This window comes from Cuculus canorus, chromosome 36 (genome assembly GCF_017976375.1).
Source record: "Cuculus canorus isolate bCucCan1 chromosome 36, bCucCan1.pri, whole genome shotgun sequence".
Classification (NCBI taxonomy): domain Eukaryota; kingdom Metazoa; phylum Chordata; class Aves; order Cuculiformes; family Cuculidae; genus Cuculus; species Cuculus canorus.
The window spans coordinates 324,470-464,818 of NC_071436.1; the positions used below are offsets into that span (position 1 = coordinate 324,470).

General features: G+C 60.8%; 6 protein-coding genes and 1 long non-coding RNA gene across 8 annotated transcripts in view; 2 read left to right on the forward strand and 5 right to left on the reverse strand.

Moving 5' to 3' along the window:
- Window positions 1-3,786: 3,786 nt before the first annotated feature.
- CHD3 (chromodomain helicase DNA binding protein 3) lies at window positions 3,787-90,336 on the reverse strand. The gene is given in 43 exon segments (XM_054052721.1): window positions 3,787-3,896; window positions 5,425-5,476; window positions 5,478-5,531; window positions 5,533-5,559; window positions 8,210-8,373; window positions 13,338-13,533; window positions 22,295-22,427; window positions 27,880-27,988; window positions 28,081-28,194; window positions 28,447-28,545; window positions 30,642-30,771; window positions 32,261-32,376; window positions 34,097-34,259; window positions 36,649-36,793; window positions 41,954-42,087; window positions 43,513-43,598; window positions 44,941-45,006; window positions 47,555-47,732; window positions 49,908-50,074; window positions 55,154-55,385; window positions 56,740-56,864; window positions 59,234-59,351; window positions 59,446-59,577; window positions 61,484-61,625; window positions 64,328-64,501; window positions 66,242-66,363; window positions 67,369-67,506; window positions 69,195-69,395; window positions 72,027-72,218; window positions 74,093-74,192; window positions 74,914-75,045; window positions 77,725-77,939; window positions 79,283-79,480; window positions 79,959-80,189; window positions 81,116-81,294; window positions 83,229-83,291; window positions 83,412-83,547; window positions 83,846-83,976; window positions 84,828-85,066; window positions 85,513-85,637; window positions 86,293-86,484; window positions 87,317-87,435; window positions 90,300-90,336. Coding segments are annotated over 43 exon segments (5,886 nt in total). The 5' UTR covers window positions 90,322-90,336; the 3' UTR covers window positions 3,787-3,801.
- LOC128849971 (uncharacterized) lies at window positions 36,848-40,099 on the forward strand. Its single transcript, XM_054052722.1, has 2 exons — window positions 36,848-39,588; window positions 39,941-40,099. The coding sequence occupies exons 1-2, from the start codon at window positions 38,438-38,440 to the stop codon at window positions 40,059-40,061; spliced, it is 1,272 nt and encodes a 423-aa protein (XP_053908697.1). The 5' UTR covers window positions 36,848-38,437; the 3' UTR covers window positions 40,062-40,099.
- A 3,453-nt stretch (window positions 90,337-93,789) lies between the features above and the next one.
- Window positions 93,790-96,154, reverse strand: LOC128849972 (uncharacterized). The gene is made up of 3 exons (XR_008447514.1): window positions 95,822-96,154; window positions 95,555-95,592; window positions 93,790-93,913 (listed from the first exon to the last, which is right to left on the reverse strand). It is a non-coding gene; the product is annotated as an uncharacterized LOC128849972 (long non-coding RNA).
- A 2,752-nt stretch (window positions 96,155-98,906) lies between these two features.
- Window positions 98,907-104,148, reverse strand: LOC128849984 (cytochrome b5 domain-containing protein 1). Of its 2 annotated transcripts, none has more exons than XM_054052757.1 (5): window positions 103,837-104,148; window positions 103,282-103,340; window positions 102,970-103,161; window positions 101,865-102,070; window positions 98,907-99,662 (listed from the first exon to the last, which is right to left on the reverse strand). In XM_054052757.1, exons 1-4 carry the CDS (start codon window positions 104,120-104,122, stop codon window positions 101,870-101,872), a joined length of 738 nt encoding a protein of 245 aa, XP_053908732.1. In that variant the 5' UTR covers window positions 104,123-104,148; the 3' UTR covers window positions 98,907-99,662; window positions 101,865-101,869. The 2 variants fall into 2 exon arrangements, with proteins under 2 accessions (XP_053908732.1, XP_053908733.1); XM_054052758.1 differs by lacking the exon at window positions 98,907-99,662 and adding an exon at window positions 100,842-101,263.
- NAA38 (N-alpha-acetyltransferase 38, NatC auxiliary subunit) lies at window positions 104,060-107,686 on the forward strand. Its single transcript, XM_054052769.1, has 3 exons — window positions 104,060-104,168; window positions 106,126-106,294; window positions 107,497-107,686. The coding sequence occupies exons 1-3, from the start codon at window positions 104,121-104,123 to the stop codon at window positions 107,607-107,609; spliced, it is 330 nt and encodes a 109-aa protein (XP_053908744.1). The 5' UTR covers window positions 104,060-104,120; the 3' UTR covers window positions 107,610-107,686.
- A 1,690-nt stretch (window positions 107,687-109,376) lies between these two features.
- KDM6B (lysine demethylase 6B) lies at window positions 109,377-134,159 on the reverse strand. The gene is made up of 14 exons (XM_054052698.1): window positions 134,118-134,159; window positions 133,107-133,570; window positions 131,174-131,300; window positions 128,238-128,343; window positions 126,434-126,639; window positions 124,533-124,597; window positions 123,307-123,375; window positions 121,175-121,323; window positions 119,784-119,898; window positions 117,761-117,948; window positions 116,369-116,510; window positions 115,020-115,146; window positions 112,087-112,257; window positions 109,377-109,465 (listed from the first exon to the last, which is right to left on the reverse strand). Exons 1-14 carry the CDS (start codon window positions 134,157-134,159, stop codon window positions 109,442-109,444), a joined length of 1,995 nt encoding a protein of 664 aa, XP_053908673.1. The 3' UTR covers window positions 109,377-109,441.
- A 2,555-nt stretch (window positions 134,160-136,714) lies between these two features.
- Window positions 136,715-140,349, reverse strand: part of LOC128849958 (lysine-specific demethylase 6B-like) — a 5,888-nt gene continuing 2,253 nt past the window's right edge. The window contains exon 4 of the mRNA XM_054052699.1: window positions 136,715-136,795. Within this exon, the coding sequence (XP_053908674.1) occupies window positions 136,715-136,795 (81 nt within the window). The remainder of the gene's footprint in view (window positions 136,796-140,349) is intronic.

Here is a 140,349-nt window from a genome sequence, read left to right on the forward strand (position 1 = left end):
CACAGCTGCCCCACATCGAGCTCTGCCCCACATCGAGTCGTGCCCCGTGGCTGCCCCACAGCTGCCCCACATCGAGTCCTGCCCCATGGCTGCCCCACAGTGAGCTCTGCCCCACGGCTGCCCCACATCTGCCCCACGTTGAGCCGTGCCCCACGGCTGCCCCACAGCTGCCCCACATCGAGCTCTGCCCCACGGCTGCCCCATATCGAGCTCTGCCCCACATTGAGCCGTGCCCCACGGCTGCCCCACAGCTGCCCCACATCGAGCTCTGCCCCACGGCTGCCCCACAGCTGCCCCACATCGAGCTCTGCCCCACATTGAGCCGTGCCCCACAGCTGCCCCACATCGAGCTCTGCCCCACGGCTGCCCCACATCGAGCTCTGCCCCACAGCGGCCCCACATGGAGCTGTGCCCCATAGCTGCCCCACAGCTGCCCCACATTGAGCTGTGCCCCACAGCAATAAAGGTCCTGGAAGTACCGTGGGGGGTTTGGAGTCATTGAGGGTTTTTTTGGGGGAGTTTTGGAGGGGATTTGGGGTAAAAAACCGCCATTTTGGGGCAGTTTGGGGGAAATTGGAGGGAATTTGAGGTCAAAGTGGGATTTTGGGGTAAAAAAAGTGCATTTTGGGGAATCTGAGGGGAAAATGGCGGAAAATTCGACCCAAACGGTGCATTTTGGGGGAGGTTTTGAGGGGATTTGGGGTAAAAAAAGGTAATTTGGTGGAGTTTGAGGGGAAATTGGAGAAGATTTGAGGTAAAAACTGCATTTTGGGGGAATTATTGGGGGGATTTGAGGTAAAAGTCGTGATCTGAGGGAGTTTGAGGGGATTTGGGGTAAAAATGACCTTTTTGGGAGAGCTTTTGAGGGGATTTGGGGTAAAAAAAAGTGCATTTTGAGGAGTTTGAGAGGAAATTTGAGGAAAATTCGACCCAAACGGTGCATTTTGGGGGAGGTTTTGAGGGGATTTGGGGTAAAAAAAGGTAATTTTGTGGAGTTTGAGGGGAAATTGGAGAAGATTTGAGGTAAAAATCGCATTTTGGGGGGGATTTGGGGAGGGGATGTGAGGAGATTTGAGGTAAAAGTGGCATTTTGGGGTAAAAAAAGTGCATTTTGGGGACTGTGAGGGGAAAATGGAGAAAATTCGACCCAAACGGTGGAGTTTTTGAGGGGATTTGGAGTTAAAAAAGGAAATTTGGTGGAGTTTGAGGGGAAATTGGAGAAGATTTGAGGTAAAAATTGCATTTTGGGGGAATTATTGGGGGGATTTGAGGTAAAATTTGGAATCTGAGGGAGTTCGAGGGGATTTGGGGTAAAAATGACCTTTTTGGGAGAGCTTTTGAGGGGATTTGGGGTAAAAAAAAGTGCATTTTGAGGAGTTTGAGGGGAAAATTGAGGAAAATTCGACCCAAACGGTGCATTTTGGGGGAGGTTTTGAGGGGATTTGGGGTAAAAAAAGGTAATTTTGTGGAGTTTGAGGGGAAATGGGAGAAGATTTGAGGTCAAAGTGGGATTTTGGGGGAGTTCTTGAGGGGATTTGGGGTAAAAACTGCAATTTTGGGGGGAAATTGGAGAAAATCAGACCCAAACGGTGCATTTTGGGGGAGATTTTGAGGGGATTTGGTGGCCACTCTATGGCTGTTGGTTGCCCACTCCCATGGTGGCCACTCTACGGCCGTTGGTTGCCACTCTACGGCCGTTGGTGGCCACTCTATGGCCATTGGTGGCCACTCTACGGCCGTTGGTTGCCACTCTATGACCGTTGGCGGCCACTCTACGGCCGTTGGCGGCCACTCTATGGCCGTTGGCGACCACTCTATGACCGTTGGTGGCCGCTCTATGGCCGTTGGTGGCCACTCTACGGCTGTTGGTTGCCACTCTATGGCCGTTGGTGGTCACTCTATGGCCGTTGGTGTCCACTCTATGGCCATTGGCGGTCACTCTATGGCCATTGGTTGCTGCTCTATGGCCGTTGGTTGCCACTCTATGGCCGTTGGTTGCCACTCTATGACCGTTGGCGGCCACTCTACGGCCGTTGGCGGCCACTCTACGGCCGTTGGTTGCCACTCTACGGCCGTTGGTTGCCACTCTATGGCCGTTGGTGGCCACTCTATGGCCGTTGGTGGCCACTCTATGGCCATTGGCGGCCACTCTATGGCCGTTGGTTGCCACTCTATGGCCGTTGGTGGCCACTCTATGGCCGTTGGTGTCCACTCTATGGCCGTTGGTGGCCACTCTATGGCCGTTGGTTGCCACTCTACGGCTGTTGGTGGCCACTCTATGACCATTGGTGGCCACTCTATGGCCGTTGGTGGCCACTATGGCCATTGGCGGTCACTCTATGGCCGTTGGTTGCCGCTCTATGGCCATTGGTGGTCACTCTATGGCCGTTGGTGGCCACTCTATGGCCGTTGGCGGCCGCTCTATGGCTGTTGGAGGCCACTCTATGGCCGTTGGTGCCCGCTCTATGGCCGTTGGTGGCCACTCTATGGCTGTTGGTGGCCACCACCACCTGGTTGCCCATCCCACGGTGGCCACCATAAAATCCACCCCAGTGGCCACTCTATGGCCGTTGGTTGCCACTCTACGGCCGTTGGCGGCCACTCTATGGCCGTTGGTGATCACTCTACGGCCGTTGGTGGCCACTCTATGGCCGTTGGTGGCCACTCTATGACCATTGGTTGCCACTCTATGGCTGTTGGTGGCCACTCTACGGCCGTTGGTGGCCACTCTATGGCTGTTGGTGTCCACTCTATGGCCGTTGGTGGCCACTCTATGGCCGTTGGTGGCCGCTCTATGGCTGTTGGTGGCCACTCTACGGCCATTGGTTGCCACTCTATGGCCGTTGGTGGCCACTCTATGGCCGTTGGTGGCCACTCTACGGCCATTGGTTGCCACTCTACGGCCGTTGGTGGCCACTCTACGGCCATTGGTTGCCACTCTATGGCCGTTGGCGGCCACTCTATGGCCGTTGGTTGCCACTCTATGGCCATTGGTGGCCGCTCTATGGCCGTTGGCGGCCACTCTATGGCCGTTGGTTGCCACTCTACGGCCGTTGGTTGCCACTCTACGGCCGTTGGCAGCCACTCTATGGCTGTTGGCGGCCACTCTATGGCCGCTGGTGTCCACTCTATGGCCATTGGTGGTCACTCTATGGCCGCTGGTGTCCACTCTATGGCCATTGGTGGTCACTCTATGGCCGCTGGTGTCCACTCTATGGCCATTGGTGGTCACTCTATGACCGTTGGAGGCCACTCTATGGCCGTTGGTCGCCCACCCCACGGTAGCCACCGCCCCCCCTTTGGTGGCCCCCGAGGGCGAATGGGAGCCCCCTCCGCCGTAGCCAAGGAACCCTTTTACTTCTGCTGCGGTTACACGAGTGTCCGAACCCGGAATTTTTTGGGGGGGGGGGGGGGGGGGGGGGGGGTTTGGAATATTGGGGGGGGGGCGGTCAGGACACGGAATGGGGGGGGGGGGGCACAGATTTGGGGGGGGACACACACCGAGGGGGGGGGGATGTGGCCACCATGTGGCTACCAATTACCCCCCCCCCATAATAAATGTCTATATTCGTATTTATAGTCTTCAATGGCCCTTTTTTTTGGGGCCCCCCCAGAATGGTGCCCCCCCCCCCCTCAAAAGTGGGGGTTCGGGGGTTGTTTTTTGGCAGTTGCCCCCCCCTCCCCCTTCCATTGTTACCCCTCTATGGCAAATCTGGGGGGGTCCCAAGAGGGTTTGTGGGGGTTTTTTTGGGGGGGGGGGGGTTGAGGGGGAATGGATTTGGGGGGGGGACCCCCCCTTTTTCAGTCGTCGATGCAGATGACTTCGCCCCCGCGGAGCTCTTTCTTGTCGGGGCCTTCGGGTTCGCGTTTCACCAGCACGGGGGGGCCGTTGGCAGCTGGGGGGGGGGGGCACAGGGTTAGGGGGACCCCCTCCCCCCAAAAACAGACCCCCCCACCCCTAAAAACAGCCCCCTCTGCACTGTACCCCCAAAAAATAAACCCCATCTGGTGAGGACTGAGGGGTTCTGGAAATATAAACCCCCCCCCTTCAATGGACCCCCCCTTTGTGGGGACCCCCCTATTGTGGGACCCCCCCCCATTGTGGGACCCCCCCTTCAATGGACCCCCCCCATTGTGGGACCCCCAAAAGGACTCAGGTGTGTGGGACCCCCCCCCATTATGGGACCCCCCCCTTCAATGGACCCCCCCTATGGAGACCCCTCCCCCCATTGTGGGACCCCCCCCCGATGGACCCCCCCATTATGGGAACCCCCTTCAATAGACCCCCCCCAGTGTGGGACCCCCCCCTATGGAGCCGCCCCCCCCCCCCCATCCTGGGACTGCCCCCCCACAATGGACACCCCCCATTGCGTGATCCCCCCCCCCATAGACCCCCCCCAGTGTGGGACCCCCCCTCCAATAGACCCCCTCATTGGGGGACCCCCCTATTGTGGGACCCCCCCTTTAATGGACCCCCCTCATTGTGGGACCCCTTCCTTCAATGGAACCCCCATTGTGGGGACCCCCCCCCTTGTGGGACCCCTCCAGTGTGGACCCCCCATTATAGGACCCCCCCATTGTGGGACCCCCCCCACTGTGGGATCCCCCCATTGTGGGATCCCCCCATTATGGGACCCCCCCCATTGTGGGACCCCCCCCATTGTGGACCCCCCCATTGTGGACCCCCCATTATAGGATCCCCCCATTATGGGACCCCCCCCATGCAACTCCCCATTATAGGACCCCCCCCATTGTGGACCCCTCCATTGTGGGACCCCCCCTTCAATGGACCCCCCATTGTGGGACCCCCCCTCATCCTGGGACCCCCCCCAAAGGACTCAGGTGTGTGGGACCCCCCCCCATGGACCCCCCCCATTGTGGGACCCCCCCCACTGTGGGACCCCCCATTGTGGGACACCCCCCCCCCCCATTGTGTGATTCCCCCCCCCCATAGACCCCCCTATTATGGGACCCCCCCCCATCCTGGGACCCCCCTCATGGCCCCCCCCCCATAGACCCCCCCATCCTGGGACCCCCCCCATGGACCCCCCCCCAATTATGGGACCCCCGCCTCTATAGAGCCCCCCCCATCCTTGGAACCCCCCCCCCCAATGGACTCAGATGTGTGGGACCCCCCCCTCACGGACCCCCCCATTATGGGACTCCCCCTTCAATAGACCCCCCCATAATGGGTCCCTCCCATGGACCCCCCCCATTATGGGACCCCCCCCCCAAATAGACCCCCCCATAATGGGACCCCCCCCCCAATGAACCCAATATATTTCACACCCCCCCCCAACACCCAGAACACCCCCAACCCCCCAATTTAGGGGACCCCCCCCCAATTTAGGGGACCCTCCCCCCCAATTTAGGGGACCCCCCCCCAATTTAGGGGACCCCCCCCCCAAAAACCCCCCCCCTCACCAGTGATGAAGGAGCCGGGCGGCATCTGACTGTAATTGGCCCCCCCGGGGGGGGGGGGGAAGGGCTCCGGCCGGGGGGGTCCCAAAGGTACCCCCAAAACTGGGGGGGGGTGGCGTAGGGCCCCGGCGGGAACGTCTGAGGGGGGGGGGGGACAAAATAGAGTCAAACTACCCCCCCCAAATAGTGCCATTGGGGGGGACCCCCCCAAATAGACACCCCAATATCCAGAAACCCCCCCCAAATAGACCCCCCCCCAATATCCAGGATCCCCCCCCCCCCAAATAGACCCCCCAATATCCAGGACCTCCCCCCCCCCAAACAGACCCCCCCCAATATCCAGGACCCCCCCCAAATAGACCCCCCCAATATCCAGGACCCCCCCCCAAATAGACCCCCCCCCAATATCCAGGACCCCCCCCCAAATAGACCCCCCCAATATCCAGGACCCCCCCCCAATAGACCCCCCCAATATCCAGGACCCCCCCCAAATAGACCCCCCCCAATATCCAGGACCCCCCCCAAATAGACCACCCAATATCCAGGACCCCCCCCCCAAGAGACCCCCCCAATATCCAGGACCCCCCCCAAATAGACCCCCCCAATATCCAGGACCCCCCCCCCAATAGACCCCCCCAATATCCAGGACCCCCCCCCCAATAGACCCCCCCCCAATATCCAGGAACCCCCCCAAATGGACCCCCCAATATCCAGGACCCCCCCCCCATGGTTTTAGGGCCCCCCCAATAATCTCAGCCCCCGCCCCCATGGCACCCAGTGCCCCCCCAAATGCTCTCAGCGACCCCCCCCATAGCTTTAGCCCCCCCCCCCCATGCTCTCAGCCCCCCCCATAATCTCAGGCCCCCCCCCCCTGGTTTTAGCCCCCCCCCATGATCTCAAAGCCCCCCCACAATGGCACCCACTGCCCCCCCCATCCTCTCAGCCCCCCCATGGTGTGACCCCCCCCGCATATCTCAGCCCCCCCCCCCATGGCACCCAGTGCCCCCCCCGATTTTAGCCCCCCCCATGATCTCAGTCCCCCCCATGGTGTGACCCCCCCATATCTCAGCCCCCCCCCCCATGCTCTCAACCCCCCCCATGGCACCCAGTGCCCCCCCCATCACACCCAGTGCCCCCCCCCGCTCTCAGCCCCCCCCTCATTCTCTCAGCCCCCCCCCCCATGGCACCCAGTGCCCCCCCCCCATGCTCTCAGCGCCCCCCTCCCCGGCACCCAGTGCCCCCCCAAATGCTCTCAGCCCCCCCCCCCATAGTTTTAGCCCCCCCCCCCATGCTCTCAACCCCCCCCCCCATGGCACCCAGTGCCCCCCCAAATGCTCTCAGCCCCCCCCCCCATAGTTTTAGCCCCCCCTCCCATGCTCTCAGCCCCCCCCATGGCACCCAGTGCCCCCCCCCATGGCTTCAGCCCCCCCTTTCCATGCATCAGCCCCCCCCCATGCTCTCAACCCCCCCCCATGGCATCCAGTGCCCCCCCCATGGCATCCAGCCCCCCCCCCATAGTTTTAGCCTCCCCCAATCCTCTCAGCCCCCCCTTTCCATGCTCTCAACCCCCCCCCATGCTCTCAGCCCCCCCCCCCCATGGTTTTAGCCCCCCCCATATCTCACCCCCCCCATCCTCTCAGCCCCCCCCTCCCATGCTCTCAAACCCCCCCCCCCCATGGCACCCAGCCGCCCCCCCCCATAGTTTTAGGCCCCCCCCCCATACTCTCAGCCCCCCCCCCATAGTTTTAGGCCCCCCTCCCATGCTCTCAGCCCCCCCAATGCTCTCAGCCCCCCCCCCCATGGCACCCAGCCCCCCTCCCATGCTCTCAGCCCCCCTCCCCGGCACCCAGTGCCCCCCCAAATGCTCTCAGCCCCCCCCCATGGCACCCAGTGCCCCCCCATAGTTTTAGCCCCCCCTCCCATCCTCTCAGCCCCCCCCATGGCACTCAGTGCCCCCCCCCCCCATCCTCTCAGCCCCCCCCATGGCACCCAGTGCCCCCCCCATGGCACCCAGTGGCCCCCCCCACATGCTCTCAACGCCCCCCCATGGTCTCAGCCCTCCCCCCCATGGCACCCAGTGCCCCCCCCATATCTCAGCCCCCCCCCATGCTCTCAGCCCCCCTCCATGGCACCCAGTGCCCCCCCCCATCCTCTCAGCCCCCCCCATGGCACTCAGTGCCCCCCCCCCATGCTCTCAGCCCCCCCCCATGGCACCCAGTGCCCCCCCCCATAGTTTTAGTTCCCCCCCCCATCCTCTCAGCCCCCCCCCAAGCTCTCAGCCCCCCCCCCATGCTCTCAGCCCCCCCCCCCCATGGTTTTAGCCCCCCCCCATGGTCTCAGCCCTCCCCCTCATGGCACCCAGTGCCCCCCCCATATCTCAGCCCCCCCCCCATGCTCTCAGCCCCCCCACCGCATACTCTCAGCCCCCCCCCATGGTCTCAGCCCTCCCCCCCATGGCACTCAGTGCCCCCCCCCATACTCTCAGCCCCTCCCCCCATGGTTTTTAGCCCCCCCTCCCATGCTCTCAGCCCCCCCCCATGGCACCCAGTGCCCCCCCCATAGTTTTAGCCCCCCTCCATGGCACCCAGTGCCCCCCCAAATGCTCTCAGCCCCCCCCCCATGGCACCCAGTGCCCCCCCCCATAGTTTTAGTTCCCCCCCCCATCCTCTCAGCCCCCCCCCAAGCTCTCAGCCCCCCCCCCATGGCACCCAGCCCCCCCCCCCACGCTCTCAGCCCCCCCCCACGCTCTCAGCCCCCCCCCCCCCCGCCGCCCCCCCCGGAGACTCACGGTGGGGGGGTGGCTGTCGGTGCCTTTGCTGGCGAGGCGGCTGAGGATGCTGCGCTCCGACATCTGGAGGCGGGCGGCGATGGGGGGGATGCGCGAGAGGGTGGCGGGCAGCCGCGTCACGTCCGCCTTCATGTCGCTCAGCAGCTCCTCCAGCTGGTTCAGCACTGGGGGCAGCGGAGACAGCGGCCCCCCCGTTAAACCCCGCCTCACTCCCACCTTACTCGCACCTTACTCGCAGCCGCCGCCACGCTCCGGGGGGGGGGGGGGTCAGAACGCTTCCTCCCGCCTTAACGGCTCACACAGGGTCAAAAACAGCTCACTCGGAGTTAACGTGGAGCTTACTAAGCGCTTACTACCACTTTACTCATGGTTTACTAAGAGCTTACTCATTGCTAACTAACAGCACGGTTGGAGGTAAATGCTTCCTCCCGCCTTAACGGCTCACACAGGGTTGAAAACAGCTCACTCGGAGTTAAATTGGAGCTTACTAAGCACTTACTACCACTTTACTCATGGTTTACTAAGAGCTTACTCATTGCTTACTAACAGCATGGTTGGGGTTAAACACTTCCTCCTGCCTTAACGGCTCACACAGGGTCGGCGAAAGAGCGCTCAGAGTTAAATTGGAGCTTACTAAGCGCTTACTACCACTTTACTCATGGTTTACTAAGAGCTTACTCATTGCTTACTAACAGCATGGTTGGGGTTAAACACTTCCTCCTGCCTTAACGGCTCACACAGGGTCGGCGAAAGAGCGCTCGGAGTTAAATTGGAGCTTACTAAGCACTTACTACCACTTTACTCATGGTTTACTAAGAGCTTACTCGTTGCTTAGTAGCATGGTTGGGGTTAAACGCTTCCTCCCGCCTTAACGGCTCACACAGGGTCGGCGAAAGAGCGCTCAGAGTTAACTTGGAGCTTACTACCACTTTACTCATGGTTTACTAAGAGCTTACTCATTGCTTACTAACAGCACGGTTGGGGTTAAACGCTTTCTCCCGCCTTAACGGCTCAGACAGGGTTGAAAACAGCTCTCTCGGAGTTAAATTGGAGCTTACTAAGCACTTACTACCAATTTACTCATGGTTTACTAAGAGCTTACTCGTTGCTTAGTAGCATGGTTGGGGTTAAACGCTTCCTCCCGCCTTAACGGCTCAGACAGGGTCGGCGAAAGAGCGCTCGGAGTTAACTTGGAGCTTACTACCAATCTACTCATGGTTTACTAAGAGCTTACTTGTTGCTAACTAACAGCATGGTTGGGGTTAAACGCTTCCTCCCACCTGAACGGCTCAGATAGGGTTGAAAACAGCTCTCTCGGAGTTAACATGGAGCTTACTAACCGCTTACTACCACTTTACTCATGGTTTACTAAGAGCTTACTCGTTGCTAACCAGCAGCACAATGCGAGTAACAGCTCAGCTTTAACGGCTCAGCCACAGGGCCGGCGAAAGAGCGCTCGGAGTTAACTTGGAGCTTACTACCACTTTACTCATGGTTTACTAAGAGCTTACTCGTTGCTAACTAACAGCACGGTTGGGGTTAAACGCTTCCTCCCGCCTTAATGGCTCCTCCAGGGTCGCCGCCAGCTCGCTGGGAGTTAACTTGGAGCTTACTGACCGCTTACTACCAATCTACTCACGGTTTACTAAGAGCTTAGTCGTTGCTAACCAGCAGCACGTTTACTAACCACTGGTTAACAGCTCGTCGGTGGGTAACTCACAGGTTACTAACAGCTTAAGCGCAGGCTACTACCGGTTAATTATGGGCTACTCATTAGTTACGAGTGCGTAACGAGGCCCTCGGGAGGCGCCTGTGGGTAACTAAGGGGTTACTAATGGGTTACTAAAGGTTTCTTGAGGGGTTCCTGATGAGTAACGCGTAGGTTACTCCCGGTTAACTAAGGGGTTACTAAGGGGTAGTTGATGGGTTACCAATGGGTAACCAGGAGGTTACTCCGGGGTTACTTAGAGGGGATCGGAAGGGTCAGGGGAGGGGGAGGAGGTACTCAGGGGATACTCGGCGGCGCTCCACTCCCACTCAGAGCTCACTCGGAGCTCAGTCCGAGATTACTCCGAGCTCACAATGAGTTTACTCCAAGCTCGGAGCTCACTCCACGCTCACTCAGAACATCCTCCAAGGTTACACCGAGTTCAATCCCAGCTCACTCCAAGCTCACTCCAAGATCTCTCTGACCTCACTCCGAGCTTACTCCGAGCTCACTCCGAGCTCGTTATGAGCCCACTCCGAGACAAAGCTGAGCTCACTCCGAGCTTACTCCGAGCTCACTCCGAGCTCGTTATGAGCCCACTCCGAGCCAAAGCTGAGCTCACTCCGAGCTCACTCCGAGCTTACTCCGAGCTCACTCCGAGCTCGTTATGAACTGAGTCTGAGATGAAGCTGCGCTTACACTCACTCAGAGCTCACTCCGAGCTCACTCCGAGGTCACTCCGAGGTCGTTATGAACCGACTCTGAGCTGAAGCCGCACTTACACCGACTCACCCTGAACTCACTCTGAGCTCTACCCGAGTACACTCCGAGCTCACTCCAACCTCACTCCAGGCTCACTCTCAGCTCCCTCTGAGCTCACTCCGAGCTCACTCCGAGCTCGTTATGAACCGACTCCAAGATGAAGCCACACTTACACCGACTCACTCCGAGCTCACTCCAACCTCACTCTGAGCTCACTCCAGGCTCACTCTCAGCTCACTCTGACCTCACTCCAACCTCACTCCGAGCTCACTCTGAGCTCACTCCAAGCTCACCCCGAGCTCACTCTGACCTCACTCGGAGCTCACTCCGAGCTCACTCCAACCTCACTCTGACCTCACTCCAAAATCACTCCGAGCTCGTTATGAGCCACCTCTGAGCCAAAGCCGCACTTACACCGACTCCCTCCGAGCCCACTCCACTCCGAGCTCACTCCGAGCTCACTCCAACCTTACTCAGAGCTCCACTCTGAGTTCCACTCTGAGCTCACTCCGAGCTCACTCCAACCTTACTCAGAGCTCCACTCCGAGCTCCACTCTGAGCCCACTCCGAGCTCCACTCCGATCTCCCTCTGAGCCCACTCCAAGCCCACTCCGAGCTCCACTCCGAGCTCCCTCTGAGCCCACTCTGAGCTCCACTCTGAGCCCACTCTGAGCTCCACTCTGAGCCCACTCCGAGCTCCCTCTGAGCCCACTCCGAGCTCCACTCTGACCTCCACTCCGAGCTCCACTCTGAGCTCCACTCCGAGCTCCACTCTGAGCTCCACTCTGAGCTCCACTCCGAGCTCCCTCTGAGCCCACTCCGAGCTCACTCTGACCTCCACTCCGAGCTCCACTCTGACCTCCACTCCGAGCTCCACTCTGAGCTCCACTCTGAGCTCCACTCCGAGCCCACTCCGAGCTCTCTCCGAGCCCACTCTGAGCTCCACTCTGAGCTCCACTCTGAGCTCCACTCCAAACTCCACTCCGAGCTCCCTCTGAGCTCCCTCCGAGCTCACTCCGACCTCAGTCCGAGCTCCACTCCGAGCCCACTCTGAGCTCCACTCTGAGCCCACTCCGAGCTCCACTCCAAACTCCACTCCAAGCCCACTCCGATCTCCCTCCGAGCTCCACTCCGAGCTCCACTCCGAGCTCACTCTGAGCCCACTCTGAACTCCACTCCGAGCTCCACTCCGAGCTCACTCTGAGCCCACTCTGAACTCCACTCTGAGCTCCACTCTGAGCTCACTCCGAGCTCCACTCCGAGCTCCCTCTGAGCTCCACTCTGAGCTCCACTCTGAGCTCCACTCTGAGCTCCACTCCGAGCTCCACTCTGAGCTCCACTCCGAGCTCCACTCTGAGCTCCACTCTGAGCTCCACTCTGAGCTCCACTCCGAGCTCCACTCTGAGCTCCACTCTGAGCTCCACTCCGAGCTCCACTCTGAGCTCCACTCCGAGCTCCACTCTGAGCTCCACTCTGAGCTCCACTCCGAGCTCCACTCCGAGCTCCACTCTGAGCTCCACTCCGAGGTCCCTCCGAGCTCCACTCCGAGCTCCACTCTGAGCTCCACTCCGAGCTCCACTCTGAGCTCCACTCCGAGCTCCACTCTGAGCTCCACTCTGAGCTCCCTCTGAGCTCCACTCTGAGCTCCACTCTGAGCTCCACTCTGAGCCCACTCCGAGCTCCACTCTGAGCTCCACTCTGAGCTCCACTCCGAGCTCCACTCTGAGCTCCACTCTGAGCCCACTCCGAGCTCCACTCTGAGCTCCACTCTGAGCTCCACTCTGAGCTCCACTCTGAGCTCCACTCTGAGCTCCACTCCGAGCTCCACTCTGAGCTCCACTCTGAGCTCCACTCCGAGCTCCACTCTGAGCCCACTCCGAGGTCCCTCCGAGCTCCACTCCGAGCTCCACTCTGAGCTCCACTCTGAGCTCCACTCCGAGCCCACTCCGAGCTCCCTCCGAGCCGACTCCGAGCCCACTCTGAGCTCCACTCCGAGCTCCACTCCAATCTCCCTCTGAGCTCCACTCCGAGCCCACTCTGACCTCATTCCGAGCTCATTCCAAGCTCACTCCGACCTCACCCTGAGCTCACTCCGACCTCAGTCCGAGCTCCCTCTGAGCCCCCTCTGAGCTCCCTCTTGAGCTCCACTCTGAGCCCACTCCGAGCTCCACTCCAAGCTCACTCCGATCTCCCTCTGAGCTCCACTCCGAGCCCACTCCGACCTCATTCCGAGCTCCACTCTGAGCTCCACTCCGAGCCCACTCCAATCTTCCTCTGAGCACACTCCGAGTCCACTCCGAGCTCCACTCTGAGCCCATTCCAACCTCACTCTGAGCCCACTCTGAGCTCCACTCTGAGCTCCACTCCGAGCTCACTCCAATCTCCCTCTGAGCCCACTCCGATCCCCCTCCACTCCCCTCCACCCCCCTCCCCTCTCCCCTCTCCCCCCTTTCCCCCCCATTTCCCCTTCCCCTCGCGCCTCCTTTCCCGCCCCCCTCCTCTCCGTCTCCCCCTTTTTCCGCCCGCGCCGACCAAGGAGACACCGGGAGGCGGTTGAGAGGAGGAACCCCACTTTAATGATGCAGAGCGCGGTACAGAGGAGCGGCGCCTAAAGGCAGCGGCCACGGCGGCGCCCGCGCGCGCCCCCGCGTCTCTTACCCTTATGGAGGACGGCGTTGGCGGGTTTGTTCCCCGCCAGCGATTCCTTGGATAAGTGCTGGTGGCTCTCGGCCAAACATTCCACCTCGGCGAAGCGGGTGTTGAGGGCCATGGCCGGGTGGCTCGGGTCCTGCGTCATGTTGAGGTACGCGGCGCGGCGGAGCTGCTCCTCGATCACCAAGGCCTGCTCCAAGAGCTGCGGAGAGAGCGGAGACGGAGGTGAACAGCGCGGAACGGCAACCACCGGCGATGGGGGGAACCAAAGGGGTCGGGAACGGCGTCAACCGGAACCAAAGAGAATGGGAACGGCGTCAACGGGAACCAAAGAGAATGGGAACGGCGTCAATGGGAACCAAAGAGAATGGGAACGGCATCAATGGGAACCAAAGAGAATGGGAACGGCGTCAGTGGGAACCAAAGAGAATGGGAACGGCGTCAGTGGGAACCAAAGAGAATGGGAACGGCGTCAGTGGGAACCAAAGAGAATGGGAACGGCGTCAGTGGGAACCAAAGAGAATGGGAACGGCGTCAGTGGGAACCAAAGAGAATGGGAACGGCGTCAGTGGGAACCAAAGAGAATGGGAACGGCGTCAATGGGAACCAAAGAGAATGGGAACGGCGTCAGTGGGAACCAAAGAGAATGGGAACGGCGTCAGTGGGAACCAAAGAGAATGGGAACGGCGTCAGTGGGAACCAAAGAGAATGGGAACGGCGTCAATGGGAACCGAAGAGAATGGGAACGGCGTCAGTGGGAACCAAAGAGAATGGGAACGGCGTCAGTGGGAACCAAAGAGAATGGGAACGGCGTCAGTGGGAACCAAAGAGAATGGGAACGGCGTCAGTGGGAACCAAAGAGAATGGGAACGGCGTCAATGGGAACCAAAGAGAATGGGAACGGCGTCAGTGGGAACCAAAGAGAATGGGAACGGCGTCAACGGGAACCAAAGAGAATGGGAACGGCGTCAGTGGGAACCAAAGAGAATGGGAACGGCGTCAGTGGGAACCAAAGAGAATGGGAACGGCGTCAGTGGGAACCAAAGAGAATGGGAACGGCGTCAGTGGGAACCAAAGAGAATGGGAACGGCGTCAGTGGGAACCAAAGAGAATGGGAACGGCGTCAGTGGGAACCAAAGAGAATGGGAACGGCGTCAGTGGGAACCAAAGAGAATGGGAACGGCGTCAGTGGGAACCAAAGAGAATGGGAACGGCGTCAATGGGAACCAAAGAGAATGGGAACGGCGTCAGTGGGAACCAAAGAGAATGGGAACGGCGTCAGTGGGAACCAAAGAGAATGGGAACGGCGTCAATGGGAACCAAAGAGAATGGGAACGGCGTCAGTGGGAACAAAAGAGAATGGGAACGGCGTCAGTGGGAACCAAAGAGAATGGGAACGGCGTCAGTGGGAACCAAAGAGAATGGGAACGGCGTCAATGGGAACCAAAGAGAATGGGAACGGCGTCAGTGGGAACCAAAGAGAATGGGAACGGCGTCAGTGGGAACCAAAGAGAATGGGAACGGCGTCAGTGGGAACCAAAGAGAATGGGAACGGCGTCAGTGGGAACCAAAGAGAATGGGAACGGCGTCAGTGGGAACCAAAGAGAATGGGAACGGCGTCAGTGGGAACCAAAGAGAATGGGAACGGCGTCAGTGGGAACCAAAGAGAATGGGAACGGCGTCAATGGGAACCAAAGAGAATGGGAACGGCGTCAGTGGGAACCAAAGAGAATGGGAACGGCGTCAATGGGAACCAAAGAGAATGGGAACGGCGTCAATGGGAACCAAAGAGAATGGGAACGGCGTCAATGGGAACCAAAGAGAATGGGAACGGCGTCAGTGGGAACCAAAGAGAATGGGAACGGCGTCAGTGGGAACCAAAGAGAATGGGAACGGCGTCAGTGGGAACCAAAGAGAATGGGAACGGCGTCAGTGGGAACCAAAGAGAATGGGAACGGCGTCAGTGGGAACCAAAGAGAATGGGAACGGCGTCAGTGGGAACCAAAGAGAATGGGAACGGCGTCAGTGGGAACCAAAGAGAATGGGAACGGCGTCAATGGGAACCAAAGAGAATGGGAACGGCGTCAGTGGGAACCAAAGAGAATGGGAACGGCGTCAGTGGGAACCAAAGAGAATGGGAACGGCGTCAGTGGCAACCAAAGAGAATGGGAACGGCGTCAGTGGGAACCAAAGAGAATGGGAACGGCGTCAGTGGGAACCAAAGAGAATGGGAACGGCGTCAGTGGGAACCAAAGAGAATGGGAACGGCGTCAGTGGGAACCAAAGAGAATGGGAACGGCGTCAATGGGAACCAAAGAGAATGGGAACGGCGTCAATGGGAACCAAAGAGAATGGGAACGGCGTCAATGGGAACCAAAGAGAATGGGAACGGCGTCAGTGGGAACCAAAGAGAATGGGAACGGCGTCAATGGGAACCAAAGAGAATGGGAACGGCGTCAGTGGGAACCAAAGAGAATGGGAACGGCGTCAGTGGGAACCAAAGAGAATGGGAACGGCGTCAGTGGGAACCAAAGAGAATGGGAACGGCGTCAATGGGAACCAAAGAGAATGGGAACGGCGTCAGTGGGAACCAAAGAGAATGGGAACGGCGTCAGTGGGAACCAAAGAGAATGGGAACGGCGTCAGTGGGAACCAAAGAGAATGGGAACGGCGTCAGTGGGAACCAAAGAGAATGGGAACGGCGTCAGTGGGAACCAAAGAGAATGGGAACGGCGTCAGTGGGAACCAAAGAGAATGGGAACGGCGTCAATGGGAACCAAAGAGAATGGGAACGGCGTCAGTGGGAACCAAAGAGAATGGGAACGGCGTCAATGGGAACCAAAGAGAATGGGAACGGCGTCAATGGGAACCAAAGAGAATGGGAACGGCGTCAGTGGGAACCAAAGAGAATGGGAACGGCGTCAGTGGGAACCAAAGAGAATGGGAACGGCGTCAATGGGAACCAAAGAGAATGGGAACGGCGTCAATGGGAACCAAAGAGAATGGGAACGGCGTCAACGGGAACCAAAGAGAATGGGAACGGCGTCAGTGGGAACCAAAGAGAATGGGAACGGCGTCAATGGGAACCAAAGAGAATGGGAACGGCGTCAGTGGGAACCAAAGAGAATGGGAACGGCGTCAGTGGGAACCAAAGAGAATGGGAACGGCGTCAGTGGGAACCAAAGAGAATGGGAACGGCGTCAATGGGAACCAAAGAGAATGGGAACGGCGTCAGTGGGAACCAAAGAGAATGGGAACGGCGTCAGTGGGAACCAAAGGGAATGGGAACGGCGTCAGTGGGAACCAAAGAGAATGGGAACGGCGTCAGTGGGAACCAAAGAGAATGGGAACGGCGTCAATGGGAACCAAAGAGAATGGGAACGGCGTCAATGGGAACCAAAGAGAATGGGAACGGCGTCAGTGGGAACCAAAGAGAATGGGAACGGCGTCAATGGGAACCAAAGAGAATGGGAACGGCGTCAATGGGAACCAAAGAGAATGGGAACGGCGTCAATGGGAACCAAAGAGAATGGGAACGGCGTCAATGGGAACCAAAGAGAATGGGAACGGCGTCAGTGGGAACCAAAGAGAATGGGAACGGCGTCAGTGGGAACCAAAGAGAATGGGAACGGCGTCAGTGGGAACCAAAGAGAATGGGAACGGCGTCAGTGGGAACCAAAGAGAATGGGAACGGCGTCAGTGGGAACCAAAGAGAATGGGAACGGCGTCAGTGGGAACCAAAGGGAATGGGAACGGCGTCAGTGGGAACCAAAGAGAATGGGAACGGCGTCAGTGGGAACCAAAGAGAATGGGAACGGCGTCAATGGGAACCAAAGAGAATGGGAACGGCGTCAATGGGAACCAAAGAGAATGGGAACGGCGTCAGTGGGAACCAAAGAGAATGGGAACGGCGTCAATGGGAACCAAAGAGAATGGGAACGGCGTCAACGGGAACCAAAGAGAATGGGAACGGCGTCAATGGGAACCAAAGAGAATGGGAACGGCGTCAACGGGAACCAAAGAGAATGGGAACGGCGTCAGTGGGAACCAAAGAGAATGGGAACGGCGTCAATGGGAACCAAAGAGAATGGGAACGGCGTCAGTGGGAACCAAAGAGAATGGGAACGGCGTCAGTGGGAACCAAAGAGAATGGGAACGGCGTCAGTGGGAACCAAAGAGAATGGGAACGGCGTCAGTGGGAACCAAAGAGAATGGGAACGGCGTCAGTGGGAACCAAAGAGAATGGGAACAGCGTCAGTGGGAACCAAAGAGAATGGGAACGGCGTCAATGGGAACCAAAGAGAATGGGAACGGCGTCAGTGGGAACCAAAGAGAATGGGAACGGCGTCAGTGGGAACCAAAGAGAATGGGAACGGCGTCAGTGGGAACCAAAGAGAATGGGAACGGCGTCAGTGGGAACCAAAGAGAATGGGAACGGCGTCAGTGGGAACCAAAGAGAATGGGAACGGCGTCAGTGGGAACCAAAGAGAATGGGAACGGCGTCAGTGGGAACCAAAGAGAATGGGAACGGCGTCAGTGGGAACCAAAGAGAATGGGAACGGCGTCAGTGGGAACCAAAGGGAATGGGAACGGCGTCAGTGGGAACCAAAGAGAATGGGAACGGCGTCAATGGGAACCAAAGAGAATGGGAACGGCGTCAGTGGGAACCAAAGAGAATGGGAACGGCGTCAGTGGGAACCAAAGAGAATGGGAACGGCGTCAATGGGAACCAAAGAGAATGGGAACGGCGTCAGTGGGAACCAAAGAGAATGGGAACGGCGTCAGTGGGAACCAAAGAGAATGGGAACGGCGTCAGTGGGAACCAAAGAGAATGGGAACGGCGTCAGTGGGAACCAAAGAGAATGGGAACGGCGTCAACGGGAACCAAAGAGAATGGGAACGGCGTCAGTGGGAACCAAAGAGAATGGGAACGGCGTCAGTGGGAACCAAAGAGAATGGGAACGGCGTCAATGGGAACCAAAGAGAATGGGAACGGCGTCAGTGGGAACCAAAGAGAATGGGAACGGCGTCAGTGGGAACCAAAGAGAATGGGAACGGCGTCAATGGGAACCAAAGAGAATGGGAACGGCGTCAGTGGGAACCAAAGAGAATGGGAACGGCGTCAACGGGAACCAAAGAGAATGGGAACGGCGTCAGTGGGAACCAAAGAGAATGGGAACGGCGTCAATGGGAACCAAAGAGAATGGGAACGGCGTCAATGGGAACCAAAGAGAATGGGAACGGCGTCAGTGGGAACCAAAGAGAATGGGAACGGCGTCAGTGGGAACCAAAGAGAATGGGAACGGCGTCAGTGGGAACCAAAGAGAATGGGAACGGCGTCAATGGGAACCAAAGAGAATGGGAACGGCGTCAGTGGGAACCAAAGAGAATGGGAACGGCGTCAGTGGGAACCAAAGAGAATGGGAACGGCGTCAGTGGGAACCAAAGAGAATGGGAACGGCGTCAGTGGGAACCAAAGAGAATGGGAACGGCGTCAGTGGGAACCAAAGAGAATGGGAACGGCGTCAATGGGAACCAAAGAGAATGGGAACGGCGTCAGTGGGAACCAAAGAGAATGGGAACGGCGTCAATGGGAACCAAAGAGAATGGGAACGGCGTCAGTGGGAACCAAAGAGAATGGGAACGGCGTCAATGGGAACCAAAGAGAATGGGAACGGCGTCAGTGGGAACCAAAGAGAATGGGAACGGCGTCAGTGGGAACCAAAGAGAATGGGAACGGCGTCAATGGGAACCAAAGAGAATGGGAACGGCGTCAGTGGGAACCAAAGAGAATGGGAACGGCGTCAGTGGGAACCAAAGAGAATGGGAACGGCGTCAGTGGGAACCAAAGAGAATGGGAACGGCGTCAGTGGGAACCAAAGAGAATGGGAACGGCGTCAATGGGAACCAAAGAGAATGGGAACGGCGTCAGTGGGAACCAAAGAGAATGGGAACGGCGTCAGTGGGAACCAAAGAGAATGGGAACGGCGTCAGTGGGAACCAAAGAGAATGGGAACGGCGTCAATGGGAACCAAAGAGAATGGGAACGGCGTCAGTGGGAACCAAAGAGAATGGGAACGGCGTCAATGGGAACCAAAGAGAATGGGAACGGCGTCAGTGGGAACCAAAGAGAATGGGAACGGCGTCAGTGGGAACCAAAGAGAATGGGAACGGCGTCAGTGGGAACCAAAGAGAATGGGAACGGCGTCAATGGGAACCAAAGAGAATGGGAACGGCGTCAGTGGGAACCAAAGAGAATGGGAACGGCGTCAATGGGAACCAAAGAGAATGGGAACGGCGTCAATGGGAACCAAAGAGAATGGGAACGGCGTCAATGGGAACCAAAGAGAATGGGAACGGCGTCAGTGGGAACCAAAGAGAATGGGAACGGCGTCAATGGCGCTGAGGGGACCCAAAGCGGTGGTCCTCGTGCGAGGCCGTCGTGCGAAGCTCTCGTGGTTTCCTTCCCACGGCGCAGAGAGGTCCCCTCACGCCCCTCGTGCGATGCCCTCGCAGTGCCCTTCCCAAAGCCCAGAGAGGAGCTCTCACGCCCCTCGTGTGAAGCCCTCGTGTGAAGCCCTCGTGCGACGCCCTCGTGCGAAGCCCTCGCGTTGCGCTTCTCAAGTCTCACAGAGGTCCCCTCACAGCCCTCGTGCAAAGCCCCCGTGCCCTCACGGCCCTCGTGCGCTCACACCCCTCGTGCGATGCCCTCGTGCCCTCACAGCTCTTGTGCGACGCCCTCGTGCCCTCACACCCCTTGTGCCCTCACAGCCCTCGTGCAAAGCCCTCGTGTCCTCACGCCCCTCGTGCTCCACCCTTGTGCCTTCACAGCCCTCGTGCGATGCCCTCGTGCCCTCACAGCCCTTGTGCTCCACCCTCTTGCCCTCTGAGCCCTCGTGCAATGCCCTCGTGCCCTCACGTCCCTTGTGCGACACCCTCGTGCCTTCACAGCCCTCGTGTGACACCCTGGTGCTGTCATGCCCCTCGTGCAACACCCTCGTGCCCTCACGCCCCTTGTGTGACGCCCTCGTGCTCTCACAGCCCTCGTGCCTTCACACCCTCGTGCCCTCACGCCCCTCGTGCAACACCCTCGTGCCCTGACGGCCCTCGTGTGACACTCTTGTGCCCTCACACCCCTCGTGCTCCGTCCTCGTGCCCCGACGGCCCTCGTACAACACTCTCGTGCCCTCACGCCCCTCATGTGATGCCCTCGTGCTCCACCCTCGTGCCCTCACAGCCCTCGTACAACACTCTCGTGCCCTCATGTCCCTTGTGTGACACTCTTGTGCCCTGACAGCCCTCGTGCAACACTCTCGTGCCCTCACACCCCTCATATGACACTCTCGTGCCCTGACGGCCCTCGTGTGACACTCTCGTGCCCTCACGCGACACCCTCGTGCCCTCACGCCCCTCGTACAACACTCTCGTGCCCTCACGCCCCTCATGTGATGCCCTCATGCTCCACCCTTGTGCCCTCACGCCCCTCGTGCGACACTCTCGTGCCCTCACGCCCCTCGTGCGACGCCCTTGTGCTCCACCCTTGTGCCCTGATGGCCCTCGTACAACACTCTCGTGCCCTCATGGCCCTCATGCGACACTCTCGTGCCCTCACGCCCCTTGTACAACACTCTCGTGCCCTGACGGCCCTCGTGCGACACTCTTGTGCCCTCATGCCCCTCGTGCTCCGTCCTCGTGCCCTGATGGCCCTCGTGCGACACCCTTGTGCCCTGACAGCCCTCGTGCAACGCCCTTGTGCCCTCATGGCCCTCGTACGACGCTCTCGTGCCCTCACGCCCCTCGTGCCCTGACGCCCCTCGTGCGACACCCTTGTGCCCTCACGCCCCTCGTGGCCCTCGTGCCCTCACAGCCCTTGTGCAAAGCCCTCGTGCTCCACCCTCGTGCCCTGATGCCCCTCGTACAACACTCTTGTGCCCTCACGCCCCTCGTGCTCCGTCCTCGTGCCCTGATGGCCCTCGTGTGACACTCTCATGCCCTGACAGCCCTCGTGCAACGCCCTCGTGCGATGCCCCTCGTGCCCTCACACCCCTCGTGCGACACTCTCGTGCCCTCACACCCCTCGTACAACACCCTCGTACCCTCACAGCCCTTGTGCAACGCCCTCGTGCCCTGTCCTCGTGCCCTGATGCCCCTCGTGCAACACTCTCGTGCCCTCACAGCCCTTGTGCCTTCACACCCTTGTGCCCTCATGCCCCTCGTGCGACGCCCTCGTGCCCTCACAGCCCTCGTGCCTTCACACTCTCGTGCCCTCACGCCCCTCGTGCAACACTCTTGTGCCCTCACGCCCCTCATGTGATGCCCTCGTGCTCCACCCTTGTGCCCTCACGCCCCTCGTGCTCTGTCCTCGTGCCCTCATGCCCCTCGTACGACACTCTCGTGCCCTCACGCCCCTCGTGCTCCGCCCTCGTGCCCTCACACCCCTCATACAACACTCTCGTGCCCTCACACCCCTCATGCGACACCCTCGTGCCCTAATGGCCCTTGTGCAACGCCCTTGTGCCCTCACGCCCCTCGTGCAACACTCTCGTGCCCTCACGCCCCTCATGTGATGCCCTCGTGCTCCACCCTCGTGCCCTCATGGCCCTCGTACAACACTCTCGTGCCCTCATGCCCCTTGTGTGACACTCTTGTGCCCTGACAGCCCTCGTGCAACGCCCTCGTGCCCTCACACCGCTCGTACGACACTCTCGTGCCCTCACGGCCCTCGTGCAACGCCCTCGTGCCCTGTCCTCGTGCCCTGACGCCCCTCGTGCTCCACTCTCGTGCCCTCACGCCCCCTCGTGTGCCGCCCTCGTGCCCCCACGCCCCTCGTGTGACACTCTCGTGCCCTCACGCCCCCTCGTGCGCCGCCCTCGTGCCCTCACGCCCCTCGTGCTCCGCCCTCGTGCCCTCACGCCCCCTCGTGCGCCGCCCTCGTGCCCCCACGCCCCCCGTGCGCCGCTCACCTTGAAGCGCCGCGCCAGGAATTTGTTTTTCATCTCCAGGAAATTCCCTTTGGACGCTTCGCCCTTGAAGGGTTCGTTGATGACTCCGAAGGCGCCGTCGTTCTGGATGTCCGTCCAGCGCGCGTAGCCGTGGCTGAGCGCTAAGGACGGGCACCGCGACACCGCGACACCGCGACACCGCGACACCGTCACCGCGACACCGTCCCCCTCTTCGCCCTCGGGACACAAACGATGTCACTGTGTCCCCAATGTCACCGTCAGCGCTGTCCTCAACGCCTCCACCACCGCATCACCGTCACCACATCACCGTCACTGCATCACCGTCACCGTCACTGTGTCGTTGTCACCGTCACTGTGTCATTCACCGTCACTGTGTCACCGTCACCCTCATTTCCGGTCCCCCTCTTCACCCTCAGGACACAAACGATGTCACTGTGTCCCCAATGTCACCGTCACCGCTGCCCTCAACGCCTCCACCACCACATCACCGTCACTGTGTCACCGTCACCGTCACTGTGTCATTGTCACCATCACGATGTCACCGCCACACTCATTTCCGGTCCCCCTCTTCACCCTCAGGACACAAACGATGTCACTGTGTCCCCAATGTCACCGTCAGCGCTGTCCTCAACATCACCGCTACGGCGTCACCGTCTCCACATCACCGTCACTGTGTCATTGTCACCATCACTGTGTCGTTGTCACCGTCACTACATCACCGTCACCGTCATTTCCGGTCCCCCTCTTTGCCCTCAGGACACAAACGATGTCACTGTGTCCCCAATGTCACCGTCAGCGCTGTCCTCAACGCCTTCACCACCGCATCACCGTCACTGCATCACCGTCACCGTCACTGTGTCGTTGTCACCGTCACTGTGTCACCGTCACTGTGATTTTCAGTCCCTCTTCACCCTCAGGACACAAACGATGTCACTGCGTCCCCAATGTCACCATCAGCGCTGTCCTCAACATCACCACTGCAGTGTCACCGTCTCCACATCACCGTCACTGTGTCATTGTCACCGTCACTGTGTCACCGTCACTGTGATTTTCAGTCCCTCTTCGCCCTCAGGACACAAACGATGTCACTGTGTCCCCAATGTCACCGTCAGCGCTGTCCTCAACGCCTCCACCACCACATCACCGTCACCACATCACCATCACTGTGTTGTTGTCACCGTCACTGTGTCATTGTCACCGTCACTGTGTCACCGCCACCCTCATTTCCAGTCCCCCTCTTCACCCTCAGGACACAAACGATGTCACTGTGTCCCCAATGTCACCGTCAGCACTGTCCTCAACATCACCGCTACGGCGTCACCGTCACCGAATCACCATCACAGTGTCACTGTCACTGTCACGATGTCACCGCCACACTCATTTCCGGTCCCCCTCTTCACCCTCAGGACACAAACGATGTCACTGTGTCCCCAATGTCACCGTCAGCACTGTCCTCAACATCACCGCTACAGCGTCACCGTCACCACATCACCATCACTGCATCACTGTCACCATCACTGTGTCACCGTCACTGTGTCATTGTCACCGTCACTGTGATTTTCAGTCCCTCTTCACCCTCAGGACACAAACGATGTCACTGTGTCCCCAACGTCACCGTCAGCGCTGTCCTCAACATCACCGCTACGGCGTCACCGTCTCCACATCACCATCACTGCGTCATTGTCACCGTCACTGTGTCGTTGTCACCGTCACTGTGTCACCGTCACTGTGATTTTCAGTCCCTCTTTACCCTCAGGGCACAAACGATGTCACTGTGTCCCCAATGTCACCGTCAGCGCTGTCCTCAACATCACCGCTACGGCGTCACCGTCTCCACGTCACCATCACTGTGTCATTGTCACCGTCACTGCGTCACCGTCACCCTCATTTCCGGTCCCCCTCTTCGCCCTCGGGACACAAACGATGTCACTGTGTCCCCAACGTCACCGTCACCGCTGTCCTCAACATCACCGCTACGGCATCACCATCTCCACATCACCATCACTGTGTCGTTGTCACCGTCACTGTGTCACCGTCACTGTGATTTTCAGTCCCTCTTTGCCCTCGGGACACAAACGATGTCACTGTGTCCCCAACATCACCGTCACCGCTGTCCTCAACACCTCCACCACCGCATCACCGTCACCGCATCACCGTCACTGCATCACCGTCACCGTCACTGTGTCGTTGTCACCGTCACTGTGTCACCGTCACTGTGATTTTCAGTCCCTCTTTACCCTCAGGACACAAACGATGTCACTGTGTCCCCAATGTCACCATCAGCGCTGTCCTCAACATCACCACTGCAGTGTCACCGTCTCCACATCACCGTCACTGTGTCATTGTCACCGTCACTGTGTCACCGTCACTGTGATTTTCAGTCCCTCTTCGCCCTCAGGACACAAACGATGTCACTGTGTCCCCAATGTCACCGTCAGCGCTGTCCTCAACATCACCACTACAGTGTCACCGTCTCCACATCACCGTCACTGTGTCACCGTCACCCTCATTTCCGGTCCCCCTCTTCGCCCTCAGGACACAAACGATGTCACTGCGTCCCCAATGTCACCGTCAGCGCTGTCCTCAACATCACCGCTACGGCGTCACCATCTCCATGTCACCATCACTGTGTCATTGTCACCGTCACTGTGTCACCGTCACTGTGATTCTCAGTCCCTCTTCGCCCTCGGGACACAAACGATGTCACTGTGTCCCCAATGTCACCGTCAGCGCTGTCCTCAACGCCTCCACCACCATCACTGCATCACCGTCACCGCGATCTCAATGTCACCGTATCCCATCACCACTGTCCTCAATGTCACCACCTCCGCATCACCATCACTACATCACCATCACCGCGATCTCGATGTCACCGTATCCCCATCACCGCCGTCCTCAACGTCACCACCACCGTCACCGCATCACCGTCACCGCAGTCTCAATGTCACCGTATCCCCATCACCGCTGTCCTCAACGCCTCCACCACCGTCACCGCATCACCGTCACCGCGATCTCAATGTCACCGTATCCCCATGACTGCCGTCCTCAATGCCTCCACCACCGCATCACCATCACCGCATCACCATCACCGCATCACCATCACCGCGATCTCAATGCCACCGTATCCCCATCACCGCCGTCCCCAGTGCCTCCACCACCGCATCACCGTCACCGCATCACCATCACCGCGATGTCGATGTCACCAAATCCCCATCACCGCTGTCCTCAACACCTCCACCACCGTCACCACATCACCGTCACCGCATCACCGTCACCGCAGTCTCGATGTCACCGTATCCCCATCACCGCCGTCCTCAACGCCTCCACCACCGCATCACCGTCACTGCATCACCGTCACCGTTATCTCAATGTCACCGTATCCCCATGACCGCCGTCCTCAATGCCTCCATCACTGCGTCACCATCACTGCATCACCGTCACCGTTATCTCGATGTCACCGTATCCCCATCACCGCTGTCCTCAACACCTCCACCACCGCATCACCACCTCCACATCACCCTCACTGCGTCACTGTCACCACCATCTCAATGTCACCGTATCCCCATCACCGCTGTCCTCAACGCCTCAACCACCGCATCACTGTCACCGTATCCCCATCACCACTGTCCTCAATGCCTCCACCACTGCGTCACCGTCACCGCATCACCGTCACCGTTATCTCAATGTCACCGTATCCCCATCACCACAGTCCTCAACACCTCCATCACTGCGTCACCGTCACCACAATCTCGATGTCACCGTACCCCCTTCACCGCTGTCCTCAACGTCACCACCACCACCACCGCATCTCCACCACTACGTCACCGTCACCGCGATCTCAATGTCACCGTATCCCCATCACCACAGTCCTCAACGCCTCCACCACCATCACCGCGCTCTCAATGCCACCGTATCCCCATGACCGCCGTCCTCAATGCCTCCATCACTGCGTCACCATCACCGCATCACCGTCACCGTTATCTCAATGTCACCGAATCCCCTTCACCGCTGTCCTCAACGCCTCCACCACCGCATCACCATCACCGCATCACCGTCACCACGATCTCAATGTCACCAAATCCCCATCACCGCTGTCCTCAACACCACCACCACCGTCACCGCATCACCGTCACCGCGATCTCAATGTCACCGTATCCCCATCACCGCTGTCCTCAACACCTCCACCACCGCCACCGCATCATCATCACCACCACCTCAATGTCACCGTATCCCCATCACCGCCGTCCTCAACGCCTCCACCACCGCATCACCGTCACCGCATCACCGTCACCGCGATCTCAATGTCACCAAATCCCCATCACCGCTGTCCTCAACACCTCCACCACCGTCACCGCATCACCGTCACCGCAATGTCGATGTCACCGTATCCCCATCACCACAGTCCTCAACACCTCCATCACTGCGTCACCGTCACCACAATCTCGATGTCACCGTACCCCCTTCACCGCTGTCCTCAACGCCTCCACCACCGCATCACCACCTCCACATCACCACCACTGTGTCACCATCACCGCGATCTCGATGTCACCGTATCCCCATCACCGCCGTCCTCAACACCTCCACCACCGCATCACCACCTCCACATCACCATCACCGCATCACCGTCACCGCGATCTCAATGTCACCGTATCCCCATCACCGCTGTCCTCAACGTCACCACCACCGCATCACCGTCACCACATCACCATCACTACGTCACTGTCACCGTGGTCTCGATGTCACTGTGTCCCCATCACCGCCGTCCTCAATGTCACCACCACCGTCACCGCATCACCGTCACCGCAGTCTCAATGTCACCGTATCCCCATCACCGCTGTCCTCAACACCACCACTACCGTCACCGCATCACCGTCACCGCGATCTCAATGTCACCGTATCCCCATCACCGCTGTCCTCAACACCACCACTACCGTCACCGCATCACCGTCACCGCGATCTCAATGTCACCGTATCCCCATCACCACAGTCCTCAACACCTCCATCACTGCGTCACCGTCACCACAATCTCGATGTCACCGTACCCCCTTCACCGCTGTCCTCAACACCTCCACCACCGCATCACCATCACCGCATCACCGTCACCGCGATCTCAATGTCACCGTCTCCCCATCACCGCTGTCCTCAACGTCACCACCACCGCATCACTATCACTACGTCACCGTCACCGCGCTCTCAATGTCACCGTATCCCCATCACCACTGTCCTCAACACCTCCACCACCGCCACCGCATCATCATCACCACCACCTCAATGTCACCGTATCCCCATCACCGCCGTCCTCAACGCCTCCACCACCGCATCACCGTCACCGCATCACCGTCACCGCGATCTCAATGTCACCGAATCCCCATCACCGCCGTCATCAACGCCTCCACCACCGTCACCGCAGTCTCGATGTCACCGTATCCCCATCACCGCTGTCCTCAACACCTCCACCACCGTCGCCGCGATCTCAATGTCACCGTATCCCCATCACCGCCGTCCCCAACGCCTCCACCACCGTCACCGCGACGTGGATGCCGCCGCCTCCCCGCCGCGGCGCTCCCGGCGCTCCGGAAGGATACAGGACGATGCCGGCGAGGAGCCAGTAGTCGTGGCGCCGGTGCCAGATCTCGTTCAGCTTCCCTGACGAGATGGCGGCGCGCTCCTCGTTCTGCCACAGCGTGTGCAGCTCTACGGCGGAGAGAAAGGAAAACGCCGGGAATTTTACAGCCCTCCGGAATTCCGTCGGATCGCTCCGGCTTCGATCCCCCCCCAGCGCTCACCGGTGAAGCCGCCGTCGGCGATATTAAACATGAAACGCGGTTTCTCCACCTTCTCCTCCCGACGGCCGTTGGACCGCGTTTCCGCTTTGGAGTCCTTCTCCGCCTTCGCTTCTTCTGGATGGGGTCACGGAGGGGTCACCACTATGGCGGAACCCCCACTTTTTGCCTCCCCCCCCCCAAAAAACCCCATCGGCAGGCGGCAAGAAGCCATTTGCAGCCGGCAGCCATCAGTAGGTTTCAGAGTGAACGCGGCACAAGGAACAGCAAAAACCCTTCGGGGGTGCGTTTAAGCGTTGCTCCGCCCCCAATGGCGTCACTGTGACCACGCCCCCTCCCCTTAGATAAGCCCCGCCCCTCCCCACACACCTCGTTTGGAATCGGGGTCCCCCGGACGCTCTTTGGGGTCCTCTTCGGAGGGTTTCTCGTCGCCTTTCTCACCCCCCAAAACCTTCTCGGCCTCAGCACCTGCACGGGGGGACGAGGGGGGAGTTTGGGGGGGCCCTTTTGGGGCGAAGGGGCGCTCGAGGCTCCTTTTGGGGTCCCTTTAGGGGTGAAGGGGCACTCGAGGCTCCTTTTGGGGTCCCTTTTAGGGCGAAGGGGCACTCGAGGCTCCTTTTGGGGTCCCTTTTGGGGTGAAGGGGCGCTCGAGGCTCCTTTTGGGGTCCCTTTTGGGGCGAAGGGGCGCTCGAGGCTCCTTTTGGGGTCCCTTTTGGGGCGAAGGGGCACTCGAGGCTCCTTTTGGGGTCCCTTTTGGGGTGAAGGGGCGCTCGAGGCTCCTTTTGGGGTCCCTTTAGGGGCGAAGGGGCGCTCGAGGCTCCTTTTGGGGTCCCTTTGGGGGTGAAGGGGCGCTCGAGGCTCCTTTTGGGGTCCCTTTTGGGGCGAAGGGGCACTCGAGGCTCCTTTTGGGGTCCCTTTTGGGGGTGAAGGGGCACTCGAGGCTCCTTTTGGGGTCCCTTTTGGGGCGAAGGGGCGCTCGAGGCTCCTTTTGGGGTCCCTTTTGGGGCGAAGGGGCACTCGAGGCTCCTTTTGGGGTCCCTTTTGGGGCGAAGGGGCACTCGAGGCTCCTTTTGGGGTCCCTTTTGGGGCGAAGGGGCACTCGAGGCTCCTTTTGGGGTCCCTTTTGGGGCGAAGGGGCACTCGAGGCTCCTTTTGGGGTCCCTTTTGGGGTCCCTTTTGGGGCGAAGGGGCACTCGAGGCTCCTTTTGGGGTCCCTTTTGGGGCGAAGGGGCACTCGAGGCTCCTTTTGGGGTCCCTTTTGGGGCGAAGGGGCACTCCAGGCTCCTTTTGGGGTCCCTTTTGGGGTGAAGGGGCGCTCAAGGCTCCTTTTGGGGTCCCTTTGGGGGCGAAGGGGCACTCGAGGCTCCTTTTGGGGTCCCATTTGGGGTAAAGGGGCACTCGAGGCTCTTTTTGGGGTCCCTTTCGGGGCGAAGGAGCACTCGAGGCTCCTTTTGGGGTCCCTTTGGGGGTGAAGGGGCACTCGAGGCTCCTTTTGGGGTCCCTTTGGGGGTCCCTTTTGGAGTGAAGGGGCACTCGAGGCTCCTTTTGGTGTCCCTTTTGGGGTGACAGTGACACACAGATTTTGGGGTCCCTTCTGGGGCAAAGGGGCATTCGCGGCTCCTTTTGGGGTCCCTTTTGGGGGTGACGGTGACACAGATTTTGGGGTCCCTTTTGGGGTGACAGTGACACAGGGATATTGGGGTCCCTTTGGGGGTGATGGTGACAGATTTTGGGGTCCCTTTTGGGGGTGACAGTGACACAGATTTTGGGGTCCCTTTGGGGGTGAAGGGGCACTCGAGGCTCCTTCTGACGTCCCTTTTGGGGTGACAGTGACAGAGTTTTTGGGGTCCCTTTTGGGGTGACGGTGACACAGATTTTGGGGTCCCTTTTGGGGTGAAGGGGCGCTTGAGATTCCTTTTGGGGTCCCTTTTGGGGTGACACTGACACAGATTTTGGGGTCCCTTTTGAGGTGACAGTGACACAGATTTTGGGGTCCCTTCTGGGGCAAAGGGGCATTCGCGGCTCCTTTTGGGGTCCCTTTTGGGGGTGACGGTGACACAGATTTTGGGGTCCCTTTTGGGGGTGACAGTGACACAGTTTTTGGGGTCCCTTTTGGGGTGACAGTGACACAGGGATATTGGGGTCCCTTTGGGGGTGATGGTGACAGATTTTGGGGTCCCTTTGGGGGTGACAGTGACACAGATTTTGGGGTCCCTTTTGGGGTGAAGGGGCGCTCGAGGTTCCTTTTGAGGTCCTTTTGGGGGTGACAGTGACACAGATTTTGGGGTCCCTTTGGGGGTGACGGTGATAGATGGCTTTTGGGGTCCCTTTTCGGGTGACACTGACACAGTTTTTGGGGTCCCTTTTGGGGTGACAGTGACACAGATTTTGGTGTCCCTTTTGGGGTGATGGTGACAGACGGCTTTTGGGGTCCCTTTTGGGGTGACAGTGACACAGATTTTGGTGTCCCTTTTGGGGTGACAGTGACACAGATTTTGGTGTCCCTTTTGGGGTGACAGTGACAGACGGATTTTTTGGGGTTCCCCCCGGTTTTGGGGTCCCACCTCCTCTGTCGTCGCGGGAAGGGGTCCCCTCGGGCTCCCGCGGTGCCGGGGGCTCTTCTTCGTCCCCTTTGCGCAGTGCGTCGGCGTCGCTGCCGTCCCCCGGGGACGGTGACACCTCGGGGACAGAGGGCTGTGGGGACAATTGGGGACAATTGGGGAGTGCACCCCTCGAGGGAGAATGGGGGGGACGTGGGGACAGGAAGGGGGGGACGGGGGGGGACAGGGATGGGGACAGGGATGGGGACAGGATTGGGGACAATGGTGGGGACAGGGATGGGGACAGGGATGGGGACAGGATTGGGGACAGGATTGGGGACAATGGTGGTGATGGGGACACAGATGGGGACAGGGAGGACATGATTGGGGACAAAGATGACAATGACGACAGGGATGGGGACAGGGATGGGGACAAAGTGATGGGGACAGGGATGGGGACAGGGATGGGGACAGGGATGGGGACAGGGTGATGGGGACAGGGTGATGGGGACAGGGTGATGGGGACAGAGAGGACAGGATTGGGGACAAAGATGGCAATGGGGACAGGGACAGGGACAAGAATGGCGATGGGGACAGGGATGGGGACAGGAGGACGGGATTGGGGACAATGATGGTGATGGGGACAAGGATGGGGACAGGGATGGGGACATGGAAGACATGGTTGGGGACAGAGATGGGGACAGGGAGGACGGGATTGGGGACAAAGATGACAATGATGACAGGGATGGGGACGATTGGGGACAAGAATGGCGATGGGGACAGGAATGGGGACAGGGATGGGGATGGGGACAGGGATGGGGACAGGATTGGGGACAAAGATGGCGATGGGGACAGGGATGGGGACAAGAATGGCAATGGGGACACGGATGGGGACAGGGAGGACAGGATTTGGGACAAGGATGGCGATGGGGACAGGGATGGGGACAGGGAGGACAGGGATGGGGACAAAGATGACAATGATGGGGACAGGGAAGACATCATTGGGGACAGAGATGGGGACAGGGAGGACGGGATTGGGGACAAAGATGGCAATGGGGACAGGGATGGGGACAGCAAGGACATCATTGGGGACAAAGATGACAATGACGACAGGGATGGGGACAGGGATGGGAACAGGGAGGACATCATTGGGGACAGGGATGGGGACAGAGATGGTGATGGGGACAGGATTGGGGACAGGGATGGTGATGGGGACAGGGAGGACAGGGATGGGGACAGGGAGGACGGGATTGGGGACAAAGATGGCGATGGGGACAGGGATGGGGACAGCGAGGACAGGGATTGGGGACAGGGATGGGGATGGGGACAGGGATGGTGATGGGGACAAGGATGGGGACAGGGCTGGGGACAGGGCTGGGGACAGGGAGGACAGGGTTGGGGACAGGGCTGGGGACAGGGAGGACAGGGTTGGGGACAGATGGCGATGGGGACAGGGATGGGGACAGCGAGGACATCATTGGGGACAAGGATGGGGACAGGGAGGACAAGATTGGGGACAAAGATGGCGATGGGGACAGGAATGGGGACAGGGATGGCGATGGGGACAGGGATGGGGACAGGGATGGCGATGGGGACAGGGACGGGGAGGACAGGACCGGGGTTGGGACAGCCGTGTCCCCCACCTCGGCGTCCATCCTGTCGGGCGCTTTGGGCTCCTTCTCGGTGTCCCCGGTGTCACCGTCGTCCCTGTCCAGGGGTGGCCCCGCTCCGTCCCCGCGCTCGCTGGGCGCCGGCGTGGCTGCACGGGGGACCGTGGGCTGTGACACGGGGACACCGCCACAACGACCCCCCCGCGGCCCCGCGGCCCCACCCTGTCCCCCCCTGTCCCCATCCTGTCCCCCACATCCCCCATGTCCCCCACATCCCCCCTGTCCCCATCCTGTCCCCCCGTCCCCACCCTGTCCCCCATGTCCCCCTTGTCCCCATCCTGTCCCCCTCTCTGTCCCCCTTGTCCCCATCCTGTCCCCATCCTGTCCCCCATGTCCTCATCCTGTCCCCCCCGTCCCCATCCTGTCCCCCCTGTCCCCATCCTGTCCCCCACGTCCCCTCTGTTGCCACCCTGTCCCCCTTGTCCCCATACTGTCCCCATCTTGTCCCCATCCTGTCCCCCCTGTCCCCATGTCCCCATCCTGTCCCCCTCTCCGTCCCCCTTGTCCCCATCCTGTCCCCCCCGTCCCCATCCTGTCCCCCCTGTCCCCATCCTGTCCCCCTTGTCCCCATCCTGTCCCCCTCTCCGTCCCCCTTGTCCCCATCCTGTCCCCCCTGTCCCCATCCTGGCCCCCCTGTCCCCATCCTGTACCCCATGTCCCCCTTGTCCCCACCCTGTCCCCCCCGTCCCCCACATCCCCCATGTCCCCATCCTGTCCCCCTCTCTGTCCCCCTTGTCCCCCTCTCTGTCCCCCCTGTCCCCATCCTGTCCCCATCCTGTCCCCATCCTGTCCCCATCCTGTCCCCCACGTCCCCCCTGTCCCCAATCCTGTCTCCCTTGTCCCCATCCTGTCTCCCATGTCCACCATGTCCCCCTTGTCCCCATCCTGTCCCCCTGTCACCCCCATCCCTTGTCCCCATCCTGTCGCCCCTGTCCCCATCCTGTCCCCTGTCCCCATCCCGTCTCCCATGTCTCCCATGTCCCCATCCTGTCCCCCCTGTCCCCCATGACCCCCCCGTCCCCATCCTGTCCCCCTCTCCGTCCCCCTTCTCCCCTTCATCGCCTCTGTCCCCCCTGTCCCCATCCTGTCCCATGTCCCCCATGTCCCTCATGTCCCCCCTGTCCCCATCCTGTCCCCTTCTCCATCCCCCGTGTCCCCATCCTGTCCCCCATGTCTCCCCTGTCCCCCTTGTCCCCCCTGTCCCCATCCTGTCCCCCTCTCTGTCCCCCCTGTCCCCACCCTGTCCCCATCCTGTCCCCCATGTCCCCCCATCCCCATCCTGTCCCCCCTGTCCCCATCCTGTCCCCCCTGTCCCCATCCTGTCCCCCCATCCCCATCCTGTCCCCCCTGTCCCCCCGTCCCCATCCTGTCCCCCCTGTCCCCATCCTGTCCCCCCTGTCCCCCCGTCCCCATCCTGTCCCCCCTGTCCCCATCCTGTCTCCCATGTCCCCCTTGTCCCTATCCCGTCCCCCTTGTCCCCATCCTGTCCCCTCTGTCCCCCATGTCCCCCTCCTGTCCCCCTCTCTGTCCCCCCTGTCCCCATCCTGTCCCCCATGTCCCCATCCTGTCCCCCTGTCACCCTCATCTCTTGTCCCCATCCTGTCCCCCCCGTCCCCCCTGTCCCCCCGTCCCCATCCCGTCCCCCTTGTCCCCCTCTCTGTCCCCCTGTCACCCCCAACCCTTGTCCCCATCCTGTCCCCTATGTCCCCCTCTCTGTCCCTCCCGTCCCCATCCTGTCCCCCATTTGTGTCCCCCCCCTCCTGTCCCCCCTTTGTCCCCCTTTGTGTCCCCCCTCCTGTCCCCCCGTACCGGGCGTGGGGGGGCCGGGGCTGGGGGGGCCGCTCTGGTCGGGGCTGGGGGGCCCCGTTTTGGCGGGCGAAGAGGCGCGGGAGGAGCGCTTCGAGTCCACGCTCGGCTCCGGCGCCAATTCCGGAAGGCTCCAACGCCCATTGATGTGCTCGAACTCCTGCACCTGCGGGGGGGGGGGGACCCCGATTTGGGGGGGAACACAGTTATGGGGGGGACGACACCGATTTGGGGGGGAACCCAGTTATGGGGGGGACGACACCGATTTGGGGGGGAACCCAGTCATGGGGGGGGGGGGACACCCTGATTTGGGGGGGAACCCAGTCATGGGGGGGGGCATAGGGGTTTGGGGGTGAACCCAGTCATGGGGGGGGACGCAGGGGTTTGGGGGTGACAGAGGGGTTTGGGGGTGAACCCAGTCGGGAGGGACACACAGGGGTTTGGGGGTGACAGAGGGGTTTGGGGGTGAACCCAGTTATGGGGGGACGCAGGGGTTTGGGGTGACAGAGGGGTTTGGGGGTGAACCCAGTTATGGGGGGAACACAGGGGTTTGGGGGTGAACCCAGTTATGGGGGGGACAGAGGGGTTTGGAGGGGACAGAGGGGTTTGGGGGGGACGCAGGGGTTTGGGGGTGAACCCAGTCATGGGGGGGGGCGCAGGGGTTTGGGGGTGACAGAGGGGTTTGGGGGTGAACCCAGTCATGGGGGGGGACAGAGGGGTTTGGGGGGGACAGAGGGGTTTGGAGGTGAACCCAGTCATGGGGAGGGGACAGGGGTTTGGGGGTGACAGAGGGGTTTGGGGGTGAACCCAGTCATGGGGGGGGACAGAGGGGTTTGGGGGGGACAGAGGGGTTTGGGGGTGAACCCAGTCATGGGGAGGGGACAGGGGTTTGGGGGGGGACACAGGGGTTTGGGGGGAACACAGGGGTTTGGGGGGCACAGAGAGGTTTTGGGGGAACAGAGGGGGTTTGGGGGGGACACAGGGGTTTGGGGGTGAACCCAGTTATGGGGGGGACATAGGGGTTTGGGGGGGACAGAGGGGTTTGGGGGTGAACCCAGTTATGGGGGGGGATATAGGGGTTTGGGGGTGAACCCAGTTATGGGGGGGGATATAGGGGTTTGGGGGGGACAGAGGGGTTTGGGGGTGAACCCAGTTATGGGGGGGGATATAGGGGTTTGGGGGGGACAGAGGGGTTTGGGGGTGAACCCAGTCATGGGGAGGGGACAGGGGTTTGGGGGGGGACACAGGGGTTTGGGGGGAACACAGGGGTTTGGGGGGGACAGAGAGGTTTTGGGGGAACAGAGGGGGTTTGGGGGGGACACAGGGGTTTGGGGGGGACAGGGGTTTGGGGGGACACAGGGGGTTTGGGGGGGACAGAGGGGTTTGGGGGGGACAGCAGTTTTGGGAAGACACAGGGGTTTGGGGGGACAGAGGGGTTTGGGGGTGAACCCAGTTATGGGGGGGGACAGGGGTTTGGGGGACACACAGGGGGTTTGGGGGGACAGAGGGGTTTGGAGGGGACACAGGGGTTTGGGGGGGACAGCAGTTTTCGGAAGACACAGGGGTTTGGGGGGACAGAGGGGTTTAGGGGTGAACCCAGTTTTGGGGGGACACAGGGGTTTGGGGGGACAGAGGGGATTGGGGGGGGCACAGGGGTTTGGGGGGGACAGAGGGGTTTGGGGGGGACAGAGGGGTTTGGGGCTGAATCCAGTTTTGGGGGGGACACAGGGGTTTGGGGGGGACACAGGGGTTTGGGAGGGATGGGACAGAGATTTGGGGGACGCAGGGGTTTGGGGGGGACAGAGATTTGGGGGGACATGGATATTTGGGGGGGATGCAGGAGTTTGGGGGGGAGAGAGGGGTTTGGGGGGGGAGAGAGGGGTTTGGGGGGACACAGATTTGGGGATCACACAGAGGAGTTTGGGGGTGACACACAGATTTGGGGGTGACACAGAGGGCTTTGGGGGTGCCAGAGGGCTTTGGGGGTGCCCCAGAGCTTTGGGGGTGCCCCCAGTTTTGGGTGGGGACGCAGCAGTTTTGGGGGGACAGAGGGGTTTGGGGGTGACACAAAGACTTGGGGGTGACACAGAGGGTTGTGGGGGTGACACAGAGGGCTTTGGGGGTGCCAGAGGGCTTTGGGGGTGCCCCAGGGATTTGGGGGTGCCCCCAGTTTTGGGTGGGGACGCAGCAGTTTTGGGGAGACAGAGGGGTTTGGGGATGACACAGAGGGGTTTGTGGGTGACACAGAGATTTAGGAGTGACACAGAGATTTGGGGGTGCCACAGGGCTTTGGGGGGTGCCACAGAGGGATTTGGGGGTGACAGAGGGCTTTGGGGGGTGCCACAGAGATTTGGGGGTGCCACAGGGATTTGGGGGTGCCCCCAGTTTTCAGGGGGACGCAGGGCTTTGGCGGGACAGAGGGGTTTGGGGGGGACACAGAGGGGTTTGGGGGTGCCACAAAGACTTGGGGGTGCCATGGAGGGGTTTGGAGGTGCCAGGGAGGGCTTTGGGGGTGCCCCTGGGTTTTGGGGGTGCCCCCCGGGGTTTTGGGGTACCTTCTTCTTGACGAGGGACATGACGCCGATGCGGGTGAGCACCTGCTGCCGCGAGAGCCCCTCCCGCGGGACACCGTCGGCGAAGGTCTCGGAGCCGTCGGCCCCCGGCTCGCACAGGTGGCGCATGAACAGCGACACGTAGGCCCTGGGGACACGCGCACCGCCACCACGGGGCACCCAATGTCCCCAACGTCCCCATGTCCCCATGTCCTCGATGTCCCCAACGTCCCCAATGCCACCGTTCCTGTCCCCAAAGTCCCACTGTCCCCACAGATCCCATTCTCAGAGCTCTCTGTCCCCACTGTCGCTGTCCCCAATGTCCATTGTCACCACAAACTGTGTCCCCAAAGGCCTCTTGTCCCCATTGTCACCATCCCTCATGTCTCCAATGTCCCCAATGTCCCCATGTCCTCGATGTCCCCAATGCCACCGTTCCTGTCCCCAAAGTCCCGTTGTCCCCATAGACCCCATTCTCAGAGCTCTCTGTCCCCACTGTCGCTGTCCCCAATGTCCGTTGTCACCACAGACTGTGTCACCAAAGGCCTCTTGTCCTCATTGTCACCGTCCCCAATGTCCCCACTGTCCCCATGTCCTCGATGTCCCCAATGCCACCGTTCCTGACCCCAAAGTCCCATTGTCCCCATAGATCCCATTCTCAGAGCTCTCTGTCCCCACTGTCGCTGTCCCCAATGTCCATTGTCACCACAGACTGTGTCCCAAAGGTCCCTTCTCCCCATTGTCACCACTGTCACCATCCCCAATGTCCCTTCTCCCCATTGTCACCGTCCCCGATGTCCCCGATGTCCCCAATGCCACCGTTCCTGTCCCCAAAGTCCCATTGTCCCCATAGACCCCATTCTCAGAGCTCTCTGTCCCCACTGTCACTGTCCCCAATGTCCGTTGTCACCACACACTGTGTCCCCAAAAGGTCCCTTCTCCCCATTGTCACCATTGTCACCATCCCCAATGTCCCTTCTCCCCACTGTCACCATCCCTGATGTCCCCACTGTCCCCAATGCCACCGTTCCTGTCCCCAAAGCCCCATTCTCCCCTCAGATCCCATTCTCAGAGCTCTCTGTCCCCACTGTCGCTGTCCCCAATGTCCATTGTCACCACAGACTGTGTCCCAAAGGTCCCTTCTCCCCATTGTCACCACTGTCACCATCCCCAATGTCCCTTCTCCCCATTGTCACCGTCCCCGATGTCCCCACTGTCCCCGATGCCACCGTTCCTGTCCCCAAAGCCCCATTCTCCCCTCAGATCCCATTCTCAGAGCTCTCTGTCCCCACTGTCGCTGTCCCCAATGTCCGTTGTCACCACAGACTGTGTCCCCAAAGTCCTCTTGTCCCCATTGTCACCATTGTCACCATCCCCAATGTCCCTTCTCCCCAATGGCACCGTCCCTGATGTCCCCGATGTCCCCAATGCCACCGTTCCTGTCCCCAAAGTCCCGTTGTCCCCATAGACCCCATTCTCAGAGCTCTCTGTCCCCACTGTCGCTGTCCCCAATGTCCGTTGTCACCACAGACTGTGTCACCAAAGGCCTCTTGTCCCCATTGTCACCGTCCCCAATGTCCCTTCTCCCCATTGTCACCATCCCCGATGTCCCCAATGCCACCGTTCCTGTCCCCAAAGTCCCATTGTCCCCACAGATCCCATTCTCAGAGCTCTCTGTCCCCACTGTCGCTGTCCCCAATGTCCGTTGTCACCACAGACTGTGACCCCAAAGTCCTCTTGTCCCCATTGTCACTGTCCCCAATGTCCCTTCTCCCCATTGGCACCGTCCCTGATGTCCCCGATGTCCCCAACGCCACTGTTCCTGTCTCCAAAGTCCCATTGTCCCCACAGACCCCATTCTCAGAGCTCTCTGTCCCCACTGTCGCTGTCCCCAATGTCCGTTGTCACCACAGACTGTGTCCCCAAAGGCCTCTTGTCCCCATTGTCACTGTCCCCAATGTCCCTTCTCCCCATTGGCACCGTCCCTGATGTCCCCGATGTCCCCAATGCCACCGTTCCTGTCCCCAAAGTCCCGTTGTCCCCACAGATCCCATTCTCAGAGCTCTCTGTCCCCACTGTCGCTGTCCCCAATGTCCGTTGTCACCACAGACTGTGTCCCCAAAGGCCTCTTGTCCCCATTGTCACCATTGTCACCATCCCCAATGTCCCTTCTCCCCATTGTCACCATCCCCAATGTCCCCACTGTCCCCAATGCCACCGTTCCTGTCCCCAAAGTCCCATTGTCCCCACAGACCCCATTCTCAGAGCTCTCTGTCCCCACTGTCGCTGTCCCCAATGTCCGTTGTCACCACAGACTGTGTCCCCAAAGTCCTCTTGTCCCCATTGTCACCATTGTCACCATCCCCAATGTCCCTTCTCCCCATCGGCACCATCCCTGATGTCCCCGATGTCCCCAATGCCACCGTTCCTGTCCCCAAAGTCCCACTGTCCCCATAGATCCCATTCTCAGAGCTCTCTGTCCCCACTGTCGCTGTCCCCAATGTCCATTGTCACCACACACTGTCCCCCCAAAGGCCTCTTGTCACCATTGTCACTGTCTCTGATGTCCCCAATGTCCCCAATGTCCCCACTGTCACCATCCCTGATGTCCCCAATGTTCCCAATGCCACCGTTCCTGTCCCCAAAGTCCCGTTGTCCCCATAGATCCCATTCTCAGAGCTCTCTGTCCCCACTGTCGCTGTCCCCAATGTCTGTTGTCACCACAAACTGTGTCACCAAAAGGTCCCTTCTCTCCATTGTCACCATTGTCACCATCCCCAATGTCCCTTCTCCCCATTGGCACCGTCCCCAATGTCCCCAATGCCACTGTTCCTGTCCCCAAAGTCCCGTTGTCCCCACAGATCCCATTCTCAGAGCTCTCTGTCCCCACTGTCACTGTCCCCAACGTCCATTGTCACCACAGATTGTGCCCCAACATCCCCAATGTCCCCAAATGCCCTCAGTGTCCCCAATGTCCCTAAAGGCTCTCAGTGTCCCCAACATCCCTGATGTCCCCCAATGCCCTCAGTGTCCCCAATGTCCCCAACGTCCCTAAAGGCCCTCAGTGTCCCCAACGTCCCTGATGTCCCCAAAGGCCCTCAGTGTCCCCAATGTCCCTAAAGGCCTTCAGTGTCCCCAACGTCCCTGATGTCCCCAAAGGCCCTCAGTGTCCCCAATGTCCCTAAAGGCTCTCAGTGTCCCCAACATCCCTGATGTCCCCAAAGGCCCTCAGTGTCCCCAATGTCCCTGATGTCCCCAAAGGCCCTCAGCGTCCCCGACGTCCCCGACGTCCCCGATGTCCCCAAATGCCCTCAGTGTCCCCAACATCCCCGATGTCCCCCAATGCCCTCAGCGTCCCCGACGTCCCCGATGTCCCCAAATGCCCTCAGCGTCCCCGACGTCCCCGATGTCCCTAACCGTCCCCAGCGCCCCGGTGCCATCAGCCTGTCCCCTCGTCACCGCGCCCGTGACGGCTGTGCCACCACCTCTGGACGGGTTCCGCCACTGCTCTGGTGTCCCCGCGGTCCAGACCGGGTCCCCCCGAGGGGCCGTTGGGGACGTTGGGGACCCCGGGGGTTGGTGTGCGCCGGGCTGAGGGGGACACGGCCTCGTCCGCTCCCCAGGAACGCCGACGGCGGTGGCACTCGGCTGAGTAAGGGCTCATCACGCGGCACCGGGGACACTCGGGGACACCTCCCAAAGCCACCCCCTGTCCCGATGTCACCCCCTGTCCCGATGTCACCCTCTGTCCTGGTGCCACCTCCTATCCCGGTGTCACTCCCTGTCCTGATGTCACCCCCTGTCCTGATGTCACCCCCTGCCCTGATGCCACCCCCTGTCCTGGTGTCACCCCTTGTCCTGGTGTCACCCCCTGTCCCAAAGCCACCCCCTGTCCTGGTGTCACCCCCTGTCCTGATGCCACCCCCTGTCCTGATGTCACCCCTTGTCCTGATGTCACCTCCTGTCCCAAAGCCACCCCCTGTCCTGATGTCACCCCCTGTCCTGGTGTCACCTCCTACCCTGATGTCACCCCTTGTCCTGATGTCACCCCCTGTCCTGGTGTCACCTCCTATCCTGATGTGACCCCCATCCTTGTGTCACCCCCTGTCCTGATGTCACCCCTTGTCCTGGTGTCACCCCCTTGTCCTGGTGTCACCCCCTGTCCTGGTGTCACCCCCTTGTCCTGGTGTCACCCCCTGTCCTGATGTCACCCCCTATCCTGATGTCATCTCCTGTCCTCATGTCACCCCCTGTCCCCAATGTCCCCCTGTCCCAAAGCCACCCCTTGTCCTGATATCACCTGCGTCCCCAACGTCTCCCTGTCCTGATGTCACCCCCTGTCCCAATGCCACCCCGTCCCCAATGTCTCAAAGCCACTCCCTGTCCTAATGTCACTCCTTGTCCCTAACGTCCCCCTGTCCTGATGCCACCCCGTCCCCAGTGTCTCCCTGTCCCAAAGCCACCCTCTGTCCTGATGTCACCCCCTGTCCTCAACGTCCCCCGTCCCAAAGCCATCCCATCCCGATGTCACCCCTTGTCCCCAGCATCCCCCTGTCCTGATGTCACCCCCTGCCCCGATGTCACCCCTTGTCCCCAACATCCTCCCTGTCCTGATGCCACCCTGTCCCCAGCGTCCCCTCTGTCCCCAAGCCACTCCCTGTCCTGATGTCACCCCCTGTCCCCAACCTCCCTCTGTCCCAAAGCCACTCTCTGTCCCGATGCCACTCCATCCCAATGTCACCCCTTGTCCCCAACGTCCCCTCTGTCCCAAAGCCACCCCCAGTCCTGATGTCACCCTGTCCCCAGCGTCCCCTCTGTCCCCAAGCCACTCCCTGTCCTGATATCACCCCCTGTCCCCAACCTCCCCCTGTCCCAAAGCCACTCCCTGTCCCGATGTCACCCCTTGTCCCCAACGTCCCCCCTCTCCCAAAGCCACCCCTATCCCCAGTGTCCCCTCATCCCAAAGCCACTCCCTGTCCTGATGTCACCCCTGTCCCGATGTCACCCCCTGTCCCCAGCGTCCCCCCTCTCCCAAAGCCACCCCTATCCCCAGTGTCCCCTCATCCCAAAGCCACTCCCTGTCCTGATGTCACCCCTGTCCTGATGTCACCCCCTGTCCCCAGCGTCCCCCTGTCCTGATGCCACCCTCTATCCTGATGTCACCCCGTCCCCAGTATCCCCGTCCCAAAGCCACTCCCTGTCCCAAAGCCACCCCGTCCCCAGTGTCCCCCCTTGTCCCCAGCGTCCCCCTGTCCTGCTGCCACCCCCTGTCCCCCGTGTCCCCCCCCGTGTCCCCTCTGTCACCCACTTGAACTCCTTCTCGGTTTTGCCGCGCAGGTCCCTGACGAGCCACTGCGAGGTGAAGGCGTCCTGCGGCGGCATTCCCCACCGCATCACCGCGTTCAGGAAGGCCTTCCGCTGCCGTGTGTTGAACCCCAAAACCTGCGGGACCCCAAAACCCATCGCTGAACCCCAAAATCCATCGCTGAACCCAAAAATCCAGGGGGAGGGAACACACCCCGAGATCCAAAGGGGAGACCCAGATGGCAAAGGAGGCACCGGAGAGGAGGGGGGAGATGGTACGAGGGGGTCACAAAGGGGGAGGGGGGGACCCCCCCAAAATGTGGGGGGACCCCGGAATTTAGGGGGGTCATAAGTGTGAAGGGTAACTAAAAAATGGGGGGACACAAGTGAAGGGGGGCCCAAAATTTGGGGGTCTCAAAATCCAGGGGGACACAAAATGCGGGGGGACACAGGCCAGAAGGGAAAGGAGTCATCAGGGGGGTGGGGGACCCCAAAATGTGGGGGGACCCCAGAATGTAGGGGGGTGATAAGTGTGAAGGGTAACTAAAATCTGGGGGGACATAAGTGAAGGGGGGCCCAAAATTTGGGGGTCTCAAAATGCGGGGGGACACAAAATGCAGGGGGACACAGGCCAGAAGGGAAAGGGGTCACAAAGGGGGTGGGGGACCCCAAAATGTGGGGGGACCCCGGAATTTAGGGGGGTCATAAGTGTGGGGGGGAGAAGGTGAAATCTGGGGGGGGTCATAAGTGAAGGGGGACACAAAATCAGGGGTCATAAAATCTGGGGGGACACAAAATGCGGGGGGGACACAGGCCAGAAGGGAAAGGGGTCACAAAGGGGGTGGGGGGACCCCAAAATCTGGGGGGGTCCCGGAATTTAGGGGGGTCATAAGTGTGAAGGGTAACTAAAAAATGGGGGGACACAAGTGAAGGGGGGCCCAAAATTTGGGGGTCTCAAAATCCGGGGGGACACAAAATGCGGGGGGACACAGGCCAGAAGGGAAAGGAGTCATCAGGGGGGTGGGGGACCCCAAAATGTGGGGGGACCCCGGAATTTAGGGGGGTCATAAGTGTGGGGGGGAGAAGGTGAAATCTGGGGGGGTCATAAGTGAAGGGGGACCCAAAACCTGGGGGTCACAAAATGCGGGGGGACACAGGCCAGAAGGCAAAGGGGTCACCAGGGGGGTGGGGGGACCCCAAAATCTGGGGGGACCCCGGAATTTAGGGGTGTCATAAGTGTGGGGGGGGGGAAGGCAAAATCTGGGGGGGTCATAAGTGAAGGGGGACCCAAAATTTGGGGGTCATAAAATCCAGGGGGACACAAAATGCAGGGGGACACAGGCCCGAAGGCAAAGGAGTCATCAGGGGGGTGGGGGGGACCCCAAAATCCATGAGGGGGTGAAGTTTGGGGTGGGGGGGACCCAAACTCCAGAGAGACCCCAATATCCGGGGGGGGTCACAAGGGGGTGTGTGATGAATGGGGGGGGAGACCCCGAAATTAAGGGGGGGCCCAAACTCAGGGGGACCCCAATATCGGGGGGGGACGACCCCCCAATATCCAACCTCGATGTTCCCCCCGACGCGGGCGAGGAGGGGGGGAAGAGGTTTGTCCTTCTCGTTCCGCAGTTGCCGCTTGGATTGACGGCGGCCTGGGGGGGGGGGGGGAAGGGGGAAAGGGGGGGTCAGTGGGCACCCCCAAAAGCACCCTGACCCCCACCCCAGCACCCTGACCCCCCTCAAGGCACCCTGACCCCCCCCCAAGGCACCCTGAACCCCCCCAAGGCACCCTGACCCCCCCTAATGAACCCTGACCCCCACCCCAGCACCCTGACCCCCCCTCAATGCACCCTGACCCCCCCCAAAGGCACCCTGACCCCCCCCTAATGCACCCTGACCCCCCCAAAGGCACCCTGACCCCCCCCAAGGCATCCTGACCCCCCTCAAGGCACCCTGACCCCCCCCAAAGGCACCCTGACCCCCCCCAATGCACCCTGACCCCCCTCCCAAAGCACCCTGACCCCCCCAAAGGCACCCTGACCCCCCTGAAGGCACCCTGACCCCCCCAAAGGCACCCTGACCCCCCCCAAGGCACCCTGACCCCCCCCAAAGGCACCCTGACCCCCCCTCAAGGCACCCTGACCCCCCCCAAGGCACCCTGACCCCCCTCAAGGCACCCTGACCCCCCCCAAAGGCACCCTGACCCCCCCTCAAGGCACCCTGACCCCCCTGAAGGCACCCTGACCCCCCCAAAGGCACCCTGACCCCCCCTAATGCACCCTGACCCCCCCTCAAGGCACCCTGACCCCCCTCTAATGCACCCTGACCCCCCCAAAGGCACCCTGACCCCCCCAAGGCACCCTGACCCCCCCTCAAGGCACCCTGACCCCCCCCAAAGGCACCCTGACCCCCCCCCAGGGGACACAAGGAAGAATGTGGGGAGACACCTGGGGACACACAGAGGGGACACGGGGGGGACACAGAGGGGACAATGGGGGACACAGAGGGGACATGGGGGGATGTGGGGGACACAGAGGGGACAGTGGGGGACACAGAGGGGATGTGGGGGGATGTGGGGGACACAGAGGGGACAGTGGGGGACACAGAGGGGACATGGGGGGATGTGGGGGACACAGAGGGGACGTGGGGGGACAGTGGGGGACACAGAGGGGACAGCGGGGGACACAGAGGGGATGTGGGGACACAGAGGGGACAGCGGGGGACACAGAGGGGACAGTGGGGGACACAGAGGGGACGGCGGGGGACACAGAGGGGACAGCGAGGGACACAGAGGGGATGTGGGGGGATGTGGGGACACAGAGGGGACAATGGGGGACACAGAGGGGACGGTGGGGGACACAGAGGGGACAGCGAGGGACACAGAGGGGACGGTGGGGGACACAGAGGGGACAGTGGGGGACACAGAGGGGACAGTGGGGGGACACAGAGGGGATTTGGGGGGACACAGAGGGGACATGGGGGGACGCCACTCACCCTCGGGTCGCTCATCGAAGTCCTCGTCCTCCTCCTCAGAGCCCACTGAGTACTCGGACTGATTATCTACGGGGGACCCGTGAGCACCAGTGCCACCAGTGCCACCAGTGCCCACCAGTGCCCACCAGTACCAACCAGTGCCACCAGTGCCACCAGTGCCCACCAGTGCCAACCAGTGCCCACCAGTGCCCACCAGTGCCAACCAGTGCCACCAGTGCCACCAGTGCCAACCAGTGCCACCAGTAGCTCCCAGTACCCTCCCAGTGCCCTCCAGTGCCAACCAGTGCCCACCAGTGCCAACCAGTGCCACCAGTGCCAACCAGTAGCTCCCAGTACCCTCCCAGTAGCTCCCAGTACCCTCCCAGTGCCCACCTTGGTCCTCCTGGGTGGCATCGTTGTAGTTGACCTCCTTGCACACACACTTGCCTTTACCCAGATTGCCTCCCAGTCCCTCCCAGTGCCTCCCAGCGCCTCCCAGTGTCTCCCAGTGCCCTCCCAGTGCCTCCCAGTGCCCACCAGTGCCTCCCAGTGCCCTCCCAGTGCCCTCCCAGTCCCTACCTTGGTCCTCCTGAGCAGCATCACTGTAGTTGACCTCCTTGCGCTCACGCTTGCCCTTACCCAGGTTGCATCCCAGTCCCTCCCAGTGCCTCCCAGTCTCTTCCATTCTCCTCCCAGTGCCTCCCAGTCCCTCCCAGTGCCCTCCCAGTGGCTCCCAGTGCCCACCTTGGTCCCCCTGGGCGGCGTCATTGTAGTTGACCTCCTTGCGCTCGCGCTTGCCCTCACCCAGGTTGCATCCCAGTGCCCTCCCAGTCCCTCCCCAGTTCCTCCCAGTCCCTCCCCAGTTCCTCCTAGTGCCCACCAGTCCCTCCCAGTGCCCTCCCAGTGCCCACCAGTGCCTCCCAGTGCCCTCCCAGTGCCTCCCAGTGCCCTCCCAGTGCCCACCTTGGTCCTCCTGGGCGGTGGTGTTGTAGTTGACCTCCTTGCAGACGCGCTTGCCCTCACCCAGGTTGCATCCCAGTGCCTCCCAGTCCCTCCCCAGTCCCTCCCCAGTCCCTCCCAGTCCCTCCCCAGTGCCTCCTAGTGCCCACCAGTCCCTCCCAGTGCCCTCCCAGTCCCTCCCAGTCCCTCCCAGTGCCCTCCCACTGCCCACCTTGGTCCTCCTGGGTGGCGTCATTGTAGTTGACCTCCTTGCGCTCGCGCTTGCCCTCACCCAGGTTGCATCCCAGTGCCCTCCCAGTGCCTCCCAGTCCCTTCCATTCTCCTCCCAGTGGCTCCCAGTCCCTCCCAGTGCCCACCTTGGTCCCCCTGGGCGGCGTCATTGTAGTTGACCTCCTTGCGCTCGCGCTTGCCCTCACCCAGGTTGCATCCCAGTGCCCTCCCAGTCCCTCCCCAGTTCCTCCCAGTCCCTCCCCAGTTCCTCCTAGTGCCCACCAGTCCCTCCCAGTGCCCTCCCAGTGCCCACCAGTGCCTCCCAGTGCCCTCCCAGTACCTCCCAGTGCCCTCCCAGTGCCCACCTTGGTCCTCCTGGGCGGCGGCGTTGTAGTTGACCTCCTTGCAGACGCGCTTGCCCTCACCCAGGTTGCATCCCAGTGCCTCCCAGTCCCTTCCATTCTCCTCCCAGTGCCTCCCAGTCCCTCCCCAGTTCCTCCCAGTCCCTCCCCAGTTCCTCCTAGTGCCCACCAGTCCCTCCCAGTGCCCTCCCAGTGCCCACCAGTGCCTCCTAGTGCCCTCCCAGTGCCTCCCAGTGCCCTCCCACTGCCCACCTTGGTCCTCCTGGGCGGCGTCATTGTAGTTGACCTCCTTGCGCTCGCGCTTGCCCTCACCCAGGTTGCATCCCAGTGCCCTCCCAGTCCCTCCCCAGTTCCTCCCAGTCCCTCCCCAGTTCCTCCTAGTGCCCACCAGTCCCTCCCAGTGCCCTCCCAGTGCCCACCAGTGCCTCCCAGTGCCCTCCCAGTGCCTCCCAGTGCCCTCCCAGTGCCCACCTTGGTCCTCCTGGGCGGCGGTGTTGTAGTTGACCTCCTTGCAGACGCGCTTGCCCTCACCCAGGTTGCATCCCAGTGCCCTCCCAGTCCCTCCCAGTGCCCTCCCAGTGCCCTCCCAGTGGCTCCCAGTGCCCACCTTGGTCCTCCTGGGCGGCGTCGTTGTAATTGACCTCCTTGCACACACACTTGCCCTTGCCCAGGTTGCATCCCAGTGCCTCCCAGTGCCTCCCAGTGCCCTCCCAGTGCCCTCCCAGTCTCTCCCAGTGCCTCCCAGTACAGTCCCAGTGCCTCCCAGTGCCTCCCAGTGCCCACCTTGGTCCTCCTGGGTGGCATCGTTGTAGTTGACCTCCTTGCGCTCACGCTTGCCCTTGCCGAGGTTGCCTCCCAGTGCCTCCCAGTGCCATCCCAGTGCCTCCCAGTCCCTCCCAGTCCCTCCCAGTGGCTCCCAGTGCCTCTCAGTACCCTCCCAGTGCCCTCCCAGTGCCTCCCAGTGCCCACCTTGGTCCTCCTGGGTGGCATCGTTGTAGTTGACCTCCTTGCGCTCATGCTTGCCCTCACCCAGGTTGCCTCCCAGTGCCTCCCAGTGCCCTCCCAGTCCCTCCCAGTGCCTCCCAGTGGCTCCCAGTGCCCACCTTGGTCCTCCTGGGCGGCGTCGTTGTAGTTGACCTGCTTGCGGACGCGCTTGCCCTTGCCGAGGTTGCGCGCCAGGTCCTCCTGCTGCTGTTCGTAGTGGTGGCGCAGGAGCTTCTCCCAATAGTCCGGGTCGACGTTCTCCTCTTGTTTGATGATCTCCCGTTCGATCTCCTCGATCTGTCGCGACAACAACGCTTCAACGTCCCCATCGCGACGGACCAAAAGGGGCCCCACCGGCTCCGTCAACGTCGGTTCCATCGGACCCACCACCACCAGTTCCACCACCAACATCTCCATCACCTCCATCGTCATCTCCGTCACCTCCACCATTCCCACCGCCATCATCCTTATCCCCGTTTCCATCATTCCCATCTTCGTCTCCACCATCTCCATGGTCCTCATCATCCCTATTGTCTCCACCATCCCCATCTTCTCCATTGTTCCCATCTCCTTCACATCCACCATCTCCACCTTCTCCACCACCTCCATCATCATCTCCACCACCTCCATCCTCCATCACCATCTCCACCACCTCCATCGTCATCTCCATCACCTCCATCACCATCTCCATCACCTCCATCGTCATCTCCATCACCTCCATCGTCATCTCCATCCCCTCCACCCTTCCCACCACCATCAGCCTTATCCGTTTCCATCATTCCCATCTTCGTCTCCACCATCTCCATCGTCCTCATCATCCCTACTGTCTCCATCATCCCCACCTCCACCATCTCCATCATCTCCACCACCTCCACAACCTCCACCACTTCCATCTTCTCCATTGTTCCCATCTCCCTCACCTCCACCATGTCCACCATCTCCCTCATCTCCACCATCTCCTTTGTTCCCATCTCCACCATCTCCCTCACCTCCACCACCTCCATCTTCTTCATTGTTCCCATCTCCACCACTTCCATTGTTCTCATCTTCCTCACCTCCACTGTCTCCACCATCTACACCACCTCCACCATCTCCCTCATCTCCACCATCCCCATCTTCTCCATTGTTCCCATCTCCCTCATCTCCACCACCTCCATCTTCTCCATTGTTCCCATCTCCACCATCTCCACCACCTCCATTGTTCCCATCTTCCTCACCTCCACCTTTTCCACCATCTCCACCACCTCCACCATCCCCATCTTCTCCATTGTTCCCATCTCCACTGTGTCCCTCATCTCCACCATCTCCCTCATCTCCACCCCCTCCACCTTCTCCATTGTTCCCATCTCCACCACCCCCTCCACCTTCTCCATAGTTCCCATCTCCACCACCATCTCCACCTTCTCCACAGTTCCCATCTCCACCACCATCTCCACCTTCTCCACAGTTCCCATCTCCACCACCTCCACCTTCTCCACAGTTCCCATCTCCACCACCCCCTCCACCTTCTCCACAGTTCCCATCTCCACCCCCTCCACCTTCTCCATTGTTCCCATCTCCACCACCTCCACCTTCTCCACAGTTCCCATCTCCACCTTCTCCACAGTTCCCATCTCCACCACCATCTCCACCTTCTCCATAGTTCCCATCTCCACCACCATCTCCACCTTCTCCATAGTTCCCACCTCCACCACCCCCTCCACCTTCTCCACAGTTCCCACCTCCACCACCCCCTCCACCTTCTCCATAGTTCCCATCTCCACCACCATCTCCACCTTCTCCACAGTTCCCATCTCCACCACCATCTCCACCTTCTCCATAGTTCCCATCTCCACCACCATCTCCACCTTCTCCATAGTTCCCATCTCCACCTCCTCCACAGTTCCCATCTCCACCACCATCTCCACCTTCTCCACAGTTCCCATCTCCACCACCATCTCCACCTTCTCCACAGTTCCCATCTCCACCACCATCTCCACCTTCTCCATAGTTCCCATCTCCACCACCATCTCCACCTTCTCCACAGTTCCCATCTCCACCACCCCCTCCACCTTCTCCATAGTTCCCATCTCCACCTCCTCCACAGTTCCCATCTCCACCACCATCTCCACCTTCTCCATAGTTCTCATCTCCACCTTCTCCACAGTTCCCATCTCCACCACCACCTCCACCTTCTCCATAGTTCCCATCTCCACCTTCTCCATAGTTCCCATCTCCACCACCATCTCCACCTTCTCCATAGTTCTCATCTCCACCTTCTCCACAGTTCCCATCTCCACCACCACCTCCACCTCCTCCACAGTTCCCATCTCCACCACCATCTCCACCACCATCTCCACCTTCTCCACAGTTCCCATCTCCACCTTCTCCACAGTTCCCATCTCCACCTTCTCCATAGTTCCCATCTCCACCTCCTCCACAGTTCCCATCTCCACCACCATCTCCACCACCACCTCCACCGCCCGTTCCTACCTTGTCCTCCTCCCTCACGACGTACTGGGCCACCTTGAAGGAGCTGAGATATTCGTTCATGTTCTGCACGTCGGCGTCGTCGGTGGCGTCCTGATTGCGGTCGAGGAGCCGCGCGATGGCTTCGTTGTCGTAGTGGATGACGCTGCTGTCCTCCTCCTTGTTCTCCCCTGGGCCGGAGACACGCGGCTGACACCGACGGAATGGGACACCACCGCCCAACGAGGTCCACCACCACCCAAACGTGGCCTTGGGACGCTCCAACGGGACCCAACACAGCTCCAACATGGCCTTGAGATCCTCTACCATGGCCCAACATGGCCCAACATGGCCTTGAGATGCTCTAACATGGTCCAACATGGCCCAACATGGCCTTGAGATCCTCTAACATGGCCCAACATGGCCCAACATGGCCTTGAGATCCTCTAACATGGTCCAACATGGCCTAACATGGCCTTGAGATCCTCTAACATGGTCCAACATGGCCCAACATGGCCTTGAGATCCTCTAACATGGCCCAACATGGCCCAACATGGCCTTGAGATCCTCTAACATGGCCCAACATGGCCCAACATGGCCTTGAGATGCTCTAACATGGCCCAACATGGCCCAACATGGCCTTGAGATCCTCTAACATGGTCCAACATGGCCTAACATGGCCTTGAGATCCTCTAACATGGTCCAACATGGCCCAACATGGCCTTGAGATCCTCTAACATGGCCCAACATGGCCCAACATGGCCTTGGGATCCTCTAACATGGCCCAACATGGCCCAACATGGCCTTGGGATCCTCTAACATGGTCCAACATGGCCCAACATGGCCTTGAGATCCTCTAACATGGCACAACATGGCCCAACATGGCCTTGAGATGCTCTAACATGGTCCAACATGGCCCAACATGGCCTTGAGATCCTCTAACATGGTCCAACATGGCCTTGAGATCTTCTAACATGGCCCAACATGGCCTTGAGATCCTCTAACATGGCCCAACATGGCCTTGAGATCCTCTAACATGGCCCAACATGGCCCAACATGGCCTTGGGATCTTCTAACATGGCCCAACATGGCCCATCATGGCCTTGAGATCCTCTAACATGGCCCAACATGGCCCAACATGGCCTTGAGATCCTCTAACATGGCCCAACATGGCCTTGAGATGGTCTAACATGGTCCAACATGGCCTTGAGATCCTCTAACATGGCCCAACATGGCCCAACATGGCCTTGAGATCCTCTAACATGGCCCAACATGGCCCAACATGGCCTTGAGATCCTCTAACATGGCCCAACATGGCCCAACATGGCCTTGAGATCCTCTAACATGGCCCAACATGGCCCAACATGGCCTTGAGATCCTCTTACATGGCCCAACATGGCCCAACATGGCCTTGAGATCCTCTAACATGGCCCAACATGGCCCAACATGGCCTTGGGATCTTCTAACATGGCCCAACATGGCCCATCATGGCCTTGAGATCCTCTAACATGGCCCAACATGGCCCAACATGGCCTTGAGATCCTCTAACATGGCCCAACATGGCCTTGAGATGGTCTAACATGGTCCAACATGGCCTTGAGATCCTCTACCATGGCCCAACATGGCCCAACATGGCCTTGAGATCCTCTAACATGGCCCAACATGGCCCAACATGGCCTTGAGATCCTCTAACATGGCCCAACATGGCCCAACATGGCCTTGAGATCCTCTAACATGGCCCAACATGGCCCAACATGGCCTTGAGATCCTCTAACATGGCCCAACATGGCCCAACATGGCCTTGAGATCCTCTAACATGGCCCAACATGGCCCAACATGGCCTTGGGATCTTCTAACATGGCCCAACATGGCCCATCATGGCCTTGAGATCCTCTAACATGGCCCAACATGGCCCAACATGGCCTTGAGATCCTCTAACATGGCCCAACATGGCCTTGAGATGGTCTAACATGGTCCAACATGGCCTTGAGATCCTCTACCATGGCCCAACATGGCCCAACATGGCCTTGAGATCCTCTAACATGGCCCAACATGGCCCAACATGGCCTTGAGATCCTCTAACATGGCCCAACATGGTCCAACATGGCCTTGAGATCCTCTAACATGGCCCAACATGGCCTTGAGATCCTCTAACATGGCCCAACATGGCCCAACATGGCCTTGAGATCCTCTAACATGGCCCAACATGGCCCAACATGGCCTTGAGATCCTCTAACATGGCCCAACATGGCCCAACATGGCCTTGAGATCCTCTAACATGGCCCAACATGGCCCAACATGGCCTTGAGATCCTCTAACATGGCCTAACATGGCCCAACATGGCCTTGAGATCCTCTAACATGGTCCAACATGGCCCAACATGGCCTTGAGATCCTCTAACATGGCCCAACATGGCCCAACATGGCCTTGAGATCCTCTAACATGGCCCAACATGGCCCAACATGGCCTTGAGATGCTCTAACATGGCCCAACATGGCCTTGAGATCCTCTAACATGGCCCAACATGGCCCAACATGGCCTTGAGATCCTCTAACATGGTCCAACATGGCCCAACATGGCCTTGAGATCCTCTAACATGGTCCAACATGGCCCAACATGGCCTTGAGATCCTCTAACATGGTCCAACATGGCCCAACATGGCCTTGAGATCCTCTAACATGGCCCAACATGGCCCAACATGGCCTTGAGATCCTCTAACATGGCCCAACATGGCCCAACATGGCCTTGAGATCCTCTAACATGGCCCAACATGGCCCAACATGGCCCTGAGATGCTCTAACATGGCCCAACATGGCCCAACATGGCCTTGAGATCCTCTAACATGGCCCAACATGGCCCAACATGGCCTTGAGATCCTCTAACATGGCCCAACATGGCCCAACATGGCCTTGAGATCCTCTAACATGGCCTAACATGGTCCAACATGGCCTTGAGATCCTCTAACATGGCCCAACATGGCCCATCATGGCCTTGAGATCCTCTAACATGGTCCAACATGGCCTTGAGATCCTCTAACATGGCCCAACATGGCCTTGAGATCCTCTAACATGGTCCAACATGGCCCAACATGGCCTTGAGATCCTCTAACATGGCCCAACATGGCCCAACATGGCCTTGAGATCCTCTAACATGGCCCAACATGGCCCAACATGGCCTTGAGATGCTCTAACATGGCCCAACATGGCCCAACATGGCCTTGAGATCCTCTAACATGGCCCAACATGGCCCAACATGGCCTTGAGATCCTCTAACATGGCCCAACATGGCCCAACATGGCCCTGAGATGCTCTAACATGGCCCAACATGGCCCAACATGGCCTTGAGATCCTCTAACATGGCCCAACATGGCCCAACATGGCCTTGAGATCCTCTAACATGGCCTAACATGGTCCAACATGGCCTTGAGATCCTCTAACATGGCCCAACATGGCCCAACATGGCCTTGAGATCCTCTAACATGGCCCAACATGGCCTTGAGATCCTCTAACATGGTCTAACATGGTCCAACATGGCCTTGAGATCCTCTAACATGGCCCAACATGGCCTTGAGATCCTCTAACATGGTCTAACATGGTCCAACATGGCCTTGAGATCCTCTAACATGGTCTAACATGGTCCAACATGGCCTTGAGATCCTCTAACATGGCCCAACATGGCCTTGAGATCCTCTAACATGGTCTAACATGGTCCAACATGGCCTTGAGATCCTCTAACATGGCCCAACATGGCCCAACATGGCCTTGAGATGCTCTAACATGGCCCAACATGGCCTTGAGATCCTCTAACATGGCCCAACATGGCCCAACATGGCCTTGAGATCCTCTACCATGGCCTAACATGGTCCAACATGGCCTTGAGATCCTCTAAGATGGTCCAACATGGCCCAACATGGCCTTGAGATCCTCTAACATGGCCCAACATGGCCCAACATGGCCTTGAGATCCTCTACCATGGCCTAACATGGTCCAACATGGCCTTGAGATCCTCTAAGATGGTCCAACATAGCCCAACATGGCCCTGAGATCCTCTAACATGGTCCAACATGGCCTTGAGATCCTCTAACATGGTCCAACATGGCCCAACATGGCCTTGAGATCCTCTAACATGGCCCAACATGGCCTTGAGATCCTCTAACATGGCCCAACATGGCCCAACATGGCCTTGAGATGCTCTAACATGGTCCAACATGGCCTTGAGATCCTCTAACATGGTCCAACATGGCCTTGAGATCCTCTAACATGGCCCAACATGGCCCAACATGGCCTTGAGATCCTCTAACATGGCCCAACATGGCCCAACATGGCCTTGAGATCCTCTAACATGGCCCAACATGGCCCAACATGGCCTTGAGATCCTCTAACATGGCCCAACGTGGCCCAACATGGCCTTGAGATGCTCTAACATGGCCCAACATGGCCCAACATGGCCTTGAGATCCTCTAACATGGCCCAACATGGCCCAACATGGCCTTGAGATCCTCTAACATGGCCCAACATGGTCCAACATGGCCTTGAGATCCTCTAACATGGCCCAACATGGCCCAACATGGCCTTGAGATCCTCTAACATGGCCCAACATGGCCCAACATGGCCTTGAGATCCTCTAACATGGTCCAACATGGCCTTGAGATGCTCTAACATGGCCCAACATGGCCCAACATGGCCTTGAGATCCTCTAACATGGTCCAACATGGCCCAACATGGCCTTGAGATGCTCTAACATGGCCCAACATGGCCTTGAGATCCTCTAACATGGCCCAACATGGCCCAACATGGCCTTGAGATCCTCTACCATGGCCTAACATGGTCCAACATGGCCTTGAGATCCTCTAACATGGCCCAACATGGCCTTGAGATCCTCTAACATGGCCCAACATGGCCCAACATGGCCTTGAGATGCTCTAACATGGCCCAACATGGCCCAACATGGCCTTGAGATCCTCTAACATGGTCCAACATGGCCTTGAGATCCTCTAACATGGCCCAACATGGCCTTGAGATCCTCTAACATGGTCCAACATGGCCCAACATGGCCTTGAGATGCTCTAACATGGCCCAACATGGCCCACCACAAACCTCTCACGTCCCTCCACACCTCATGAAAACCCACCACAAACCTCTCACGTCCCATCACACCTCATGAAATCCCACCACAAAGCTCCCAGGTGCCACCACACCTCCTGACGTCCCACCAGAAGGTTCCCCAAGTCCTGGTAGACCCCCATCGCACTCCTCCCCAACTTCACTGACCCTCATTCTCATCCTTGAAGAGCTCTTCGGTGCCAAACTTGAGGATGTCATCGAGTTCCTGCTTGGACATGGAGCCGGCCTTGGAGCCCAGGCCCGGGCGCACCACCAGGTGGGTCAACATCATCTTCCGTTTGGCCACTTGGGTGATGCGCTCTTCCACCGACGCACGAGTGACGAAGCGGTAGATCATCACCTTGTTGGCCTGACCGATGCGATGGGCCCGGCTGAAGGCCTGCGGGGACACGGGACGCGTCGGAGAGGGGACACGGGGACAGGGGATGGGTCGGAGAGGGGACACGGGGACAGGGGATGGGTCGGAGAGGGGACACCGGGACATGGGATGGGTCGGAGAGGGGACATGGGGACACGGGACGCGTCGGAGAGGGGACACAGGGACAGGGGATGGGTCAGAGAGGGGACACGGGTACACGGGATGGGTCAGAGAGGGGACATGGGGACACGGGACGCGTCGGAGAGGGGACATGAGAACATGGGATGGGTTGGAAAGGGGACACGGGGACATGGGATGGGTCGGAGAGGGGACATGGGGACACGGGATGGGTCGGAGAGGGGACACGGGGACACGGGATGGGTCGGAGAGGGGACACGGGGACATGGGATGGGTCGGAGAGGGGACACGGGGACACGGGATGGGTCGGAGAGGGGACATGGGGACACGGGATGGGTCGGAGAGGGGACACGGGGACACGGGATGGGTCGGAGAGGGGACACGGGGACATGAGATGGGTCGGAGAGGGGACACGGGGACACGGGACGCGTCGGAGAGGGGACACCGGGACATGGGATGGGTCAGAGAGGGGACACGGGTACACGGGATGGGTCGGAGAGGGGACATGGGGACACGGGACGCGTCGGAGAGGGGACATGAGAACATGGGATGGGTTGGAAAGGGGACACGGGGACATGGGATGGGTCGGAGAGGGGACATGGGGACACGGGATGGGTTGGAGAGGGGACACGGGGACACGGGATGGGTTGGAAGGGGGACACGGGATGGGTCGGAGAGGGGACACGGGGACAGGGGACGGGTCGGAAAGGGGACACGGGGACATGGGATGGGTCGGAGAGGGGACACAGAGGGGGAAGAGGGATCCGAGAGGGGACACAGAGGGGACACAGAGGGGACACAGAGGGGGAAGAGGGATCCGAGAGGGGACACAGAGGGGACACAGAGGGATCGGAGAGGGGACACAGAGGGGAAGAGGGATCCGAGAGGGGACACAGAGGGGGAAGAGGGGACACAGAGGGGACACAGAGGGGGAAGAGGGGACACAGAGGGGAAGAGGGGACACAGAGGGGAAGAGGGGACACGGAGGGAACACAGAGGGGACACAGAGGGGGAAGAGGGGACACAGAGGGGAAGAGGGGACACGGAGGGAACACAGAGGGGACACAGAGGGGGAAGAGGGGACACAGAGGGGAAGAGGGATCCGAGAAGGGACACAGAGGGGACACAGAGGGGACACAGAGGGGACACAGAGGGGGAAGAGGGGACACAGAGGGGACACGGAGGGGACACGGAGGGGACACAGCGGGATCGTCGAGGGCCCCGGATGGGCTCCGACCTGGATGTCGTTGTGGGGGTTCCAGTCGGAGTCGAAGATGACGACGGTGTCGGCGGTGGCCAGGTTGATGCCCAGGCCCCCGGCCCGCGTCGACAGCAGGAAGCAGAACTGCTGCGCCCCCGGCGCTGCCCCCCCGGCGTCAGCGGGGACGCTGCCCTCCCCACCCCAGAAACCCACAGTGCCCCCCCAAAAACACCCCCCCGGTACCCTCTCTCACCCACCCCGGGCACCCCCATATACCCCCCGGTGCCCCCAGTGCTCCCCCTGTACCCCCTCATCAACCCTGGGCATCCCCAAACCCCCCTGTTGCCCCCGGTGCCCCCCCCCGACCCCTTTGGTGCCCCCCTCAACCTCTTTAGTGCCCCTCCGACCCCCTGGGTGCCCCCCTCAACCTCTTTAGTGCCCCTCCGACCCCCTGGGTGCCCCCCTGACCCCTTTGGTGCCCCCCCCCGCCCCACTGACTGCCCCCCCCGACCCTCTTGGTGCCTCCCCCACCCCCTTTGATGCCCCTCCGACCCCCTTGGTGCCCCCGCCGACCCCTTTAGTGCCCCCCTCAACCCCCTTGGTGCCCCCCCCGCCCCCTTTAGTGCCCCCCCCGACCCTCTTGGTGCCCCCTTAGTGCCCCCCCCACCCTCCTGACCCCCTTTGGTGCCCCCCCGGACCCCTTTGGTGCCCCCCAACCCCTTTGGTGCCCCTCCAACTCCCTTGGTGCCCCCCCCGACCCCTTTAGTACCCCCCCGCCGACCCCTTTAGTGCCCCCCTTGACCCCCTGGGTGTCCCCCCCCGACCCCCTTGATGCTCCCCTGACACCTTTGGTGCCCCCCGGACCCCTTTAGTGCCCCCCGTGACCCCTTTAGTGCCCCTTTTGGTGTCCCCCTGACCCCCTGGGTGCCCCCCACCCTGTTTGGTGCCCCCCCCGGACCCCTTTAGTGCCCCCCCTGACCCTCTTGGTGCCCCCTCTGCCCCTCTGACCCCCTTATTACCCTCCAGGACCCCTTTAGTGCCCCCTTTGGTGCCCCCTCCGTCCCCTTTAGTGACCCCTTTGGTGCCCCCTCCGTCCCCTTTAGTGACCCCTCCACCCCTCTGACCCCCTTATTGCCCCCCCAGACCCCTTTAGTGCCCCCCCTGACCCCCTTGGTGCCCCCCTGACCCCCTTTGGTGCCCCCCTTGACCCCTTTAGTGCCCCCCTCGACCCCTTTAGTGCCCCCCTGGACCCCTTTAGTGCCCCCCCTGACCCTCTTGGTGCCCCCTCCGTCCCCTTTAGTGCCCCCTCTGCCCCTCTGACCCCCTTATTACCCTCCAGGACCCCTTTAGTGCCCCCTTTGGTGCCCCCTCCGTCCCCTTTAGTGACCCCTCCGCCCCTCTGACCCCCTTATTGCCCCCCCAGACCCCTTTAGTGCCCCCCCGACCCCCTTTAGTGCCCCCCCTGACCCCCTTGGTGCCCCCCACCCCGTTTGGTGCCCCCCCTGGACCCGTTTGGTGCCCCCTCCGACCCCTTTAGTGCCCCCCAGACCCCTTTAGTGCCCCCCCTGACCCTCTTGGTGCCCCCCCGCCCCACTGGGTGACCCCCTGACCCCTTTAGTGCCCCCCTCAACCCCCTTGGTGCCACCCCCGACCCCTTTAGGGCCCCTCCGCCCCCCTGGGTGCCCCCCCGGACCCCTTTAGTGCCCCTCCCGCCCCCTTTGGTTCCCCCTTGACCCCCTTGGTGCCCCCCCGACCCCTTTAGTGCCCCTCCTGCCCACTTTAGTGCCCCCCCGATCCCCTTCGTGCCCCTAAACCCCACTGGGTGCCCCCCTAACCCTCTTGGTGCCCCCTTTGGTGCCCCCCTCGACCCCTTTAGTGCCCCCCCCCCCGACCCTCTTGGTGCCCCCCCCCGCCCCCCTGACCCCCTTGGTGCCCCCCCTGACCCCTTTGGTGCCCCCCCGATCCCCTTGGTGCCCCTAAACCCCACTGGGTGCCCCCCTAACCCTCTTGGTGCCCCCTTTGGTGCCCCCCTCGACCCCTTTAGTGCCCCCCCCCGACCCTCTTGGTGCCCCCCCCCGCCCCCCTGACCCCCTTGGTGCCCCCCCTGACCCCTTTGGTGCCCCCCCGATCCCCTTGGTGCCCCTAAACCCCACTGGGTGCCCCCCTAACCCTCTTGGTGCCCCCTTTGGTGCCCCCCTCGACCCCTTTAGTGCCCCTCCGCCCCACTGGGTGCCCCCCTGACCCCTTTGGTGCCCCCCCCACCCCACTGGGTGCCCCCCTGACCCCTTTAGTGCCCCCCCCGACCCCCTTGGTGCCCCCCCGCCCCACTGGGTGCCCCCCCTGACCCCTTTAGTGCCCCCTCTGACCCTCTTGGTGCCCCCTTGGTGCCCCCCTCAACCCCTTTGGTGCCCCTCCAACCCCCTTGGTGCTCCCCGACCCTCTGGGTGCCCCCTTGACCCCTTTGGTGCCCCCCCCGCCCCCCTTGGTGCCCCCCCGGCCCCGTTTGGTGCCCGCGGAGGCGGGGTCCTACCGTTGAAGCGGTCGATGGCCTCCTGGCGAAGAGCGCCGGTGATGCCCCCGTCGATCCGTTCGTACTTATAACCCTCATAATCCAGGAAGTCCTCCAGGAGGTCCAACATCTTTGTCATCTGAGGGGGCACTGGTTTAGACTGGGAGGGGGGGGGGACACATACTGGGAGTGTCCCCCCCCCCAAAAGTCCCAAACTATCCCGGTTGTCCCACCTGGGAGAAGATGAGAACGCGGTGGTTTTGCTCTTTCAGCTTTCGCAGCATCTTCTGGAGGAGGAGAAGCTTTCCGGAGGCTTTGATGAGGGCTCCTCCTTCGTAGGCACCGCTCGGCAACTTCGGAGACTCCTGGAGACAGCGTCCCATGGTGTCCCCAACGTCTCCCGCTGGCCCCTCCCTGCATCTCCAGCCCAGCTCTTCTCTGGATCCCATCTCCCTCCGTCCCCACCACAGCCTGAAGTTCTCATCCTCCGGTTCTACGTCCCTCTTCCCATCCTCCGGTTCCATGTCCATGTTCCTCTACTCATCCTCACGTTCTACGTCCCTCTTCCCATCCTCCGGTTCCATGTCCATGTCCCTCTACTCATCCTCACGTTCCACGGCCCTCGTGTCACTCGTTGACCCTCATGTCCCTCCATCTCATCTCCCTCCATCCCTTCCACGTCCCTCTGTCCTTCCATTCTCTTGATGTCCCTCCATCCCATGTCCCGTATCTCCGTGTCCTCACGTCCACCTCCCTCCATCCTCCCATCCCTCAATCTTCTCCCACCAGGTTTCCACCTCCCTCCATCCCTCATCCCTTCACGTCCCACCATGTTTCCATGTCCTCCATCCCTCATTCCTCCATCCCTTCACGTCCCACCATGTTTCCATGTCCGCCATTCCTCCATCCCTTCACGTCCCACCACGTTTCCACCTCCCTCCATCCCTTATTCCTCCATCCCTCCACGTCCCACCACGTTTCCACCTCCCTCCATCCCTCATCCCTCCATCTCCTCACGTCCCACCATGTTTCCACCGTCCTCCATCCCTCATTCCTCCATCCCTTCACGTCCCACCATGTTTCCACCTCCCTCCATCCCTCATTCCTCCATCCCTTCACGTCCCACCACGTTTCCATGTCCGCCATTCCTCCATCCCTTCACGTCCCACCACGTTTCCACCTCCCTCCATCCCTCATTCCTCCATCCCTCCACGTCCCACCATGTTTCCATGTCCGCCATTCCTCCATCCCTCCACGTCCCACCATGTTTCCACCTCCCTCCATCCCTCATCCCTCCATCCCTCCACGTCCCACCACGTTTCCACCTCCCTCCATCCCTCATCCCTCCATCCCTTCACGTCCCACCATGTTTCCACCTCCCTCCATCCTTCATTCCTCCATCCCTTCACGTCCCACCATGTTTCCACCTCCCTCCATCCCTCATCCCTCCATCCCTTCACGTCCCACCATGTTTCCACCGTCCTCCATCCCTCATTCCTCCATCCCTTCACGTCCCACCACGTTTCCACCTCCCTCCATCCCTCATCCCTCCATCCCTTCACGTCCCACCATGTTTCCATGTCCTCCATTCCTCCATCTCTTCACGTCCCACCACGTTTCCACCTCCCTCCATCCCTCATCCCTCCATCCCTCCACGTCCCACCACATTTCCACCTCCCTCCATCCCTCATCCCTCCATCCCTTCACGTCCCACCACGTTTCCACCTCCCTCCATCCCTCATTCCTCCATCCCTTCACGTCCCACCACGTTTCCACCTCCCTCCATCCCTCATTCCTCCATCCCTTCACGTCCCACCACGTTTCCACCTCCCTCCATCCCTCATTCCTCCATCCCTTCACGTCCCACCACGTCCCACCTCCCTCCATCCCTCATCCCTCCATCCCTTCACGTCCCACCACGTTTCCACCATCCTCTATCCCTCATTCCTCCATCCCTCCACGTCCCACCACGTTTCCACCTCCCTCCACCCCTCATCCCTCCATCCCTTCACGTCCCACCATGTTTCCACCTCCCTCCATCCCTCATCCCTCCATCCCTTCACGTCCCACCATGTTTCCACCTCCCTCCATCCCTCATTCCTCCATCCCTTCACGTCCCACCATGTTTCCACCTCCCTCCATCCATCATTCCTCCATCCCTCCACGTCCCACCATGTTTCTATGTCCTCCATTCCTCCACCTCTCCACGTCCCACCATGTTCCCACCTCCCTCCATCCCTCGTGTCCACCTCATCCCTCGGCGTTCCTCACCATGGCAGCAACGGGGAAGAGGTAGGGGTGGTTGCAGCACTTCTTGAGGTCCATCATGATGTTGAGGAGCGACACTTGGTTCCCACCGCCCCGCGAGTTCAACGCCTCAAAGTTCCGCGTCAGGATGTACTTGTAGTACTTCCTGGAGGGAGATCCGTAGGATCCAGGTGTCCAGGAGGCCCCAATTCCGGGGAACCCAGATGTCCAGGAGACCCAAGGAACCCCAGCAGATGTCTACAGGGGGGTTAAGCTTCACCAATGCTGACTCTCACGGAGTTCAGGTCTAACCCCTTCTTCCAAGGATCCAGAGATCCTTGGGACACCCCAGCAAACATCTCCATGGGGTTGAGCTCCACCAACACCCAATCCCATGGACACCAGTGTTGGGGTGCACCTTTCTCCCAAGGAACCCCGATATCCGGATGCACTCATTCCTGGGACACTCAGGAGACCCCAGCAAACATCTCCATGGGGTTGAGCTCCACACAAGGAGCTCCACCAACACCCAATCCCATGGACACCAGTGTTGGGGTGCACCTTTCTCCCGAGGACCCCGATATCCGGATGCACTCATCCCTGGGACACCCGGGAGAGCCCAGCAAACATCTCCATGGGGTTGAGCTCCACCAACACCCAATCCCATGGACACCAGCGTTGGGGTGCACCTTTCTCCCGAGGACCCCGATATCCGGATGCACTCATCCCTGGGACACCCAGGAGAGCCCAGCAAACATCTCCATGGGGTTGAGCTCCACCAACACCAAATCCCATGGACACCAGTGTTGGGGTGCACCTTTCTCCCAAGGAACCCCGATATCCGGATGCACTCATTCCTGGGACACCTGGGAGAGCCCAGCAAACATCTCCATGGGGTTGAGCTCCACACAAGGAGCTCCATCAACACCGAATCCCATGGACACCAGTGTTGGGGTGCACCTTTCTCCCAAGGAACCCCGATATCCGGATGCACTCATTCCTGGGACACCCGGGAGAGCCCAGCAAACATCTCCATGGGGTTGAGCTCCACCAACACCAAATCCCATGGACACCAGTGTTGGGGTGCACCTTTCTCCCAAGGAACCCCGATATCCGGATGCACTCATTCCTGGGTCACCCGGGAGAGCCCAGCAAACATCTCCATGGGGTTGAGCTCCACACAAGGAGCTCCACCAACACCGAATCCCACAGACACCAGTGTTGGGGTGCACCTTTCTCCCGAGGAACCCGATATCCGGATGCACTCATCCCTGGGACACCCGGGAGAGCCCAGCAAACATCTCCATGGGGTTGAGCTCCACCAACAACAAATCCCATGGACACCAGTGTTGGGGTGCACCTTTCTCCCAAGGAACCCGTTATCCGGATGCACTCATTCCTGGGACACCCCAGCAAACATCTCCATGGGGTTGAGCTCCACCAACACCCAATCCCATGGACACCAGCGTTGGGGTGCACCTTTCTCCCGAGGACCCCGATATCCGGATGCACTCATCCCTGGGACACCCAGGAGAGCCCAGCAAACATCTCCATGGGGTTGAGCTCCACCAACACCAAATCCCATGGACACCAGTGTTGGGGTGCACCTTTCTCCCAAGGAACCCCGATATCCGGATGCACTCATTCCTGGGACACCTGGGAGAGCCCAGCAAACATCTCCATGGGGTTGAGCTCCACACAAGGAGCTCCATCAACACCGAATCCCATGGACACCAGTGTTGGGGTGCACCTTTCTCCCAAGGAACCCCGATATCCGGATGCACTCATTCCTGGGACACCCGGGAGAGCCCAGCAAACATCTCCATGGGGTTGAGCTCCACCAACACCAAATCCCATGGACACCAGTGTTGGGGTGCACCTTTCTCCCAAGGAACCCCGATATCCGGATGCACTCATTCCTGGGTCACCCGGGAGAGCCCAGCAAACATCTCCATGGGGTTGAGCTCCACACAAGGAGCTCCACCAACACCGAATCCCACAGACACCAGTGTTGGGGTGCACCTTTCTCCCGAGGAACCCGATATCCGGATGCACTCATCCCTGGGACACCCGGGAGAGCCCAGCAAACATCTCCATGGGGTTGAGCTCCACCAACAACAAATCCCATGGACACCAGTGTTGGGGTGCACCTTTCTCCCAAGGAACCCGTTATCCGGATGCACTCATTCCTGGGACACCCCAGCAAACATCTCCATGGGGTTGAGCTCCACCAACACCCAATCCCATGGACACCAGTGTTGGGGTGCACCTTTCTCCTGAGGAACCCAATATCCGGATGCACTCATTCCTGGGACACCCCAGCAAACATCTCCATGGGGTTGAGCTCCACCAACACCCAATCCCATGGACACCAGTGTTGGGGTGCACCTTTCTCCCAAGGACCCCAATATCCGGATGCACTCAGCCCTGGGACACCCGAGCAAACATCTCCATGGGGTTGAGCTCCACCAACACCCAATCCCATGGACACCAGTGGTGGGGTGCACCTTTCTCCCGAGGAACCCCATATCCGGATGCACTCATTCCTGGGACACCTGGGAGACCCCAGCAAACATCTCCATGGGGTTGAGCTGCACCAACACCAAATCCCACGGACACCAGTGTTGGGGTGCACCTTTCTCCCAAGGAACCCCGATATCCGGATGCACTCATCCCTGGGACACCCGGGAGAGCCCAGCAAACATCTCCATGGGGTTGAGCTCCACCAACACCGAATCCCATGGACACCAGTGTTGGGGTGCACCTTTCTCCCAAGGACTTGGACATCTGGGTGGACCCATCCCTGGGGACATGGCCATCCAGGTGCCCCCATTCCCATCTCCTGGAGACGCCCGGAGCCCGGCGTACTTCTGCATGGGGCTGAGCTCCACGCGGACGATGAGCTCCGTCTTGGCCGGCATGTTCTTGAAGACATCGGCCTTGAGGCGTCGCAGCATGTGAGGCCCCAGGAGGTCGTGGAGCTTCTTGATTTGGTCCTCCTTGGAGATGTCGGCAAATTCCTCCAGGAAACCTTCCAGGTTGCTGTGAAAAGGGGGACAATGTGACATCGTAGGGGGGCAGAGGGACGTGGGGATGGGGACGTGGAGAGACACGGAAGGACACGGGGGACACGGAGAGAGCTGTGACATAAGGAGATGGAGACAACTGCGAGATGGGGACACGGGAATGTGGGGACCACGGGGACAAGGCGTGACGTGGTGGGGCACGCGGAAAGAAAGGGGGAGAGCCCCAGGAGAGGGGACACAAGGGACAAGGAGGAGGGTGGCAGGGGGGGACAGGATGGGGGATACAGGAGGCACCGGGACACGCCGGAGCCACATGGATGCGGGGGGATGGAGGGGGACAGGAGGGGACACGGAGACACAGGAGGGGACGTGGGGAGACGGGGAGGGGACACAGGAGTCACCGGGACACAACAGAGTCAAATGGATGTGGGTGGATGGAGGGGGACAGGAGGGGACACGGGGAGACAGGAGGGGACACAGGAGCCACCGGGACACAGCAGAGCCACATGGATGTGGGTGGATGGAGGGGGACAGGAGGGGACACGGAGAGACATGGAGGGGACACAGGAGCCACCGGGACACAACAGAGTCAAATGGATGTGGGTGGATGGAGGGGGACAGGAGGGGACACGGAGAGACAGGGAGGGGACACGGAGAGACAGGGAGGGGACACAGGAGCCACCGGGACATAACAGAGTCAAATGGATGTGGGTGGATGCAGAGGGACAGGAGGGGACATGGGGAGACAGGAGGGGACACGGGGAGACAGGGAGGGGACACACGAGTCACCGGGACACACCAGTGCCAAATGGATGTGGGTGGATGGAGGGGGACATGGAGGGGACAGAGGGAGGGGACATGGGGAGACAGGGAGGGGACACAGGAGCCACCGGGACACAACAGAGCCACATGGATGTGGGTGGATGGAGGGGGACAGAAGGGGACACGGGGAGACATGGAGGGGACACGGAGAGACAGGGAGGGGACACAGGAGCCACTGGGACACAACAGAGTCAAATGGATGTGGGTGGATGCAGAGGGACAGGAGGGGACACGGGGAGACAGGAGGGGACACGGAGAGACAGGAGGGGACACGGAGAGACAGGGAGGGGACACAGGAGCCACCGGGACACAACAGAGTCAAATGGATGTGGGTGGATGGAGGGGGACAGGAGGGGACACGGAGAGACAGGGAGGGGACACAGGAGCCACCAGGACACAACAGAGTCAAATGGATGTGGGTGGATGGAGGGGGACAGGAGGGGACACGGGGAGACAGGAGGGGACACAGGAGCCACCGGGACACAGCAGAGCCACATGGATGTGGGTGGATGGAGGGGGACAGGAGGGGACACGGAGAGACATGGAGGGGACACAGGAGCCACCGGGACACAACAGAGTCAAATGGATGTGGGTGGATGGAGGGGGACAGGAGGGGACACGGAGAGACAGGGAGGGGACACGGAGAGACAGGGAGGGGACACAGGAGCCACCGGGACATAACAGAGTCAAATGGATGTGGGTGGATGCAGAGGGACAGGAGGGGACATGGGGAGACAGGAGGGGACACGGGGAGACAGGGAGGGGACACACGAGTCACCGGGACACACCAGTGCCAAATGGATGTGGGTGGATGGAGGGAGAAGGTAGGGGACATGGAGACACAGGAGGGGACACAGGAGCCACTGGGACACAACAGAGTCAAATGGACGCGGGTGGCTGCAGAGGGACAGGGAAGGGACATTGGGTGACATACTTGAAGCGCTCAGGCGTGAGGAAGTTGAGGAGGTGGAAGAGCTCCTCCAGGTTGTTCTGGAGCGGCGTCCCCGTCAGCAGCAGCTTGTGCTCGATCTTGTACCCGTTCAGCACCCGAAAGAACTGCGGGGGGCGTTATCCAGGGACCCAACGGCCGGGAGAGACCCCCCCGTCCCTCCCAGGGGCACCCCCACACCCCACAGGCATCCGGGCACCCCAAACCAGTGGCCCCGGGCATCCAGATCACCCCAAACCAGTGGCCCCCGGCACCCAGATCACCCCAAACCAGTGGCCCCTGGCATCCGGATCACCCCAAACCAGTGGCCCCTGGCATCCGGGCACCCATCCCAGTGGCCCCTGGCATCCGGATCACCCCAAACCAGTGGCCCCTGGCATCCGGGCACCCCAAACCAGTGGCCCCTGGCATCCGGGCACCCATCCCAGTGGCCCCTGGCATCCGGATCACCCCAAACCAGTGGCCCCTGGCATCCGGGCACCCCAAACCAGTGGCCCCTGGCACCCAGATCACCCCGAACCAGTGGCCCCTGGCATCTGGGCACCCATCCCAGTGGCCCCTGGCACCCAGATCACCCCAAACCAGTGGCCCCTGGCATCCGGATCACCCCAAACCAGTGGCCCCTGGCTTCTGGGCACCCATCCCTGTGGCCTGTGGCATCCAGATCACCCCAAACCAGTGGCCCCTGGCATCCAGATCACCCCAAACCAGTGGCCCCTGGCATCCGGGCACCCATCCCAGTGGCCCCTGGCATCCGGATCACCCCAAACCAGTGGCCCCTGGCACCCAGATCACCCCAAACCAGTGGCCCCTGGCATCCGGGCACCCATCCCAGTGGCCCCTGGCATCCAGATCACCCCAAACCTGTGGCCCCTGGCATCTGGGCACCCATCCCAGTGGCCCCTGGCATCCGGATCACCCCAAACCAGTGGCCCCTGGCACCCAGATCACCCCAAACCAGTGGCCCCTGGCATCCGGGCACCCATCCCAGTGGCCCCTGGCACCCAGATCACCCCAAACCAGTGGCCCCTGGCACCCAGATCACCCCAAACCAGTAGCCCGTGGCATCCGGGCACCGTGACCCCCCCCCAGTGCTCCCAGTTTGCGGGCACCTTGGACTGGTTGTTCTTGAGCCGATGGGCCTCATCGACGACGAGGCAGGCCCAGCGGATGGAGCCCAGCGCCGCTTGGTCGATGGTGATCAGCTCGTAGGACGTCAGGAGGACGTGGAACTTCACCTGCGCCTCCCGCTGCAGTGGCCGTCAGCGCCCAGGGGTGCCCCGGGGACCCCAACCCCGGCACCCCCAAATCCATCACCCCAATCCCCATGGAGACCCCAACCCCGGCACCCCCAAATCCATCACCCCAACAGCCAGGGGACCCCAACCCCAGCACCCCCAAATCCATCACCCCAACAGCCAGGGGACCCCAACCCCAGCACCCCCAAATCCATCACCCCTATCCCCATAGGGACCCCAACAGCCAGGGGACCCCAACCTCTGCACCCCCAAACCCATCACCCCAATCCCCATGGGGACCCCAACAGCCAGGAGACCCCAATCCCGGCACCCCCAAATCCACGGGGACCCCAATAGCCAGGAGACTTCAAGCCCGGCACCCCCAAATCCATCACCCCAACCCCCATGGGGACCCCAACAGCCAGAGGACCCCAACCCCGGCACCCCCAAATCCATCACCCCAATCCCCATAGGGACCCCAACAGCCAGGGGACCCCAACCCCGGCACCCCCAAATCCATCACCCCAACCCCCATGGGGACCCCAACAGCCAGGGGGCCCCAACCCTTGTACCCCCAAATCCATCACCCCTATCCCCATAGGGACCCCAACCCCGGCACCCCCAAATCCATCACCCTAATCCCCATGGGGACCCCAACAGCCAGAGGACCCCAACCCCGGCACCCCCAAATCCATCACCCCAATCCCCATAGGGACCCCAACAGCCAGGGGACCCCAACCCCGGCACCCCCAAATCCATCACCCCAACCCCCATGGGGACCCCAACAGCCAGGGGGCCCCAACCCTTGTACCCCCAAATCCATCACCCCTATCCCCATAGGGACCCCAACAGCCAGGGGACCCCAACCTCTGCACCCCCAAACCCATCACCCCAATCCCCATGGGGACCCCAACAGCCAGGAGACCCCAATCCCGGCACTCCCAAATCCACGGGGACCCCAATAGCCAGGAGACTTCAAGCCCGTCACCCCCAAACCCATCATCCCAATCCCCATGGGGACCTCAACAGCCAGAGGACCCCAACCCCGGCACCCCCAAATCCATCACCCCTATCCCCATAGGGACCCCAACAGCCAGGGGACCCCAACCCCGGCACCCCCAAATCCATCACCCCAATCCCCATAGGGACCCCAACCCTTGCACCTCCAAATCCACGACCCCAATCCCCATGGGGACCCCAACAGCCCCATGGGGACCCCAACCCCAGCACCCCCAAACCCATCACCCCAATCCCCATGGGGACCCCAACAGCCAGGGGACCCCAACCCTTGCACCCCCAAATCCATCACCCCAATCCCCATGGGGACCCCAACAGCCAGGAGACCCCAATCCTGGCACCCCCAAATCCATGGGGACCCCAATAGCCAGGAGACCTCAAGCCCGTCACCCCCAAACCCATCACCCCAATCCCCACGGGGACCCCAACATCCAGGAGCCCCCAACCCCTGCACCCCCAAACCCCATCACCCCGATACCCCCTGGAACCCAAAGTCTGGGTCACCCCCAGTCCCCACAACCCATAAAGGAGACTCAGGTGTCCGAGTGCCACCCCCGAAAGGGACCCACGTGTCCAAGTGCCACCCCCGAAAGGGACCCACGCGTCCAAGTGTCACCCCCAAAATGGATCCTGGCCTCCAGGTCCCCCCCAAACCTTCAAAAGCCCCCCTCAATCTGCCTCACCTTCATCTTGAAGGCCTTTTTGCCCCCTTTCATGGCGTTGTCGTCAAAGGAGAACTCGTTCTCGCGGATGATGGCCCTGCTGTCCTTGTCCCCGGTGTAGGTGACGACGTAGAAGGCCGGGGCCCACATCTGGAACTCCCGCTCCCAGTTGATGATGGTGGAGAGCGGAGCGCTGACGAGGAACGGGCCCTTGGTGTGGCCCTGGGGGACAGCGCGTCACACGGGGACACGGGGACGGGGCCCTTGGGGGAGGTGGGGGACAGTGTGACACAGCGGAGGGGGCGGGGGGGGGGAATGGGACCTGAGGGACACGAGGATGGCGTTGGGATGGGGTTCTCGGGGGACATGGGGACACCGTGGGATGAGGCCCTTGTTGGGGGACATGGGGACAGTGTGGGATGAGGCCCTTGTTGGGGGATGTGGGGACACCATGGGATGAGGCCCTTGTTGGGGGACATGGGGACACCATGGGATGAGGCCCTTGGGGGACATGGGGACACCATGGGATGAGGCCCTTGTTGGGGGACATGGGGACACCATGGGATGAGGCATTGGGGGACATGGGGACACCGTGAGATGAGGCCCTTGCTGGGGGACATGGGGACACCGTGGGATGAGGCCCTTGTTGGGGGACATGGGGACACCGTGGGATGAGGCCCTTGTTGGGGGACATGGGGACACCATGGGATGAGGCTCTTGGGGGACGTGGGGACACCATGGGATGAGGGCCTTGGGGGACATGGGGACACCGTGGGATGAGGCCATTGTTGGGGGACGTGGGGACACCATGGGATGAGGCCCTTGTTGGGGGACATGGGGACAGCATGGGATGGACAGGGTTCTTGGGGACACAGGGAGAGCGTGGGACATGGGGCCTTGGAGGACAGTAGAGGACATGGGGACAGTGCGAGACAGGTTGGTGACACCAGAGCCACGCGGGTGACACCGGGTGTCAATTGAGTAACACCAGGTTGGGTGACACCAGGGCCAAGTGGGTGACACCAAGGCCCATATGGGTGACACCAGGGCCAAGAGGGAGACAGCAGGGGCCAAGGGGGTGACACCAGGGCCAAGTGGGTGGCACCAGACCCCATGTGGGTGACACCAGGGCCAAGGAGGAGACACCAGGAGCCAAGGCAGAGACACCAGGGCCACACTGGTGACACTGGAGGCCCAGCAGGTGACAGCAGGGCCAAGTGGGTGGCACCAGACCCCATGTGGGTGACACTAGGACCAAGGGGGAGACAGCAGGGGCCAAGTGGGTGGCACCAGACCTCACGTGGGTGACACCAGGGCCAAGTGGGTGACACCAGACCTCATGTGGGTGACACTAGGGCCAAGGGGGTGACACCAGTGCCAAGTGGGTGGCATCAGACCCCATGTGGGTGACACCAGGGCCAAGGGGGTGACAGCAGGGGCCAAGTGGGTGACACCAGACCTCATGTGGGTGACACCAGGGCCAAGGGGGTGACACCAGACCTCATGTGGGTGACACCAGGACCAAGGGGGAGACAGCAGGGGCCAAGTGGGTGGCACCAGACCCCTGTGGGTGACACCGGGGCCAAGGGGGTGACACCAGACCCCCTGTGGGTGACTCCAGGACCAAGGGGGTGACACCAGGGCCCATGTGGGTGACACCAGGACCAAGGGGGAGACACCAGGGCCAAGTGGGTGGCACCAGACCCCATGTGGGTGACACCAGGGCCAAGGAGGAGACGCTAGGAGCCAAGGGGGAGACACCAGGAGCCAAGGGGGAGACACCAGGGCCACACTGGTGACACTGGAGGCCCAGCAGGTGACACCAGTGCCAAGTGGGTGACAGCAGGGGCCAAGTGGGTGACACCAGACCTCATGTGGGTGACACCAGGAACAAGGGGGAGACAGCAGGGGCCAAGTGGGTGGCACCAGACCCCTGTGGGTGACACCGGGGCCAAGGGGGTGACACCAGACCCCCTGTGGGTGACTCCAGGACCAAGGGGGTGACACCAGGGCCCATGTGGGTGACACCAGGACCAAGGGGGAGACACCAGGGCCAAGTGGGTGGCACCAGACCCCATGTGGGTGACACCAGGGCCAAGGAGGAGACACCAGGAGCCAAGGGGGAGACACCAGGAGCCAAGGGGGAGACACCAGGGCCACACTGGTGACACTGGAGGCCCAGCAGGTGACACCAGGGCCAAGTGGGTGGCACCAGACCCCATGTGGGTGGCACCAGGGCCAAGTGGGTGGCACCAGACCCCATGTGGGTGACACCAGGGCCAAGGAGGAGACACCAGGAGCCAAGGGGGAGACACCAGGAGCCAAGGGGGAGACACCAGGGCCACAGTGGTGACAGTGGGGGCCCAGCGGGTGCCAGCAGGGCCAAGTGGGTGGCACCAGACCCCATGTGGGTGACACCAGGACCAAGTGGGTGGCACCAGACCCCATGTGGGTGACACCAGGGCCAAGGAGGAGACACCAGGAGCCAAGGGGGAGACACCAGGGCCACAGTGGTGACAGTGGGGGCCCAGCGGGTGCCAGCAGGGCCAAGTGGGTGGCACCAGACCCCATGTGGGTGACACCAGGGCCAAGTGGGTGGCACCAGACCCCATGTGGGTGACACCAGGGCCAAGGAGGAGACGCCAGGAGCCAAGGGGGAGACACCAGGGCCACAGTGGTGACAGTGGAGGCCCAGCGGGTGACACCAGGGCCAAGTGGGTGGCACCAGACCCCATGTAGGTGACACCAGGGCCAAGGGGGAGACACCAGGAGCCAAGGCGGAGACACCAGGGCCACAGTGGTGCCAGTGTGGGCCCAGCGGGTGCCAGCAGGGCCAAGCGGCCGCGCCCTCACCTCCTTGTAGAGCGAGTAGAGGAAGACGATGGTCTGGATGGTTTTGCCCAAGCCCATCTCGTCGGCCAGGATGGTGTCGGTGCTTTGGGCCCAGGAGAAGCGCAGCCAATTCAACCCTTCCAGCTGGTAGAGGTGCAAAGTGCCACCCGTGGCCGTGATGAACCGCGGCTGCGTCTCGTACTTCACCGTCGGCTGCGGGGATGGAGGGGACACCGTGAGGGGAGGACCCGGGCGGAGAGGCCATCAAACGCCCCCCCCTAAGGACCTTTACGGGGTAACAAAGGTGTTATGTTGGGGGGCACCCAGGTTCGGGGGAGATTTGGGGGGCTGGGGGGGAACCATGGACCGGGCAGAGGAACTCCTCCATCCCACAGAGACGCTGGGGGACCTTGGCTTCTTGGGGAGGATCTAGGGTTTGGGGGGACCAAGGATTCTGGGGGGACCCAGGTGTCGCAGGGGGACCCCAACTCCGGGATAGGGGGCAGTGGGCTCAGGAGTTTGGGGGAATTCAGGTGTCCAGAGGGGAAGCAAAGAGTTTGGGGGTATCCAGGCATCTTGGGGGGAAAGGCAGGCTTTGGGGGGACCCAAGAGTCTGGGCCACCCCCAGTCTCCAGGGACACCCAGGGGGTAAGAAGGTACTGGGGGACACAGGTTTGGGGGGACCCTGGCATCTAGGGTGGCAACCCAGGAGGTTTGGGGGGGGACAGGGACACAAAGTGTCTGAGGGGGGACCCAGGAGTTTGAGGGGGGACTCAGGAGTGTGAGGGGGACACAAGAGTTTGAGGGGGGACACAAGAGTTCGAGGGGGACACAGGAGTTTGAGGGGGACACAGGAGTTTGAGGGGGGATGCAGGAGTTTGAGGGGGGATGCAGGAGTTTGAGGGGGGACTCAAGAGTGTGAGGGAGGCCCAAGAGTTTGAGGGGGACCCAAGGTGTCTGAGGGGGGACCCTGGAGTTTGAGGGGGACCCAAGAGTTTGAGGGGGACACAAGAGTTCGAGGGGGACCCAAGAGTTTGAGGGGGACACAAGGTGTCTGAGGGGGGACCCAGGAGTTTGAGGGGGGACCCAGGAGTTTGAGGCGGACCCAGGAGTTTGAGGGGGACCCAAGAGTTTGAGGGGGACACAAGAGTTTGAGGGGGGACCCAGGAGTTTAAGGGGGGACCCAGGAGTTTAAGGGGGACACAAGAGTTTGAGGGGGACACAAGAGTTTGAGGGGGGACCCAGGAGTTTAAGGGGGGACCCAGGAGTTTAAGGGGGACACAAGAGTTTGAGGGGGACACAAGAGTTTGAGGGGGGACCCAGGAGTTTAAGGGGGGACCCAGGAGTTTGAGGGGGACCAAGAGTTTGAGGGGGACCCGAGAGTTTGAGGGGGACACAAGAGTTTGAGGGGGGACCCAGGAGTTTAAGGGGGGACCCAGGAGTTTAAGGGGGACACAAGAGTTTGAGGGGGACACAAGAGTTTGAGGGGGCACCCAGGAGTTTGAGGAGGACCCAGGAGTTTGAGGGGGACCAAGAGTTTGAGGGGGACCCGAGAGTTTGAGGGGGACCCGAGAGTTTAAGGGGGGACCCTGGAGTTTGAGGGGGACACAAGAGTTTGAGGGGGGACCCAGGAGTTTAAGGGGGGACCCAGGAGTTTGAGGGGGCACCCAGGAGTTTGCAGGGGACCCAAGACTTTGAGGGGGACACAAGAGTTTGTGGGGGACCCAAGAGTTTGAGGGGGACCCAGGAGTTTGAGGGGGAATCAAGGTGTCTGAGGGGGGACCCGGGAGTTTGAGGGGGAACCCAAGAGTATGAGGGGGACCCAAGAGTTTGAGGGGGGACCCTGGAGTTTGAGGGGGACACAAGAGTTCGGGGGGGACCCAAGAGTTCGAGGGGGACACAAGAGTTTGAGGGGGACACAAGAGTTCGGGGGGGACACAAGAGTTCGAGGGGGCACCCAGGAGTTTGAGGGAGCACCCAAGAGTTCAAAGGGGATCCAAGAGTTTGAGGGGGCACCCAGGAGTTGGGGACGACAAGGATTTAGGGGTGACCCAGGAGTTTGGGGGCTCCCGGCGCTGGGCACTCACATCGTTGGTGGGGGACTCGGGGGGTTCATCCCCCGGCGTCTCCTTCTTCTTCTTCTTGTAGCGCCGGGGCTGCGCCGGGTCCTCCCCCATGAACATCTCCCTGGGGACACGGGGACACGAGGGGACACCGCGGGAGACAGACGTTGGGACACCAAAGGGGAAGAGGAGGATACAGTGGGGACACGGCGACACGAGGGGACACAGCGGGAGACAGACGTTGGGACACCAAAGGGGAAGAGGAGGATACAAGGGGGACACGGGGCGAACAGGGGACACATGCAGACACGAGGACACGGGGACATGTGGCAGCATGAAGACATTGGGGGACTCATGGGGCACAGGGCCAAGAGGCACATCCCCGTGTCCCCCCCGTGTCCCCTGTCCCTCACCGGTGCTTCCATCAGGCACATCCCTGTGTCCCCCCCGTGTCCCCTGTCCCTCACCGGTGCTTCCATCAGGCACATCCCTGTGTCCCCCCCGTGTGTCCCCTGTCCCTCACCGGTGCTTCCATCAGGCACATCCCCATGTCCCCGTGTACCCCCCTGTCCCCTGTCCCTCACCGGTGCTTCCAGTAGGCACATCCCCATGTCCCCATGTCCCCCCCTGTCCCCTGTCCCTCACCGGTGCTTCCAGTAGACACATCCCCGTGTCCCCATGTCCCCCCGTGTCCCCTGTCCCTCACCGGTGCTTCCATCAGGCACATCCCCGTGTCCCCATGTCCCCGTGTCCCCTGTCCCTCACCGGTGGTTCCATCAGGCACATCCCCGTGTCCCCATGTCCCCCCGTGTCCCCGTGTCCCCCCGTGTCCCCGTGTCCCTCACCGGTGCTTCCAGTAGGCCAGCTTGTGGAGGTCGTAGTCGGGGATGGGCATGTCGTCCTCCTCCCAGGTGGCCTGGTCGTAGGGCAGGTCTCGCCATTTCACCAGGTAGTGGTACTGCCCCTTGCGGTCCACGCTGTGCGGCACACCGTCACGCCCACGTCGGCACCGGGCACGCCGGGCACCGCGCGACAACGGGCACCGCAGGAAAAACGGGGACAACAGGGGAGCCACGGGCATCCCAAGGGACAACGGGCACGCGGGGCACCATGGGGACACCGGGCAGCATGCGGAAAAGAGGGAACATGAGGGACAACGGGGACAACAGGGGAGCCACGGGCATCCCAACGGACAACGGGCACGCGGGGCACCGTGGGGACACCAGGCAGCATGCGGAAAAGAGGAAACATGAGGGACAACGGGGACAACAGGGGAGCCACGGGCATCCCAACGGACAACGGGCATGCGGGGCACCGTGGGGACACCGGGCACCGTGGGGAAAAGAGGGAACATGAGGGACAACGGGGACAACAGGGGAGCCACGGGCATCCCAACGGACAACGGGCACGCGGGGCACCATAGGGACACCGGGCAGCATGCGGAAAAGAGGGAACATGAGGGACAACGGGGACAACAGGGGAGCCACGGGCATCCCAACGGACAACGGGCACGCGGGGCACCGTGGGGACACCGGGCACCGTGGGGAAAAGAGGGAACATGAGGGACAACGGGCACCGTGGGGACAACGGGGACAACAGGCCCCACCGGGAGAACGGGCACACAGGGGGCAACAGGCACCATGGGGACATCAGGCATCACGGGGACAACAGGCCCCACCGGGAGAACGGGCACACAGGAGGCAACAGGCATCATGGGGACAATAGGGACAATGGGCACCATGGGGACATCAGGCATCATGGGGACAACGGGGACAACAGGCCCCACCGGGAGAATGGGCACACAGGAGGCAACAGGCATCATGGGGACAATAGGGACAATGGGCACCATGGGGACATCAGGCATCATGGGGACAACGGGGACAACAGGTCCCACCGGGAGAATGGGCACACAGGGGACAATAGGGACAATGGGTACCATGGGGACATCAGGCACCATGGGGACAACAGGGACAATGGGCACCATGGGGACATCAGGCATCATGGGGACAATGGGGACAGCAGGCCCCACCGGGAGAACGGGCACGCAGGGGGCAACAGGCACCATGGGGACAATAGGGACAATGGGCACCATGGGGACAACAGGCAGCACGGGGACAATCGGCAGCACAAGGACGCACAGAAAGGAGAGGGTCACCTGGGGACAGGGACACATGGACATGGGGTCACCTGGGGACAGGGACACATGTAGATGACACAGGGTCACATGGGGACAGAGAAGGGACATGGGGTCACCTAGGGACAGGGACACATGGACATGGGGTCACCTGGGGACAGGGACACAAGGACAGGGGGTCACCTGGGGACAGGGACACATGTAGATGACACAGGGTCACATGGGGACAGAGAAGGGACATGGGGTCACCTGGGGACAGGGACACATGGACATGGGGTCACCTGGGGACAGGGACACAAGGACAGGGGGTCACTTGTGGACAGGGACACATGGACATGGGGTCAGCTGGGGACAGGGACGCATGTAGATGACACAGGGTCACATGGGGACAGAGAAGGGACATGGGGTCACCTGGGGACAGGGACACAAGGACATGGGGTCACCTGGGGACAGGGTCACAAGGACAGGGGGGTCACATGGGGACAGGGACAAATGGACATGGGGTCACCTGGGGACAGGGTCACAAGGACAGGGGGTCACCCGGGGACAGGGACACATGGAGAGGACATGGGGTCACATGGGGACAGACAAGGGACGTGGGGTCACCTGGGGACAGGGACACATGTAGAGGACTCGGGGTCACATGGGGACAGGGAAGGGACATGCGGTCACCTGGGGACAGGGACATATGGACATGGGGTCACCCGGGGACAGGGACACAAGGAGAGGGGGTCACCCAGGGACAGGGACACATGTAGAGGACACGGGGTCACACGGGGACAGGGAAGGGACATAGGGTCACCTGGGGACAGCGACATATGGACATGGGGTCACCTGAGGACACGGACACATGTAGAGGAAACGGAGTCACATGGGGACAGGGAAGGGACAAGGGGTCACATGGGGACAGGGAAGGGACATGCGGTCACCTGGGGACAGGGACACATGGACATGGGGTCAACCTGGGGACAGGGAAGGGACATGGGGTCACATGGGGACAGGGACACACGGACATGGGGTCACCTGGGGACAGGGAAGGGACATGGGGTCATCTGGGGACAGGGACACATGTAGAGGACACGGGGTCACCTGGGGACAGGGAAGGGACATGGGGTCACATGGGGACAGGGACACACGGACATGGGGTCACCTGGGGAAAGGGACACATGTAAAGGACACGGGGTCACCCGGGGACAGGGAAGGGACATGGGATCACCTGCGGACAGGGACGTATGGACATGGGGTCACCTGGGGACAGGGAAGGGACATGGGGTCACCTGGGGACAGGGACACACGGAGTGGACAGAGATGCCGGGGGTGACCCTGGAGGACCTGGGGGTGTCCTTACAGGACCCAAGGGTGCCAGAACTGTCCCCGAGGGCCCCAGCGCTGTCCCCAAGGGTGCCCAGAGTGTCACCGGGTGCTCTCTGTTCCTGTGCTGATACCCCCTGTCCCCTCTGGACTTTGGGGGGGGCGCAGGGTCCCCCCCCGAGCCGCGTGGCACCCATGGGTGCTGCCCTACCTGTGGTTGATGATGCGATGCACCGTCATCCACTCGGGTTTGATGCCGTAGCGGTAGAAGCGCTCCTCCATCCCCCCAAAAAGGGGGTCCCCCCCGGCCCCCCGTTTCTCGCTTTTGGGGTCATCGTCCCCGGAGCCGTAGTCGAGGGGGGGCGGTTCGTCCATGTCGTTCTTGCGCTGGTAGTTGCGGTACATCACCAGGTGGAAGATCTCCAGCTGGAGGGGGGGACACGGGGGGTACCCCCAAATTAGCAGGGGGGGGGGCCAAGCACCCTCCCCCCCCCCCAGAGCTCATGGAAGGACAGAGGGAAGGAACTGGGGGGGCTGCTCCTCTCCCTCTGCATCAGAAATAGGGGTTTGGGGGTCCCCCCAACGCAGGGGCTCACGCCTAGAGACCCCCCCAGGTCCCCCTAACTGGTGATACTGGGGTGTCCCCAGTCCTAGGGATGCCCCCCACTCCCCAGATGGGGATACTGGGGTGTCCCCACGCCTACAGACCCCCCCATGTCCCCCTAACTGGTGATACTGGGGTGTCCCCAGTCCTAGGGATGCCCCCCACTCCCCAGATGGGGATACTGGGGTGTCCCCACGCCTACAGACCCCCCCCATGTCCCCCTAACTGGTGATACTGGGGTGCCCCCAGTCCTAGGGTTGCCCCCCACTCCTCAGATGGGGATATTGGGGTGCCTCCACACCTAGAGACCCCCCATGTCCCCCTAACTGGTGATACTGGGGTGCCCACAACTCTGGGGACACCCTGCAGGGGATATTGGGGTGTCCCCAGACCTAGAGACCCCCAGACACTCCCCAGTTGGGGATACTGGGGTGCCCCGACTCCCACAGTGCTCTTAAGGACCCCAAGTTGGGGCTACTGAGATGTCCCCAACACTGGGGACCCTCAGCTGGGACTATTAGGGTGTCACCAGCCCCCGGCGCCCCCCAAAGTTGGGGATATCGGGGTCCCCCAGTATTGGCCCCCCAAGACAGCCTGGGACTGAGGTCCCCCAGATTCAGACTCCCTCTTCCACAAAGGGGTCCCCCCTGTTTCATGGCCCCCCCCGGTATCAGGTTCCCTCGTTTCAGGGCCCCCCAAGGGGTTCAATAGGGTCCCCCAGTTTCAGGTGCCCCCCTCCAAGGGGGGTGGATGGGGACCCCCCAATTTCATGGCCCCCAGAAGGAGGTGGATGCCCCTCCCCAGTATCAGGTCCCCCCCAGTTTCATGGCCCCCAGGAGGAGGCAGATGTCCCATCCCCCCCAGTTTAGGGCTCCCCCCTCAGTATCAGGTTCCCCCCCAGTTTCAGGGCCCCCCAAGGCAGGTGGATGGGGACCCCCCAGTTTCATGGCCCCCAGGAGGAGGCAGATGTCCCATCCCCCCCAGTTTTGGGCTCCCCCCTCAGTATCAGGTTCCCCCCCAGTTTCAGGGCCCCCCAAGGCAGGTGGATGGGGACCCCCGAGTTTCATGACCCCAGGAGGTGGTAGATGCCCACCCCCCAGTTTTGGGCCCCCCGGATGCGGTGGATGCCCCCCCGAACCCCCCAGTTTTGCCCCCCCACGGCTACCTGCAGCTCCTTGATCCAGGAGCAGTGCCAATAGGAGAGCCCGACCCACTTGACGAAGAACTCGCGCTCGGAGCGGCCCTGCAGGGCCTGGGGGGGCCCTTCGGGTTGGGGGGCGCCGGGAGGCGTGGGCACGGGGGGGGGCGGCTCCCCCCACCGCCAGTACAGGATCTTCTGCACCCGTCCCTTCAGCACCGGGCACTGCGGGGGGACAGCGGGGTTGGGGACAGCAGGGACACTCCCATCCTCCCCGAGTCCTTATCCCACCTCCACCAGGTCCCTGTCCCATTCTCACCAGGTCCCCGTCCCCGTCCCCATCCCTGTCCCGTTCCCTGCAGGTCTCTGTCCCCATCCCATCCCATCCCATCCTCCCCAAGTCCTTATTCCACCTCCATCAGGTCCTTGTCCCATTCTCACCAGGTCCCTGTCCCCGTCCCCATCCCCATCCCATCCCATCCTCCCCAAGTCCTTATCCCACCTCCACCAGGTCCTTGTCCCATTCTCTCCAGGTCCCTGTCCCCATCCCATCTCCTTATCCCATCCCCGAGTCCTTATCCCACCTCCCCCAAGGTCCTTGTCCCCATCCCATCCTCCCTGAGTCCTTATCCCACCTCCACCAGGTCCTTGTCCCATTCCCCCCGTGTCCCCGTGTCCCCGTCCCGTGTCCCCGTCCCCTCACCGTGCAGCGGGGACAGAGCCACTCTCCGTTGGGGACCTCCGGCAAAGGGGGGTTCAGGCAGTGGATGTGGTAAGAGGAGACGCAGGCGTCGCAGCAGAGCAGCTCTCCGCCGTCTTTGCACACGCGGCAGTACTCCATGTGGTCATCCTCCTCCTCCTTCTCTCCCTCTTCCTCCTCTTCTTCCTCCTCTTCTTCCTCCTCCTTTGCTTCCCACTGCACGCCTTCCTTCTCCTGAGCAACACCCACCGTCAGGCACCCCAAAACAGCGGCCAGGGACCCCAACCATCCCAGGGACCCCCAAAACAGCACCCAGGGGTCCCCAAAATCCCACAATGCCCGCAAAACAGCAGCCAGGGACCCCAATCATCCCAGGAAACCCCCAAAACAGCACCCAGGGGTCCCCAAAATCCCACCACGACCACAAAACAGCAGCCAGGGGCCCCAACCATCCCAGGAAACCCCCAAAACAGCACCCAGGGGTCCCCAAAATCCCACCACGACCACAAAACAGCAGCCAGGGACCCCAACCATCCCTGGAAACCCCCAAAACAGCACCCAGGGGTCCCCAAAATCCCACCACGACCACAAAACAGCAGCCAGGGACCCCAACCATCCCTGGAAACCCCCAAAACAGCACCCAGGGGTCCCCAAAATCCCACGATGACCGCAAAACAGCAGCCAGGGACCCCAAGCATCCCAGGAAACCCCCAAAACAGCACTCAGGGACCCCAATCATCCCAGGGAGCCCCCAAAACAGCACTCAGGCACCCCAACCACCTCTGGAAACCCCCAAAACAGCACTCAGGGACCCCAAACACGTCAGAATGCCCTGAAAGCAGCACCCAGGTACCCCCACAGCTCCTGGGGATGCCCTGAGGGGCCTCCAGGGGTGCTCAAATCCCCTCTAGGAACCCCAGCCTCTCCAGGAACCCCAAAATCCCTGCGGGGTTCCCTGTAGGAACCCCCTAAGCACCCCAGGAATCCCCAAACCCCCTAGAAATCCCTGCAGGAACCCCAAGAATCCCTTCATAAACCTGTCCAGGAACCCCGAATGCCCCTGGGGCCTCTCTAGGAACCCTTCCACCCTTGGGAATCCCTTCAGGGTCCCCCCAGAAACCCCTCCGGGAACCCCCAAATCCCCCCAGAGCGCAGCTCACGCAGTGGGGGCAGCTCCAGCGGCCCTCGGGCGCGCGGTCGAGCTCGGGGTCGAGGCAGACGAGGTGGTAGGCGCGAGGGCAGGTGTCGCAGAGGATGATCTCCCCGCCCTGCTGGCACACCTCGCAGTAGTCCTGGTGATCCGTCTCGTAGCCATCCCCCTCCTCGTCCGGGCCAGGACCTGCGGGGAGGCCACGCACCGCCCGCTGCCACCTGGACTGACGGGGAGGGGGACTGGGGACACACGGGAGAACTGGGGATGGGGACATGGGGACACGGGGGAACTGGGGATGCACTGGGGATGGGGACATGGGGACACGGGGGAACTGGGAATGCACTGGGGATGGGGACATGGGGACACGGGGGAACTGGGGAGGCACTGGGGATGGGGACATGGGGACACAGGGGAACTGGGAATGCACTGGGGATGGGGACATGGAGGAACTGGGGATGCACTGGGGATGCACTGGGGATGGGGACATGGGGACACAGGAGAACTGGGAATGCACTGGGGACAGGGACATGGGGACACGGGAGATGCACTGGGGACAGGGACATGGGGACACGGGAGAACTGGGGATGCACTGGGGATGGGGACATGGGGACACGGGGGAACTGGGGAGGCACTGGGGATGGGGACACGGGAACTGGGAATGGGGACATGGGGACACGGGGGAACTGGGGATGCACTGGGGATGGGGACATGGGGGATGCACTGGGGATGGGGACATGGGGACACGGGGGATGCACTGGGGATGGGGACATGGGGACACGGGGAATGCACTGGGGATGGGGACACAGGGGAACTGGGAATGGGGACATGGGGACACGGGGGAACTGGGGATGCACTGGGGATGGGGACATGGGGACACGGGGGATGCACTGGGGATGGGGACAAGGGGGAACTGGGAATGCACTGGGGATGGGGACATGGGGACACGGGAGAACTGGGGATGCACTGGGGATGGGGACATGGGGACACGGGGGATGCACTGGGGATGGGGACATGGGGACACGGGGGAACTGGGGCACTGGGGAGAGGGGACATGGGTACGGGGACATAGGAGAACTGGGGATGAGGATGGGAGTACTGGGAATGGGGACATGGGGGCACTGGGAATGGGGACACTGAGAACTGGGGATGGGGGACAGGGGGATGGGGATATAGGAGAACTGGGGATGAGGATGGGAGTACTGGGAATGGGGGCACTGGGAATGGGGACACTGGGGAGAGGGGACAGGGGTACGGGGACATAGGAGAACTGGGGATGAGGATGGAAGTACTGGGAATGGGGACATGGGGGCACTGGGAATGGGGACACTGAGAACTGGGGATGGGGGACAGGGGGATGGGGATATAGGAGAACTGGGGATGAGAGTACTGGGAATGGGGGCACTGGGAATGGGGACACTGGGGAGAGGGGACGGGGCACGGGGACATGGGGACATGGGAGAACTGGGAATGGAGGCACAGGGGCACTGGGAATGGGAACACAGGGGCACGGGGAATGGAGGCACAGGGGCACTGGGAATGGGGACACAGGCGTATGGGGACATGGGGGCACTGAGGACCTTGGGGGGAACTGGGGATGGGGACATGGGAGAACTGGGAATGGAGACATGGGGGCACAGGGGCACTGGGAATGGGGACACAGGGGCACAGGGAATGGGGACGTGGGGGCACTGGGGACATAGGGGAACTGGGGACCTTTGGGGGAACTGGGGATGGGGACATGGGAGAACTGGGAATGGAGGCACAGGGGCACTGGGAATGGGGACACAGGGGCACAAGGGCACTGGGAATGGGGACGCAGGCATATGGGGACACGGGGGCACCAGGAATAGGGACATGGGGACATAGTGGAATAGGGACATGGGGACACGGGGATATCAGGAATGGGGACAAGGGGGCACTGGTAATGGGGACACGGGGATAGCGGGAATGGGACATGGGGGCCAAAAGCCCCGGAGAGACGGCAGGAACAGGGATGGGGTGACGGGGAAGAAGCCAGGGGCTGAGAGCCCCCAGATGCCACCACCGACACAGCGAAGGGACCGGAGACCCCGCTCAGGGACCCCAGGTGACAATTTGGGGACACTGAGGGGGCGTCTCACCGTGTGCGGGCGCCGGGCCCGTCCCCACGGGGCCACGCTCCCGGCTGAGGCCGGCACAGGGGGCTGCAAGGAGAGAGGCGGGGGGGGGGACGGGACGGGGGCGTCACCCGGCGTCCCCGCTGTGGGGTCTGGGGAGGGCGAGGTGGTGGCACCCAGGGGCCGGTGACACTTGGGGACACTCACCCTTCTTCTTCTTGCGGCCGGGACGTCCTCGCTTGAGCTTCTTGAGGCGAGGAGTGGAGTCAGGGCGAGGGGTGGCACCCAGCACCCCAGGGCTCTCGGCGTCTGACTCCTCCTCCACCTCCCCGGCGTCCTCGCTCTGTTTGGGGACAGCGGGTGACACTGGGTGGCATCAGGGGACACCAGGTGGCACCGGGGCCAGTGAGTGACATTAGGGACAGTGGGTGACACTAGGTGGCATCGGGGACAGCAGGTGACACTGAGGACACCGGGTGACACCACGTGGCATTGGCAACAGCGGGAGGTACCTGGAAACATGGGGGCACAGGGGACGTGGGGACAGGGAGACGCAGGAGCAGGATGGGACCACAGGGTGAGGTGCCACCACTTGGGGACGCAGGGAGACAGGCGGGGGGACCCCAACACGCAGGACCTACCGAGCTGCTCTTCTTCCTCTTCCCTCCCAGGACTCCCAGTTTGATCTTCAGTGGTGCCATCTTCCTCCCCTTCATCTTCCTCTTCAGTTCCGGCACCCGCGGGCTCTTGCTCCGTTTCTTGTGTCCGGGGCCTGGGGGGAACCCCGGAATTCAGGCAGGGAATCCCCTGCCCCAGGCGGACCCCAGGGATCCCCAAATCCCCAGGGCACCCCTCAGGCCCCCCCCAAACTGCCTACAGGATCTCCCTAGGAACCTCCAAATCCCCGAGGACTTCCTAAAGCCCCCCCGGGGACCCCCCACTCCAACACGGATCCCCCTACGGACCCCAAACCCCCAGGGAACCCCAATCCACCTCAGGATCCCCCTAGGGACGCCCACCGCTCCCAGAGAACCCTAAAGTCCCCCAGGCACCCCCAAACTGCCTGCAAGATCCCTCCAGGGACCCCCAAGGAACCCTAAAGCTCCCACAGGGATCCCCAACCCCCACTTTGTTCCCCCTAGGGATCCCCAACCCACCCCAAGGCCCCCCAAACTGCTCATAGGATCCTCCCAGGGCCCCCTAAAGGTCCCCAAACCCCTCAGACTGCCTGCAGTTTCCTCCCAAGGACCCCCAAACCCCTCAAGGACCCCCAAACCCTGCCAGAGATGCCCTAAAACTGTCTACAGGATCCTCCCAAGACACTCCAAGCCCCCCAAACTACCTGCAGGATCCTCCTAGTGACCTCCAAACCCCCAGGGAACCCTAAAACCCTGCCGGGGTCCCCCCCTAACTGCCCACAGAATCCTCCCAGGGCCCCCCAACCCCTAGGGAAAACATCTACCTTCCCCAGGACCCCCCCAAACCCCTCAAGAACCCCTAACCCCGTCCCAGGAACCCCCTAAAACTACTCACAGGATCCCCCTAGAACCCCCAAACTCCCTTCAAGGACCCCTAAAGCCCCCCACAAGGGGGCTCCCCAAGCCCTGTGGGCCGCACACCCACCTTTGCCCTCCTTGGTCTTGGCCTTGCGTAGGGGTGGCGGGGGCGCCTCGGGGGCCACAGCGGCCACGGCTGCCGACACTTGCTCAGCCACGGCGGCGGCGGCAGCGGCGGCGGCAGCGGCTACAGCGGCAGCGGAGCCTTTGAAGGGGTTGTTGGCGCTGAACTCCCGCCACTTGGCCCCCAGAATGGTCATCATCTTCGACATGGGGATTTTGGGGTTCTTCTTGGCGATCAGGGGCCTGGCGGACAGAGAGAGGGGGCAGGATGGGACCTCAACGTGCTCCCGTGTCCCCTCCAGCACCCTGAGGTGTCCCCCGTGGTCACCCAAGACCCCCACCGGCACCCTGAGACACCCCCCAGTACCCACACGGTCCCTCTAGCACCCTAAGGTGCCCCCCACCACCCACAGGGACTCTCCAGCAATCACAGGCGCTCCCCTCCATCCCCCTGAGGTGCCCCCCAGCACCCAGAGGGACCCTCCAGCACCCTGAGGTGTCCCCCCATCACCCCAAGGTGTCCTCCAAAACCCCAAGATGCCCTAAAAGGACCCTCACCAGCACCTCAAGATGCCCTCCAGGACATCGAGGTGCCCCTCTCATGCCCCTGAGGTGCCTCCAGCACCTAGATGGACCCTCCAGGACCCCGTTGTGCCCCCCAAGACCCTGCTGTGCGCCCCCAGCCACACCTCATGAACTGGCTGAAGGCCTTGTAGTTGGTGAGGGTGTGATAGTCTTCTTCGGTGAAGATGTGGTCCACATCCTCCAGCCCCCAGGCCCCCAGGAGCTGTGCGGAGGATTTCTGCTCCACCGCCTGCGTCGGGGACGGGGACGCGGCAGAGATCAGCACCGGGATGCGGAAAAGGGGGACGAGAAACACACAGGGATGGGGAAAGAGAGGAGGAGTCAGGTCACCTGCTGGGAACTCCAGGTCCACCAGCAAAGGTGATGGGACCCCCACAGGTTACCCCAAGGATGACAGGACCCCCACGTGCCTTGCCTCACTGCATGGGGGCAACTGGACCCACACGGGTCCCTCCACATCAATGGGTCCCCCTTGAGGGTCCACACTGGTGATGGGACCCCCACGAGGACCCCCACGGGGATGGAGACCCCCACGGGTCTCTAAATGGGTGATGGAAACCCATGAGGGATTCCATGGGTGTCAGGACCCCCTCAGGCTTCTCCCCCCAGGTAATGGGACCCCCCATGATGACCCACACAGTGATGGGACCCTCACCAAGGACCCCATGGGTGATGGGATCCCCAACAAGGACCCCCATGAGGCCCTGCATGGGCAACGAGACCCCCACAGGTGTCAGGACCCCCACAAAGACTCCTACAGTGATGGGATCCCCATGAGGACTCCCATAGGTGTCAGGATGCCTTCAGATCCCCCCACAGGGCAGCACTGGGGAACCCCTATGCCTGTGGGTCACCCCTAACCATGGACGCCCCCCTGGCCATACCTTGACCTTCTGCCCTCCCTCCTCATCGGTCTTTTTCCGCCTCTTTGTTTTCTTTTCCTTCTTCTCCCGGTGCTTCCGCCGCCGCTTCCTGGCGCCGCCGCCCCCAGAGTCGCTGCCGCCGCTCTCTGACTTCTCCCGGTATTCCTCCCGCTGGTATTCCTCCCGCTCCGACTCCAGCTCATCCTCACTAACCTGCGCCCAGTGCCCAGGGCTCATCCTCGCGGCCATCAGCCACCCCGAGACCCCCATCCACCACCCCAGGACCCGTTCTGCCGTCCCCAGGACCCACATTTGCCACCCCACAACCCTGTCAGCCACCTCAAGACCTCCATCCACTGCCCCAGGACGCCATTCGTCACCCCAGCACCCCATCTTCCACCCCAAGATCCACTCAGTAGCTCCAGGACTCCAACAGTCGTCCCAGAACCCCGAGAGTCACTCTGAGACCCCAATCTGCCACCCCAGGACCCCCATCCGATGCCCCACGATCCAGTCAGTAGCCCCAGGACCCTGCCAGTTGCCCCAGGACTCCCATCTGACGCCCCAAGACCTGGTCAGTCGCTCCACAACCCCATCAGTCACTCCAGAACCCTGTCGCTCCAGAACCTTCATCCTGCACCCCAAGACCCTGCCAGTCCCCCCGAGAACACCATCTGCTGCACCAGGACCTCCATCAGTCGCTCTAGAACCCCCGTCTGCCACCCTGGGACCCCCATCCATCACCCCAGGACTCTATCAGCTGTCCCAGGACCCCAAACCACTGTCCCAAGCTCCTATCAGTCACCCCAAGGCCCCCATCAGCCACTCTGAGACCCTGTCAGTCGCCCCCCGGCCCCATCCATCACCCCCAAACGCCGCCACTCACCCCTGGACCCTCTCAGCTGCCCCAGGACCCCCTTCAGTTGCCCCCAAGAATCTGTCCCCCATTCCCAGAACCCCTCTGTCACCCCCAAACCCCAGCATCCAGGCTAGGAACAGCCCCCCCACGCCCCCATGCCAGCATGGGGATCCCAAGGGAACTCACCAGTTTTTTCCGTTTCCGTGGTTTTCCAGGTTTATTTTCCTTCTGCTTTCGGGGCCCCCGTTTCTTCTTCTTCACCCCCAGGGCCCCCTCGAGGCCCCGTAGGAGCTCGGCGTCACCGTCTGTGGGGACAAGGCAGGGACACGGCAGCGTCAGCGTGGGGACGCGGACACTAGGATGGGTGGCAGCGACTGTGCCACGTCTCCTCCATAGCCAACGGGACAGAAGTGACAGGGACCAACCCTCGGTGTCCCCAGGGCTGTGTCCAACCCCAGCGGAGCATTCCCAACCCTCGGTGTCCCCAGGGCGGCTTCTGACCCCTGGCACAGCATTCCTAACCCCTCTTTGACCCCAAATGCTCAGCACAGTCGCTCTGCTCCAGCTGACACGCCCCATCCCCTGGCAGAGGGTTTCCCATCTGCTCCCCACAGGGAATTCCAGTGTCACCGGGACGGTGTCCAACCCCCAGCAGAGCATTCCCAATCCCTCCTTGACCCCAAACACTCGGCACGGTCGCTCCACTCCAGCTGATGATCCCTATCCCTCAGCAGAGGGTTTCCCATCTGTTCCCCTCAGGGAATTCCGGTGTCACCGGGACGGTGCCCAACCGCTGGCAGAGGATTTCCCAACCCCTTGGCCGAGGGCCACCAGCGTTCCCGTGACGGAGAATCCCTGCGGACCATTCCTGGGGCGGTGACACCTTTATCCGTGTCACGGCCAGGGTTGTTCCGGGTGGTTTTGGCAGGCGGTCGCATGTCCCATCTGCCCAGCGGCTCCCGCCCGGAGCTGGCACGGCCTCAGCGTGGCGCGTGTCCGTGTCCCCGCCGACGTCACCCGGCCATTCCCATAAATCACAGCCGGCGCTTGCTGACAGCTCCCGGCCGCCCGCCGCAGCCGCCAGGGCCAGAGCTCAGCGCCACCAAGGGAACCCCAGGCGTTCCCGACTCGGGGGGGATCAGGGTGGGTGCCAGCGGGTGCCAAGCTTGGAGCGGAAGCCACCCGTGGAGCCGCCGGGGTCACATTCCTGCCTGAGCCCTTGGCACCGACGGCTGCCAGCGCCGAGAGCGGGAACGCTGCCGGGACCACCAGCGTAACGCAATCCCCCAGGAGCGATGCTGGAAAATGGGAACCCAACCCCCCCCCCCAAATCCCCTTTTTTCTGCTTTTTTCCATGGCAGCAGAGTTGCCCAATCCCAACTGGTTGGGTCTCATCCTGCTCTCCCACTTCTCGCACTGATTTCCCCTCTTTCCCAGTGTTTCCCCGCTCCCGCTGTCACCGTCGGGTGTTTCCCGTGGGACGTAACCGTTGGCCGGGCTGGGGCTCAGCCCCCCCCGGGCCCCATCCTGCCACTGGGGGTGTTTTCCCCTTGACATTCCAGCCCCACATTCCAGGCCCCCCACCCCCCCACCCCCCGGCACAACCGCGCATAGAGCCGGGACGGGAAAGCATCGCCGAGAATTTTCCACACACGTGACGTTCCCGTTCCCCGCACCGCACGGAGAAGGATCGGATCGGAGAGGGGGGAGGTGCTGCCAGACACAACCCCCCCCCCCCCCCCCACCCCAGTAGCCACTGTCAGGGCAGAAAAGGGGAAAAAAAAGGGGAAAAATGGATGAAAATTGAAAATAAAGGGTGAAAAAATGGGAAAATGGGGAAAAACAGGAAAAGTCATAACGAAAAAGGGGAGTGATTCCAGAAAAAGGGGAGGGAAGGGAAGAGTTTGAACAAAGGAAAGGGTGTAACAGCCTCAAAAATAAGGGGAAAAGGGAAGAAAAAGGGGGGAAGGGAGGGAAAGGAGGGAAGGAGGGAGGGAGGAAAAAAGGGGGGGAGACAGGGAGGAAAAATGGGGGGAGTCAGGGAGGAAAAACAGGGGGAGTCGGGGAGGAAAAACAGGGGGAGTCGGGAAGGAAAAAGCAGGGGGAAATGAGGAGGAAAAACGGGGGGAGACGGGGAGGAGCGATGTGTGGTACTGCCCCAGTGGAAAAAATGCTGGTTTGGGGCATTTTGAGGAGGTTTAGTGGATTTTCCAGCTGGAAGTTGGGTGACACAGTGGGAAAAAAGCAACTTTTTTGCCCGGTTTTGGCCTTTTTGAAAGAAAAATGAAGCAGTGAGGCGCTCCTTCATGCAGTGCTCGACTGGAGCCACCGTGACCCCGGCTGATGCCGTTATTTTCTGCTAGATTGGGCTGGAAACGGAAAAGGAAAATAAAAGTATCCCAAACGAACAAGTTTTGAGGGCAAGGGTTGGCCTCCCACTAGGAAAATGAGGAAAAAGTGTTATTTCACCTCAAATTTCCGAGCCCCAGGTGCCCAGCTCGTGGCTGGGAAGGGGACAGACGGACAGACAGACGAGACGGGGCTCCTGCTCCGGGGAGAAAGGTTAAAAATGGGTCTGAGAGCTTCTCTGGGGAGAGAAGGGTTAACAAAAATCATTATTTTTGCTGCTGGGGGGAGGAAAAGTTAAAAAAAATGGGAATTAGGGCCATGCTGGGGAGGAAAAAAGTCGGGAAACAAGTGAACTTGGGGCTGATGTGGGGGAATCTGCAGAGTCCGGCAGGATCAGGGCTGCTGAGAGGGAAAATAATGAGGGAATTGCCCAAAAAGCCAAGAAAAAGGCCAAGGAAACGGGCCGGGAAGCAGCGGCGGCTTGGGGAGGCCTTGCCGGAACGCTGGATTTACCCATTTGGGAGTAGTCTTGAGAGAAAAGAAAGGAGATGAAATCCAAATTTATCTTTTTTTCTGAAGGTTTGTTTTCTGGAAAAGAGGGAGCTCCAAAATCCACATTTTCCCATTTCTGAGCATTCTGGGGAGCCTCGAAATCTGAATTTTCCCATTTCTGAGCATTTTGGGGGGGGGAATTGGGGACTCAAATCCAAATTTATCCATTCCTACGCTTTTCTAGAAGAAAAGGGGCCCTAAAATCCACGTTTTCCCATTTCTGATAATTTTGGGAAGTTGCAAAATCCCCATTTTGCCCATTTCTCACGTTTTTTAAGGCCCAGATGCATCCCGAGGGAGGAAATTCCGGCTGGGGCAGGTTCTTATGGGGGAAAACTGCTCCGAACCCATCCACGGCGGCAAAATTTTGGGACAAAGGCGGAGCTGAGGTGCCGGAACACGAGGGGCGGGCGGTAAGTACCAAAAAATCACAATAAAGGACAATAAAATACAATCAAAGACAATAAAATACAACCAAATGCAGCAGCGGCGGCGCTCCAGGCTGGGATAAAGAACAGCCAGGATGACAACAGATCCTGAGGACTCTGGGCCCCTCCTCGAGGGGTGCAACAGCCACTCCGCGACTGTCAGGCACCCAACAGCACCCAAACCCCCATCACGGGGTGCAACAACTGCTCTGGGGCCGCCAGGCACCAAACGGCACCCAAACTCCCGTCATGGGGTGTGACAACCATTCTGGACACATCAGGCACCAAACAGCACCCAAAATCCCATCATGGGGTGAAACAACCGCTCCAGACGTGTAAGGCACCCAACAGCACCCACAACAGGGTGCAACAACTGCTCTGGGCCTGTCAGGCACCCAAAAGCACCCACCACAGGGTGCGACAACTGCACCAGGCCCATCAGGCACCCAACAGCACCCATAACAGGGTGCAACAACCACTCCGGGCCTGGCAGGCACCCAACAGCACCCATAACAGGGTGCAACAACCGCTCCGGACCCATCAGGCACCCAACAGCACCCATAACAGGGTGCGACAACCACTTTGGGTCCATCAGGCACCCAACAGCACCCACCACAGGGTGCAACAACCGCTCCGTGCCCATCAGACACTCAATAGCACCCATAACAGGGTGTGACAGCCACTCCGGACCCATCAGGCACCCAACAGCACCCATAACAGGGTGCAACAACCGCTCCAAACCCATCAGGCATCCAAGAGCACCCACCACAGGGTGCAAGAACTGCTCTGGGCCCGTCAGGCACCCAATAGCACCCATAACAGGGTGTGACAACCGCTCTGGGCCCATCAGGTACCCAACAGCACCCAAACTCCACACTTATGGGGTCCAAGAGCCCCCCCCCCCCCACGCCATGGAGTCCAACAGCCTCATAACAGCCCCCTTGACACCCATTTATGGCGCCCAACCCCCTTCAACACCCCTTTACGCCATGGGGTCCACCACCTCCATCACCCCACACTTATGGGGTTCAACAGCCCCCCAACTTCTTCCAGGCACTCCCAGCACCTCACCCTACACCATGGGGTCCAACATACCCCCCCCAACCCCACACTTATGAGGCCCAACAGCCCCTTCACCCCACATTCACGGAGTCTAACAGTCCCCTACACACATATTTATATGGTTATACATCTCTACACCTCACACCAGGGGGTCCACCACCTCCATCACCCCACACTTATGGGGTTCAACACCCCCTCAGTCCCACCAGGAGTCCTCCCTCACACTATGTTGGGGAGGCGGGGGGGTTTGAAGGCCTCAGCCATGGCCCCCCCTGCCCATGTCCCTCTTTTGCTTTGGTCAATGGGGTTTGTTTACAAACACCATGCGTGTCCCCCTCATTTACGTGAGAAAACCTCCCCATCCCATAACCCTGTCAGAATATAACCCCCCCCAAATCCATACACCCCTCTCACAAACAGCCCCCCCACACACATCCCATGCCCCCCTCTAGAAACTGACCCCCAAACCCCCCCCCAATGGCTTCCCCCCACCATTTAGGCAGGAAACGTCCCCTCATAACCCCCCATAACCCCACCATGCCCCCCCTCACAACCCCCCATAACCCCCGCCATGCCCCCCCCATAACCCCCACCACGCCCCCCCCATAACCCCCCCCATAGCCCCCCACCGTGCCCACCCTTTCCCCCTCATAATCCCTCCCAAGGCTCCCCCCCCCGCCCCTTTCAGGTGGGAATCGCCCCCCCGACTCGTTTAGGTGGCAAACACCCCCTCATGCCCCCCCCCTTTATGCCTCCCCATGCCCCCCCCATTTAGGCAGAAAAGCCCCTTCATTCCCCCCACACATTTTGGTGGGAAACGCCCCCCCAACCCCTTCCTTGTGTCCCCCCACAGTGCCCCCCTCTTTCTATACCCCCCCCATGTCCCCCCCCCCATTTAGGCAGAAACGCCCCTTCATACCCCCTCAATGCCCCCCCTCCTCGTTTAGGCGGGAACCGCCCCCCTCCCCCCCCCGCGTCTGTCCCGTCCCCCCCCACATGGCCCCTCCATCCCATGTCGTCCCCCCCCCCCCCCCTTTACGTGGGAATCGCTCCCCTCATGCGCCCCCCCAATAACTCCCCCCAAACCCCGCCCCCCCGTCCCCCCCATTTAGGCGTGAAACGACCCCCATAACCCCCCCCCCTTTAGGCGGGACCTGACCCCCCCCACATACAGCGCCCCCCCCCCCCCAAGCCCCTCCTGTTTAGGCGGGAAACGCCCCCTCATGCCCCCCCCACCCCGTTATGGCGGGACTCCCCCCTCATGCCCCCCCATATTTAGGCGGGAAACGCCCCCCCCGTTATGTGGGGACCCCCCTGGCCCCCCCCATCCCATAACCCCCCCCCCGTTTAGGCGGGAAACGCCCCCTGTAACCCCTCCCTTGCCCCCCCCCCGTTATGTTGGGACTCCCCCCTCATACCCCTCCCACGACCCCCTTCAGGCGAGACTCAACCCCCCCCCCATGCCATAACCCCCCCCCCCCCCCGTTTAGGCGGGAAACGCCCCCCCATAACCCCTCCCTTGGCCCCCCCTCCCCCTTATGGCGGGACTCCCCCCTCATACCCCCCCCATATTTAGGCGGGAAACGCCCCCCCCAGCCCTTCCTTGTGTGTGTGTCCCCCCCCCCGTGCCCCCCTCATTCCATGCCACCCCTCCTCCGTTATCTTGGGACTCCCCCCTCATAAACCCCCCCCCGTTATGTTGGGACTCCCCCCTCATACCCCCCCCGCCCCCCCCTTTAGGCGGGATTCGCCCCCCCATCCCATAACACCTCCCCCCCCCCGTTATGGCGGGACTCTCCCCTCATACCCCCCCCACCCCCCCCTTTAGGCGGGATTCGCCCCCCCCCCCCTCCCATAACCACCCCCCCCCCCGTTTAGGCGGGAAACGCCCCCCCATAACCCCTCCCTTGCCCCCCCCCGCCCCCCCCCCCGTTATGGCGGGACTCTCCCCTCATACCCCCCCACATAACCCCCCCATACCATACCCCCCCCCCCGTTTAGGCGGGAAACGCCCCCCCATAACCCCTCCCTTGCCCCCCCTGCCCCCCCCCCCCCGTTATGGCGGGACTCCCCCCCTCAGCGGCCGCCGGGGGGGGCGCCGTTACCTGTGGTGCCGGGGGGCGGGGGGGGCGGCCCGGGTACGGGGGGGGGCGGCGGCGGCGGTGGCGGCGGCGGCAGCAGCGGCGGCGGTGGGGCGGGGGGTGGGGGGGGAAAGATGTCCGCGGGTCCTCGGGGCCCCCCCCCGGTTACGGCCAGAAGGGCGGCGGCGGCGTCTTCATCTTCGTCGTCTTCTTCTTCCTCCTCCTCTTCCTCGTCGTCTTCGTCCCCCTCCGACACCACCATCTCCTCCTCCTCTTCCTCGTCCTCCCTCAGAGGGGAAGCCATGGCGGGGCTGGGGGGGGGGGGGGGGGACAAGGAGGGAGCCGGGCGTGAGAGGAGGAGGGAGGCGGGGCGGGGGGGGGGGGGGGCACGCGCTCCCGCCGCCCCCAGCCCCAATGGTTGGGGGGGGGGGAAGGGGAGGGGGGGGGCACGAGATACACCCCCCAGCCCCCATTTTGGGGGGGGGGGGTACGACATACACCCCCCCCCTCCCCAGCCCCATTGAAGGGGGGACAACAGCTCCCCCCCACACACACTCCAAGCCCCGTTTGGGGGGGGGGGCACGACTTGCAACCCCCCCCCAAGGAGGGGAGTGTGGGGGGAGACCCCTCCCCGAGCCCCATTGGAGGGGGGACCCTCATGCCTCAAGCCCCATTGGGGGGGTGGGCAAGAGGTACCCCCTCCCACCCTACTGAGAGGGAGACCCCCATCCCTATAGATTGGGGGGTACCCTCTTCCCCCTCGGTGCCCCCAGACCCATTTTTTGGGGGGGGGGCACACATCTGCCCCACTGAGGGGGGGGGACACCCCCCCCCCCGCTGTCCCACCTCCCTCAATTAAAGGGCAGCACTGACTCCCTATGAGGGGAAGGGGAGACCTCCTTCACCCCATTGAGGGGGTATCCAGCCCCAATGAGGGGGGGACTACACCTCTCCCCCAGCTCTGGGGTAGTCCCATGGATGGATGGGGGGGGGTACATCTTCCCCCCCCCCCTCCCCCGAGCCCCACTTGAAGGGAGGGGGTATCCGTTTTCCTAACTCCCACAGCCCCACTGAGTTTGGGGGGACACTCACCCCCATGGCGGAGGGGCCACACACTCACACATCTCCCCTATAACCCCACTTGAAGTGGAGAGGAAAACACACACACATCACCCCTATAACCCCACTTGAAGTGTGTGGGGGGGTCCCAGCCCCAAATAAAGGGGGGGGCCCTCTGTTGTCCCACTGCCCCCCCATACACACACACTGATGGGGGGAGACCCCCTCACCCCATTAAAGGGGTGGCGCTCAACCCCATGGAAAGAGGGGATCTCTCCCACTTAAAGTGGGGTGTCCCAGCCCCAAAGTAGGGGGGGGAAGAGAAGGCCCTCTCCCCCCCCCCTCCTCCCCAGCCCCATTGAGGGGTGGGGGGCACCCCACTTTCCCATCTCCCCCAGTCCTACTGAGGAGAAATGGCGGGAGGGGAAAGGGGGAAGAAGCCGCCGCCGGGACTCGGGGATCCCCCCAAACCGGGCCCCACAGCGGCTTCACCCCGCCAGGGCTTCAAAACAAACAAAAAAAACCCCAAGAAAACACCCCAAAAAAAAACCCCCTTCAAACCCCCCCCCCAAAAAAGACCACCCCCCCACCCCCCCCCCTCAGCAGGGCCCGCGCTCCCCGCCAGAGAAAATGGCCGCCCCGAAAGAGCTCTTTCAATCCCCCCCCCCAAAGAGAGAGGAAAAAAACCCGGAAAAATGTAAAAAATGAAGAGTAAAAATCCAAATCATGAGGAGAAGTGGGGGTCAAAAAGCTTCCAAAAAGCCAAAGAAAGGAAAAAGTGGCCCCCCCATGCGAAAAAAAAGCGTAAAATGGCCGGTTTAAAGCTTGGGGGGGGGGGGAAGGATCTCTCTTGGTTTGGGTTTTTTTTTGAGGCGCCCCTTTCCCACACACACCTTTAGAAGGCGAAGAGTCCAAAACCAGGAGAAAACGCCTCAAAAAAGAAAAGGGGAAAAAAATAACAAAGATAAAAAATAAGAAAAAATAATAAGGAAAAAAAAAAAGAAAAAAAAAAGAAGAAAAAAATGAGAAAAAAAAGTAAGAAAAAAATAAGAAAAGAATAAGAAAAAAAGAAGGGAAAAAAAGAAAAAAAAAGCGGGGGGGGTGTATAAAAATTCCCAAAAAAATTACAATAATAATAATTTAAGCAAAAAAAAAACCACCTTTTTCCCCCCCTTTTTTGCGTCGCCGCTAAAGCCCGAGCGGAGCGATAATCCCAATTCCGCTCATTTTTTTTTTTGGGGGGGGGGGTTTGTTTTTGAAGGGGGGGTTTTTTGCTTTGAGGGTCGATTTGCTCTCTCTTTCTAATCCCCCTCAGATGCCGAAATGAACAATATTTGTGTATTCCCGGCGTTTTGGAGGGGGGGGGGGCCCAAAAGAGGAAGATTTCGGCATAAAACAAAGATGGCTGCGGTAAATTATTTCTTTTTTTTTTCTTCTTTCTCCTTATACTCTTTTTTCCCCCCCCCTCCCTTCAATAAAAATATTTCTGGCGGGGGGGGAAGGATTAATCAGTACTCATGCTCAGTGTGACATCAGCATAAATTGTTAAAGGTTAACTAGTTCCATACTAGTCACGCTGCCTTCTTGCCTTTCTTTACCCATTTTCCTCCCTTTTCAGCCAAAAAAAACCAAAAAAAAACCCAAAAAACAAAAAAAAAAAACAAAAAAAAACCAAAAAACCAAAAAAAAAGCAAAAAAAAACCCAACAAAAAAAAGGGGTTAATATCCCCAAGGGGGGAAAAAAAACAGAAAAAAAGGGTTTTTTTTAATTAATTTAATTTTTTTAAGCCCTCCCTTCTCGAGTTTTAAATAGTTGAGAAGGGAGTGGTTTTATGGGTTGGGGTTTTTTTTCTTTTTATAGAGTTTTGTTTAGGCGGAAAGGAAAAGGGGATGAAGAAAAAGGGGGGGGAGAGAGGAAGGGGAAAGGGGAAAAGGGAAAAAGGAGAAAAGGATAAAAAGAGAAAAAAAGAAAAAGAGAGGAAAAAGAAAAGAAAAAAAGAAAAAGAAAAAGAAAAAAGGAAAAAAGAAAAAGAAAAAAGGAAAAAAGAAAAAAGAGAAGAAAGTGAAAAAAGAGAAAAAAGAGAAAAAGAGAAGAAAGAGAAAAAAGAGAAAGAGAGAAAAAAAGAGAGAAAAAAGAGAAAAAGGAAAAAGAAAAAAGAGAAAGAGAAAAAAGAGAAAAAGAGAAAAAAGAGAGAAAAAGAGAGAAAAGAGAGAAAAAGAGAGAAAAAATAAAAGAGAAAAAAGAGAAAAAGAAGAAAAAAGAAAAAAGAGGAAAAAGAGAGAAAAGAGAGAAAAAGAGAGAAAAAATAAGAGAAAAAGAGAAAAAGAAGAAAGAAAAAAGAGAAAAGAGAGGAAAAGAGAGAAAAAAGAGAAAAGAGAGGAAAAGAGATAAAAGAAAAGAGAAAAAAGAAAAATAGAGAAAAAAAGAAAAAAGAAGAAAAAAGAGAAGAGAGGAAAAGAGAAAAAAGAAAAGAGAAAAAAGAGAAAAAAGAAAAAAGAAGAAAAAGAGAAAAGAGAGGAAAAGAGAAAAAAGAAAAGAGAAAAAAGAAAAAAGAAGAAAAAGAGAAAAGAGAGGAAAAGAGAAAAAAGAAAAGAGAAAAAAGAGAAAAATAGAGAAAAAAAGAAAAAAGACGAGAGGAAAAGAGAAAAAAAGGAAAGAGAAAAAAGAGAAAAAATAGAGAAAAAAGGAAAAAAGAAAAAAGAGAAAAGAGAGGAAAAGAGAAAAAAGAAAAGAGAAAAAAGAGAAAAATAGAGAAAAAAAGAAAAAAGACGAGAGGAAAAGAGAAAAAAGGAAAGAGAAAAAAGAGAAAAATAGAGAAAAAAGAAAAAAGAGAAAAGAGAGGAAAAGAGAAAAAAGAAGAGAAAAAAGAGAAAAAAGAAAAAAGAAGAAAAAGAGAAAAGAGAGGAAAAGAGAAAAAAGAAAAGAGAAAAAAGAGAAAAATAGAGAAAAAAAAAAGAAGAAAAAAGATTAAAAAAAAAGAGGAAAAAAAAACCCCAAGAGGAAACTGTTAAAAGTGAGGTGAAAGAGGTTCCACAGTCAGTTGGGGTTTATCCAGCACCAACGCCCCACTCGGCTGCCGCGCACCCCAATCCCCCCCAAAAATGAGTCAAAACAGTCAAAACTCGGAGCTAAAAAGAGATTTTATGGCTCAAAACGCTCCGAACCACTCAAAACTGCACCGAACCGTCGCCCTTTGAGCTCTCCGCTCCCTTCAGTTTGGCCTTTTTGCCCCAAAGTGTGGCAGCGGCGCTGCTCGAGTCCTCCTCAGCGCTGGAGATGCCCCAAAACCCGGGAAAAGAGGCAAAAAAACACAAACCCCTTCGGCATTTGGGGCATTTTTGGCCCCAGTTTGAGTTTTTGGCCCCAGTTTGAGTTTTTTTCCACCCATTTTCTTTTTTCCACCCATTTTCTTTTCTTTTTTCCCACCCATTTTCTTTCCTTTTTTTTTCCACCCATTTTCTTTCTTTTTTTTTCCACCCATTTTCTTTCCTTTTTTTCCACCCATTTTCTTTTTTTCCACCCATTTTCTTTCCTTTTTTTCCCACCCATTTTCTTTCCTTTTTTCCACCCATTTTCTTTCTTTTTTTTTCCACCCATTTTCTTTCCTTTTTTTTCACCCATTTCCTTTTTTTCCCACCCATTTTCTTTCCTTTTTTTTCCACCCATTTTCTTTTTTTCCACCCATTTTCTTTCCTTTTTTTCCACCCATTTTCTTTTTTCCCCACCCATTTTCTTTCCTTTTTTTTTCCACCCATTTTCTTTCCTTTTTTTCCACCCATTTTCTTTTTTCCCCACCCATTTTCTTTCCTTTTTTTCCCACCCATTTTCTTTCCTTTTCTTTCCACCCATTTTCTTTTTTTCCCACCCATTTTCTTTCCTTTTTTTTTCCCACCCATTTTCTTTCCTTTTTTTTTTCCCACCCATTTTCTTTCCTTTTTTTCCCACCCATTTTCTTTCCTTTTTTTTTCCCCTCATTTTCATTTCTTACCCCCATTTCGGTTTGGTTTTCCTCATTTTGGTTTCTCCCATTTCAGTTTTTTCCCTCATTTTGGTTTTTCCCCCCTCACACCTTGGGGGATTTTTTCCCCATTTTAGTTTTTTTTCCACATTTTAGGTTTTCTTTTCCCCATTTTAGGGGTTTTTTTTCCCATTTTAGTTTGTTTCCCCCATTTTATTTTTCCCCCATTTTATTTTTTCCCCCATTTTAGTTTTTTTTCCCCATTTTATTTTTTTCCCCCATTTTAGCGTATTTTCCCCCATCTTAATGCGGATTTTAGCGGATTTTCCCCCCATCCTTTACCTTTCTTTCCCCCTTTTGGATTTTTTTCTCCAATTTGAGGGGTTTTTTTCCCCCCAAACCCCACCGCCTGTTGTCATCTCCGATGGTTCCCCTCAACCCCTTTTGGCTTTCTCCAAACCCTCCAAAATACCTCAAAATGAAGCATTTTTGGGGCCGGCAAAGCCCTTCCCACCACACCACCTACACCAAATCCCCCCAAATCCCCCCCAATAAACCCATTTTCCTTCACTTTTTGGGGCAATTTGGTGCTTTTTTTCCCCCCTAAATCCATAGGCACTCAACCACCCCCTCCTCGCTTCCGTTTTTGGGGTCTTTTTCCCCGTTTTCCCCGTTTTCCCCCCAGTTCGGTGCCGGTTGCGGAGCTCCTCTCCATCCCATGGGATTCTCGGTTGGACACGAGGACAACACCGCGTCAACTGCCGGTGGTTACGGTGTCACCCGGTGATGCCAAAGCCATGGATGATTCCCACCTTCTCTCCGTCACCAACGGAACCGCGATCCCCAGAACCCCTGAAAAGGTCCCAGCAGTGACTCTCGGTGGGTGACGCCACTTTACGCGGTGTCACCGTCTCAGGCGGTGTCACCGTCAGCACAGCCGGCGGCCGATGGTGAGTTCGGAAAACCGATGGCCTCAGGGTTTCATGGAGTTCAATCCAAGCCGGGATGCGGATCGGTGTCACCGGAGCCAGAAAGGGGACACCTATGGACAGAGATGTCACCCCCACCGCGTGTCACCCGCCTCCATCCGCTGTCACCCGCACCGCGTGTCACCCACCACCTCGTCTGACAAATCTCCTCGCGGTGACGGTGACAACTACCGGACCCTTCTCTTCGGGGACACCGGAGCGACGGTGGCGCAAAGGGACAGGCGGACACGGACAGGCGGACAGCGAGGGCTCAGGACAAGGGGGGGACAGAAGGTCAGTGTTGGGGACACCGCACACGTGACGGTGTGGCCGTGCCAGGGGCTGGCAGTCACCCACGGGGACAAACAGCCGGTGGTCGGTGTCACCCGCTGTCACCCACAGGGAAACCCTTCCCGGCGGCGGGGGGGAGGGAATGGCGTCACCGTCACCCGGATGGGGACATTTGGGGACACTGAGACTGTCCTCCAACAGAGGGATTCGGTGTCACCGTCACCCGTTGGGGACACCCTGGGGTGACATTTGGGGACAGCGAGACTGTCCCTCAACAGAGGGATTCAGTGTCACCGTCACCCGTTGGGGACACCCTGGGGTGACATTTGGGGACACCGAGACTGTCCCCCAACAGAGGGATTCAGTGTCACCCGTTGGGGACACCCTGGGGTGACATTTGGGGACACCGAGACTGTCCCCCAACAGAGGGATTCAGTGTCACCCATTGGAGAGACCCTGGGGTGACATTTGGGGACACTGAGACTGTCCCCCAACAGAGGGATTCAGTGTCACCCATTGGGGAGACCCTGGGGTGACATTTGGGGACACCAAGACTGTCCCCCAACAGAGGGATTCAGTGTCACCCATTGGGGGGGACACAGTGACACCCTGGGGTGACATTTGGGGACACCGAGACTGTCCCCCAACAGAGGGATTCAGTGTCACCCGTTGGGGACACGGTGACACCCTGGGGTGACATTTGGGGACACCGAGACTGTCCCCCAACAGAGGGATTCAGTGTCACCCATTGGAGAGACCCTGGGGTGACATTTGGGGACACTGAGACTGTCCCCCAACAGAGGGATTCAGTGTCACCCATTGGGGAGACCCTGGGGTGACATTTGGGGACACCAAGACTGTCCCCCAACAGAGGGATTCAGTGTCACCCATTGGGGGGGACACAGTGACACCCTGGGGTGACATTTGGGGACACCGAGACTGTCCCCCAACAGAGGGATTCAGTGTCACCCGTTGGGGACACGGTGACACCCTGGGGTGACATTTGGGGACACCGAGACTGTCCCCCAACAGAGGGATTCAGTGTCACCCGTTGGGGACACCCTGGGGTGACATTTGGGGACACCGAGACAGTGTCACCTGATGGGGGGGGACACAAAACACCCTATGGTGACCCCCCCCATCACCCCCAAAAGCCACCCAGATTTGGGGGTGTCCCCAAAGGGGTCCCCGATTGTCCCTTTGTCCCCTCTAAGGCTTCACTGCAGCTCTTTGAGGGGTTCATTTTTGGCCCAAATGAGGTTTATTTCTGCTCAAAATGTTCCAATTTGCCCCCCAAAAATTGGGGTTTTTTTTTGGGGGGACCCCCCCGGTGTCACCCCCAGCCTCGTGTCGGGGGGGGGGGCACAATGGCCTCGTCCTGGGGCTGCAAGGAAAGGAGAGGGGGGGAGTTGGGGGGTCAGTGGGGGGTTTTGGGGGGCAGTAGGGGGTTTAGGGGGTCAGTAGGGGTTTAGGGGGTCAGTGGGGGGTTTGGGGGGGCATTAGGGGTTTTGAGGGGCAGTAGGGGGTTTGGGGGGTCAGTAGGGAGTTTGGGGGAGCCCTACTGGTAGGGCTTTGGGGGGGCAGTAGGGAATTTAGGGGGGCAGTAGGGGTTTTGGAGGGTCAGTGGGGGGTTTGGGGGGGCAGTAGGGGTTGGGGGGGTCAGTGGGGGGTTTGGAGGGGTCAGTAGGGGGTTTGGGGGAGCAGTGGGGGTTTGGGGGGGTAAGTAGGGGTTTGGGGGGGTCAGTGGGGGATTTGAGGGGGCACTAGGGGGTTTGGGGGTCAGTGGGGGGTTTGGGGGGGTCATTAGGGAGTTTGGGGGGGCCCTACTGGTAGGGCTTTTGGGGGGGCAGTAGGGAATTTGGGGAGTCAGTAGGGGTTTGGGGGGGTCAGTGGGGGGTTTGGGGGGGCAGTAGGGGTTTCGGGGGGCAGTAGGGGTTTCGGGGGGCATCAGGGGGTTTGGAGGTTCAGGTTTTGGGGTTCCCTACCTCGTTTAGACCTCAACGAAGTCATCGGCAAAGTAGAGCAGAACGGTTTCGGGGGCGCCCTCAGGGTCCAGAGGGGGTTCAGGGTGCGGGGGGGGCAGCTGGGGGTCCAGGGGGGTCCCCCCACCCCAGCGCCAGGTGTACCCCCTTATGTGGGCGTTCCAGGGCAGCGCCTCCCGCAGCAGCACCCCAACTTCTGTCCCACGTGTCTGTGCCACCAAAGTCAGCACCCCAAAACTCAGAAACACCCCCCCACACCCCGGGGACAAAGACACCCTAAAAAGAGGGGGGATAAGGGCTTCCTGGGGGACAAGGGGACCCCAAAAGAGGGGAAAAGGCACCCCCATAAGATAAGGGACCCCAAAAGAGAGGAAAAGGCACCCCCATAAGACAAGGGACCCCCCCATGGGGACAAGAGACCCCCACCCCCAAAGCCAATTAACCCTCTATAGGGATAGGGGACCCCAAAAGAGGGGACGAGGCACCTCCATGGGACAAAAGGGACCCCCCCATGGTAAAAGGGACCCCCCCAAAAGCCAATTAACCCTCTATAGGGATAGGGGACCCCAAAAGAGGGGACGAGGCACCCCCATGGGACAAAAGGGACCCCCCCAAAAGCCAATTAACCCTCTATAGGGATAGGGGACCCCAAAAGAGGGGATGAGGCACCCCCATGGGCCAAAAGGGACCCCCCCAAAAGCCAATTAACCCTCTGTAGGGATAGGGGACCCCAAAAGAGGGGATGAGGCACCCCCATGGGACAAAAGGGACCCCCCCCAAAAGCCAATTAACCCTCTATAGGGATAGGGGACCCCAAAAGAGGGGATGAGGCACCCCCATGGGACAAAAGGGACCCCCCCAAAAGCCAATTAACCCTCTGTAGGGATAGGGGACCCCAAAAGAGGGGTCGAGGCACCCCCATGGGACAAAAGGGACCCCCCCAAAAGCCAATTAACCCTCTATAGGGATAGGGGACCCCAAAAGAGGGGATGAGGCACCCCCATGGGACAAAAGGGACCCCCTCCCATGGTGACAGCGCCCCCCCATGGGGATAAGAGACCCCTCCCCCCATGACAAGACACCCCAAAAGTGGGGTGCCCCCCCCCACCTGGAGGAGCCACTCCTGCCCGGTCAGGGTGTTGCAGAGGCGGAGGCGCAGAGGGGGGGTCGAGGGTAGGGAGAGCCTCGGCGAAGGGGGGGCCCCATCTGGGGGGGCCCAGTCAGATCGGGGGGCGAGGGGAGCCCCCCCCGGGCGGAGGGAGCCGAGCAGCCCCGAGACGGGGTCCACGCGGGTCAGCGGCTGCGGTAGGGGAACCCCAAAAATGGAGGGGGGGGGGGAGAAAACCAGTAAGCTCCCAGTTGGGGGGGGGGGGCACAGTGATCCCCCAAACTGGGTTTTGGGGGACCCCCCCCTTCTCACCTGACTGGTCCCGGGGTCGTATGAGCACTCGGGGGCCTCCAGGAGCGGCTGGGGGTCACCTGGGGCGGGGGAGACACCCCCAAAATGGGAATCGTGGCCTTCTAGAGCCCCCCTCAGCCCCTATAGCCCCCCTATAGCATGTATTCCCCCCCCCCCGCCCCGATAGAGCCCCCCTATAACCGCCCCCGGGACATAGAGACCCCCTCAGTCCCTATAGCTCCTATGGACCCCCCTATAGCACGGATGGACCCCTCCCAGCCCCTATAGCGCCCCTCCCCCCGGGACATATAGACCTCTCAGTCCCTATAGCTCCTATGGACCCCCCTATAGCACGGATGGACCCCTCCCAGCCCCTATAGCCTCCCCCCCCCCCGGTACATATAGACCCCCTCAGTCCCTATAGCTCCTATGGACCCCCCTATAGCACATATGGACCCCTCCCAGCCCCTATGGACCACCCCCAGCCCCCTTATAGCACGTATGACCCCCCCCAGCCCCTATAGCCCCCCCAGCCCCCCTATAACACATATAGATCCCCCTATACGCCCCCCTTACCTGCCCGCTCCCCTCGGCCCGGGTCCTGTTGCGCCTGCGCGGCCAACGCGGGGCCCGTTTCCATGACAACGCCGCCGGAAGCCGCGGGGCACACTGGGAAATAGCGGCTTGGCGGGAGGAAATGGAAGCTGTGCCGCGCGAGGGCTGATGGGAAATGTAGTTCCGTGAGTGAAGTTAGGCCCGTGTTTGCGCGAGGCACGCTGGGAAATGTAGTCCGGGCAGAGCCGCCGTAGCGGAGCACGCTGGGAAATGTAGTCGCGGCGCGGAGGCTGCCGGGAGGCGCCATGGCGGAACCGCCTGGGGAGGCGGGCGGCGGCGGGAGGGGCCCGGCGGTGAGTGGGGGGGCTGTGGGCGCCTATAGGAGGGACCTATAGAGACTATGAGGGATGCTAGAGGCTGTGGGGGTGCTATAGGGCGCTTATAGGGGCGCCACAGAGGCTACCGGGGGGCTGTAGGGGTTGGGGGGGCGCATAGAAGCTGAGGGGGGGCTATAGAGGCGCTATAGAGGCTGTGGGGAGAGTTTATGGGGGGTATAGGCTATAGGGGAGCTGTAAAGGCTATGGGGGGTGTTATAGGGTTTGGGGGGGCTATAGTGGAGCTATAGAGGAGCTATAGAGGCGCTATAGAGGCTGTGGGGAGAGTTTATGGGGGCCATAGGCTATAGGGGAGCTGTAAAGGCTATGGAGGGTGTTATAGGGTTTGGGGGGGCTATAGTGGAGCTATAGAGGAGCTATAGAGGCTGTAGGGAGAGTTTATGAGGAGGTATAGGCTATAGGGGAGCTGTAAAGGCTATGGGGGGGTTATAGGGTTTGGGGGGGCTATAGTGGAGCTATAGAGGAGCTATAGAGGCTGTAGTGAGAGTTTATGAGGAGGTATAGGCTATAGGGGAGCTGTAAAGGCTATGGGGGGTGTTACAGGGTTTGGGGGGGCTATAGTGGAGCTATAGAGGAGCTATAGAGGCTGTGGGGAGAGTTTATGGGGGATATAGGCTATAGGGGAGCTGTAAAGGCTATAGGGGGTGTTATAGGGTTTGGGGGGGCTATAGTGGAGCTATAGAGGAGCTGTAGAGGGTGTGGGGAGAGTTTATGGGGGATATAGGCTATAGGGGAGCTGTAAAGGCTATGGGGGGTTATAGGGGAGCTACATGGGCTCTCGGGGGGCCTATGAAGGGTCTGGAGGTGCTATAGGGGCTCTGGGGGGGCTATAAAGGCTCTGGAGGTGCTATAGGGGCTCTGGGGGGGCTATAAAGGCTCTGGAGGTGCTATAGGGGCTCTGGGGGGGCACTATAAAGGCTCTGGAGGTGCTATAGGGGCTCTGGGGGGCTATAAAGGCTCTGGAGGTGCTGTAGGGGCTCTGGGGGGGGCACTATAAAGGCTCTGGAGGTGCTATAGGGGCTCTGGGGGGGCTATAAAGGCTCTGGAGGTGCTATAGGGGCTCTGGGGGGGCACTATAAAGGCTCTGGAGGTGCTATAGGGGCTCTGGGGGGCTATAAAGGCTCTGGAGGTGCTGTAGGGGCTCTGGGGGGGCTATAAAGGCTCTGGAGGTGCTATAGAGGCTCTGGGGGGGCTATAGGGGCTCGGGGGGAGGCTATAAAGGCTCTGGAGGTGCTATAGGGGCTCTGGGGGAGCTATAAAGGCTCTGGAGATGCTATAGGGGCTCTGGGGGGGCACTATAAAGGCTCTGGAGGTGCTATAGGGGCTCTGGGGGGGCTATAAAGGCTCTGGAGGTGCTATAGGGGCTCTCGGGGGGGCTATAAAGGCTCTGGAGGTGCTATAGGGGCTCTGGGGGGGCTATAAAGGCTCTGGAGGTGCTATAGAGGCTCTGGGGGGGTTTGGGGGGGCTATAAAGGCTCTGGAGGTGCTATAGGGGCTCTGGGGTGCTATAAAGGCTCTGGAGGTGCTGTAGGGGCTCTGGGGGGGCACTATAAAGGCTCTGGGGGGCTCTGGGGGGGCTATAGGGGCCCTGGGGGGGCTATAAAGGCTCTGGAGGTGCTGTAGGGGCTCTGGAGGTCCTATAGGGGCTCTGAGGGGGCTATAAAGGCTCTGGAGGTGCTATAGAGGCTCTGGGGGGGCTATAAAGGCTCTGGAGGTGCTGTAGGGGCTCTGGAGGTCCTATAGGGGCTCTGGGGGGGCTATAAAGGCTCTGGAGGTGCTATAGGGGCTTTGAGTGGGGGCTATAAAGGCTCTGGAGGTGCTATAGGGTCTCTGGGGGTGCTATAGGGGCCCTGGGGGGGCTCTGGGGGTCCCCGAGGGCCGGGGGGTGCTCACGGCCCTGTGTCCCCGTTTCCAGGCCGGGGTTGGGGGTCACCCCCGGGCGCGGCGGCGTTTGGAGGCGCTGCTGAACCGGAGCCTTCGCATCCGTATGTCGGACGGACGGACCTTGGTGGGAGCCTTCCTCTGCACCGACCGCGACGCCAACGTCATCCTCGGCTCCGCGCAGGAGTTCCTCAAGGCCTCGGGTGAGGGGGGCGCGGGGACCCCTCCATCCACTGGGGGGACCCCTGGATCCTCTATGGGGGGCTGGGGGACCCCTGGATCCGCTGGGGGGGGACCCCTGGATCCTCTATGGGGGGCTGGGGGACCCTGGATCCTCTGGGGAGACCCCTGGATCCGCTGGGGGGGGACCCCTGGATCCTCTATGGGGGGCTGGGGGACCCCTGGATCCTCTGGAGGGGACCCCTGGATCACCTTGAGGGGGGCTGGGGGACCCCTGGATCCATGGGAGGGGATGGGGGACCCCTGGATCCGCTGGGAAGGGATTGGGGACCACTGGATCCTCTGGGGGGACCCCTGGATCCTCTGGGGGGGACCCCTGCATCTCCTTGAGGGGGGATGGGGGACCCCTGGATCCTCTGGGGGGGGCTGGGTGGACCCCTGGATCACCTTGAGGGGGTTGGGGGACCCCTGGATCCTCTGAGGGGGTCTGGGGTACACTGGGGGATCCCTGTGTCCTCTGGGACGGGATGGGGGTCCCAATGTTCTTTTGGGGGGCCTCTGGGGGACCCTTGGATCCTCTGGAGGGGATGGGGGACCCCTGGATCCCCTTGAGGGGGGCTGGGGGACCCCTGGATCCTCTGGGGGGGACCCCTGGATCCCCTTGAGAGGGGCTGGGGGACCCCTGGATCCTCTGGGGGGGACCCCTGGATCCCCTTGAGAGGGGCTGGGGGACCCCTGGATCTTCGGGGGGGGGGGGATGGGGGTCCCAATGTTCTCTTGAGGGGGACACTGGGGGACCCCTGGATCACCTTGGGGGGAGCTGGGGTACACTGGGGGACCCCTGGATCCTCTGGGAGGGGATGGGGGACCCCTGGATCCTCTGGGGGGACCCCTGGATCCCCTTGAGGGGGACACTGGGGGACCCCTGGATTCTCTGGGAGGGGATGGGGGACCCCTGGATCTCCTTGAGGGGGGCTGGGGAATACTGGGGGACCCCTCTGTCCTCTTGGGGGGGGGGGTCCCAATGTTCTTTTTGGGGGGGGGCCTCTGGGGGACCCCTGGACCCTTTGAAAGGGGCTGAGGGACCCCTGGAGTGACCCCTGGGTCCTTTTTTGGGGGGTGGGAAGTGGACCTGGAGGGGGGGGACAACGCTCGGGGGGAAGGATTTTGGGTGCCGGGGGGGTCCCCCTGACGGTGTGTCCCCCCACTTTTTTTACCCCCCCAGATGCGTTCCCGGGCGCGGAGCCGCGCGTGTTGGGCCTCGCTATGGTTCCGGGACACCACATCGTCTCCATCGAGGTGGAACGCGACGGCAGCGGCGCCGCCCCCTACCCGTGACCCCCCCGACACCCCCCCACCAAGGGGGGGGAGCCCCAAAATTGGGGGGGACCCCCCCAGGAATGAGAGACACACACACACACACACACACACACACACCCACCCCTCGTGGTGCCATTAAAACAGCTGAGGCCGCATCGCTGCCGCGTCCCCCCAGTTCTTGACCCCCAAATCCCACCTTCCCCCTTAATCCCAGTCCCCCCCCCAATCCCAGTCCCCTCTCAATCCCAGTTCACCCCCTTAATCCCACTTTTCCCCCTTAATCTCAGTTATCCCCCCAATCCCAGTTCCCCCCTCTCAATCCCAGTTACCCCAATCTCAATTCCCACCCCCCCAATCCGTTATCCCCCCAATCCCATTCCCCCCCCAATCCCATTCCCCCCTCAATCCCAGTTCCCCCCCTCAATCCCATTCCCCTCTCAATCCCATTACCCCCATAATCCCATTCCCCCCTCAATCCCATCCCCCCCCAATCCCATTCCCCCCAATCCCATTCCCCCCCAATCCCATTCCCCCCCAATCCCATTCCCCCCCAATCCCATTCCCCCCCAATCCCATCCCCCCCCAATCCCATTCCCCCCCAATCCCATTCCCCCCCAATCCCATCCCCCCCCAATCCCATTCCCCCCAATCCCATTCCCCCCCAATCCCATTCCCCCTCAATCCCAGTTCCCCCCCTCAATCCCAGTTCCCCCCCTCAATCCCATTCCCCCCCCAATCCCACCCCCCCCAATCCCAATAATTCTCCGGAGCCGTTGGGCTGTGCCATTAATTTAATCTCAGGTACAAAATAGCTTTTGGGGGGAAGGGGGGGGGGGGGGGGCTGGAAGGAAGTGGGGGGGCAGCCCCAAACCCCCGCCCCCCCTTTCCACCCCCCCCCCAATAAAACCCTGGGGGGGCCCCGCGAGGGGGGGGGGCGAAGGATTTGGGGGGCAGGGGGGGGGGGGTTGGGGCGGCCCAAGGGCCCAGCACCATAGGAGTTGGGGACCCCCCCCTGGGATTTGGGGGGGAACCCCCCCCTCTTCTTTCACCCCGACCCCCCCAATAAATAAAAGCGATTCCCCCCCCCCCAAAAAAATGTATAAATAAAAGAAAAAAGGCAAAAAAAAGATCATTTACAAAAAAAAAAGAACACCCCAAAACCCCCGGGGGGGGGGAAGTGGGGGGGGGGAACCCCCAAATCCCCTCCTGGGAGGTTGGGGGGGGGGGGGGAGGATCCCGCTGCCCCCCCTTTTTTTGCACCATAGGTTGGTGGGGAGCCCCCCCCCCTTCCCCCCCCTCCCCTTGTGAAGAATAGAAGGGGGTTTGGGGGGGGTACCCCCAAAACTGACCCCCCCCCTTCTCCCCTGGACCCGTATAGGGGGGATATGGGGGGGGGGGCAGCTGATTTTGGGGGGACGGGGGGGTGATTTTTGGTTGAATCTTAGCAAAGCCCCCCCCCCACTCCCCCCCCCCAAAGCACCTCTTTTATTGGGGGGACCCCCCCCTTTTAGAGCCCCTTGAGTTGAAGGAGGGGGAGACACCCCCATTATAAGCCCCGCCCCCTCCTTGGAGTCACCCCAGGGGACCCCCCAAGATATTTGGGGGGGGGGGCAGCACAGACCCCCCCAAATTGCAGGAGGAGACCTAAAAATCCATGGTTTTGTATAAAAAAAGGGGGTCCCCCCCTTCCCCCCCCCCCAACATGGAGGGTTTGGGGGTGCAGTGGGGGGGGGAGAGGAGTTTTGGGGTGATTTCTCCATGAATAAATAAACAGCGGGGGGGGGGGGGGGGGGGGGGGGGGGGTCGATGTCCGTGTGTCCGTCTGTGCCCCCCCCCACGTCCCCACGTCCTCATCTGGAAGCGGGAGACGCCACCTGAAACGAGGAGGGGGGGTCGGGGGGGGCCCTGGGGGGGGGTACCCCCCATCTCGGAGCCATCCCCCCTCTTTGGGGACATTGGAGGGTCCTCATTACCCTCTTTGGGGACATCAGAGGGTCCTCATCCTCCCTTTGGGGACATCGGGGGGTCCTCATTATCCCCCCTTAGAGTCACTCCCCCCCCTTTGGGGACATCGGGGGGTCCTCATTACCCCCCTTAGAGTCACTCCCCCCCCTTTGGGGACATCGGGGGGTCCTCACCCCCCCTTAGAGCCATTCCCCCCTCTTTGGGGACATCGGGGGGTCCTCATTACCCACTTTGGGGACATCGGGGGGTCCTCATTATCCCCCCTTAGAGCCATCCCCCCCTCTTTGGGGACATCGGGGGGTCCTCATCCCCCCCTTAGAGCCACCCCCCCACTTTGGGGACATCGGGGGGTCCTCACCCCCCCCCTTAGAGCCATTCCCCCCTCTTTGGGGACATCAGGGGGGTCCTCACCCCCCCTTAGAGCCACCCCCCCCACTTTGGGGACATCAGGGGGTCCTCATTACCCCCTTTGGGGACACCGGGGGGTCCTCACCTCCCCCCTTAGAGCCATCCCCCCCTCTTTGGGGACATCGGGGGGTCCTCATCCCCCCCTTAGAGTCACCCCCCCCACTTTGGGGACACCAGGGGGTCCTCAGAGCCACCACCCCTTGATGTCCCCATTGTGTTGTCCCCAAACCAATTGGATGTCCCCATGGCCGTGTCCCCATGGCCGTGTCCCCATGGTGGTGTCCCCAAACCAACTGGGGGTCCCCAACTAAGTGGGTGTCCCCATGGTGGTGTTCCCATCCTGGTGTCCCCTTTACTGTCCCCATCCTGGGGACCCCAAAACCAAGTGGATGTCCTCCTTTGTGTCCCCATCGTGGTGTCCCAAACCAAGTGAGGGTCCCCCTTGGTGTCCCCATGGTGGTGTCCTCTTTAGTGTCCCCATCCTGGTGACCCCAAAACCAAGTGGGTGTCCCCCTCGGTGTCCCCATTGTGGTGTCCCCATGGTGGTGTCCCCTTGAGTGTCCCCATCCTGGTGACCCCAAAACCAAGTGGATGTCCCCCTCGGTGTCCCCATGGTGGTGTCCCCATGGTGGTGTCCCCTTGAGTGTCCCCATCCTGGTGACCCCAAAACCAAGCGGATGTCCCCCTTAGTGTCCCCATGCTGGTGACCCCCAAACCAAGTGGATGTCCCCCTCGGTGTCCCCATTGTGGTGTCCCCATGGTGGTGTCCCCTTGAGTGTCCCCATCCTGGTGACCCCAAAACCAAGTGGATGTCCCCCTTGGTGTCCCCCTTGGTGTCCCCAAAACCAAGTGGATGTCCTCCTTGGTGTCCCCATTGTGGTGTCCCCGTGGTGGTGTCCCCATGGTAGTGTCCCCTTTAGTGTCCCCATCCTGGGGACCCCAAACCAAGCAGATGTCCTCCTTGGTGTCCCCATCGCAGTGTCCCCATCGTGGTGTCCCCAAACCAAGTGAGGGTCCCCTTTGGTGTCCCCATCTTGGTGTCCCCAAACCAAGTGGCTGTCCCCCTCGCTGTCCCCATGGCGGTGTCCCCATCGTGGTGTCCCCATTGTGGTGTCCCCCTCAGGGTCCCTATCATGGTGTCCCCATTGTGGTGTCCCCAAACCAAGTGGATGTCCCCCTCGCTGTCCCTATGGTGGTGTCCCCCTTGGTGTCCCCATTGCAGTGTCCCCATTGCAGTGTCCCCATGGTGGTGTCCCCCTTGGTGTCCCCATCGTGGTGTCCCCAAACCAAGTTGTGTGTCCCCCTCGCTGTCCCTATGGTGGTGTCCCCCTTGGTGTCCCCATTGCAGTGTCCCCATCGTGGTGTCCCCAAACCAAGTGGATGTCCCCCTTGGTGTCCCCCTCAGAGTCCCTATGGTGGTGTCCCTCTCAGTGTCCCCATCGTGGTGTCCCCATGGTGGTGTCCCCTTTGGTGTCCCCATGGTGGTGTCCCCAAACCAAGTGGGTGTCCCCCTCAGTGTTCCTATCATGGTGTCCCCATTGTGGTGTCCCCATTGTGGTGTCCCCATGATGGTGTCCCCCTCAGTGTTCCTATCATGGTGTCCCCATTGTGGTGTCCCCAAACCAAGTGGATGTCCCCCTTGGTGTCCCCCTCAGAGTCCCTATCATGGTGTCCCCATGGTGGTGTCCCTCTCAGTGTCCCCATCGTGGTGTCCCCATGGTGGTGTCCCCCTTGGTGTCCCCATCGTGGTGTCCCCAAACCAAGTGAGGGTCCCCTTTGGTGTCCCCATGGTGGTGTCCCCAAACCAAGTGGGTGTCCCCCTCAGTGTTCCTATCATGGTGTCCCCATTGTGGTGTCCCCATTGTGGTGTCCTCATCATGGTGTCCCCATGGTGGTGTCCCCCTTGCTGTCCCCATGGTGGTGTCCCCCTTGGTGTCCCCATCGTGGTGTCCCCAAACCAAGTGAGGGTCCCCTTTGGTGTCCCCACGGCGGTGTCCCCATGGTGGTGTCCCCCTCGCTGTCCCCATTGTGGTGTCCCCACGGCGGTGTCCCCACGGCGGTGTCCCCACGGCGGTGTCCCCACGGCGGTGTCCCCCCCGGGGCGGTGCCGCGTGCTCCTCACCAGGGTGAAGCCGTCGTAGATCTGCATCAGCTCTTCGGTTTTGTACTGCTCGAGGACGACGACGCCGTGGAGAGCGCCGGAGCGGCGCCGCGCGCAGCCCTCGCAGTGCACCAGGTACGTATTGCGCCCGCCCGTCTCGCTCGTCACGAACAGGATGTTGAACACCTCCACCTGCCGCGACAACCGCGCCGCCATCGTCAGCACAACCGCGCCACCGCCATCGCGAGCACAACCGCGTCAACGCGAGGACAATGGCGTCAACGCGAGGATAATGGCGTCACCACCATGAGCACAACGGAGGCACCGCCACCATGAGCACAATGGCGTCAACGCGAGGACAATGGCGTCACCGCCATTGTGAGCACAACAGCGTCAACGCGAGGATAATGGCGTCAACGCGAGGATAATGGCGTCAATGCGAGGACAATGGCGTCACCACCGTGAGCACAATGGTGTCAACGCGAGGATAATGGCGTCAACGCGAGGACAATGGCGTCAATGCAAGGACAATGGTGTCAACGCGAGGACAATGGCGTCAACGCGAGGATAATGGCGTCAACGCGAGGATAATGGCGTCACCACCGTGAGCACAATGGCGTCAACGCCACCATGAGCACAATGGTGTCAACGCGAGGACAATGGCGTCAATGCGAGGATAATGGCGTCACCACCATGAGCACAATGGTGTCAACGCGAGGACAATGGCATCAACACGAGGACAATGGCGTCAACGTGAGGATAATGGCGTCACCACCATGAGGACAATGGCGTCAATGCGAGGACAATGGCATCAACACGAGGATAATGGCGTCAACGCAAGGACAATGGCGTCAACGCGAGGATAATGGCGTCACCACCATGAGGACAATGGCGTCAACGCCACCATGAGCATAATGGCGTCAACGCAAGGACAATGGCGTCAACGCGAGGACAATGGCGTCACCACCGTGAGCACAATGGCGTCAACGCCACCATGAGCACAATGGCATCAACGCGAGGACAATGGCGTCAATGCGAGGATAATGGCGTCACCACCGTGAGCACAATGGCGTCAACGCGAGGACAATGGTGTCAACGCGAGGACAATGGCATCAATGCGAGGATAATGGCGTCACCACCATGAGGACAATGGCGTCAACGCGAGGACAATGGCATCAATGCGAGGATAATGGCGTCACCACCATGAGGACAATGGCGTCAATGTGAGGACAATGGCGTCAACGTGAGGATAATGGCGTCAACGCGAGGACAATGGCGTCAACGCCACCATGAGCACAATGGCATCAACGCGAGGACAATGGCGTCATCAACGCGAGGACAATGGCGTCAACGCGAGGACAATGGCGTCAACGCGAGGACAATGGCGTCACCACCGTGAGCACAACCGCGTCAACGCGAGGACAATGGCATCAACGCGAGGATAACGGCGTCACCGCCATCGTGAACACAATGGCGTCAACGTGAGGACAATGGCGTCACCACCATGACAACAATGGTGTCACCACCGCCATGACAACGGCGTCACCGCCACGACAATGGCGTCACCACTGCGACGACAATGGTGTCACCACTGTGAGGACAATGGTGTCACTACCACAACAACAGCGTCACCACTGCAACGACAATGGTGTCACCACCGTGAGGATAACGGTGTCACCACTGCAATGACAATGGTGACACCACCGTGAGGATAACGGTGTCACCACTGTGATGACAATGGTGTCACCACCGTGAGGACAATGGCGTCACCACTGTGAGGACAATGGCGTCACCACTGTGAGGATAACGGTGTCACTGTTGCTGTGAGGACAATGGCGTCACTGCCGCGGGGAGAAATGGCCAAGAGAACGCCAAGGCTGTGGCAAAGAGCAGCGCAAAACCGTGGCCGAGGTGACGCCAAGGCTGTAGCCAAGAGGATGTCAAGGCCAAGGCCACACCAAGGCCAAGGCCAAGGTGACGTCAAGGCCAAGACAACATCAAGGCCAAGGCCACAGCCATGATGATGTCAAGGCCAAGAGCACACCAAGGCCATCGCCAAGACAACCTCAAGGCCACGACTGCGCCAAGGTTGTAGCCATGATGATGTCAAGGCCAAGACAACACCAAGGCTGTAACCAAGACAATGTCAAGGCCAAGACTGTAGCCAAGATGATGTCAAGGCCACAACTGCGCCAAGGCTGTGGCCAAGACGATGTCAAGGCCATGACCACGGCCAAGATGATGTCAAGGCCAAGACCACACCAAGGCCATCGCCAAGACAGCCTCAAGGCCAAGACCAAACCAAGGCTGTAGCCAAGATGACGTCAAGGGCAGGACAACATCAAGGCCAAGGCCGTAGCCAAGATGACGTCAAGGCCAAGACCAAACCAAGGCCACAGCCAAGGTGACATCAAGGCCACGACAACACCAAGGCCGTAGCCAAGACAATGTCAAGGCCAAGACGATGTCAAGGCCAAGACCACAACCAAGATGATGTCAAGGCTAAGACGACACCAAGGCCATAACTAAGACAATGTCAAGGCCAAGGCCGTAGCCATGATGATGTCAAGGCCAAGACCACACCAAGGCCACAGCCAAGATGATGTCAAGGCCACGACTGCGCCAAGGTTGTAGCCAAGAGGATGTCAAGGCCAAAACCACGCTGAGGCTGTAGCCAAGACAACCTCAAGGCTAAGAGCACACCAAGGTCGTAGCCAAGATGATGTCAAGGCCACGACCACAGTCAATACGATGTCAAGGCCACGACCATGGCCAAGATGATGTCAAGGCCAAGACCACATCAAGGCCAAAGCCACAGCCATGATGATGTCAAGGCCAAGACCACACCAAGGCCGTAACCAAGACGATGTGAAGGCCAAGGCCGTGGCCCAGAGGGTGGCATGGTGGCCCCGTCCCCGTCCCCGTCCCCGTGCCCGTGCCCGTGCCGCACTCACGTCGCACTCGTTGCAGTAGTAGGCCGGCTCGTCCTTCACGCGGCCCTGGTAGGCGATCTTCTTGCCGGCGCGGACGAGGCTCTCGCGCTGCACCTGACAGTGCTTGATGGACTGCATCAGGCAGTACCTGCGCCAACCGTCACCGTCACCGCCAACGCCAACGTCACCACCACCGCCAACGTCAACGTCACCACCACCACCACCAATGCCAACGCCACCACCACCGCCAACGCCACCGCCTCAGGGCGGCCTCAGCCCCGTCCCATCCCCACGGTTGTCCCAATGCTGAGGTGGCCCTGTCCCCATCATGGTGTCCCCATCATGGTGTCCCCATCGTGGTGTCCCCCATCATGGTGTCCCCATCATGGTGTCCCCATCGTGGTGTCCCCATCGTGGTGTCCCCATCATGGTGTCCCCCCATCGTGGTGTCCCCATTGTGGTGTCCCCATCGTGGTGTCCCCATCGTGGTGTCCCCCCATCGCTGTTGTCACCCCAATCGTGACCCGTCCACGTCCCCGGGATGGCCCTAAACTGATGTGATGCCATCCTCGGTGTCCCCAAGGTGACCCCATCCCTACTGTCACTCTGTCCCTACTGTCACCGTGTCCTCAAGGTGACCCCATTCCTGCTGTCACTTTGTCCCTGGTGTCCCCCTGTCCCTATTGTCCCCCTGTCCTCAAAGTGACCCCATCCCTATTGTCATCCTGTCCCTATTGTCACCCCATCTCTATTGTCCCCCTGTCCCCAAGGTGACTCCATCCCTACTGTCACTTTGTCCCTGCTGTCCCCCTGTCCCTACTGTCACCGTGTCCTCAAGGTCACCCCATCCCTGTTGTCCCCCTGTCCCTAAGATGACCCCATCCCTATTGTCCCTCTGTCCCCAAGGTGACCCCATCCCTACTGTCATCCCATCCCTGGTGTCCCCCGTCCCTAAAGTGACCCCATCCCTACTGTCACCCCATCTCTATTGTCCCCCTGTCCCCAAGGTGACCCATCCCTGGTGTCCTCCTGTCCCCAAGGTGACCCCATCCCTGCTGTCCCCCTGTCCCTGGTGTTACCCCATCCCTATTGTCCCCCCGTCCCTGTGGTGTCCCCGCGGTGTCCCCGGTGTCCCTGTGGTGTCCCCGTGGTGTCCCTGTGGTGTCCCCGCAGTGTCCCCAAGGTGACCCCATCAGTGTCCCCCTGTCCCTAAGGTGACCCCATCAGTGTCCCCCTGTCCCCAAGGTGCCCCCATCCCTGCTGTCCCCCTGTCCCTGGTGTTACCCCATCCCTATTGTCCCCCCGTCCCCGTGGTGTCCCCGTGGTGTCCCCTGTGTCCCCGCGGTGTCCCCGCGGTGCCCCCCCCTCACTTGATCATGGCGTAGAGGTCGGGGTCGGAGATTTTGACGGTGCGGGCGACGTTCCAGGACACGTGGATCATGGGGACGATGGACTTCACGTTCTTCACCTCATTCCACTCGTAGCGCTCCAGCGCCAACTGGTACTGATAGGCTGGGGGGGACACGGGGGACAGGGGGGGACAGGGACAGGGGGGACAGGGGGGGACACGGGGATGAGGGGACAGTAGGGACACGGGGACAGGGGGGACAGGGGGACAGGGGGGACACGGGGGGACGGGGGACACAGGGGACACGGGGGGACAGGGACACATGGACACGGGGGGACGGGGACACAGGGACAGGGGGACAGTGGGGACGCGGACACAGGGATGAGGGGACACAGGGACAAGGGGACAGTGAGGACAGGGGACACAGGGACGGGGGACACGGGGACAGTAGGATGAGGGGAGAAGGGGACAGTGGGACAAGGGGACGAGGGGACATCAGTGACACCGCCCGCTGGCTCCCTCCAGGCCGTGTCCCCCCTCCCTGTGTCCCCGTGGTGGCCCTTCTTGTCACATCCCTGATGTGTCCCTGTGTCACCCCTGTGTCCCTGTGTCACTTCTATGTCCCTACAGTGTCCCCGTGTCACTTCTACGTCACTTCTCTGTCCCTCCTGTGTCCCTACTGTGTCCCTATGTCACTTCTATGTCCCTGCAGTGTCCCTCCTGTGTCCTTTTGTCCCTCCTGTGTCCCTCCTGTGTCTCTGCAGTGTCCATGTGTCACTTTTATGTCCCTCCTGTGTCCCTCTGTCCCTTCTATGTCCCTGCAGTGTCCCTCCTGTGTCCCTCTGTCACTTCTATGTCCCTGCAGTGTCTCTCCTGTGTCCCTCTATCCCTCCTATGTCCCCGCTGTGTCCCTGTGTCACTTCTATGTCACTCCTATGTCCCTGCCGTGTCCCTACTGTGTCCCAATGTCACTTCTATGTCACTTTTATGTCCCTGCTGTGTCCCTGTGTCACTTTTATGTCCCTGCTATGTCCCTCCCTTGTCCCTTTGTCACTTCTATGTCCCTGCAGTGTCCCTGTGTCACTTCTATGTCACTTTTATGTCCCTCCTGTGTCCCTCCTGTGTTCCTCCTGTGTCACTTCTATGTCACTCCTGTGTCCCTGCTATGTCCCTCCTGTGTCCCTGTGTCCCTCCTATGTCCCTGCAGTGTCCCTCCTGTGTCCCTATGTCCCTCCTGTGTCCCTCCTGTGTCCCTCTGTCACTCCTACGTCCCTGCCGTGTCCCTCCTGTGTCCCTGTGTCACTTCTATGTCACTCCTACGTCCCTGCCGTGTCCCTATGTCCCTCCTACGTCCCTGCCGTGTCCCTCCCGTGTCCCTCTGTCCCCGCCGTGTCCCCGTGTCGCCGCCGCTCACCGGTGAGGGGCCCGACGTTCCAGGCGATGTTGTTGCACCAGCCGGTGGCCTGCACCCAGTGCACGGTGCCGGCGTTGATCCACACCAGGTCGCCGGGGCGCTGCACGAAGCGGTACACGGGGATGTTGGAGCGGTAAAGGTCCTCCAGGATGGGCCACCACGAGCCCGTCAGGTAGTCCACGCCGTGCCTGCGGCCAACCAGGGGGCGGGGTCACGGAGGACACGCCCCCTCCCCCTCCTAAGACACGCCCACATCCCAGCTTAACCCACACCCTCTGCTCATAAGGCATACGGAGCCTGGTGCCATGTGGTGGCCACGCCCCCAATCGCAAGCCACGCCCCCACCATAAACCACGCCCACATGAGACAAGCTGTCCTGTTGTGGCCACGCCCCCCGTGAGACCACGCTGTTATGTTGTGACCACGGCCCCCCCGCAAACCACCCACCCACTGCCCTGTTGTGGCCACGCCCCCATCAGCCACGCCCCCAACATAAGCCACGCCCCCCACAAAAGACCCTGCTGTCATCACACCCCCACCATAAGCCACTGCCCTGCTGAGACCACGCCCCCAACATAAGCCACGCCCCCCAGATCACACTGCCTTGATGTGGCCACGCCCCCACTGTAAACCACGCCCCACTGCCCTGCTGTGGCCATGTCCCCGAACACAAGCCACGCCCCCACATAAACCACGCCCACAGACATCTGTCCAGGTGTGGCCACGCCCCCATAAAGCCATTCCCCCATATCCATTGTCCTGCACTGGCCACGCCCCCAGCATAAGCCACGCCCACACAAAACCAATTGTCCTGTGGCCACGCCCCTATAAGCCACGCCCCCACAAAAAAGACCCTACTGTCATCACACCCCCACTGTAAGCCACGCCCCACTACCCTGCGGAGACCACGCCCCCAACATAAGCCACGCCCCCAGGTCACACTGTCCTGTGTGGCCACGCCCCCACTGTAAACCACGCCCACTGCTCTGCTGTGACCACGCCCCCGAATATAAACCACGCCCCCACATAAACCACGCCCACCATACCTCTGACCAGGTGTGGCCACACCCCCATAAAGCCATTCCCCCATATCCATTGTCCTGCGGTGGCCACGCCCCCACTGTAAGCCACGCCCCCCACAAAGACTGTACTGTTCTGGTATGGCTACGCCCCCCAAGACCCCACTGACCTGCTGTGGCCACGCCTCCATTGACCACGCCCCCTTAAATAAACCACGCCCCCACTTGAGGGCACCGCCTCATTCTGGCTACAGGCGCATCCCTAAGCCCCGCCCCCATGGGAGCCCACTGTTCTGCTCAGGCCACGCCCCAATCAGTAGCCTCGCCCACAGTGTCGTGGGCACGCCCACATCCATAAGCCCCGCCCACAGTGCCTGTTGTGGCCACGCCCACATCCATACGCTCTACCACTGGTAGCATCGGGACCACGCCCCCCCGCCTTGGCCACGCCCATATCCTCAAGCCACACCCCCTACATGACATTACCGCCAACTGAGCATTCTGACCATGCCCCCGCCCATAGCCACGCCCACACAGCCGCTGGCCACACACCCCCATATAGGGCAGAGCCACCCTCCTGGCTCCTCCCTTCCCCTTCTAAGCTCCGCCCCTTTCCCCTGAGCACACCCCATATAGGGCAGAGCTGCTCTCCTGGCTCCTCCCCTCCCCCTCTAAGCTCCTCCCCTTTCCCCTGGCCACGCCGCCATATAGGGCAGAGCTGCCCTCCTGGCTCCTCCCTAAGCTCCGCCCCTTTTGCCCTGACCACGCCCCATATAAGGCAGAACTGCTCTCCTGGCTCCTCCCCTCCTCCTCTAAGCTCCTCCCCCTTTTCCCTGGCCACGCCCCCATATAGGGCAGAACTGCTCTCCTGGCTCCTCCCCTCCACCTCTCAAGCCCCGCCCCCTTTTCCCCATGCCACGCCCCCCATATAGGGCAGAGCTGCCCTCCTGGCCCCTCCCCTCCTCCCCTAAGCCCCGCCCCTTCCCCTGGCCCCGCCCCCTCACTTGTCGCAGAAGGCCGAGATGGTTTCCCAGTAGTGTTCGTGCACCGCGAACCACTCGCAGTCCCCGGGGCCGATGTTGATGTTGACCGAGCAGAAGTTGTTGTTCTCCTGGTGGCCTACGGGGGGCGACACCACCGTCACGACACCGTCGCGACACCGTCATGTCACGACACCCACGATGTCCCCATAATGTCCTCATCCCCACAATGTTCCTCATCTTTTGATGTCCCCACAATGTCCCCAACCCCATGATGTCCCAACGATGTCCCCACAATGTCCCCACAATTTCTCCATCCCCACAATGTCCCTCATCCTTTGATGTCCCCATGACGTCCCCACAATGTCCCCCATCTCCACAATGTCCCCACAATGTCCCCATCCCCACAATGTCCCCATGATGTCCCCAACCCCATGATGTCCCAACGATGTCCCCACAATTTCTCCATCCCCACAATGTCCCTCATCCTTTGATGTCCCCACAATGTCCCCACAGTGTCCCCATCTCCACAATGTCCCCACAATGTCCTCATCCCCACAATGTCCCCACAATGTCCCAATGATGTCCTCATCCCCACATGTCCCTCATCCTTTGATGTCCCCACAATGTCCTCATCTCCACAATGTCCCCACAGTGTCCCAATGATGTCCCGATGTCCCCACAATGTCCCCCATCCCCACAATGTCCCTCATCCTTTGATGTCCCCACGATGTCCTCATCCCCACAATGTCCTCATCCCCACTATGTCCTCATCCCCACTATGTCCCCAGTGTCCCCCATCTCCACAATGTCCCCATGATGTCCTCATCCCCACAATGTCCCTCATCTTTTGATGTCCCCACGATGTCCCTCATCTCCACAATGTCCTCATGATGTCCCCACAATGTCCCCCATCCCCACAATGTCCCCACAATGTCCCAATGATGTCCTCATCCCCACGATGTCCCTCATCCTTTGATGTCCCCACAATGTCCTCATCCCCACAATGTCCCCACAATGTCCTCATCCCCACGATGTCTCTCATCCCCACAATGTCCCCACGATGTCCCCACAATGTCCCTCATCCCCACAATGTCCCCATGATATCCCTCATCCTTTGATGTCCCCACGATGTCCCTCATCCCCACGATGTCCTCATGATGTCCCCCATCCCGATGTCCCCACGATGTCCTCATCCCCACGATGTCCCTCATCCTTTGATGTCCCCATCTCCACAATGTCCTCATGATGTCCCCACAATGTCCCTCATCCTTTGATGTCCCCACGATGTCCCCACGATGTCCCTCATCCTTTGATGTCCCCACAATGTCCTCATCCCCACGATGTCCCCCATATCCACGATGTCCCCACGCTGTCCCCCATCCCCGCGGTGTCCCCGCGGTGTCCCCCGGTACCGGGCGTGCGGCTGCCGGGGACCTTCATGTAGAGCTGGACGGTGTTCATGCCGAGGATGGTGTGACCCACGTGGCTCAACATGTTCCCCGTGGAGGAGACGCGCATGAAGGCCGGGAGCTTCAGCAGCTCCTGCAGCTGCGGCTTCCACCTGACCAGCCACCCACGGGGCGTCACCCACGGGGGGACGGCACCCACCCACGGCACCCACCCACGGCACCCAGGGGGTGTGGCACCCATTGGATGTCATCCATAGGGTGTGGCACTCATTGGATGTCACCCATGGGATATGGCACCCATTGGATGTCACTCATGGGATGTGGCACCCATTGGATGTCACCCATTGGATGTCACCCATGGGTTGTGGCACCCATTGGACGTCACCCGTGGGATGTGGCACCTATTGGACGTCACCCATTGGATGTCACCCATGGGTTGTGGCACCCATTGGACATCACCCATAGGATGTGGTACCCATTGGATGTCGCCCATTGGACATCACCCACAGGATGTCACCCATAGGATGTGGCACTCAAGGGATGTCACCCATAGGACGTGGCACTCATTGGATGTCACCCATTGGATGTCACCCATGGGATATGACACTCATTGGATGTCACCCATAGGACGTGGCACTCATTGGATGTCACCCATTGGACGTCACCCATGGGTTGTGGCACCCATTGGACGTCATTCATTGGACGTCACCCATGGAATATGGCACCCATCGGATGTCACCCATAGGATGTGGCACCCACAAGATGTCACCCATGGGATATGGCACCCATTGGATATCACCCATTGGATATCACCTATAGGATGTGGCACCCATTGGATGTCACCCATTGGACATCACCCATAGGGTGTGGTACCCAATGGATGTCACCCATTGGATGTCACCCATGGGTTGTGGTACCCACTGGACATCACCCATAGGATGTGGTACCCATTGGATGTCACCCATTGGACATCACTCATTGGATGTCACCCATGGGATATGGCACCCATTGGACATCACCCATGGGATGTGGCACCCATTGGACGTCACCCACAGGACTTCACCCGTGGGATATGGCACCCATTGGATGTCACCCACAGGACGTCACCCGTGGGATGTGGCACCCATTGGACATCACTCATTGGACGTCACCCATGGGTTGTGGCACCCATTGGATGTCATTCATTGGACGTCACCCGTGGGATATGGCACCCATGGGATATGGCACCCATTGGATGTCACCCATGGGATATGTCACCCATGGGATATGGCACCCATTGGATGTCACCCATGGGATGTGGTACCCATTGGATGTCACCCATTGGACATCACTCATTGGACGTCACCCATGGGTTGTGGCACCCACTGGACATCACCCATGGGACGTGGCACCCATTGGATGTCACCCACAGGATGTCACCCATGGGATATGGCACCCATTGGACGTCACCCATTGGATGTCACTCATTGGATGTGGAACCCATTGGATGTCACCCATTGGACATCACTCATTGGATGTCACCCATGGGATATGGCACCCATTGGACGTCACCCATTGGATGTCACTCATTGGATGTCACTCATGGGTTGTGGCACCCATTGGATGTCACCCATGGGTTGTGGCACCCACTGGACGTCACCCATAGGACGTCACCCATGGACTGTGGCACCCATTGGATGTCACTCATTGGACGTCACCCATGGGTTGTGGCACCCATTGGATGTCACCCATAGGATGTGGCACCAATTGGATATCACCCATTGGACGTCACCCATGGGATACGGCACCCATTGGACGTCACCCATAGGATGTGGCACCCATTGGAAGTCACCCATTGGACATCACCCATAGGATGTGGCACCCATTGGACGTCACCCATTGGACATCACCCATAGGATGTGGCACCCATTGGACGTCACCCATTGGACGTCACCCATGGGATACGGCACCCATTGGACGTCACCCATAGGATGTGGCACCCATTGGACGTCACCCATTGGACATCACCCATAGGATGTGGCACCCATTGGACGTCACCCATTGGACATCACCCATAGGATGTGGCACCCATAGGATGTGGCACCCATTGGATGTCCCCCCCGGGCCGTGTCCCCCCCCCGCAGGTGTCCCCTCACCGTTTGGCGTCCGAGAGGTCGATGTTGGTCCCAAATTTGATGATCTGGTGGGATTTCTGGTCGGGGTTTCTGTGGGGGACAGAGGGGGGACACGGGGGTCACGGCGGGGTCACAGAGGGACAGGGGGGTCACGGGGGGGTCCCGGGGGTCATTAGGGGACAGGGGGGTCATGAGGGGATGGAGGGGTCATGAGGGGACGGGGGGGTCATGAGGGGACACGGGGGGTTCACGGGGGGACAGGGGGGTCACAGGGGGTCATGAGGGGTCACGAGGGGACATGGGGGGGTCACAAGGGGACAGGGGGGTGACGAGGGGACAGGGGGGTCACAGGGGGTCACGAGGGGTCACGAGGGGACATGGGGGGTCACAAGGGGACATGGGGGTGACGAGGGGAGGGGGGGTCACAGGGGGTCACGAGGGGACATGGGAGGTCATGAGGGGACATGGGGGTGACGAGGGGACAGGGGGTCATGGGGGGACAGGGGGGTCACACAGAGGACATAGGGGGTCACAGGGGACAGGGGGGTCATGGGAGGTCACAGGGGACACGGGGGGACAGGGGGGTCACGAGGGGACACGGGGGGCCACGAGGGGGCCGTGGGGGTGACGGGGGGACAGGGGGGTCACGAGGGGACACGGGGGGTGATGAGGGGACAGGGGGGTCATGGGAGGTCACAGGGGACACGGGGGGGACAGGGGGGTCACGAGGGGACACGGGGGTCACAGGGGGACAGGGGGGTCATGAGTGGATGGTGGGTCACAGGGGGGACATGGGGGTCATGGGGGGACAGGGGGGTCACAGGGGGTCACAAGGGGACATGGGGGTGATGGGGGGACAGGGGGGTGACGGGGGGTCACAGGGGTCACAAGGGGACATGGGGGTGATGGGGGGACAGGGGGGTCATGAGTGGATGGTGGGTCACAGGGGGGACATGGGGGTCATGGGGGGACAGGGGGGTCACAGGGGGTCACAAGGGGACATGGGGGTGATGGGGGGACAGGGGGGGTGACGGGGGGTCACAGGGGTCACAAGGGGACATGGGGGTGATGGGGGGACAGGGGGGTGACGGGGGGTCACAGGGGTCACAAGGGGACATGGGGGTGATGGGGGGACAGGGGGGTGACGGGGGGTCACAGGGGTCACAAGGGGACATGGGGATGATGGGGGGACAGGGGGGTGACAGGGGGTGACAGGGGGTGACGAGGGGACACGGGGGCGGCCGTACCCGGGCGGTGTCTCCGTGGTGCTGTCGGGCTCCTCCGTCTCCTCATCCTCACTGTCCTTGTCCTCCTGCACCCGCGGGGCCACCTCAGGTCCCCAACACCCTCGGGGGCCCCACGTGGCCCCCCCTGTACCCTCCATGTCCCCCCATGTCCCCCCATGTCCCCATGTCCCCCCATATCCCCATGTCCCCCATGTCCTCATGTCCCCCTATGCCCTCGTGTCCCCAATGTTCCCCATGTCCCCCCCATGTCCCCATGTCCCCCATATCCCCCCATGTCCCCCATATCCCCCATGTCCCTGCATGTCCTTATGTCCCCCCATGTCCCCCCATGTCCCCAATGTCCCCCATGTCCTTATGTCCCCCCATGTCCCCATGTCCCCCCATGTCCTTATGTCCCCCCATGTCCTTATGTCCCCCCATGTTCCCCATGTCCCCATGTCCCCCATATCCCCCCATGTCCCCCCATGTCCCCCATGTTCCCCCATGTCCCCCACGTCCCCCCATGTCCCTGCATGTCCTTATGTCCCCCCATGTCCCCCCATGTCCCCAATGTCCCCCATGTCCCCCTGTTTCCCCCCCATGACCCTCAGGGACCCCTGGAAGGAGGAAATCTGTCCCCCCCCCATGTCCCCATGTCCCCCCATATCCCCCATGTCCCCATGTCCCCCCCATATCCCCCATGTCCCCCCCATGTCCCCCATGTCCCCCGTGTCCCCCATGTCCCCATGTTCTCCCATGTCCCCCATATCCCCCATGTCCCCCATGTCCCCCATGTCCCCATGTCCCCATGTCCCCCCCATATCCCCTATGTCCCCATGTCCCCCGTCCCCATGTCCCCCATGTTCCCCCATATCCCCCATGTCCCCCATATCCCCCATGTCCCCCATGTCCCCCCCATATCCCCTATGTCCCCATGTCCCCCGTCCCCATGTCCCCCATGTTCCCCCATATCCCCCATGTCCCCCATATCCCCCATGTCCCCATGTCCCCATGTCCCCCATGTCCCCCTATATCCCCTCATGTCCCCATGTCCCCCATATCCCCCATATCCCCCATGTCCCCCATGTCCCCCCATATCCCCCATGTCCCCATGTCCCCCATATCCCCCATGTCCCCCCCATATCCCCCATGTCCCCCATGTCCCCCCATATCCCCCATGTCCCCATATCCCCCATATCCCCCATGTCCCCCCCATATCCCCCATGTCCCCCATGTCCCCCATGTCCCCCCATATCCCCCATGTCCCCATGTCCCCCATGTCCCCATGTCCCCCCATATCCCCCATGTCCCCATGTTCCCCCATATCCCCCATGTCCCCCCATGTCCCCCATGTCCCTATGTCCCCCATGTCCCCCCATATCCCCCATGTCCCCATGTCCCCCATGTCCCCCCATATCCCCCATGTCCCCCATGTCCCCCCATATCCCCTATGTCCCCCCATATCCCCCAGGTCCCCCCATGTCCCCCCATATCCCCCATGTCCCCATGTTCCCCCATATCCCCCATATCCCCCATGTCCCCCCATATCCCCCATGTCCCCCATGTCCCCCCATATCCCCCATGTCCCCATGTCCCCCCCATATCCCCATATCCCCCCATGTCCCCCCCATATCCCCCATATCCCCCATGTCCCCCATGTCCCCCCATGTCCCCCCCATATCCCCATATCCCCCCATGTCCCCCCATATCCCCCCATGTCCCCCCATGTCCCCCCATATCCCCCCATGTCCCCCTATGTCCCCTATGTCCCCCCATGTCCCCCCATGTCCCCATATCCCCCATGTCCCCCCATATCCCCCCATATCCCCCCATGTCCTTATGTTCCCCCATATCCCCATATCCCCCCATGTCCCCATGTCCCCCCAATGTCCCCCAATGTCCCCCCCGTGTCCCCCCCTGACCTGCAGGGACTCCTGGAAGGACGAGGCCTGGTATTGGGCGTATTTGGCGATGGTGGTGTGGGAGCGGCTGCTCTCGCAGGGCCAAACCTGTCGCGTTCCCGACAGATCCCAGTTCTGATCCGACGGCTGCTGCACCTGCGTACGGACCTCCACCGCGTGCTCCCCGCTCGCCTCCACCAGCGTCTTCGTGCTGAATAACCCCAAATCTGCCCAGACGGGGGGGACATAGGAGGATTGGGGGGGACATTGGGACAGGAAAGGGGACAGGGATGGGGGGCACAGGGACCCAGTGTCTTCCTGCTGAATAGCCCCAAGTTTGGGGAAATGGGGGGGTCAGGGGGGGCTATGGGGATGGGGGACACGGGAGGGATTGGGGGGGACGTGGGGACAGGGATGGGGACAGGAAAGGGGACAGGGATGGGGATGACAGGGATGGGGGAACAGGGAAGGGGACAGGGATGGGGGGCACAGGGACCCAGCGTCTTCCTGCTGAATAGCCCCAAGTTTGGGGAAATGGGGGGGTCAGGGGGGGCTATGGAGATGGGGGACACGGGAGGGATTGGGGGGGACACGTGGGGACAGGGATGGGGACAGGAAAGGGGACAGGGATGGGGATGACAGGGATGGGGGAACAGGGAAGGGGACAGGGATGGGGGGCACAGGGACCCAGCGTCTTCCTGCTGAATAGCCCCAAGTTTGGGGAAATGGGGGGGTCGGAGGGGGCCTATGGGGATGGGGGACACGGGAGGGATTGGGGGGGACGTGGGGACAGGGATGGGGACAGGGATGGGGATGACAGGGATGGGGGAACAGGGATGGGGACAGGGATGGGGGGCACAGGGACCCAGCGTCTTCCTGCTGAATAGCCCCAAGTTTGGGGAAACGGGGGGGCCGGGGGGGGGCTATGGAGATGGGGGACACGGGAGGGATTGGGGGGGACGTGGGGACAGGGATGGGGACAGGAAAGGGGACAGGGATGGGGGGGACAGGGGGAACAGGGATGGGGGAACAGGGATGGGGGGCACAGGGACCCAGCGTCTTCCTGCTGAATAGCCCCAAGTTTGGGGAAACGAGGGGGCCGGGGGGGGGCTATGGAGATGGGGGACACGGGAGGGATTGGGGGTGGACACGTGGGGACAGGAGGATTTGGGGGGGACACGTGGGGACAGGGATGGGGGGACAGGAAAGGGGAGAGGAAAGGGGACAGGGATGGGGACAGGGATGGGGGGCACAGGGACCCAGCGTCTTCCTGCTGAATAGCCCCAAGTTTGGGGAAATGGGGGGGTCAGAGGGGGCCCCACAGGGGTGGGGGACACGGGAGGGATTGGGGGGGACACGTGGGGACAGGGATGGGGAGGTCCCCATGGGTGGATGTAGGTCACTATGGGTCAGAGGGGGTCCCTATGGGGCAGAGGGGGTCCCTATAGATTTCCTATGGGTGGATGTGGGTCCCTATGGGTCGGGGGGGTCCCCTATGGGGCAGAGGGGTCCCTATGGGTCACAGGGGGTCCCTATAGGTCCGGGGGGTCCCTATAGGTTCCCTATGGGCAGTTGGGTCCCCATGGGTGGATGTGGGTCCTTATGGGTCAGGGGGTCCCTATGGGTCAGAGGGGGTCCCTATGGGTCAGAGGGGTTCCTATGGGTCAGGGGGGTCCCTATGGGTCAGAGGGGGTCCCTATGGGTCAGGGGTGTTCCTATGGGTCAGAGGGGTTCCTATGGGGCAGAGGGGGTCCCTATGGGTCAGGGGGGTCCCTATGGGTCAGAGGGGTCCCTATGGGTCCGGGGGGTCGCGGGGGGCACTCACTGAGGCGCAGGGACCCCGCCAATCCCCGGATGACGGTGATGGGGTTCTTGGGGTCAGTGCAGAACTGGAGCAGCACCGGCGAGAAGGCGTCGCGCTTACTCTCCAACTGCCGGGGGGGAAAACATCCGATCAGAGCCCAGAGATCAATAATCAGAGCCCAGAGATCAATAACCAGAGCCCTGGGATCAATAACCAGAGCCCAGAGATCAATAATCAGAGCCCTGGGATCAATAACCAGAGCCCTGGGATCAATAATCAGAGCCCTGGGATCAATAACCAGAGCCCCGGGATCAATAACCAGAGCCCAGAGATCAATAACCAGAGCCCTGGGATCAATAATCAGAGCCCAGAGATCAATAATCAGAGCCCAGAGATCAATAATCAGAGCCCCGGGATCAATAACCAGAGCCCAGAGATCAATAACCAGAGCCCCGGGATCAATAACCAGAGCCCTGGGATCAATAACCAGAGCCCCGGGATCAATAACCAGAGCCCAGAGATCAATAACCAGAGCCCCGGGATCAATAACCAGAGCCCAGAGATCAATAACCAGAGCCCCGGGAATCAATAATCAGAGCCCAGAGATCAATAATTAGACCCTGGGGATCAATAACCAGAGCCCAGAGATCAATAATCAGAACTCTAAGATCAATAATCAGAGCCCAGAGACCAATCAGAGCCCCGGGATCAATAATCGGAGCCCCAGGATCAATAATTGGAGCCCTGGGATCAATAATCGGAGCCCTGGGATCAATAATCGGAGCCATGGGGATCAATCAGAGCCCTGAGATCAATAATCGGAGCCGTGGGGATCAATAATCGGAGCTGTGGGGATCAATCAGAGCCCCGGGGATCAATAATCGGAGCCCCATAGGTCAATCAGAGCCCCAGGGATCAATAATCGGAGCCCCATAGGTCAATCAGAGCCCCGGGGATCAATAATCGGAGCCCCATAGGTCAATCAGAGCCCCGGGGATCAATAATCGGAGCCCCATAGGTCAATCAGAGCCCCAGGGATCAATAATCGGAGCCCCATAGGTCAATCAGAGCCCCGGGGATCAATAATCGGAGCCCCATAGGTCAATCAGAGCCCCGGGGATCAATAATCGGAGCCCCATAGGTCAATCAGAGCCCCGGGGATCAATAATCGGAGCCCCATAGGTCAATCAGAGCCCCGGGGATCAATAATCGGAGCCCCATAGGTCAATCAGAGCCCCGGGGATCAATAATCGGAGCCGTGGGGATCAATAATCGGAGCCGTGGGGATCAATAATCACAGCCCAGGGGATCAATAATCAGAGCCCCATAGGTCAATCAGAGCCCCGGGGATCAATAATTACACCCCAAGGATCAATAATTAGACCTCAATAATTAGGGCTCTTGGTGGCCACTGAGGGCTCTTAGTGGCCAAAGGGGCTCTTGGTGGCCAGAGGGACTCTTGGTGGCCCAGATGGGACTCTTGGTAGCCCTGGGGAGGCTCTTAGTGGCCAGAGGGGCTCTTGGTAGCCCAGATGGGGCTCTTATGGCCAAAGGGGCTCTTAGTGGTCAGATGGGGCTCTTGGTAGCCCACTGGGGGCTCTTGGTAGCCCATTGGGACTCTTAGTGGCCAGAGGGGCTCTTGGTACCCCACTGGGGGCTGTTGTTGGCCAGAGGGGCTCTTGGTAGCCCGTGGGGGTCTCTCAGTGGCCCGCGGGGGTCTCTCGGTAGCCCATTGGGTCTCCCGGTAGCCCTGGGGGGTCTCTCGGTAGCCTGCGGGGGTCTCTTGGTGGCCAAAGGAACTCTCAGTAGCCCATGGGGGGCTGTTGTTGGCCAGAGGGGCTGTCGGTAGCCCTGGGGGGTCTCTCGGTGGCCCGGGGGGGTCTCCCGGTAGCCCGTGGGGGCCTCTCGGTGGCCCATTGGGCCTCTCGGTAGCCCAGATGGGGCTCTTGTTGGCCAGAGGGACTCTCGGTAGCCCGTGGGGTTCTCCCAGTGGCCCATTGGGCCTCTCGGTGGCCCATTGGGTCTCTTGGTAGCCCGTTGGTGCTCTCAGTGGCCAGAGGGACTCTTGGTAGCCCAGATGGGTCTCTCGGTAGCCCATGGGGTCTCTCAGTGGCCAAAGGACCTCTCGGTGGCCCGCGGGGGTCTCCCGGTAGCCCGTTGGGTCTCCCGGTGGCCCATGGGGGTCTCTCGGTAGCTCCTGGGGGTCTCCCGGTAGCCCTGGGGGGGTCTCCCGGTGGCCCATTGGGCCTCTCGGTAGCCCAGATGGGGCTCTTGGTGGCCAGAGGGGACTCTTGGTGGCCCATTGGGACTCTTGGTAGCCCATTGGTGCTCTCAGTGGCCAGAGGGGCTCTCGGTAGCCCACGGGGGTCTCCCCGTGGCCCATTGGGCCTCTCGGTAGCCCAGAGGGACTCTTGGTAGCCCTGGGGGGACTCTTTGTAGCCCAGATGGAACTCTTGGTAGCCCACTGGGGACTCTTGGTAGCCCAGATGGGACTCTTAGTAGCCCGATGGGACTCTTGTCAGCCAGAGGGACTCTTGGTGGCCCATTGGGACTCTTGGTAGCCCAGATGGGACTCTCGTTGGCCAGAGGGACTCTTGGTAGCCCAGATGGGACTCTTAGTAGCCCGATGGGACTCTTGTCAGCCAGAGGGACTCTTGGTGGCCCCTTGGGACTCTTGGTAGCCCAGATGGGACTCTCGTTGGCCAGAGGGACTCTTGGTAGCCCAGATGGGACTCTTAGTAGCCCGATGGGACTCTTGTCAGCCAGAGGGACTCTTGGTGGCCCCTTGGGACTCTTGGTAGCCCAGATGGGACTCTCGTTGGCCAGAGGGACTCTTGGTAGCCCAGATGGGACTCTTAGTAGCCCGATGGGACTCTTGTCGGCCAGAGGGACTCTTGGTGGCCCCTTGGGACTCTTGGTAGCCCAGATGGGTCTCCCGGTGGCCCGTTGGCACTCACGTAGATGCTGGGCGTGGGGGGGCTGAGCTTCTCCCGCGGCAGCCGCTCCTCTGCGTCGATTCGCGGTTTCACCGACTGCGACGGCGATAAATACGACTCCCGGAAGGGCCCCGAGAGCCGCACCTGCCTGGGGGGGGGGGGGGAACAGTGAAACGGGGGCCCCCGAGCACCCCAAAAACACCCCAAAAACACCCCAAAAACCGGAGGGGGGGGCACTCAAACGGGGACCCCCGGAGCACCCCAAAAACACCCAGAGGCACCCCCTAAACCGGAGGGGGGGGCACTGAAACGGGGACCCCCGAGCACCCCAAAAACACACAGAGGCACCCCCAAACCTGAGGGGGGGGCAGCGAAACGGGGACGCCCCGAGCACCCCAAAAACACCCAAAAACACCCCCTAAACCTGCGGGGGGGGCAGTGAAACAGGGACCCCAAAAACAACCACAGACACCTCAAAACCCCTCCAATCCCCCCAAATCCCCCTTCAGCCCCCCCAAAACCCACTCCAATCCCCCCAAATCCCCCTTCAGCCCCTCAAAAGCCCCCCAATTCCCCCCCAAGCCCCCTCTAACCCACTCCAATCCCCCCCAAATCCCCTTCTGCCCCCCTAAACCCACTCCAACTCCCCCAAATCCCCTTCTGCCCCCCCAAACCCACTCCAACTCCCCCAAATCTCCCTTCTGCCCCCCCCAAACCCCACTGACTCCCCCCCAAACCCCCCCCAATTCCCCTCTAATGCCCTCCAATCCCCCCCAAATCCCCCTTCAGCCCCCCAAACCCCACCAATTCCCCCCCAGACCCCCTTTAATGCCCCCCAAACCCCACCGATTCCCCCCCAAACCCCCTCTAATGCCCTCCAATCCCCCCCAAATCCCCCTTCAGCCCCCCCAGACCCCACCGATTCCCCCCAAACCCCCTTTAATGCCCTCCAACCCCCCCAAATCCCCCTTCAGCCCCCCCACCCCCCCCAATTCCCCCCAAACCCCCTTTAATGCCTTCCAAACCCCACCAATTCCCCCCCAAACCCCCTCTAACGCCCTCCAACCCCCCCAAATCCCCCTTCAGCCCCCCCAAACCCCACCGATTCCCCCCCAAATCCCCTTTAATGCCTTCCAAACCCCTCCAATTCTCCCCCAAACCCCCTCTAAAGCCCTCCAACCCCCCCAAATCCCCCTTCAGCCCCCCCAAACCCCCTCTAATGCCTTCCAATCCCCCCAAATCCCCCTTCAGCCCCCCCAAACCCCTCCAATTCCCCCCCAAACCCCCCTCTAACGCCCTCCAACCCCCCCAATCCCCCTTCAGCCCCCCAAACCCACTCCAATCCCCCCAAATCCCCCTTCAGCCCCCCAAACCCCCCCTAATTCCCCTCTAACGCCCTCCAAATCCCCCTTCAGCCCCCCCCAAACCCCCCCAATTCCCCCCAAACCCCCTCTACACCCACTCCAACCCCCCAAATCCCCCTTCAGCCCCCCTAAACCCACTCTAACTCCCCCAAATCTCCCTTCTGCCCCCCCCAAACCCCCCCAATTCCCCTCTAATGCCCTCCAACCCCCCCAAATCCCCCTTCAGCCCTCCCCGACCCCCCTCTACACCCACTCCAATCCCCCCAAATCCCCCTTCAGCCCCCCTAAACCCACTCTAACTCCCCCAAATCTCCCTTCTGCCCCCCCCAAGCCCCCCTAATTCCCCTCTAACGCCCTCCAACCCCCCCAAATCCCCCTTCAGCCCCCCCCGACCCCCCTCTACACCCACTCCAATCCCCCCAAATCCCCCTTCAGCCCCCCTAAACCCACTCCAACTCCCCCAAATCTCCCTTCTGCCCCCCCCAAACCCCCCTAATTCCCCTCTAACGCCCTCCAACCCCCCCCAAATCCCCCCAATCCCCCCCCAAACCCCACTCCAAGCCCCCCCCCCCACCCCCATCAGCACTGACTTGCTGGCGCGGACGACCTCGGCGGCGCTGTGGCGGATGGTGAGTTGGGCCAAGGGGAGCCCTCGGGGTTCCTCCAGTTCGGAAGCGACGAAGGGGTCTCCCCCTCCTCCGGCGGCAGCGCCCCCCCCTCCGGCAGCCCCCGTCGTTCCGCTTTCCACTTTGATAAGGCGGATCTTCAGCTCTTTCGGGGGACCTTCGCCGAGCGATCGCAGCTTCAAGAGATCGGCCGAGCTGACCAAAGTCGGAGGAGGTGGAGGAGGTTGGGGGGTCCCGGATGGATTTGGGGGTCCCCCTCCTTTCGTTTCAAGTCGAAAAGGTTCTCCTTTGTCTTGAACTTCAGCGCTTTGTAAATCCAAAGTAGCCAAAACGGGGCGTTGGCGTTCTTTCCGTTGGGGGCGTCGGCGCGGGGGGGCGCGGCGAAGGTCGCGGTGACGGGGGGGGGGGTCTTCGGTAACGGCGCCCCCCTAATTTAGGGGGGTCGGCGGAAAGGGGAAGGGTCGGAGGAGACGGAGGGGGCGGCGGGGGGCGCCCCGCTTGCTCGGCTAAGGTCTCGCAGGCTCGGCTGATCTCCTCCAACGCCTCCGATTCCGTCCGGGATGAAGGAAGAGAAAGCGGGGGGGTTCCCTCATCCTGATAGATTTTTGGGGGGCCACAGGAGGAAGGGGTTGGGGGCGCCCAGCCGGGCGTTGAGGTAGCGAGTTGGGGGGCGGCTGGAGGAGACGGTGGTGTTTTAGGGGGGCCGTTAAGTTTCGCCCCTCCGTTTTTTTTCCCTTCGAAAGAAGCGAAGAAAGATTCGTCGCGTTTTCCGAAGGGATAAAGGCGGGGGGGGTCCGGGGGGGGATCCGGCCCTGGGGGGACCCCAAAAGGAGGAGCTTTAGGGCGGGCGAGAGGTGGGGGGCTGGGAAGGAGGGGGGGGACGGGTGGAGGAGGAGGAGGAGGAGGAGGAGGAGGGGGAGGTGGAGGAGGAGGGGGGGGTGTTGGGGGAGGAGGAGGGGGGGCCGGGATGGTGACCCCCCCTTCGTCCTCTTCCTGCCGGATGGATTCATCCAACATTTTCATGATATTGGCTAAACCGTCCGGTAAAATCTTAGCGAATTCGGGGGGTTCCTCGAATTGATCGTCTAAAGGGGGAGCCCCGAAATCGAAAAGGCGTCGGGGAACCCCCGGAGAGGAAGAAGAAGAAGAAGGGGGGGGGGGAAGAGGTTGCTCGGAAAGGGGGGCGCTCTTTGGATAGGCGACCCCCGAAGAATTTGGGGGGCTGAGAGGAGGAGGAGGAGGAGGAGGAGGGGGGGGGGGAAGAAGAGGAAGGAGAGGTTCCTGAGGTATCGGGGGGACCCTCCGGGGGTGGGAGGGGCGGTGGGTGAGGGGGGGTCCCCAGCCAGAAATTTGGGGGGGGCGGTCGGCGAGAAGGGGGTTCGTTTTCCTCTTCTTGTTTGGAGGAATAAGAGCAGCGGAAAGGAGGAGTTTGGGGGGACGGAGGGGGACCCCCCTCAAAAGGAGTTTGGGTCCCCCCCGCAGTGCTGGTGGTGCTGTTGGGATCCGGGAAAGATATTGGGGATCCCCCTCTTAAAGAAGGATCGTTATCCCCCCCCCCAGTTTTGGGTGGTCCCCCAAAAAGGATCTCCTCCAAAGGGTCGCCCCCCCCCGCCTCTTTCAGCCAAGGAAGGGGGGGGTGGGGGGTTTGGGGGGGGCAACAGGGGAGCCCCCCCCCCACCGCCGCCGGCGGCTCCGCAGCTTGGAAGCGGTCGGGAACCTGTTTGGGGGGGGAAAAGGGGGGGCACTAATGAGGTCCCCCATATCCCTGCGCACCCCCACATCCCTGTGCACCCCCATTATCCCCTCCTCACCCCCATATCCCCCCATTATCCCCCTCCTCACCCCCATATCCCCCATTATCCCCCTCCTCACCCCCATATCCCCCCATTATCCCCTCCTCACCCCCACATCCCCCCCATTATCCCCCTCCTCACCCCAATATCCCCCCATTATCCCCCTCCTCACCCCATATCCCCCCATTATCCCCCTCCTCACCCCCATATCCCCCCATTATCCCCTTCACCCCCATATCCCCCCATTATCCCCCTCCTCACCCCCACATCCCCCCATTATCCCCCTCCTCACCCCATATCCCCATTATCCCCCTCCTCACCCCCATATCCCCCTCCTCACCCCCATATCCCCCCATTATCCCCTCCTCACCCCCACATCCCCCCATTATCCCCCTCCTCACCCCCATATCCCCCCCATTATCCCCCTCCTCACTCCCATATCCCCCCCATTATCCCCTCCTCACCCCCATATCCCCCCATTATCCCCCTCCTCACCCCAATATCCCCCATTATCCCCCTCCTCACCCCCACATCCCCCATTATCCCCCTCCTCACCCCCACATCCCCCCATTATCCCCCTCTTCACCCCCATATCCCCCCATTATCCCCTCCTCACCCCCATATCCCCCCATTATCCCCCTCCTCACCCCCACATCCCCCCATTATCCCCCTCCTCACCCCCATATCCCCCCATATCCCCCTCCTCACCCCCATATCCCCCCATTATCCCCCTCCTCACCCCCATATCCCCCCATTATCCCCCTCCTCACCCCCATATCCCCCCCATTATCCCCTCCTCACCCCCATATCCCCCCCATTATCCTCTCCTCACCCCCATATCCCCCATTATCCCCCTCCTCACCCCCATATCCCCCCATTATCCCCCTCCTCACCCCCATATCCCCCCCATTATCCCCCTCCTCACCCCCATATCCCCCCCATTATCCCCTCCTCACCCCCATATCCCCCCATTATCCCCCTCCTCACCCCCACATCCCCCCATTATCCCCTCCTCACCCCCATATCCCCCCATTATCCCCCTCCTCACCCCCACATCCCCCCATTATCCCCTCCTCACCCCCATATCCCCCCCATTATCCCCCTCCTCACCCCCATATCCCCCCATTATCCCCTCCTCACCCCATATCCCCCATTATCCCCTCCTCACCCCAATATCCCCCCATTATCCCCTCCCCACCCCCATATCCCCCCCATTATCCCCCCTCCTCACCCCCATATCCCCCCATTACTCCCCTCCTCACCCCCATATCCCCATTATCCCCCTCCTCACCCCCATATCCCCCCCATTATCCCCTCCTCACCCCAATATCCCCCCATTATCCCCTCCCCACCCCCATATCCCCCCCATTATCCCCCCTCCTCACCCCCATATCCCCCCATTACTCCCCTCCTCACCCCCATATCCCCATTATCCCCCTCCTCACCCCCATATCCCCCCCATTATCCCCTCCTCACCCCCATATCCCCCCATTATCCCCCTCCTCACCCCCATATCCCCCCCATTATCCCCCTCCTCACCCCCATATCCCCCTCCTCACCCCCATATCCCCCCCCCATCATTTTGTATCCCCCATTTCCCCTCTTCCATTGCCCCCCCCCCCCCAAACTCACGTTTCGGGGTCCGTCCCCCCCCCGGGGCAGGGTGCTGGTGTTGGGGGGCCGGGGGGGGGCCGCGGGGGGCGTAAGGCACGCAGGCGATGGGTGCTGGTGTCAGGCTTTGGGGGGCGGGGGGGGGGCGCCCGGCCGGCTCTGCTCTCCCTAAGGGCACTTCCGAGGGGGCCGGGACCAGGGCCGGGGGGGGCCGGGGGCCGAGGAGGGGGCGGCGGGGGGGCCCCAAAACTTGGGGGGGGAGCGGGAGGGGGGAAAGGAGACACCCCCAGACTTCGCTGCTCCTGGAGGGGAGAGAGAGAGAGAGAGGAGAGTTGGAGAAGTGGTGGGGGGAGAGGGGGTATAAGGGATTGGGGGGGGCAATGGGGGGGACACAGACATATTGGGGGGATATGGGGGGAGTATAGAGAATGGGGGGATATGGGGGGGAGTATGGGGGGAGTATAGGGGGGATATGGGGGGGATATGGGGGGATATGGGGGGAGTATAGGGAATGAGGGGGGATATGGGGGGGATATGGGGGGATATGGGGGGACTATAGGGAATGAGGGGGGACATGGGGGGGATATGGGGGGACTATAGGGAATGAGGGGGGGCAATGGGGGGATATGGGGGGACTATAGGGAATGAGGGGGGACATGGGGGGGATATGGGGGGACTATAGGGAATGAGGGGGGATATGGGGGGATATGGGGGGACTATAGGGAATGAGGGGGGACATGGGGGGATATGGGGGGACTATAGGGAATGAGGGGGGACATGGGGAGGATATGGGGGGATATGGAGGGGACTATAGGGAATGAGGAGGGGCAATGGGGGGATGGGGGGATATGGGGGGGCTATAGGGAATGAGGGGGGACATGGGGAGGATATGGGGGGATATGGGGGGGACTATAGGGAATGAGAGGGGGCAATGGGGGGGATGGGGGGGAATATAGGGAATGAGGGGGGACATGGGGGATATGGGGGGATATGGGGGGGACTATAGGGAATGAGGAGGGGCAATGGGGGGGATGGGGGGGATATGGGGGGACTATAGGGAATGAGGGGGGACACGGGGGGGATATGGGGGAATATGGGGGGACTATAGGGAATGAGGGGGGGCAATGGGGGGGATGGGGGGGATATGGGGGGACTATAGGGAATGAGGGGGGACATGGGGGGATGGGGGGGATATGGGGGATCTATAGGGAATGAGGGGGGACATGGGGAGGATATGGGGGGATATGGGGGGGACTATAGGGAATGAGGAGGGGCAATGGGGGGGATGGGGGGGATATGGGGGGACTATAGGGAATGAGGGGGGGCAATGAGGGGGATATGGGAGGACTATAGGGAATGAGGGGGGACATGGGGGGGATATGGGGGGACTATAGGGAATGAGGGGGGACATGGGGGGATATGGGGGGGAGTATAGGGAATGAGGGGGGAATGGGGGGATTGTAGGGAATGGGGGGATATGGGGGGAAATGGGGGGATACGGGGGGATGAGGGGGGAAATGGGGGGGACTATAGGGAATGAGGGGGGACATGGGGGATATGGGGGGAATATAGGGAATGAGGGGGGAAATGGGGGGATATGGGGGGACGTGGGGGGGAGTATAGGGAATGGGGGGGCAGTGGGGGGAAACATGGGGGGATATGGGGGGAGTATGGGGGGGAGTACAGGGAATGAGGGGGAAATGGGGGGGACATGGGAGGGGAGTATAGGGAATGGGGGGGACATGGGGGATATGGGGGGAGTATTGGGAATGAGGGGGGACTTGGGGGGAGTATAGGGAATGGGGGGCAGTGGGGGGGATATAGGGAATGGGGGTGACACAGGGGGACATTGGGGGGACACGGGGGTCTGGGGGGGGTTATAGGGGACACAGGGGGACATTGGGGGGACACGGGGGTCTGGGGGGGGTTATAGGGGACACAGGGGGGACACTGGGGGGACACGGGGGGACACACGTGGGGGCCACCGGGGGTCCCCGCCCCCACCTGTCTGTCCGGGGTGGCCCCGAGGCGTCGGGGGGGGCTCCAGGGGTCCCCGGGGAGGGGGTTCCACAGCCCCTGTGGCAGCGGGAACGAGGGGGGCCCGGGGGGGGGCTGCGCCGTCACCCCCCCCTGCGAACACAGCCACCATCAGCACCCCCAGTTCCTGACCCCCCCCCCAAACCCTTTAAAGACCCCCACAATTCCTTTAATGCCCCCCCAACCCCTTTAATGCCCCCCCAGTCCCATTCTGCCCCCCCCAGGTGCCCCCCAGCCCCACTTTTTCCCCCACTCTGCCCCCCCAGACCTACTTTCTGCCCCCCCAACCCCTTTAATGCCCCCCCAGGTGCCCAACAGCCCCACTTTTTCCCCCATTCTGCCCCCCCAGATCCACTTTGTGCCCCCCCAACCCCTCTAATGCCCCCCCAGCCCCACTTTGTGCGCCCCCAACCCCTCTAATGCCCCCCCAGCCCCACTTTGTGCCCCCCCAACCCCTCTAATGCCCCCCCAGCCCCACTTTGTGCCCCCCCAACCCCTTTAATGCCCCCCCAGACCCACTTTGTGCCCCCCCAACCCCTCTAATGCCCCCCCAGCCCCACTTTGTGCCCCCCAACCCCTCTAATGCCCCCCCAGACCCACTTTGTGCCCCCCCAACCCCTCTAATGCCCCCCCCAGCCCCACTTTGTGCCCCCCCAACCCCTCTAATGCCCCCCCCGCCCCACTTTGTGCCCCCCCAACCCCTCTAATGCCCCCCCAGCCCCACTTTGTGCCCCCCCAACCCCTCTAATGCCCCCCCCAGCCCCACTTTGTGCCCCCCCAACCCCTCTAATGCCCCCCCAGCCCCACTTTGTGCCCCCCAACCCCTCTAATGCCCCCCCAGACCCACTTTGTGCCCCCCAACCCCTTTAATTCCCCCCCAGACCCACTTTGTGCCCCCCAACCCCTTTAATGCCCCCCCAGACCCACTTTGTGCCCCCCCAACCCCTCTAATTCCCCCCCAGACCCACTTTGTGCCCCCCAACCCCTCTAATGCCCCCCCAGCCCCACTTTGTGCCCCCCCAACCCCTCTAATGCCCCCCCAGCCCCACTTTGTGCCCCCCCAACCCCTTTAATGCCCCCCCAGACCCACTTTGTGCCCCCCAACCCCTTTAATGCCCCCCCAGACCCACTTTGTGCCCCCCCAACCCCTTTAATGCCCCCCCAGACCCACTTTGTGCCCCCCCAACCCCTTTAATTCCCCCCCAGACCCACTTTGTGCCCCCCCCCCAACCCCTTTAATGCCCCCCCTGACCCCCTTTGTGCCCCCCCAACCCCTTTAATGCCCCCCCAGACCCACTTTGTGCCCCCCCAACCCCTTTAATGCCCCCCCAGACCCACTTTGTGCCCCCCCAACCCCTTTAATGCCCCCCCAGACCCACTTTGTGCCCCCCCAACCCCTTTAATTCCCCCCCAGACCCACTTTGTGCCCAACCCCTTTAATTCCCCCCCAGACCCACTTTGTGCCCCCCAACCCCTTTAATTCCCCCCCAGACCCACTTTGTGCCCCCCCAACCCCTTTAATTCCCCCCCAGACCCACTTTGTGCCCCCCAACCCCTCTAATGCCCCCCCAGACCCACTTTGTGCCCCCCAACCCCTTTAATGCCCCCCCAGACCCACTTTGTGCCCCCCCAACCCCTCTAATGCCCCCCCAGCCCCACTTTGTGCCCCCCAACCCCTCTAATGCCCCCCCAGCCCCACTTTGTGCCCCCCCCACCCCTTTAATTCCCCCCCAGCCCCACTTTGTGCCCCCCCAACCCCTCTAATG

Coding starts and splice junctions, on each gene's coding strand:
- LOC128849984 (XM_054052757.1), bottom strand. CDS start 104,122: ATGGCGCCTCCCGGCAGCCTCCGCGCCGCGACTACATTTCCCAGCGTG. Junction 103,341..103,836: donor GGGCCGAGGGGAGCGGGCAG/GTAAGGGGGGCG, acceptor CCCCCGCCCCAG/GTGACCCCCAGCCGCTCCTG. Junction 102,071..102,969: donor GGCAGGAGTGGCTCCTCCAG/GTGGGGGGGGGC, acceptor TTGGTGGCACAG/ACACGTGGGACAGAAGTTGG.
- NAA38 (XM_054052769.1), top strand. CDS start 104,121: ATGGCGGAACCGCCTGGGGAGGCGGGCGGCGGCGGGAGGGGCCCGGCG. Junction 104,169..106,125: donor GCGGCGGGAGGGGCCCGGCG/GTGAGTGGGGGG, acceptor CCCCGTTTCCAG/GCCGGGGTTGGGGGTCACCC. Junction 106,295..107,496: donor GGAGTTCCTCAAGGCCTCGG/GTGAGGGGGGCG, acceptor TTACCCCCCCAG/ATGCGTTCCCGGGCGCGGAG.
- LOC128849971 (XM_054052722.1), top strand. CDS start 38,438: ATGTCCCCGATGTCCCCAACGCCACTGTTCCTGTCTCCAAAGTCCCAT. Junction 39,589..39,940: donor ATTGTGCCCCAACATCCCCA/ATGTCCCCAAAT, acceptor CCGACGTCCCCG/ATGTCCCCAAATGCCCTCAG.
- KDM6B (XM_054052698.1), bottom strand. CDS start 134,159: ATGTTGGATGAATCCATCCGGCAGGAAGAGGACGAAGGGGGG. Junction 133,571..134,117: donor AGGAAGAGGACGAAGGGGGG/GTCACCATCCCG, acceptor CCCCTAAATTAG/GGGGGCGCCGTTACCGAAGA. Junction 117,949..119,783: donor ATCTCGGCCTTCTGCGACAA/GTGAGGGGGCGG, acceptor GGTTGGCCGCAG/GCACGGCGTGGACTACCTGA.